The 115674-nt window shown below is 46.9% G+C and overlaps 1 protein-coding gene across 2 annotated transcripts; it reads left to right on the plus strand.

The window, feature by feature from the left end:
- The first annotated feature begins 25954 nt into the window (after positions 1–25954).
- Positions 25955–93093, plus strand: CAMTA2 (calmodulin binding transcription activator 2). 2 transcript variants are annotated; one of them, XM_044278499.1, is made up of 23 exons: positions 25955–26054; positions 37192–37293; positions 38300–38403; positions 38602–38669; positions 44248–44383; positions 44539–44610; positions 45899–46052; positions 48756–48896; positions 48988–50252; positions 51492–51618; positions 51711–51845; positions 68023–68150; positions 77641–77822; positions 77922–78000; positions 78164–78440; positions 78520–78800; positions 78958–79142; positions 83155–83310; positions 83394–83616; positions 85992–86063; positions 87708–87883; positions 88117–88191; positions 90445–93093. In XM_044278499.1, exons 2-23 carry the CDS (start codon positions 37263–37265, stop codon positions 90506–90508), a joined length of 4131 nt encoding a protein of 1376 aa, XP_044134434.1. In that variant the 5' UTR covers positions 25955–26054; positions 37192–37262; the 3' UTR covers positions 90509–93093. The 2 variants fall into 2 exon arrangements, with proteins under 2 accessions (XP_044134434.1, XP_044134435.1); XM_044278500.1 differs by having other exon boundaries at positions 78985–79142.
- The last annotated feature ends 22581 nt before the right edge of the window (positions 93094–115674 follow it).

Below are 115674 nucleotides of genomic sequence, written 5' to 3' on the forward strand. Positions count from 1 at the left end.
CTTTGGATTTCTGGATTTGGTATTGTGACTATGTTTCTGGGCTTCTGTGGGGGTCCTTTATTCAGAAGTCTGTTTATTTTTGGTTATGAGAGAACTTCCGGTTGATGTCTTGCTAGCAATACCTTGGTTACAGGTTCACAATCATGTTATTAATTGGGAAACAGCAGAGTTAGAGAGTTGGGGTAGAGATTATTCAAATCATCTCTCTACTATATCTATGGCATTGCTTCAAATAATTCCTCTAAAATTGTCTAATATCATTAATGAGTTTCAGGATTTGTTTGTTGAATCTACCTCTAATTTTCCCCCCTCAACAGAATCTACGACTGCACAATTGTAAGTTGATTCTGAACTCCAAATTTTAGAAAGGACGCATTTTTCTTTTGTCAGTTCCAGAACATCAGGCCATGAAAGAGTACATCACAGAAAGTTGGGTAAAAGGTCAAGTCCGACCATCTTTTCTATTGGGGAGGGATTATTTTTTGTTAAGAAAAAGGAGGGTGGTCTGAGACCTTGTATTGACTATCGGGAGCTCAATAAAATCACTCAATAAAACCACTATGCTTTGCCTTCGATACCTGACCTCTTTAACCAGATTCAGGGAGCCAAATGGTTCACCAAGCTAGACCTTCGGGGGGCTTATAACCTCATCCACATCAAGGAGGGCGATGAGTGGGAAAACAACCTTGATTACCCTTAAGGGACACTTTGAATATTTGGTGATGCTTTTTGGTTTAAGCAATGTCCCTGCAATCTTTCAAAATTGATGAATGATTTGTAGGAAAATTTTTGGTCATCTATTTAAATGATATTTTTGTGTACTTTTCTAATCTGAATTCTCATGTTCATTATGTTAAGGCTGTCCTACAGATACTACGTGCCAATCTATTATCTGTTAAGTTAGAAAAATGCCTATTTGGTGTCAAAGAGGTACCTGTTAAGGTCCAGGTGATTAAGGACTGGGTTCAACCATAGTCTCTTAAAGCCTAGTCGTGATTTTTGGGCTTTGCCAAATATTGTAGAACATTTATTAAAAAATGTTTCTGTTGTTGCCAAACCTCTCACTGATCTTACCAAGAAAGGTGCAGATGTTGCTGCTTGGAAACCAAAAGCTACTATTGCATTTAAGATGTTGAGAATAGTTTTGTTGAAGCTCCCATTCTTACCCAACCGGATAAGAATAGACCTCTTGTCGTAGAGGTCGACACTTCTGAGGTGGGAGCGGTTCTGTCTCAGGGCACATCTACCCAGGGTCGTTTCTGCCATGAGGTGAGAATCTCGCCTCAGGCGGCAGTTTTCAGTGTACATGAAGGGGCAGCATCCACACAGCAGTTAAACACTGCTGGTGGATGACGCCAGTGTTACCTTTAAGCGGCACAGAGGGCATTGCTACTATAAAGGCGTCACGGAGGGCACTGCTACTATAAAGGGGGCACAGAAGGCATTACTACTATAAAAGGGGCACAGAAGGCATTAATACTATATAAGTGCACAGAGGGCATTAATACTATAAAGGGGGCGCATAGGGCTTTTCTACTGTGAAGGGGGCACAGTGGGCATTATTACTATGAAGGGGGCACAATGGACATTACTACTGTGAAGGGGGCACAGATGTGTCTGTCCTGTGTGTGTGTCTGTCCCCGTGTGTGTGTCTGTCACTGTGTGTGTGTCTGTCCCTGTGTATCTGTCCCTCTATGTGTCTGTCCCTGTGTGTGTGTCTGTCCCCGTTTGTGTGTCTGTCACTGTGTGTGTGTCTGTCCCTGTGTATCTGTCCCTCTATGTGTCTGTCCCTGTGTGTGTGTCTGTCCCTGTGTGTGTCTGTCCCTGTGTGTGTCTGTCCCTGTGTGTGTCTGTCCATGTGTGTGTCTGTCCCTGTGTGTGTCTGTCCCTGTGTGTGTGTCTGTCCATGTGTGTGTGTCTGTCCCTGTGTGTCTCTCTCCCTATGTGTGTGTCTGTCCCCATGTGTGTGTATCTGTCCCTGTGTGTGTGTCTGTCCCTGTGTATCTGTCCCTCTATGTGTCTGTCCATGTGTGTGTCTGTGTCTGTCCATGTGTGTGTCTGTTCCTCTGTGTATCTGTCCCTGTGTGTGTGTCTGTCCCTCTGTGTGTCTGTCCCTATGTGTGTGTCTGTCCCTGTGTGTGTGTGTGTGTGTGTATCGGTCCCTATGTGTGTGTGTCTGTCCCTGTGTGTGTCTGTCCCTATGTGTCTGTCCATGTGTGTGTGTATCTGTCCCTGTGTGTGTGTGTGTCTGTCCCTGTGTGTGTGTCTGTCCCTCTGTGTGTCTGTCCCTCTGTCTATTTGTCACTGTTGTGTGTCTGTCTCTCTGTGTGTGTCTGTCCCTTTGTGTGTCTGTCCCTCTGTGTATCTGTCACTGTGTATATCTGTCCCTGTGTGTGTCTGTTCCTCTGTGTGTGTCTGTCCCTATGTGTGTCTGTCCCTGTGTGTGTCCCTTTGTGTGTCTGTCCTTCTGTGTGTGTCTGTCCCTGTGTGTCTGTCCCTGTGTGTCTGTCTGTCCATGTGTGTGTCTGTCCCTCTGTGTAACTGTCACTGTGTGTCTCTGTCCCTATGTGTGTGTCTTTCCCTGTGTGTGTGTCTGTCCCTATGTGTGTGTCTGTCCCTGTGTGTGTCCCTTTGTGTGTCTGTCCTTCTGTGTGTGTCTGTCCCTGTGTGTATCTGTCCCTGTGTGTGTGTCTGTCCCTGTGTGTGTGTGTCTGTCCCTGTGTGTGTGTCCCTGTGTGTTTGTCCATGTGTGTGTCTGTCCCTGTGTGTGTGTCTGTCCCTCTGTGTGTCTGTCCATGTGTGTGTCTGTCCCTCTGTGTCTGTCCATGTGTGTGTCTGTCTTTGTGTGTGTCTGTCCCTGTGTGTCTTTCCCTCTGTGTGTCTGTTCCTGTGTGCGCCTGTCCCTGTGTGTGTCTGTCCCTGTGTGTGTGTATCTGTCCCTCTGTGTATCTGTCACTGTGTATATCTGTCCCTGTGTCTGTCTGTCCCTGTGTGTGTCTGTCCCTCTGTGTCTGTCCATGAGTGTGTGTCTGTCCCTCTGTGTGTTTGTCCCTGTGTGTGTCTGTCCCTGTGTGTGTCTGTCCCTCTGTGTATCTGTCACTGTGTGTGTCTGTCCATGTGTGTGTCTGTCCCCGTGTGTGTGTGTCCCTGTGTGTCTGTCCATGTGTGTGTCTGTCCCTGTGTGTGTGTCTGTCCCTCTGTGTGTCTGTCCCTGTGTGTGTGTCTGTCCCTCTGTGTGTCTGTCTTTGTGTGTGTGTCTGTCCCTGTGTGTCTGTCCCTCTGTGTGTCTGTTCCTATGTGTGTCTGTCCCTCTGTGTATCTGTCACTGTGTATATCTGTCCCTGTGTGTGTCTGTCCATGTGTGTGTGTCTGTCCCTGTGTGTGTGTCTGTCCCTGTGTGTGTGTGTCTGTCCCTGTGTGTGTGTGTCCCTGTGTGTTTGTCCATGTGTGTGTCTGTCCCTGTGTGTGTGTCTGTCCCTCTGTGTGTCTGTCCATGTGTGTGTCTGTCCCTCTGTGTCTGTCCATGTGTGTGTCTGTCTTTGTGTGTGTGTCTGTCCCTGTGTGTCTTTCCCTCTGTGTGTCTGTTCCTGTGTGCGCCTGTCCCTGTGTCTGTCTGTCCCTGTGTGTGTGTATCTGTCCCTCTGTGTATCTGTCACTGTGTATATCTGTCCCTGTGTCTGTCTGTCCCTGTGTGTGTCTGTCCCTCTGTGTCTGTCCATGAGTGTGTGTCTGTCCCTCTGTGTGTTTGTCCCTGTGTGTGTCTGTCCCTGTGTGTGTCTGTCCCTCTGTGTATCTGTCACTGTGTGTGTCTGTCCATGTGTGTGTCTGTCCCCGTGTGTGTGTGTCCCTGTGTGTCTGTCCATGTGTGTGTCTGTCCCTGTGTGTGTGTCTGTCCCTCTGTGTGTCTGTCCCTGTGTGTGTGTCTGTCCCTCTGTGTGTCTGTCTTTGTGTGTGTGTCTGTCCCTGTGTGTCTGTTCCTATGTGTGTCTGTCCCTCTGTGTATCTGTCACTGTGTATATCTGTACCTGTGTGTGTCTGTCCATGTGTGTGTGTCTGTCCCTGTGTGTGTCTGTCCATGTGTGTGTCTGTCCCTCTGTGTCTGTCCATGAGTGTGTGTTTGTCCCTGTGTGTGTCTGTCCCTGTGTGTGTATGTCACTGTGTGTGTCTGTCCATGTGTGTGTCTGTCCATGTGTGTGTCTGTCCCTGTGTGTGTGTGTCCATGTGTGTGTCTGTCCCTCTGTGTGTCTGTCCATGTGTGTGTCTGTCCCTGTGTGTGTGTCTGTGCCTCTGTGTGTGTCTGGCCATGTGTGTGTCTGTCCATGTGTGTCTGTCCCTCTGTGTGTCTGTTCCTGTGTGTGTCTGTCCCTCTGTCTATCTGTCACTGTTGTGTGTCTGTCTCTGTGTGTGTGTGTCTGTCCCTTTGTGTGTCTGTCCCTCTGTATATCTGTCCCTCTGTGTGTCTGTCCCTCTGTGTGTCTGTCCCTCTGTGTGTCTGTCCCTCTGTGTGTCTGTCCCTCTGTGTGTGCCTGTCCCTGTGTCTGTCTGTTCATGTGTGTGTCTGTCCCTCTGTGTAACTGTCACTGTGTGTCTCTGTCCCTATGTGTGTGTCTTTCCCTGTGTGTGTGTGTGTGTCTGTCCCTATGTGTGTCTGTCCCTGTGTGTGTGTGTCCCTTTGTGTGTGTGTCTGTCCTTCTGTGTGTGTCTTTACCTCTGTGTATCTGTCCCTGTGTGTGTCTTTCCCTGTGTGTGTCTGTCCCTGTGTGTATGTCTGTCCCTGTGTGTATGTCTGTCCCTGTGTGTGTGTCTGTCCCTGTGTGTCTGTCCCTGTGTGTGTCTGTCCCTGTGTGTTTGTCCCTCTGTGTGTTTGTCCCTGTGTGTGTGTGTGTGTATCTGTCCATCTGTGTATCTGTCACTGTGTGTGTCTGTTGTGTGTCTGTCCATGTATGTGTCTGACCCTTGTGTATCTGTCACTGTGTGTGTCTGTCCCTGTGTGTGTGTCTGTCCCTCTGTGTATCTGTCCCTGTGTGTGTCTGTCCCTCTGTGTGTCTGTCCCTCTGTGTGTCTGTCCATGTGTGTGTCTGTCCCTGTGTGTGTCTGTCCCTGTGTGTGTCTGTCCCTCTATGTATTTGTAACTGTGTATCTGTCCCTGTGTGTGTCTGTCCATGTGTGTGTCTTTCCCTCTGTGTGTCTGTCCATGTGTGTGTCTGTCCATTTTTGTATGTCTGTCCCTCTGTGTAACTGTCACTGTGTGTGTCTGTTCTTATGTGTGTGTGTCTGTCCCTGCGTGTGTGTGTTTGTCCCTGAGTGTGTCTGACTGTCACGGCTGAGGATGGGGAAAACCCTCAGCCGTGCGATGCCAGAAGATGTTAGGCTGCTCGGCCAGGACGACAGGATTAGGGAGCAGGTCACCTCCTAAAGCGTCCCTAACCTGACCCTAACTCCTAGCTGCATGGGCCGACCTTGAAGGTAGGAGGGCCCATGCTCGGGAACCTCGGATCCCTAACTCACCCTCCGACCGGTCCCTGAACTAGGAGTCAAGGTAAGACGGCCTGTTCCTTCTGGACACGGAGGAACAGGGGTCTCACTGGCCAAGCTACAAGGAATGGGGAAACACATACAACATACAGATATGACAGGCGAACTACTAGTTCCACACGTCCCTGTCACAGCCACGCTGACTGGAACCCATGCATGCACTACTAATGTCCACAGAACAAGTAGAGGACACCGCACACATAACACACAGGTAACCAGGACATCCGTAGTTGCAATAAACAGAGACAAAAGGAAAACATCAACTGAACATCAAGACATAAACCTCACAGATAAACCTATGACCACAAGGGTGGCCCCCACTGGCAGATGATATACACAGGAGGCTGCTCCAGCTAAGCATGGCTGAAGCAACCCACTGACACATGCCAAACACTGAGGCTTTATGGGCCTAAGAGGCCACACCCACACAGACACACCCAGTGTCTCACACACAGAGAAAGGGAGTTAACCCTTCCAACACCAGGGAAGGGAAAACACCACTTAAAGGGGAAGTGTCCAAACCAAGATCACACTGTGGCTGTTGCCGCAGGCTACGACATGGGTGGCAACCATGTCCTGGGAGTCAGCCCGAAGGCCGGGACACTGCCACCACATGTACACATCCAACCAAACGTTGCCACGGGCAGCCACAGTGAAGGGAAGAGTCCTAGTGCACACACAACACAAAACGCAGTGCACACCAGACAAACAAACACAACACCCAACATGAAGGTTGTTAGGTGCAACCGCATGCCATGCAGCAAGCTGCCCAGCACCTCTCAGGCTGCTCTGCTGAAACCAACACATACAACTAGTTGCCCGCGGCAACCACAAGTGAGGTCACAAACCAGCGGCCCTCACCTGTGATTGAACACCAAAACCAAACCGCAGGCAACCGCATGCGGTTGAGGAGTCACGACTATAACCGTGGCCGTGACACGGACCCTGTGTGTGTGTGTGTGTCTGTCCCTCTGTGTAATCTGTCACTGTGTGTGTGTCTGTCCCTGTGTGTGTCTCTTCCTGTGTATGTGTCTTTCCCTGTGTGTGTCTGTCCCTGTGTGTGTGTCCCTGTGTGTGTGTGTGTCCCTGTGTGTGTGTCTGTCCATGTTTATGTCTGTCTTTGTGTGTGTGTGTCTGTCCCTCTGTGTGTCTGTTCCTGTGTGTGTCTGTTCCTCTGTGTATCTGTCCCTGTGTGTGTGTCTGTCCCTCTGTGTCTGTCCCTGTGTGTGTGTCTGTCCCGTTGTGTGTCTGTCCCTCTGTGTATCTGTCCCTGTGTGTGTCTGTCCCTCTGTGTGTCTTTCCATGTGTGTGTGTCTGTCCCTGTGTCTGTCCATGTGTGTGTCTGTCCCTCTGTGTAACTGTCACTGTGTGTCTCTGTCCCTATGTGTGTGTCTTTCCCTGTGTGTGTGTCTGTCCCTGTGTGTGTCCCTTTGTGTGTTTGTCTGTCCTTCTGTGTGTGTCTTTACCTCTGTGTATCTGTCCCTGTGTGTATCTGTCCATGTGTGTGTCTGTCCCTGTGTGTGTCTGTCCATGTGTGTGTCTGTCCCTGTGTGTGTCTGTCCCTGTGTGTGTGTCTGTCCCTGTGTGTCTCTGTCCATGTGTGTATCTGTCCCTGTGTGTGTCTGTCCCCGTGTGTGTTTCTGTCAATGTGTGTGTCTGTCCCTGTGTGTGTCTGTCCATGTGTGTGTCTGTCCCTGTGTGTGTGTGTCTGTCCCTGTGTGTGTGTCTGTACCTCTTTGTGTCTTTCCCTGTGTGTGTGTCTGTCCCTGTGTGTGTCTGTCCATGTGTGTGTCTGTTCCTCTGTGTCTGTCCATGTGTGTGTGTGTGTCCCTGTGTGTGTCCCTTTGTGTGTTTGTCTGTCCTTCTGTGTGTGTCTTTACCTCTGTGTATCTGTCCCTGCGTGTGTCTGTCCCTGTGTGTATCTGTCCATGTGTGTGTCTGTCCCTGTGTGTGTCTGTCCATGTGTGTGTCTGTCCCTGTGTGTGTCTGTCCCTGTGTGTGTGTCTGTCCCTGTGTGTATCTGTCCATGTGTGTATCTGTCCCTGTGTGTGTCTGTCCCCGTGTGTGTTTCTGTCAATGTGTGTGTCTGTCCCTGTGTGTGTCTGTCCATGTGTGTGTCTGTCCCTGTGTGTGTGTCTGTCCCTGTGTGAGTGTCTGTACCTCTTTGTGTCTTTCCCTGTGTGTGTGTGTGTGTGTGTGTGTCTGTCCCTGTGTGTGTCTGTCCATGTGTGTGTCTGTTCCTCTGTGTCTGTCCATGTGTGTGTGTCTGTCCCTGTGTGTGTCACCATGTCCACAGTGTTTCTATGTCTTGACGCAGTTGCATCAGGATGTTCTGTGTGGGGCAAGAAAAAGGAAGAGGAGGCAGCACCACCAGCATGGAGTCCGTGGGAGAGGCACAGGGAGGCACACTAAGGACGTAGGTAACACTGCCACATGATCTACACTAGTGTTATCTGTGGTTTTACATAGGACTGCAGGTAACACTACCACATTATCAGAAGTAGTGTTATCTGTGGTTTTACATAGGACTGCAGGTAACACTACTACATGATCTACACTAGTGTTATCTGTGGTTTTACATAGGACTGCACATTTACTATAGTATCTGTACTCACGTACTCACAGATTTATCACTGTGTGTACCTGTGGTGTTACATAGGACTGCAGGTAACACTACCACATTTTCAGAACTAGTGTTATCTGTGGTTTTATATAGGACTGCAGGTAATATCTACTATAGTATCTGTACCTGTGGTGTTACATAGGACTGCAGGTGATATCAACAACATTATCGGTACTTGTACCGCCTTAGATCTGGCAGGACAGTCTCAGAGTTCGATGGCTACTTGGCTTTCATACTATTTTTTAATGATAGGAGGGGGCACCATTTGCATTTTTACCTCAGGCAGTAGAAGAGCTGTAATCGTCGATGCATCTACCTTCACCTGTTTGAAGCCATGTGCTTATTTCTGTAGAAAATGTTCTGCTTCTGAAGCTATGACATTGGCAATCGTGAGCTTTTGGCTATTAAGTGGGATTTTGAGGAATGGCGTCATTTCCTTGAGGGGCTAGACACCACGTAGTGGTCCTTACTGGCCACAAAATTCTGATGTTTCTGGAGTCTGCCAAAAGACTCAACCCTAGGCAGGCATGTTGGGTTTGGTTTTTTACACACTTTAACTTTGTTACTTATAGGCCGGGTTCCCTAAAACTTCAAGGCTGATGCATTGTCCAGAAGCTTTTGTGCCTCTCAAGCCACAAAGTGTGAGCCGGTTCTGATTTTACCTGCAGGGATTGTGGTTTCTGTTTTTTCTCCTGATCTGGCCTCCAAGATCTCCACTAATCAGATTCAGCTACCCGATAGCACTCCTGCAGGTATATTTTTGGTCCCAGAAAGGTTCTGTTCCCCTTTATTGTCTGAGTTACATGACTGTGTTGAACGGATATCCGGGTATTGAAGGCACTAGTAGGTTTGTTTCTAGGCATTATATATGGTTTACTTTGTCTAAAGATACAAGTTACAGCGTGTGAATCTCATCCTGCTGGAGAGTTGTTTCCATTGCCTATTCCCAAGAGGCTTTGGTCACACATCTTCATGGATCTTCCATGCTCCTAAGGGAAGACCATGATCTGGGTGGTTGTAGATAGGCAAGAGATATCACTGTTAGAAATTGAGTTGGGAATAAATGCATTAAAAACTGCTTTCGCTTTTACTTTAAGCTACATTCACTGCATCCCGATTTCTAACAGTGATATCTTTCCAGGTACTGAAGATAATGCTGTGATTCTGGTATCTCTAGTTGCTACCTATCCAGAGATATGAGCAGCTAAAGTAGCCTCCCTCTCCCCTTCAGTCTGGAGGAAAAGGAAGCTGGGCAATTGGGGAGCTGACAGCTGCAGAAGGAAAGAAAAAAATTATAAAAATATATAACAATTTGTCATTATCATCATTGTACTGAGCTACAGAATAAATCAATTCCACAAAATAATGTTAAAATTGCTGTAACTTACTTCAGACACATATTAAAAATCTATAATAAAAAAGTGACATTTTCGGGAGGTCTTTCCCAACTTAAAGGGAACCTGTCACCTGGATTTGGGGTATAGAGCTGAGGACATGCGCTGCTAGATCGCCGCTAGCACATCCGCAATACCCGGTCCCCATAGCTCTGTGTGGGCTTTTATTGTGTCCAAAAAACGATTTTATAGATACAGTTGAAAGAAAAAGTATGTGAACCCTTTGGAATGATATGGATTTCTGCACAAATTGGTCATAAAATTGTCACGGATGGTGTAACAGAAAACAAGAAGTTACAAATAAGGATCCAACTGGCTTGATCCGAAACTAAGGAACAAAAGGGTGACCCCTATTTAAGCCCTGAAACTGTCCCTTTCGTTCTCAGCCCATGCAAAGATCTCTATGATAGAAAATTGCATGCCCTTGTGCCTCGACTGTATTACACCTGAACACCCTATAATAGTGAGGGGACACGACCACCGGCTCCCTACACTTAATACGGAGAGAGTCAGGGTCACCTAGGATCAAGCAAACAGGAAAACACAAATCAATGAACAGACTTATCTGTAGAAGGATCAGTATCAGTTGTAGCATCCAGCATGTACACACTCCAGGAAGTTGTATAAACCGCAAAGTGATGCAGTATGGGAAGGGATTTAAAGGGATGCAATCAGTGCAACTACATGACAGCTGAGAGAGGCTAACGAGATGCAAAACGAAAGCAAAACAAAAGAACTTCAAGCAGGAGGTTCTGAAGAACGTCTGTCAGAGCTTCTCAGATGTCTGGTGGTGACAAAAATGTGATCAGATCTTCATCTAAGTCACAACACTAGACAATCACAGTCTGCTTAAACTAATAACACACAAAGAGTTAAATGTTACCATGTTTTTATTGAACACACCATGTAAACATTCACAGTGCAGGTGGAAAAAGTATGTGAACCCTTGGATTTAATAACTGGTTGAACCTCCTTTGGCAGCAATAACTTCCACCAGACGTTTCCTGTAGTTGCAGATCAGACGTGCCCAACGGTTAGGAGTAATTCTTCACCATTCCTCTTTACAGAACTGTTTCAGTTCAGCAATATTCTTGGGATGTCTGGTGTGAGTCGCTTTCTTGAGGTCCTGCCACAGCATCTCCATCGGGTTGAGGTCAGGACTCTGACTGGACCACTCCAGAAGGCTAATTTTCTTCTGTTTAAGCCATTCTGTTGTTGATTTACTTCTATGCTTTGGATTGTTGTCCTGTTGCAGCACCCATCTTCTGTTGAGCTTCAGCTGATGGACAGATGGCCTTAAAGAGGACCTTTCACCGATTTTTACACTGTGAACTAAGTATACAGACATGAAGAGCGGCGCCCGGGGTTCATTTACATATATATATTTAAAAAAAAAAATTACACAATAAAACCACACAGAGCTATGGGGACTGGATATTGCGGATGTGCTAGTGGCCATGTCCTCAGCTCTATACCCAAAATCCAGGTGACAGATTCCCTTTAATGTGACTTTTGGGAGGTTAAGCAAGCTTCCTTCGGCTAAGGAATTTTCTTCTGTATTTATTAGATTAGTGTTTCCCAACCAGTGTGCCTCCAGCTGTTGCAAAACTACAACTCCCAGCATGCCCGCACAGCCAAAGGCTGTCCAGGCATGCTGGGAGTTGTAGTTTTGCAACAGCTGGAGGCACACTGGTTGGGAAACACTGTATTAGATCATATTATTAACCCCTTACGGATCCATGACGTACATGTACGTAATTTCTTTGCGGGACTTAAAGACCCGTGACGTACATGTACTTCCTGGGGATCGGGCGGGTGCAGGAGCTGCACCCACACGAACCGCAACAGGGTTCCTGCAGTCACTGATAGATGGACCCCTGCTGCATGTGCTAGCATCGATGAAATCACCGTGCCGGCGCATTAACCCTTCATGTGCCGCGGTCAGTGCTGACCGCGGCACGTGCGAAATCCGGCAGGCATTGGTGCTGCCATCGGGTCCCTGTGCTGCTGTGACGGGGACCCGATGGCATGGAAGGCAGCCCGAGGCCTTCCTTAGGCATGGGGGCTGCCTTCCGGTGGAGAGCCTGTGAGATCCAGCCCCCTGGACATCACAGGCAGGAAGCTGTATGAGTAATACACACTGTATATTACATATACAGGTATCGCCACGTACGTATCGACCGGCTGTATAAACATATTACATGACCTAACCCCTCAGATGAGCACCGTAAAAATAAAAACTGCTAAATAAACCATTTTTTTGTCACATTACATCACTAAAAGTACAACACCAAGCGATCAAAAAGGCATTTGCCCGCCAAAATAGTACCAATCTAACCGTCATCTAATCCCTGAAAAAATGAGCCGCTACCTAAGACAATTGCCCAAAAAATAAAAAACTATGGCTCAGAATATGGAGACACTAAAATATAATTTTTTGTTTTGTTTTAAAAATGCTGTTATTGTGTAAAACTTAAGTAAATAAAAAAGTATACATATTAGGTATCGCCACGTCCGTAAGAACCTGCTGTATAAAAATATCACATTACCTAACCCCTCAGGTGAACACCGTAAAAAATAAAAAAATAAAAACAGTGTAAAAAAAGCCATTTTTTTTCACCTTACATCACAAAAAGTGTAATAGCAAGCGATCAAAAAGTCATATGCACCCCCAAAATAGTGCCAATCAAACGTCATCTCATCCTGTAAAAAACATACCCTACCTGAGATAATCGCCCAAAAATTTAAAAAAATAGGGCTCTCAGGCTATGGAGACACTAAAACATGATTTTTTTTGTTTCAAAAATGAAATCATTGTGTAAAACTTACATAAATAAAACAAAGTAGACATATTAGGTATCGCCACGTCCGTAAGAACCTGCTCTATAACAATATCACATGACCTAACCCCTCAGGTGAACACCATAAAAAAATAAAATAAAAGCGGTGTAAGAAAAGCCATTTTTTGTTACCTTACATCACAAAAAGTGTAATAGCAAGCGATCAAAAAGTCATACGCACCCTAAAATAGTGCTAATCAAACCGTCATCTCATCCCGCAAAAATCATACCCAATCTAAGATAATCGCCCAAAAACTGAAAAAACTATGTCTCTCTGACTATGGAGACACTAAAACGTTTTTTTGTTTGTTTAAAAAATGAAATCATTGTGTAAAACTTACATAAATAAAACAAAGTAGACATATTAGGTATCGCCACGTCCGTAAGAACCTATACTCTATAAAAATATCACATGACCTAACCCCTCAGATGAACACCCGTAAAAAAAAAGAAAACGTTGTAAAAGAAGCCATTTTTTGTCGCCTTACATCACAAAAACTGTAATAGCAAGCGATCAAAAAGTCATACACACCCCGAAAGTGCCAATCAAACCGTCATCTCATCCTGAAAAAAATGAGCCCCTACACAAGACAGTCACCCAAAAAATAAATAAAACTATGGCTTTCAGAATGTGGAGACATATATATATATTATTTACAAAAATACATATTTTCAAAAATGCTTTGTTATGTAAAACTGAGACAAACAACTAAAATTCATATTTGGTATTGTTACGTCCGTGACAACCTGCTCTATAAAAATACCACATGATCTAAGCTGTCAGATGAATGTTGTAAATAACATAAAATAAAAATGGTGCCAAAACAGCTATTTCTTGTTACCTTGCCTCACAAAAAGTGTAATATAGAGCAACCAAAAATCATATATACCCTAAACTAGTACCAACAAAACTGCCACCTTATCCCGTAGTTTCCAAAATGGGGTCACTTTTTGGGAGTTTATACTCTAGGGGTGCATCAAGAGGGCTTCAAGTGGGATATGGTGTAAAAAAACTAGTCCAGCAAAATCTGCCTTCAAAAAACCATATGGCATTCCTTTCCTTCTACGCCCTGCCGTGTGCCCGTACAGCAGTTTATGACCATATATGGGGTGTTTCTGTAAACTACCATAAATATTGAGCTTTGTTTGGCTGTTAACCCTTGCTTTGTTAGCGGAAAAAAATTATTTAAATGGAAATTTGCCCAAAAAGTAAAATTCTGAAATTTCATCTCTATTTTCCGTTAATTCTTGTGGAACACCTAAAGGGTTGACAAAGTTTGTAAAATCAGTTTTGAATACCTTGAGGGGTGTAATTTGTAAAATGGGGTCATTTTTGGTTGGTTTCTATTATGTAAGCCTCACAAAGTGACTTCAGACCTGAACTGGTCCTGAAAAAGTGGGTTTTAGAAATTTTCAGAAAAATTTCAAGATTTGCTTCTAAACTTCTAAGCCTTGTAACGTCCCCAAAAAATAAAATGGCATTTCCAAAATGATCCAAACATCAAGTAGACATATAAGGAATGTAAAGTAATAACTATTTTTGGAGGTAAGCCAAAAAATTGCTAAGGGTACTTTTACACTTGCGGCAGAGGATTCTGGCAGGCAGTTCCGTCGTGTTTGCTGAAGAGGTCCATGTGGATCGGTTGATTAAGAAATTGCACCCTGACAAACCTGCTCTTATTAAGGGTCCAGGGGCCCCTCCTGAAGGATGGGGAGGTTACCGTCATGGTTCTCCGACCGTGGCTGCCTCTGTGCGGCAGCAGCGTCCAGTTGCCGGGGGAACCAGGACTGCTGGGCTGCCTTTCAGGCCAATAAGGTTCCAGAGAGTCAGGATGTACAGTCGGCAGCCCCACCCGGCATGAACTGCTTACTCCTCTGCAGGTGCTGATGAATTTCTTGTCCTCTGGCTCCCACTACTGTTCCCTTGTTGTATTAAAGGCTCCTTTGGCGTTGGATTTCTGGACTTAGTATTGGGACTATGTTTCTTGGCTTCTGGTAATTTTGTATTGTATTGACCTCTTGGTTTTGACTGTTGGAGTGTTTGGTTTTCTCGTTTGTCTCTGGCGTTTCTTGTACTTCATTGTCCGACTGGTATTTGACCATTTTCCGTACAACCTCTTTCTTTGAGTTTGTCTGTTTGTTGTTCCCTGTTTGTGTCATTTGCACATGGTTGCAGTACAGGGACTGACGTCCCGTTGTGGGGTCATTGCCTAGAGCAGTGACGGCTAACCTCCGGCACTCCAGATGTGGTGAAACTACGACTCCCAGCATGCTCCATTCATTTCTATGGAGTTCTGAGAACAGCCAAGCAAGGGGGCGTCTTCGGAGTTGTAGTTTTACCACAGCTGGAATGCCAGAGGTTAGCTATTACTGTTAGCACACACACTTATTCCAGCTCACCTCCCTGGTCAGTAAATGCAGTCCCGGTTCCAGGAGTCTTGGGGTGTGTCCCCGCCGCAATCAGCACAAAATACAAAAGAATGGCTCCGGATTCGTATAGAGGTCCTCTAAAAACTTCTTCTTTATTCGCAAATAATGTAAACATTATTTGCGAATAAAGAAGAAGTTTTTAGAGGACCTTTATACGAATCCGGAGCCATTCTTTTGTATTTTGTGCTGTTATCCATTACTGGCCTAGAGTGACGTTGGTAGGGATAGTAGGTCAGGGCAGTTTTAGGGCTGCACTATCCCTGTTTGTGTGTGACAGTAGTCGTTATCCTGACAGGACCTTACACTTATCCTGACAGGACCTTACCTTATGACAATCGTACACTTCTTATACTGCATAATGATGAACTTATACAAGTTATACCTCATTATGAGTGAACTTCCACTTGTTATACCCCATAATGAAGACCTTACACTTATTATACCTCATGATGAGGAACTTACACTTCTTATACCTCATGGTGGGGACCTTACACTTTTTATTCCTCATGATGAAGACCTTACAGTTGTTATACCTCATGATGAGGACCTTACACTTGTTATTCCCCATGATGAGAACCTAACATTTGTTATACCCCATGATGAGGACCATACACATATTATACCCCGTGATGAGGACTTTACACTTGTTATAGGCCCATGATGAGGACCATACACATATTATACCCCGTGATGAGGACTTTACACTTGTTATATCCCATGATGAGGAGCTTACATTTGTTATATCCCGTGATGAGTACCTTACACTTGTTATACCCCCTGCTGAGGACCTTATACATGTTATACCTCATGATGAGGACCTTACACTTGTTATACCCCATGATGAGGACTTTACACTTATTATACCCCATGATAAGGACCTTACACTTGTTATATCCAATGATGAGGACCTTACACTTGTTATATCCCATGATGAGGAGCTTACACTTGTTATATCCCATGATGAGGATCATACACATATTATACCCCACGATGAGGAGCTTACACTTGTTTTACAGCAAGACACGGAGGCTTCTATTGCTATCTCCTTCTTTACTGTCCACCAATAGCAGCAAAGAAAAGTTTACAAAACAGAACGTAACCATAGTAACATACACCCTCCCCTCACAGTCCATATAACAGATGGCTCCTCCTTAGAACTCCCTCTTTCTTTGCTGCTGCCACCAAGATAAGTACACGTTTTGCAGCTCCTTGTCTAATCTGTTTGTGTCTTGTATCTGCATTTGCTGGGGTTTAGTGTTTTCTCTGTTTTACTGCACGCTCCCTGTAGCGTTGGTTGTGCTGGTCATCCCTCTGGGCTGTTTTCCCTGTGACCATTGCATCTGCAGGGTCTTTCTTTTTTCTACTGTTGCTTTCGTTTTCCCCATTTATCCCGCTTTATTGCGCGCGTCACTGTTCTCCCTTATATTATTTATTGCTGGTTGTTTTACCTTCCTCAGCACATCTCTTACCGCGCTTTCGCCTCCGGTTTCCTCCAATGGCCACGAGATCTCGCGGGATCTCGGCGGCCATATTGGTTCTCCTTTTTGGCCGTCTCCCGCTTGTTCTCACGGAATTTCGGTGGCCATTTTAGTTTTTTCTTTTTCTTCCCGCCGGGTCTCGCGTGACTTCGGCGGCCATTTTCTTTTCACCGCTTCCGTCCTGCGATCCAGTCGTCTCTCGCCGGCGCTCCTCAGCATCGGGTGACTAACCCAGTTTCGTTTGATTTTGGCCATTAGCCCTTCAGTTTAGCCTCCGGTCCCTTACTTTTGTCTTAGTCTGCCCTGGGGTTAGTTAGATTTCATCGATCATATCTATATATACATTTTATATATTACCTTTGCCATGCCTCTATCAGACCCAACTCCTGAGGCTGCAGCACCTTCATCCCCTGGGAGGGCTTCCCATATTAGGGATGAGACCCAGGCAGTAGCGCTGCAGCGCTCTGTCTCAGCCGCAATCACTGCTGCAATGGACTCTATGTCCTCTGTGCTGTCTCAGAAGATAGCACAGGCAATGGCTGGCCACCCTGTGTCAGGGTCTGTACAGCCTGCGGTACCCATAGCTCAGCAACCTCTGGCTGCGAATCTTCCTGTGTCACAGGAACAATTGACTGGTGCGCCTTCGGCCACCCATGAACGCGCGCATAGACCGCGTAAAAGAGCCTTTCCGCGCCAGGCAGAACAGGCGCGGCCTTGGAAATGCGCTAGAGCGCAACAAATAAGTGATTATGACGCCGAGATTGGGTCAGATGAGGAGGCTTTTGCTGAAGCTAGCGGAGGTTCAGAGGAAGAGACGCATTTGGTGCCCAGTGCCCCTCTTTTCCCCACTCCTTCCACTTCTCAAGTGAAGGATTCCTCTTCTGTAATCACTCCGGCATCTTCCCTTGATGACCCTTTGGGAGAGCCCATGTTTGATCCGGACGCCCTCCACCATCCCAGATGGGCGGAGTGGCTCCCTACGGATCATGTAGGCAGATATCTGGAACATTAGGTCCTCCGCCCTCTTAGCAAGGAGGCGCACAGTAAGATGAAGGCGGAATGCCCCAGACCTATAGTGCCTAATAAGGTATGTGACACACCTGTGGTAGACCCCAAAGTCATGCAGTTTCTGGCCAAGTCCGGCTGGAATCCCCACAAGGGGTTAGACTCAGCTCTGCGTAGCTGTCAGGATAAGCTCCCTGACATATTTGGACCTCTAGCCAAACTGTTCAAGCTAGCTGAGAACGCGAGATCAGATGGGTCCCCTATTGACCCAGAGGAGATGAGGGGCTGGGTCCAGAGATCGATTTGCATCGCTGGGAATGCCAACTCCTCTCTGGCTATCGAAAGACGCAAGGCCATTCTATTTAAAATAGATCCGAAACTGGCCAACCTGGCACTAACCGAGTCCGGTGCAGATGCCCAGGGTCATCTTTTTGGCGACTCCTTCATTAAGGAGTTGGGTCGGTTTGTGGGAGCATTTACTGCCCTAGATAAGGCCCAATCCTCCATTAGGAGAGTATTCCAGGGACGGGTCTCCACCAGGGCCGGCAGTAGTAGGGGCCGCCTGTCCGGCCGTTCCAATTTTCAAGCCCGCAGCTCGGGCAGAGGCTCCTTCCATCAACGTCCTGCCTTCCAGGAACAGAGGTTTCCGTCCCCCTTCTTCCCTGCCAGAGGCGGACAGTGGCGTGGCAGATCCTACAGAGGGAATCAGTCTTCTCGACGCCCTTTCAGTAAGTCCTCCCCCGATGGGGGCTTTTTCGGATCATTGCATAGGGGGCAGACTCCTTAATTTTTTCCCTGCTTGGGCGGCAATAACATCCGACCCTTGGGTTTTATCCACTGTGATGGGCTTCCAGGTGGAACTCGTGGGGTCTCTGACCCTGATTCCCCCCCTCCCACCTCTCTGCTGTCTCGCCCCGACCCGTGCTGGTGGATCTAGAACTCCTGTCCCTCTACCACAAGCGGGCGATCGAGAGGGCCCCGCCAGACCCGAAGGGGGTCATCAGCTCTATTTTTCTGGTCCAGAAGAAAGGGGGTGAGATGCTCCCAGTCATCAATCTGCGGGCTCTGAATGCGATTGTCCGCTATCGCCACTTCAAGATGGAGGGCATCCATCTGCTTCGAGATCTCCTCATGCCAAACGATTGGTTTGTAAAGCTGGACCTCAAGGACGCTTACTTGACGGTCCCAGTCTCCGCCCCCTCCAGGGACTTGCTGCGTTTCCTGTGGAAGGGAGAGATTTGGCGGTTCTCATGCCTCCCGTTCGGCCTGTCCTCGGCACCGTGGTGTTTCACGAAGCTAATGCGACCGGTTGTGGGCTGGCTCCGCAGTCGTGGGGTCCGCCTTATAATATACCTGGACGACATTCTTCTCATGCACCAGTCGGCCTCGACTCTGCTGGTCCACCTTCGCTGGACGACGGATCTTCTCTCCCGTCTCGGGTTTCTCGTCAACCATGAGAAGTCGTGCTTGGTACCATCGCAGAGGATGGAGTTCTTCGGATTTACCGTGGACTCGGTGTTGGAATCCCTCTCCCTGCCCGCAACGAAACTGTGTTCCATACGCAAGGAACTCAGACATGCCCCCTCCATCCTGCACCATCTGGCCAGGATCATCGGCCTCCTCGCCTCGTCGATCCAGGCGGTGTTTCCGGCCCCTTTGCACTACAGGGCCTTTCAGCGCTTGAAGATAGCGCACCTCCGTTCTGGCGGGGCGTTCGCAGACACTCTGACCCTGGACCCGGAATCGCGGGAAGAACTCACGTGGTGGATCGACAACCTGGAAGCGTGGAACGGCAGGGTGATCTTCAGTTTCCAGCCCGAGTTCACTGTCAAGTCGGACGCCAGTCTTCACGGCTGGGGGGCTCACTGCAGCGGTATCTCCACGGGCGGCCGGTGGTCCGCGGATGAGGCGCGACTACATATCAATGCGTTAGAGCTTCTGGCCGGGTCCTTCGCAGTTCGGAGTTTCACCAACGGGATTGCTCGGGCGTGTATCTGTTTACGGATGGACAATGTCTCTGCCGTGCGCTACATCAACCGGTTGGGAGGAACGCGTTCGGCAACCTTGGCTCGGTTGGCGAAGGATTTCTGGTCATTTTGTCTCTCCAGGGAGGTCATGGTTCAGGCGGAATATCTCCCGGGACTCCACAACAGTCGGGCACATTGGGGCTCACGCTACCTTACGGACAGCAGCGATTGGATGCTGGCACCAGTGACCTTCTCCGTGTTATCCGGGAACTGGGGTCCGTTTGCTATAGACCTATTTGCCTCGCGTCTCAATACCCAACTTCCACGTTTTTTCAGCTGGCGCCCGGATCCGGCGGCGGAGGCAGTGGGCGCGTTCCTTCAACCATGGTCCGGGTCTCTGATGTATGCGTTCCCGCCATTTGCGATGATACCGAGGATGCTGTTGCACGCTCATCGTCAGCTGGCCGAGTTGGTGGTGGTGGTCCCTTTTTGGGGGACTCAAGCTTGGTTTCCGTCTCTCCTGGGTCTCCTGATAGATGTCCCTCTTCTTCTCCCGAATCGTGTGGATCCCCTCCAGGACCTTCAGGGTTTGCACCACCCGCTCCTGTCGGATGGACCCCTTCGACTGATCGCGTGCCGGATCTCAGGACGCCCAGAGAGGTCGACGATATTTCGGAGGCAACTAGACGCCTTTTGGACAACGCGTGGGCTCCCGGCACCAGAAAATCTTATCGGGCAGCCTGGCGATCTTGGTCTGGTTGGTGCGTGGAACGAGACTTGGATCCCGTTTCAGCCCCTGTAACCCATCTTTTGCAGTTTCTCACTTCCCTTTTTGAGGCGGGTAAGGCTTATCGGACTATTAATTTGTTCCGGTCGGCTATTTCTTTTACGCATCAGGGTTTTGATGATGTTCCTGCTGGCCAGCACCCTTCCGTGTGTCGTTTGCTTCGCGGCTCCCGCATGTCCCGTCCTCCCCGTCCTCGTTTTACGACAACTTGGGATGTGTCTTCTGTTCTGTCTTTCCTCTCCAATTGGCCAGATAATTCGGATTTCACGTTACGGCAGTTGTATTACTGGTTCTTTTTTGTCTCATATCTTGTAAACGGGTCTCGGATGTTCGGGCTCTTGATCACGACGCCAGGTCATTTACTCCTGATGGGCTCACCTTCAACATCTCCAGGCGTACGAAGACCAACATTAGGTCTGTATCTTATCCATATTTTCCATCTTCGCCGGCTCTTTGTCCGGTGGCTTGTTTGAGGGAGTACGAATCCCGGACGCGTACTTGTCGATCATCTTCGGTCCCTCAGCTATTCCTGTCTATTCGGCATCCGTTCGGTCCTGTGTCCAGTCCTACTCTTGCTCGCTGGATGAAGTGGGTTATGTCCTTAGCAGTAGTGGATACCTCAATTTTCACCGCTCATTCCGCTAGGGGCGCATCTGCTACCGCCTTGGCTGTTTCGGGGGCACGTTTGGAGGATATTCTGCGTCTTGCTGACTGGTCTTCGGCTTCGACGTTCAGGGAGTATTATTTTAGGCCGCCTCCACATTTGTTTTCACCTCTTATTGCTCAACTTTAAACTAGCAATAGGAGCCTCCGTGTCTTGCTGATAAACAAGGTGATTTTCCTAGTCTATGACGGAAAGTCATGGTTTTATTAAAGACACGGAGGCGAGTATTGCCTGCCCTGTTGTTCCCTCCCTTGTGATTTCTATTGGTGTTTTCTCCAGTTTTCAGTTTTGATGGCATGCTCTGTTTGCATAGTTTGTTTCTTATGATTCTTCTGGCAGGATCGCGTATGATTGGCGCTGTATGCTTCTGCCCATTATTTAATCTGGCTATATATTGTCTATTCCTTTCAGGTGGAAGTTGAGTCTCTTCGGGGTTCAGTTGCTCCGTTCTGGTTATAGCCACGTTGGCTTGCGATGCAGATGTTCAAGTGGATCTGGGCTGATCGTGTTCGTTCCAGGTGTTCCGGTGGATCCATGCTGATCGTTCCCAGGTTCAAGGTTCCGGTCTCGTTTTCGGTGGTTTCCGGTCATGGTGTCAGGCTCATGAAGAAAGAGGAAGTTCTAAGGAGGAGCCATCTGTTATATGGACTGTGAGGGGAGTGTGTATGTTACTATGGTTACGTTCTGTTTTGTAAACTTTTCTTTGCTGCTATTGGTGGACAGTAAAGAAGGAGATAGCAATACTCGCCTCCGTGTCTTTAATAAAACCATGACTTTCCGTCATAGACTAGGAAAATCACCTAGTCATATCCCATGATGAGGACCTTACACTTGTTGACCCATTATGAAGAACTTACACTTGTTATATCCCATGATGAGGACTTTACACGTGTTATAAACCATGATGAGGACCTTACACTTGTTATATCCTATGATGAGGACCGTACACTTGTTATACCCCATTCTAAAGACCTTATACATGTTATACCTCATGATGAGGACCTTAAACTTTTTATATCCCATGATGAGGAGCTTACACTTGTTATATCTCATGATGAGGAGCTTATACATGTTATACCTCATGATGAGGGCCTTACACTTGTTATACCCCATGATAAGGACCTTACGCTTGTTATATCCCATGATGAGGAGCTTACACTTGTTGACCCATTATGAAGAACTTACACTTGTTATATCCCATGATGAGGACCTTAAACTTGTTATACCCCATTCTGAGGACCTTATACATGTTATCCCTAATGATGAGGACCTTACACTTTTTATATCTCATGATGAGGAGCTTACACTTGTTATATCCCATGATGAGGACCTTACACTTGTTATATCCCATTATAAGGACCTTACATTTTTTATACCCCATGATGAAGACCTTACACTTCTTATTCCCCATGATGAGAACCTTACACTTGTTATACATCATAATAGGGACCTTACACATGTTATACCTCATGATAAGGACCTTAAACATTTGATACCTCATGATGAGGACCTTTCACTTGTTATTCCCCATGATGAGGACCTTTCACTTGTTATTCCCCATAATGAAAACCTAACACTTGTTATACCCCATGATGAGGACCTTACACTTGTTAAATCCCAGAATAAGGACCTTACACTTGTTATACCCCATGATGAGGACCTTACACTTGTTATACCCCATGATGAGGACCTTACACTTGTTATCATAATAGGGACCTTACACATGTTATACCTCATGATAAGGACCTTAAACATTTTATACCTCATGATGAGGACCTTTCACTTGTTATTCCCCATGATGAGAACCTAACACTTGTTATACCCCATGATGAGGACCTTACACTTGTTAAATCCCAGAATAAGGACCTTACACTTGTTATACCCCATGATGAGGACCTTACACTTGTTATACCCCATGATGAGGACCTTACACTTGTTATATCCCAGAATAAGGACCTTACACTTGTTATACCCAATGATGAGGACCTTATACTTGTTATGCCCAATGATTCAGACCATACACTTATTATACCGCCTGATGAGGACCTTACGCTTGTTATACTCCATGATGACGACATTACACTTAGTATACCTAATGATGAGGACCTTACACTTGTTATACCCTATGATGAGGACAATATAGTTGTTAAACCCTATGATGAGGACCTTACACATGTTATACCCCATGATGAGGACCTTACAATTGTTATATGCCATGATGAGGACATTACACGTTTTATACTCATAATAAGAACATTACTGTGTTATTCCCTATGATAAGGACCTTACATTCATTAAACCCTATGATGAGGATATTGCACGTATTATACCCATGATGAGGATCTTACACTTGTTATACCCCAAGATGAGGAAATTACACTTGTTATATTGTTATATCCCATGATGAGGACCTTACACTTGTTATATCCCATGATGAGGACCTTACAGTTGTTGTATCCCATTATGAGGACCTTACACTTTTTATACCCCATTATGAGGACCTTACACTTTTTATACCCCATGATAAGGACATTACACTTCTTATACCCTATGATGAGGACCTTACACTTGTTATACCTCATAATAGGGACCTTACACATGTTATACCTCATTATAAGGACCTTAAACATTTTATACCTCATGATGAAGACTTTCACTTGTTATTCCCCATGATGAGGACCTAACACTTGTTATTCCCCATGATGAGGACCTAACACTTGTTATTCCCCATGATAAGAACCCAACACTTGTTTTTCCCCATGATGAGGACCTTACACTTTTTATATCCCAGAATAAGGACCTTACACTTGTTATACCCCATGATAGGGACCTTACACTTGTTACACTCCATGATGAGGACCTTACACTTGTTCTACTCCATGATGATGACCTTACACTTGTTATATCTCATGATGATGACCTTACAATTGTTATACCCCATGATGAGGACCTTACACTTGTTCTACTCCATGATGACGACATTACACTTAGTATACCTAATGATGAGGACCTTACACTTGTTATACCACATAATGAGGACCTTAAACTTGTTATAACCAATGATGAGGACCTTACACTTGTTATATCCCATTATGAGGATCTTACACTTGTTAAACCCTATGATTAGGACCTTACACTTGTTATACCCAATGATGAGGACCTTACACTTGTTATACCCCATGATGAGGACCTTACACTTGTTATACCCCATGATGAGGACCTTACACTTGTTATACCCCATGATGAGGACCTTACACTTGTTATACCCCATGATGAGGACCTTACACTTGTTATACCCCATGATGAGGACCTTACACTTGTTATACCCCATGATGAGGACCTTACACTTGTTATACCCCATGATGAGGACCTTACACTTGTTATACCCCATGATGAGGAACTTACACTTGTTATACCCCATGATTAGGGCCTTACCCTTGTTATACCCCATGATGAGGACCTTACACTTGTTATACCCCATGATGAGGATCTTACACTTGTTATACCCCATGATGAGGGCCTTACACTTGTTATACCCCATGATGAGGACCTTACAATTGTTATACCCCATGATGAGGACCTTACACTTGTTATACCCCATGATGAGCGCCTTACCCTTGTTATACCCCATGATGAGGACCTTACACTTGTTATACCCCATGATGAGTAGCTTACACTTGTTATACCCCATGATGAGGACCTTACACTTGTTATACCGCATGATGAGGATCTTACACTTGTTATACCCCATGATGAGGGCCTTACACTTGTTATAACCCATAATGAGGGCCTTACCCTTGTTATACCCCATGATGAGGACCTTACACTTGTTATACCTCATGATGAGGACCTTACACTTGTTATACCCCATGATGAGGACCTTACACTTGTTATACCCCATGATGAGGACCTTACACTTGTTATACCCCATGATGAGGACCTTACACTTGTTATACCCCATGATGAGGACATTACACTTGTTATACCCCATGATGAGGACCTTACACTTGTTATACCCCATGATAAGGACCTTACACTTGTTATACCCCATGTTGAGGACCTTACACTTGTTATACCCCATGATGAGGACCTTACACTTGTTATACCCCATGTTGAGGACCTTACACTTGTTATACCCCATGATGAGGACCTTACACTTGTTATACCCCATAACATCCGAAGTCAATTTGTATAATACTTCATTTAAATACTGTACGGCGCGAGCGCTCCGTACAGTATTAGAATTTAATGGCTCCTATGAGCCAAAGTTATTACTTTGTGAAGTCTCGTACCACTTGGAACCGAACCCGAGTTCGGGAAATGTTTTTTTACAGTAGAAATTGATTTATGAAGTTATTATGCGAAGTTTCGCGAGACTTCGCAAAGTAATAACTTTGGCTCTTAGGAGCCAGTATATTTTAATACTGTATGAAGCGCTTGCTCCGTACAATATTTAAATGAAGTATTATGCAAATCGGTCATCCCTAATGAGGTCCTTGCCCTGGTTATTCCCCATGATGAGGACCATAATTTGGGAGATCTCAGGATACGGCAGCAGTGACGTCTTTATATCCTGCACACATAGGGCCAGATTTACCATTAGCTCAAGTCAGAATAATGAAGTGAAAAAGTCACAAATTTCTGTGCAATCGCTAAAACTGCGCAACTTTTTTTGGCTCTGCGCTTTGCTCGCCAGTTTTCTGAAAGTAGGCGTCTTTTCTTATGTAAATGGATCTTTAGACAGATTTACTATTGCGACTATTTAAAAAGTCGCAAAGAATTGTGCAATTTCACTCCAGTGAGGACCATGCTTATCTTATGCGACTTTTTATTGGAACATGCGACTTTTTCGTAAAGACGTGTGACTTTTGTAAAGCTGCTTACTGACGGATAAACTGCTACCGTCAAACCACATTTATTACAGTCTTAAAGGGCCGATCATAAATCTGACTTTAGCCACATGTGACAGTGGAGTGAGCGGTCAGAGGAGTGATACATCTGGCCCATAGTTTTATTCCTAGCTTCCCCCTGTATTAGATCAGGATGTGACAACCTATTGAAATAAGGAACTTTGTGTCCTCTCTACCGCCACCTAGCGTCTCACTGTGTCCATGACAGGGACTGTCCATGTGTGAGAGAACACTTCCACATCATCACGTGTCCGCTGTCACGTGACGTCACTCGGGTGTACACAGCGTCTCTTTCGGACTCTTCCGGGTGCATCTAACGTAATGACATTATGACCCCGCCCCCTGATGCGTTTTACGTAAGACGCTGAGATGAGAGAGGGGGGGTTCGGTAATAAGATGGCGGCTGGAGGGTCCCGGGGAGGTGAGTGAGGGGCCTGGGAGCCGTGTACTGGAGCCATGACATGACGTGCTACCTACCTGCCATCATTATGTACTGCGTGTGCCGTATCCCACAGCCGTATCCTCCTCCATCCTGTCATCAGTATATACAGTCCATATCATACGTCTGTATACACTGCTCTCCTATATTATATATACAGTCCATATCATACGTCTGTATACTCTGCTCTCCTATATTATATATACAGTATATATCACACGTCTGTATACACTGCTCTCCTATATTATATATACAGTATATATCATACGTCTGTATACACTGCTCTCCTATATTATATATACAGTATATATCATACGTCTGTATACTCTGCTCTCCTATATTATATATACAGTATATATCACACGTCTGTATACGCTGCTCTCCTGTATTATATATACAGTATATATCACACGTCTGTATACACTGCTCTCCTATATTATATATACAGTATATATCACACGTCTGTATACACTGCTCTCCTATATTATATATACAGTATATATCACACGTCTGTATACGCTGCTCTCCTATATTATATATACAGTATATATCACACGTCTGTATACTCTGCTCTCCTATATTATATATACAGTATATATCATACGTCTGTATACACTGCTCTCCTATATTATATATACAGTATATATCACACGTCTGTATACGCTGCTCTCCTATATTATATATACAGTATATATCACACGTCTGTATACGCTGCTCTCCTATATTATATATACAGTATATATCACACGTCTGTATACACTGCTCTCCTATATTATATATACAGTCCATATCATACGTCTGTATACACTGCTCTCCTATATTATATATACAGTATATATCACACGTCTGTATACACTGCTCTCCTATATTATATATACAGTCCATATCATACGTCTGTATACGCTGCTCTCCTATATTATATATACAGTATATATCACACGTCTGTATACACTGCTCTCCTATATTATATATACAGTATATATCAATTGTCTGTATACTCTGCTCTCCTATATTATATATACAGTATATATCACATGTCTGTATACTCTGCTCTCCTATATTATATATACAGTATATATCACACGTCTGTATACTCTGCTCTCCTATATTATATATACAGTATATATCATATGTCTGTATACGCTGCTCTCCTATATTATATATACAGTCCATATCATACGTCTGTATACGCTGCTCTCCTATATTATATATACAGTATATATCACACGTCTGTATACACTGCTCTCCTATATTATATATACAGTATATATCAATTGTCTGTATACTCTGCTCTCCTATATTATATATACAGTATATATCACACGTCTGTATACGCTGCTCTCCTATATTATATATACAGTATATATCACACGTCTGTATACTCTGCTCTCCTATATTATATATACAGTCCATATCATACGTCTGTATACGCTGCTCTCCTATATTATATATACAGTATATATCATATGTCTGTATACACTGCTCTCCTATATTATATATACAGTATATATCATACGTCTGTATACACTGCTCTCCTATATTTTACCCTTCGCACGGGTATATTTCAACGATTTCACTTAGTTTCTGTGTGTCGTTAAAAGATATCGACAGTATCCCCCATAACGGTGACCTCCACAGTACCCCGCCCCTTAACAGTGAACTCCACAGCGCTTCACCCCTTAACACTGCCCCCCCACACACATACAGAGCCCCGCCTTCTTAAAATTGGACCTCCACAGCAGCCTATTTCCTTAACTTTGACCTTCACAGCAGCCCACCCCTTTAACAGTGAGTTTCACAGAACCCCACTCCCTTGACATTGACCTCCTCTGGAGCCCTCCCCTTAATGGTGACCTCCATAGGGGACCATCCCCTTATCTGTGACCTCCACTGGTCCTTGCCCCCTAACAGAGACCTCCACAGCACCCGTCCCTTTAACAATGACTGCCACAGTATCCCGCTCCCTTAACAGTGACCTCACAGTACCTAACTGACTTAACAGTGACCTCCACATCAGCTGCCCCTTTAATAGTGGCCTCTGCCCCTTAACAGTGACTCCACAGCGCCCTGCCCCTATAAGGCTACATGACGACATGTGTCGTGCAACATTTTGTTGTACCAATGTCTCACAGCAATTTTTATAATGATAGGCTATGGTGTAATCAGTTCTCATCTCTCCTGTGTTCTCCCCTGTCCTCATACTATAAACGTTGATAATCTGGGTGTCCTAGTGATGATAGATAATCAGTTTTCACCTCTCCTGTGTTCTCTCCTGTACTTATACTATACACCGTGATAAGCAGCGTGTTCTAGTGATAGATAATCAGTTCTCATCTCTCCTGTGTTCTCTCCTATCCATATACTATATACAGTGATAAGCAGGGTGTTCTAGTGATAGATAATCAGTTCTCACCTCTCCTGTGTTCTCTCCTGCCCTTATACTATAAACAGTGATAAGCAGGGTGTTCTAGTGATAGATAATCAGTTCTCACCTCTCCTGTGTTCTCTCCTATCCTTATACTATATACAGTGATAAGCAGGGTGTTCTAGTGGTGATAGATAATCAGTTCTCACCTCTCCTGTGTTCTCTCCTGTCCTTATACTATATACAGTGATAAGCAGGGTGTTCTAGTGATAGATAATCAGTTCTCATCTCTCCTGTGTTTCCTCCTGTCCTCATACTATAAACAGTGATAAGCAGGGTGTTCTAGTGATAGATAATCAGTTCTCACCTCTTAGGTATCGCCGCATCCGTATCGACCGGCTCTATAAAAATTTCACATAAACTAGCCCCTCAGATGAACACCGTAAAAAATTTAAAATAAAAACTGTTCTAAATAAACCATTTTTTGTCACCTTACATCAATAAAAGTATAATAGCAAGCGATCAAAAAGTCACACGCACCCCAAAATAGTGCCAATCAAACCGTCATCTCATCCCGCAAAAAATCAGACCCTACCTAAGATAATCGCCCAAAAACTGAAAAAAATATGGCTCTTAGAATATTGAGACATTAAAACATGATTTCTTTTTTTTTGTTCCAAAAATGATATTATTGTGTAAAACGTACCTAATATGTTTACTTTTTATAAATTTATGTATCGCAGCGTCCGTAATAACTTGCTCTATAAAATTATTACATGACCTAACCCATCAGATGAATACCGTAAAAAAAAAAATGGTGTAAAAAAAGCAATTTTTTTGTCACCTTATCACAAAAAGTGTAATAGCAAGTGATCAAAACGTCATACGCACCCCAAAGTAGTGCCAATAAAGCTGTCATCTCATCCCGCAAAAATCATACCCTACCCAAGATAATCGCCCAAAAACTGAAAAAATTATGGCTCTCAGATTATGGAAACACTAAAACATGATTTTTTTTTTTGTTTCAAAAAAGAAATCATTGTGTAAAACTTACATTAAAAAAAAAGTATACATATTAGGTATTGCCGCGTCCGTGACAACCTGGTCTATAAAAATACCACATGATCTAACCTGTCAGATGAATGTTGTAAATAACAAAAAATAAAAACGGTGCCAAAACAGGTATTTCTTGTTATCTTGCCTCATAAAAAGTGTAATATAGAGCAACCAAAAATCATATGTACCCTAAACTAGTACCATCAAAACGTCCACCCTATCCCGTAGTTTCTAAAATGGGGTCACTTTTTTGGAGTTTCTACTCTAGGAGTGCATCAGGGGGGCTTCAAATGGGACATGGTGTAAAAAAAAAAACAGTCCAGCAAAATCTGCGTTCAGAAAACCGTATGGCATTCCTTTCCTTCTGCACCCTGCCGTGTGTCCGTACAGCGGTTTACGACCACATATGGGGTGTTTCTGTAAACTACAGAATCAGGGCCATAAATAATGAGTTTTGTTTGGCTGTCAACCCTTGCTTTTGTTACTGGGAAAAATGTTTTAAAATGGAAAATCTGCCAAAAAAGTGAAATTTTGAAATTGTATCTCTATTTTCCATACATTTTTGTGGAAAACCCAAAGGGTTAACAAAGTTTGTAAAATCAGTTTTGAATACCTTGAGCGGTGTAGTTTCTGGAATGGGGTCATTTTTGGGTGGTTTCTATTATGTAAGCCTCACAAAGTGACTTCAGACCTGAACTGGTCCCTAAAAATTGGGTTTTCGAAAATGTCTGAAAAATTTCAAGATTTGCTTCGAAACTTCTAAGCCTTGTAACTTCCCCAAAAAATAAAATATCATTCCCAAAATGATCCAAACATGAAGTAGACATATGGGGGATGTAAAGTAGTAACTATTTTTGGAGGTATTACTATGTATTATAGAACTAGAGAAATTGAAACTTCGAAATTTGGATTTTTTTAAAAATTTTTTAGTAAATTTGGTATTTTTTTTTATAAATAAAAATAATATTTTTTTACTTCATTTTACCAGTGTCATGAAGTACAATATGTGACGAAAAAAACAGTCTCAGAATGGCCTGGATAAGTCAAAGCGTTTTAAAGTTATCACCACCTAAAGGGACACTGGTCAGATTTGCAAAAAATGGCCTGGTCCTTAAGGTGAAATAAGGCTGTGTCCTAAAGGGGTTAAGGACCGGGCCATTTTTCACCTTAAGGACCAGACTGATTTTTGAAAATCTGACATTTGTCATTTTGTGGTAATAACTTTAAAACGCATTTACTTATACAGGCCATTCTGAGATTGTTTTCTCGTCACATATTATACTTCATGACAGAGGTAAATTTGAATCAAAATATTTTATTTTTATTCATTAAAAAATACCAAATTTACCAAAAATTTTGAAAAATTTGCAACTTTCCAAATTTCTATTTCTCTGCTTTTAAAACAGATGGTGATACCTCATATAATAGTTATTACTTTACATTTCCCATATGTCTACTTCATGTTTGGATCATTTTGCAAATTACATTTTCTTTTTTGGGGACGTTACAAGGCTTAGAAGTTTAGAAGCAAATCTTGAAATTTTTCTTAAAATTTCCAAAACCCACTTTTTAAGGACCAGTTCAGGTCTGAAGTCAATTTGTGAGGCTTACATAATAGAAACCACCAAAAAATGACCCCATTTTACAAATTGCACCCCTCAAGGTATTCAAAACTGATCTTACAAACGTTCTTAACCCTTTAGGTGTTTCACAAGAATCAATGGAAAATGTAGATGAAATTTCAGAATTTCACTTTTTTGGCAGATTTTTCCATAATTATTTTTTCCCCCGCTAACAAAGCAGGGGTTAACAGCCAAAAAAACTCAATATTTATTACCCTGATTTTGTAGTTTACAGAAACACCTCATATGTTGTCGTAAACTGCTGTACGGGCACACGGCAGGGCGCAGAGGGAAAGGAACGCAATATGGTTTTTGAAGGGCAGATTTCACTAGGATAATTTTGACTTGCCATGTCACATTTGAAGACCCCCTGATGCACCCCTAGAGTAGAAACTACCAAAAAGTGACCCCATTTTGGAAACTAAGGGATAAGGTGGCAGTTTTATTGGTACTATTTTAGGGTATAGATTATTTTTCGTTGCTCTATATTACACTTTTTGTGAGGCAAGGTAACAAAAAATAGCTGTTTTGACACTGTCTCTGTTTTGTTATTTACAACGTTTATCTGACAGGTTAGATCATGAGCCATTTTAATAGAGCAGGTTGTTACGGACGCGACAATACCAAATATGACCCAAAATTTTTTGGGTTGTTTGTTTCAGTTTTACATAATAAAGCATTTTTGAAAAATTATTTTTAGTGTCTCCATATTCTGAAAGCCATAGTTTATTTTTTATTTTTTGGGCGACTGTCTTTTGTAGGGGCTCATTTTTTTCATTATGAGATGACGGTTTGATTGGTACAATTATGGGGTGCATATGACTTTTTGATCGCTTGCTATTACATTTTTTGTGATGTAACAAAATGACTTTTTGACATCGTTTTTATTTTTTTACGGTGTTCACCTGAGGGGTTAAATCATGTGATATTTTTATAGAGATGATTGTTACGGATGCGTCAATACCAAATATGTGTACTTTTTTTAATTTAAGTTTTATACACTAATATCATTTTTGAAAAATAATCATGTTTATTTTTACATTTTTGGGGCGATTTCTCTTAGGTAGGGTATCATTTTTCGGGATGAGATGATGGTTTGATTTGTACAATTTTGGGTTGCATATGACTTTATGATCGCTTTTCACCTGAGGAGTTAGGTCATGTGGTATTTTTATAGAGCAGGTTGTTACGGACGCGGCGATACCTAATATGTATACTTATTTTTTTTTTTTACCCAATAAAAGCATTTTTGAAACAAAACAAATCATGTTTTAGTGCCTCAATAGTCTGAGCCATAGTTTTTTTATTTTTTTGGGCGATTGTTCTATGTTGGGGCTCATTTTTTGAGGGATGAGGTGTCCGGTTAGATTGGTACTATTTTTGGGGGTATACACCTTTTTGATCGCTTGTTTGTTGCACTTTTAGTGATGTAAGGTGACAAAAATGCCTTTCTTTGACACAATTTGAATTTTTTATGGTGTCTATCGGACGGGGTAGATCATGTGATATATTTATAGAGCCGGTCGTTACGGACGCGGCGATACCTAATATGTGTTTTTTTTTCTTTTTTATTATAAAATCAGGGGAAGGGGCGTTTTTTTTTTTTTTTTTTAACTTTATTTCTGTCCCACTCTGGGACTTCAACTTTTGGGGGTCTGATCCCCTCTGCAATGCATTACAATACATCTGTATTGTATTGTATTGCATTGCCGGTTCGTGTACTACAGTGAGTCATGCGCTAACAGGTTGCCTAGGAGACGGGTCTGAGGCTGGATCTCCTAGGCACCCGTAGAAGGCAGGTCCCGATGCCGTGCAGGGCATTGGGCAGCCTCTGCACAGGGTCGGGCTGCCTTCTGACACATCACAGCAGCGCGGCAATGCATCCCCCGCCGTACATGCACTGCATTTTGTGTTAAATTAAAAGTGCTTCAAGTTTCTGCTTTTGCCTCTGTGAACGGTCATATTTTCCCGTTGCAAAAACTAACAGTAGTTCCCCATCATGTTGGGATTCCAGCGGCCTTGATACCTGTTCTCCATTGTAGAAATATTTTTATGGAACCGCTCTCCATGTTCGTCACTAACGTGTCCCAAATTGGGTGGGAAAAAGTCAAGATGGGAATGTAAGAAATGCACTTTCACTGACATCCGGCAGCCAAGTTGTTCATGTCCTGTAAGCAGGTTGTCTACTAGTTCAGCAGAGTCTGCAGCTCGTCTGTTCCCAAGGAAGTTCTGCACTACGAGCACAAGTACATCCCGAGCTGCAAGGTCCAGAGGGTTGAGTTTTGTTCTGAATGTGTCATCATGCATTAGTTTGTTGATTTCGGAGTCAATAAAAATTCCGGCCTTTATTTTAGCATCAGTTTTCAGTGTGCTAAACTTCTCCTTCAAAACTGGAAACCATTTCCATCACGATCAAGTAGTGCAATTACAACATTTTTCATTAAACCAAGTTTAATGTGAAGTGGATCGACCAGTGATTGTGTTGTACATTGTACTGACCAGCTGCTGCTCGACTCTGAGAGACCACGGTCTCATTGTGTAATGATTGTTGTCATCACGACTGTTCCATAGGCACAAGAAACACATGTGCTTTGTGTACCCTGTAGACTGTAGGCCAAGCAGCAGTGCTACCACTTTCAGGTCAGCACAGATTTTCCAATTGTTTTCTGAGTATTTGATCATTTTCTAAATGAACTCCATAGAAGCATGGGTCTCTTTCATTCCAACCGCATGAGCCAATGGAACAGATGGTTTTTCGTTACCATTGTGCAACAAGACGGCTTTCACACTTGTTTTGCTAGAGTCTATGAATAGCCTCCATTCATCGGGAACATGTGTACCATCTAACTCCATCATGAGACCATTTACATCAGTACAGAAACAGACATCACTTTCCATTGCATAGTATGCAGATAACTTGTCTGGATCGTTAACACATTTGCCTTTATCCATCTTAAGTTTCTAAACTGATAGCACTATAACAGATCACTTTATCAAAATCTGTCCAGCTTGCCTTATATACTTACTGCTGACATCAGCGTGAGTGTGTCCGGACAGGTGTGGACGTGTCCATTGGAATATCTCCAATATAATGCATTAATAGTATAACTTAGTAGGCTTTGCATGTATAACTTAACCCTATAAGGACCTCCGCCGTACATGAAGCCCGCTCGCACGTGCAGCAGGCGCAATAGCCGCCAGGTTTCTGTTATTTTAAATAGCAGAGAGCCACGGCACATGTATGCGATCAGCCATAAGGCTGATTGCATACATTTTCCCTTTCAGAGGCCATGGTCAAATGTGACCACAGCATCTGCGCAGTCCGGAAGCGGAAGTCGCACACTTAAACTCCGATAACAGCGTTCCCTGGCTGAGATCGGGGAGCCTGTTACATTGATCTAATAGTCTGAAGCCTCAAGCAGGCTTCGGTGCCTATTAAATGATTATACCAATACTGGCCACTAGGTGTCAGCATTATATTGGTATAGTGCAAATGAAGTGTTCAATGGTGTCTATATAGACCTCAATTAACACAATAGGCAATATAATTATTGCCAGTTATTGTCATCCAAAGTGATTTAAAAAAAAATATATAGTAAAAAAAAAAAAAAAAGGTTTTGCAAATAAAAAATAAAAGTTCCCTTTCCTTAAAATACTTAATAAAAAAAATAAACATCGTGGGCATCGCCGCGTGCGAAAATACACATACTATTAAAATATAACAATATTAATGGCATAATAGAAAAAAAAACATCCAATTTGCCATTTTTTTTTTCATTTCAACTACCCAATAATTTTTTTTATAAAAAGTGATCAAAAAGTCGCACACACTTTAAAATGGTATCACTGAAAAAAAAAAAAAAAGATCGTCCAGCAAAAAATGAGCCCTCACACAGCCCCGTACACATAACTATAAAAAAGTTATAGGGGTCAGAATATAATAAAATAAATAATATAATTTAATTAAATATAATTAAATATAATAATTTACCTCAAAGCTTGAAAAAATTTTTTTTTTCAGTATTAAAACGCAAGAAAAAATATATACAAGTGTGGTATCGTTGTAGCCGTACTGACCTGGAGAATGAAGATAACAGGTCAATTTTACTGCATGGTATACAGTGTACACCATACCGTGTATGGTATGGTTGCTTCCCACTACATGGTATGCAACCATAAATGGCGCCATTAGAAACTACAACTTGTACCGCAAAAAATAAGCCTTCATAAGGCTATGTGAATAGAAAAACTAAAAAGTTTAGGACTCTGGGAAGGCGGGGAGTGAAAACAGAAAATGCAAAAAGGGAAAATTCCAGGGTCCTTAAGGGGTTAAAATCTAGACGTGCCAGGCAAATTCCGAGTTCATATTTGGAATCATCACATGTTTTTCTCTCAGTAGCAAAATCATTGTTGCGCGGTGTAATCAGTCCTCACTTCTCCTGTGTTCTCTCCTGTCCTTATACTATATACAGAGATAAGCAGGGTGTTCTAGTGATGGATAATCAGTCCTCACCTCTCCTGTGTTCTCTCCTGTCCTCATACTATAAAAAGTGATAAGCAGGGTGTTTTAGTGATAGATAATCAGTTCTCACCTCTCCTGTGTTCTCTCCTGTCCTTATACTATATACAGTGATAAGCAGGGTGTTCTAGTGATGATAGATAATCAGTTCTCGCCTCTCCTGTACTTATACTATATACAGTGATAAGCAGTGTGTTCTAGTGATGATAATCAGTTCTCACCTCTCCTGTGTTCTCCCTGTCCTTATACTATATACAGTGATAAGCAGGGTGTTTAGTGATAATAATCAGTTCTCACCTCTCTTGTGTTCTCTCCTGTCCTCATACTATACACCGTGATAAGCAGGGTGTTCTAGTGATGATAGATAATCAGTTCTCACCTTTCCTGTGTTCTCTCCTGTTCTTATACTATACACCGTGATAAGCAGGGTGTTCTAGTGATAGATAATCAGTCCTCACCTCTCCTGTGTTCTCTCCTGTTCTTATACTATACACCATGATAAGCAGGGTGTTCTAGTGATGATAGATAATCAGTTCTCACCTCTCCTGTGTTCTCTCCTGTCCTTATACTATATACAATAATAAGCTGGTGTTCTAGTGATGATAGATAATCAGTTCTCGCCTCTTCTGTGTTCTCTCCTGTCCTTATACTATATACAGTGATACACAGGGTGTTCTAGTGATGATAGATAATCAGTCCTGACCTCTCCTGTGTTCTCTCCTGTACTTATACTATATACAGTGATAAGCAGGGTGTTTAGTGATAATAATCAGTTCTCATCTCTCCTGTGTTCTCTCCTGTCCGTATACTATATACAGTGATAAGCAGGGTGTTCTAGTGATGATAGATAATCAGTTCTCGCCTCTCCTGTGTTCTCTCCTGTCCTTATACTATATACAGTGATAAGCAGGGTGTTTAGTGATAGATAATCAGTCCTCACCTCTCCTGTCCTTATACTATATACAGTGATAAGGAGGGTGTTCTAGTGATAGATAATCAGTCCTGACCTCTCCTGTGTTCTCTCCTGTACTTATACTATATACAGTGATAAGCAGGGTGTTTAGTGATAATAATCAGTTCTCACCTCTCCTGTGTTCTCTCCTGTCCTTATACTATATACAGTGATAAGCAGGGTGTTCTAGTGATGATAGATAATCAGTGCTCACCTCTCCTGTGTTCTCTCCTGTCCTTATACTATAAACAGTGATAAGCAGGGTGTTCTAGTGATAGATAATCAGTCCTCACCTCTCCTGTCCTTATACTATATACAGTGATAAGGAGGGTGTTCTAGTGATAGATAATCAGTCCTGACCTCTCCTGTCCATTATGCTCAGTCTCTTCGCTCTTCTCTAGAGTGCCCGCAGGCGCCCGCTCACATCTCTAGAGTGCCCGCAGACTTGTCACCTTCAGATTTCACATACATATCACATGCTCCACCGATCTTTCTCCTCCCGTGTTACACGGGTCTTTTACATTACATGTGTAGATCTGTGTTGGACACAAGAAGAATTTAGCGTTGTGTACGTCATTCATCCCGTCTATTCTCTTGTGTTGCAGAGAAAAGTAAATCCGGACGCCCCGTGGCCTAACATCTCTTCTCCTCTCCCCGAGATGTCCCGCTATTTACAATGAATAGCAAGGAGTGTGCCGAGGTGTCAGGTAAGATTACATTCTGTACTCAGGTGTCAGGTGAGATTACACCCCTGTACTGAGGTGTCAGGTGAGATTACACCCCTGTACTGAGGTGTCGGGTGAGATTACACCCCTGTACTGAGGTGTCGGGTGAGATTACACCCCTGTACTGAGGTGTCAGGTGAGATTACACTCCTGTACTGAGGTGTCAGGTGAGATTACACCCCTGTACTGAGGTGTCAGGTGAGATTACACCCCTGTACTGAGGTGTCAGGTGAGATTACACCCCTGTACTGAGGTGTCAGGTGAGATTACACCCCTGTACTGAGGTGTCAGGTGAGATTACACCCCTGTACTGAGGTGTCAGGTGAGATTACACCCCTGTACTGAGGTGTCAGGTGAGATTACACCCCTGTACTGAGGTGTCAGGTGAGATTACACCCCTGTACTGAGCTGTCCGGTGAGATTACACCCCTGTACTGAGCTGTCCGGTGAGATTACACCCCTGTACTGAGGTGACAGGTGAGATTACACCCCTGTACTGAGGTGTCAGGTGAGATTACACCCCTGTACTGAGGTGTCAGGTGAGATTACACCCCTGTACTGAGGTGTCAGGTGAGATTACACCCCTGTACTGAGGTGTCAGGTGAGATTACACCCCTGTACTGAGGTGTCAGGTGAGATTACACCCCTGTACTGAGGTGTCAGGTGAGATTACACCCCTGTACTGAGGTGTCAGGTGAGATTACACCCCTGTACTGAGGTGTCAGGTGAGATTACACCCCTGTACTGAGGTGTCAGGTGAGATTACACCCCTGTACTGAGGTGTCAGGTGAGATTACACCCCTGTACTGAGGTGTCAGGTGAGATTACACCCCTGTACTGAGGTGTCAGGTGAGATTACACCCCTGTACTGAGGTGTCAGGTGAGATTACACCCCTCTACTGAGGGTCTCAGGTGAGATTACACCCCTCTACTGAGGGTGTCAGGTGAGAATATTCCATGCCCATGTATTTATCATTCTTGATTCTAGAGAACGGCCACCATATCAAGGTTTTTCTACCCAAGAAGCTGCTGGAGTGTTTACCGAAGTGTACTGCTCTACCTAAGGAGAGGCTGCGCTGGAACACCAATGAGGTACGTGCTGTTCTGCGTCTGACGGCTACCTCTCCTGAAGTTCTCTGTGCTGCTGAAAATCTTTACCTCCCCCATACGTGACCCTTTCTTGTCTCCATGCCCCTCTGTCATGACGGCTCTGCCCTGTGACCGCCCAGGGTGGGATTTCATGATCTCTTCGATATTTACATGGAGGATTCTCTGCTTTCTCTTCTGCAGGAAATCGCCTCTTACCTCATTACCTTTGAGAAGCATGATGAGTGGCTGTCTTGTGCCCCCAAAACCAGGTTAGTGCCCGGAGTGATCCTGCCCCCTGGTGGCCAAACACCCAAACAACTGAGGACTGGACTAAGTCAATAGATGCTTAGTACCTTGCGTCGTCTCCCACTATCGGGCAGTTAGATCTTCTGCCCACCAGTATAGGAGCTGGGTGATAACCAGTGGTCCGTCCCTGCAGGGGCTCTCGCCCACAGTCCTGGCATGTGAATACGTATGTGCATTGTGAGAGGGTCCTTCTGCAGGAAGTAGAAGAAAGCTGTAGAAGGTGACTACTATGGAGGACGCGCCGCCACTGCCACCTGCTCATAGAAACATTTATGTTAAGATTTTTTTTTTGCCGGTTTTGGGACTTTCTGAAAAAAAACTTTTTGTCCCCTAGGATACCAGAGGTTTTTTCTTTTCTGTGTTTGGGTTTTTCTTCCCGGTCTTCCTGTAGCCATAACTTTTTTATTTTTTCGTTTACACGTTTTAGGGTTTGTTTTTTGAGGCACAAGTTGTACCTTCTAATGCCACCATTTAATATGGCATACAATGTAGTGGGAAGCGATACCACTTTTATTTTTTTAGGCTTAAATACTGTAAAAATAATTGAAAACTTTAACCTCTTAAAGACACATGACGTACCGGTACGGTGACGTACCGGCGGTGATCGGAACCCGGTACCTGCTCAAATCATTTAGCATGCACCTTGGCTAAATGCGCGGGGGGGTCCCGTGACCCCCCCCCCCCTCTGTGTCGGCGATCGCCACAAACCGCAGGTCAATTCATTTGTGGCGGTGATCGGGCGTGCCATCGGGTCCCTATGCGGCTGTAGGAGGGGCGACCCGATGGCATGGAAGGCAGCACGATGCCTTCCTGAGGCATCGCGCTGCCTTCCGGTGACGAGCCTGTGAGATCCAGCCCCCTGGATCTCACAGGCCGGAAGCTGTATGAGTAATACACACTGTATTACTCATACAGCCTATACATTGTAAAAGGGATTAGACCCCCAAAGGTTGGAGTCCCAAAGTGGGACAAAAAATAAAGTTCCCCCCCAAAATAATTTCAAGTTTCAAGTGAAAATAAACCAAAACTTCATTTCCCCCCAAAAAAGTTAAAAAATGAGAAAGAAAAAAAGTTGACATATTAGGTATCGCCGCGTCCATATCGACCTGCTCTATAAACATATCACATGACCTAACCCCTCAGATGAACACTGTAAATAAAAAATAATAACTGTGCTAAATAATACAATTTTTTGTCACCTTACATCACAAAAAGTACAACAGCAAGCGATCAAAAAGGCGTTTGCCAGGGACTGAGAGATGGTACACTCCGGTCTTATTTGGCATCCTGTCGCCTTCCTACCCTATCGACTAACGACCTTGCCGCCCTTAATAGTCCGATCACGCCGGAGGAGATTGGGGAGGTGGTGGAACATCTACCTGAGGGTAAATCCCCAGGGCCTGATGGCCTTTCGTACAAATATTATAAGACCTTTAATACTGAACTAACCCCTCACTTAGTAACCCTATTCAATCATTTCCCGGATATCAGAGGTGTTATGGTCAAGGACAGGGAGTTTAAGCTATCGCTATATTCTGATGATATCCTCCTCACCCTTACCAAGCTTCACATTTCCCTACCTAACCTCCACTCCATCCTACAGGAGTTTGGTCGACTCTCGGTGTATAAGGTCAACACCCATCAAACTGAGGCCCTTCCTTCTTAATCTTTCTCAGACGGCCCTGGTTAACTTTCCTTTCCATTGGAAGACGGACTCACTGCGATATTTGGGGGTTGACCTCACTCCCCGATATGGAGAGCTTTACAAAGCTAATTTCCCACGTATATATGCTGAGATTAGGTGTCTTCTAGAGAGGTGGCATCCTCTCCCACTCTAAAATGACGATCTTGCCCAAGCTGCTGTACCTTTTTGAGACCTTACCGATTAAAGTCCCCCTTAAAGACCTGAGATCCACTCAATCTCACCTCCTTAGATTCATATAGGCGGGTGAGCGGCACAGAATCCCGAGGTTGGTTCTCCTATCTAGTAGGCACCAGGGTGGTCTAGGGGTTCCGGATCTGTCTAAATATTACTTGGCGGCCCAGCTACTCTGTCACAGCCTGGGCTTCCTTGCACCCATATTCTGTCTGGATGCAGATAGAAAGACTCTGGCTAGCTCCTGCACATCCTAACTCCATGTTATGGTCCGGACCGGACGGGACTCTGCCAGCCAAGGCTCTCCTAGGGCCCATGGCTTGTACCAGACGCATCTGGCAGCAGTGCAGTGGCAGATTCCCTCTGGAGTCCATTCACTCCGCCATGACCTCCTTCTTATATCACCCCACGCTCCCTGCTAGTCTTATCACGTCCACAACGAGACCATGGTTTCAGCGGGAGGTGTTTCGGTTTGCGGATATTGTGGACCCCTTTACTAGGGTTCTTCTGCCGTTTCCTACTCTGAAGGCCAAATATGATCTCCCCCCATCCTCCAACTTCTTTTATATCCAGATTAGGCACTTCACCCAGTCCGTTTTCTCAGGGGTCACAGTTTCCCTTCCGACTCCCTTTGAACGCCTTTGCAGGGAAGGGATACATGCGAAAGGTTTGATTTCTGAGATTTACTCCATATTGCTGACTCCCTTCCCTGATCGGGCCCAAAGACATTCCTACATGGTGCGGTGGGAGGAATATCTGGGGAGGGCCTTGCCGGACTGGCACCTTATATGGAGGAGGGCAGCGAAATCATCTATGTCGGTGCTTCATCAGGAGAACCAATATAAAATCTTAATGCACTGGTATCACACTCCTGACCTCCTCCATAGAATGAATCCAGTAGTCCCGGGTGATTGCTGGAGATGCGGCTTACCTAGGGGTACGTTGCCTCACATTTTGTGGGACTGTCCCAAGATATGCCCCTACTGGACTGAAGTAGGCGCCCTCCTGACCGATGTCTTTGGAATGGAAATCCGACCGGATGTGTCCTTCCTGCTCATTGTGGTCCCCATACAAGTTAAAAAACATTCACTCAAGCTGCTGCTACTGGTCCTAACAGCAGCTCGTTGTCTAGTCTCCCGAGCCTGGAAAAGCCCCGAACCACCATAGGTCTCTGATTTGTATGCTAGGGTGATGGAGGTCCGAACAATGGAGTACTCCACTGCTATGTTTCAGGACAAAATGGCACTCTTCAACGCCATATGGGACCTATGGGATAATTACTGGGCCACCAGACAACCTTGACGATCTCGTGTGAAAGGAATGTTCCCTTCCCCCTCCCCCCCTTTTTATGTCTTTGTCTATGTCATTTGTCTTGTCTGTTGGGTATCTGTTGGGTTGGGTATTATTGGCTGAGAAGCTCTGGGCCTTCGGGTCTTTAAGGCTCTCCGGCTTCTACCTGATGTCTTTTTGTTTAGGATACATTGCACAGTAGTCCTTCGGACTGGTTACAGATAGTTCATGTTAATGCTTTATTTTTGTTCGGTCTTCCATTCTTCATCACTGACTATTATCAAGTGTTACATATGCCCATCCAATATGTATGTGATGTATTTTGTGTATTATCCTTACTTTGTACTTCTGTGCATTATTCTACTGAAAACGTGTATTTACATTTGTTTTACACCATAATAAATATACAATTATTTTTAAAAAGGTGTTTGCCCACCAAAATAGTACCAATCTAACCGTCACCTCATCCCACAGAAAATGAGCCCCTACCTGAGACAATCGCCCAAAAAATAAAAAAAACTATGGCTCAAAATATGGAGACACTAAAACACCATTATTTTTTTGTTTTGAAAAAGCTGTTATTGTGTAAAACTTACATAAATAAAAAAAAAGTATACATATTAGGTATCGCCGCGTCCGTATCGACCGGCTCTATAAAAATATCTCATGACCTAACCCCTCTGGTGAACACCGTAAAAAATTTAAAATAACAACTGTGCTAAATAAACAATTTTTTGTCACCTTACATCACAAAAAGTGTAATGGCAAGCGATTAAAAAAGTCACACGCACCCCAAAATAGTGCCAATCAAACTGTCATCTCATCCCGCAAAAAATGAGACCCTACCCAAGATGGGCAAACGCCTTTTTGCTATTAAACTTTTTGTGATGTGGGTGACAAAAAATGGTTTCTTTAGCTCAGTTTTTATTACATTTTTTACGGTGTTCATCTGAGGGGTTAGGTCATGTGATATTTTTATAGAGCCGGTCAATACGGACGCGGCGATACCTAATATGTATACTTATTTTTTTCCTATTATTTTTTTTTACCAATTTTTTTTTTACTTTATTTGGGGAAAATGACGTTTTTGTTTATTTTTACTTGACACTTAATTTTTTGGGGAGAAAACTTTATTTTTTCAACTTTTTTTTCACTTTATTTTTTGTCCCACTTTGGGACTTGGACTTTTGGGGGTCTAATCCTTTACAATGCATTATAATACTTCTGTATTGGAATGCATTGTTTGTATGAGTAATACTGTGTGTATTACTCATACAGCTTCCGGCCTGTGAGATCCAGGGGGCTGGATCTCACAGGCTCATCACCGGAAGGCAGCGCAGATGCCTCAGGAAGGCATCGCGGTCCCCCCTACTGCCGCATGGGGACCCGATGGCACCGCTGCCAGCAGCCGCAAACCGCAGGTAAAGCCGCAAACCGCAGGTCTGAATTGACCTGCGGTTTTCGGCGATCGCCAATATGGGGGGGGGGGGTCACGGGACCCCCTCGTGCATTTAGCCAAGGTGCCTGCTCAATGATTTGAGCAGGCACCGGGTTCCGATCTCCGCCTGCCGGGCGGCGGTGATCGGAAATACACATGACGTACCGGTACGTCATGTGTCCTGAAGAGGTTAAAGTTATCACCACTTAAAGTGACACTGGTCAGATTTGCAAAAAATGGCCTGGTCCTTAAGGTGAAATAAGGCTGTGTCCTTAAGGGGTTAAAAAAATAATTTTTTTTACGTTGCCATATTCTGGCCCCTATAACTTTATTTTACTTATGTCTACTGAGCTCATCTTTAGTTTTTATTGATCCCATTTTGGAGTGTGTGACTTTTTTTAAATTTTTTTGGGTAGGAGAAGCGATTAAAAAATGGTGAATAGGTCAATTTGATGCTTTTTTCCGTTACGCCATTCTCCGACTGGGATAAATATAGTAATAGTAGGGCCATTTTCAGACACGATGATGCCCGTATAATAATTTTATTTTTATATGAATATTTTTTATTATTAATGTACCAGTAATTTATTTTTATTCTAGGGAAAGTGGGTGATTTTAAATTTTTTATTTATTTATTTTCCAGTTTTTGTAGCCAGTCTAGGAGGCTACATGGTTCAGTACTTTTTCTATACACCCATAGGATGTATTGTATTGCACTGATTTCCTATGTTTGCCTGTCACCTGCTGGCTAACATAGGAACTGCACTTCTAATACACTGGGTCTCTGCAGTGAGACCCAGCCTATTAGAATTTATTACCTGCATCCCCAGTCACGTCGGGGGTTTTCATCCTTAGCGATCAGTGATCACACTTGATCATGGCATCTAAAGGCTGTAATGACCGCGGTCGGCATTGACTGTTTTCTTTTATGTGGCAGACCCCAAAATGGCTCCATCATCCTATACAACCGCAAGAAGGTGAAATATCGCAAAGATGGCTACTGCTGGAAGAAGCGCAAAGACGGCAAGACAACGCGAGAAGATCACATGAAGCTGAAGGTGCAGGGGATGGAGGTGAGTTCATCTCTGCGGAAAGTGAGGCGTTTCATGTCCCGGCCATTTTACTGCCTGACGACGAGCTGCAGAGGTGTAAATATTGAGATAAGACACCAGCCGGGCGGGGAGACCCTCACAGCTTTCTCTAACCTCTCCTTCGTCTGTCTCCTCAGTGCCTGTACGGCTGCTACGTCCACTCCTCCATCGTCCCGACATTTCACCGCCGCTGCTACTGGCTCCTACAGGTGGGTCACGCCCGATTCTGGAAGTGCAGCTGAATAAAAATCTCTCTTGTGTTTCACAATGTTATCCACCTCCTTGGGCGCAGCCTGTAGTGTAAAGGATGGAGGATGGTTGCAGAATGACAACCTCCATGATTTACACTGCTGATCTGCAAAGCAACATAGGACACTATTATCACAAAGAGACTTCTCTTTACTAATCTGAAATATTAGTTGCACCAATATCTGCGACTGCTCTGAGCTCATGCCAGGTCTAACGTTTTGGGCGTGGAAGGGGAGGGGTCAGCCCGTCTCATTCATCGCTTTGTACACCTGATTTAGGCGTAGAAAATGGTCTTAATGTAAGACGGCGAGGGCGCTCGGAAGCGGTCTCACATTTAGAAGTGCCGCTGGATACGCTGACGTTATGGAGAGGCCAGCGCCTTTTCATAACTCTGACGGATCCAGCGCCAGTTTAGGGTTTTATTGAGACCGGCGTCTGGCCGTGTTACCGGCCCTGTGCCCGTAACATAATCTGGCACGCCCCGTCCTCGGTCACATCAGGATAACATGGTGGCAGACTGGACGGCTGGAGATCTGCTAATCTTAGCAGAGGAGAGATATTGAGATGTAGGACATTAATAGATGCTGAAAGAGGAGAGGAATAGAAGGCAAAGATGGAGGTCGGCTGAGAGGTCTCCAGCAAGAACAGCCATCTTATCCCATCAATGGCCTTTTCTTCTGTGCTTGGATTTCACTTTCCAGGAGTTGTAGTTCCCTCCATGATGGACATGAAACCTTCCTGAGCCAAGGAAATAATCTTCAGCTGTCTAGAGATAATTCAGGATCCATCTTGAACAGTGATATGGCCGGCAGCCGGTGCGCTGATTGTCCTCATTTATCGCAGTCTCTAGTCCAGCTTTATTGATGCTGCAGTTAGTCACTGGGCCACTGGGGGTCCTCGTAGTAACAGCTGACTGTTTATCCTGCTGCTCTGTGTATACGCTGACCCTTCGATCAGCGGCGCCACATCCCCCATTGCACCCAGCAGGTTGCTGTCTCTCTGGTTTTATCAAAATTATCACATAAGTCCCATTGAAGTCAGTGGAGGAGCACATCTATGATACCATTTGTCATCCGTTTTACTTTATATTTACACCTGATAATGTTAGAAGTGTGAGATTACTGTATGCAGAGTGTAGTGTTATATACAGGAAGCTCGTTCCCAGATCTTCTGCATTACTATAGAAGAGCGCCCCCGGCTGGAGTGTAGTGATTATACCAGACATTAATGCACAGTCTCTGCCTGCAGAACCCGGATATTGTCCTAGTGCACTATCTGAATGTGCCTGCCATTGAGGACTGCGGGAAGATCTGCGGGCCCATCCTCTGCTCCACCAGCAGTGACCGAAAGGAATGGATGAAGTGGAGCAAGGAAGAGCTGATCAGCCAACTGAAGCCCATGTGTAAGAGACCGGAGGGTGAAGGGAGGGGGTCAGTATATGGAAGGTGATGAGACCGGAGGGTGAAGGGAGGGGTCAGTATATGGAAGGTGATGAGACCGGAGGGTGAAGGGAGGGGTCAGTATATGGAAGGTGATGAGACCGGAGGGTGAAGGGAGGGGGTCAGTATATGGAAGGTGATGAGATCTGGGGGTGAAGGGAGGGGGTCCGTATATGGAAGGTGATGAGACCGGAGGGTGAAGGGAGGGGGTCAGTATATGGAAGGTGATGAGACCGGAGGGTGAAGGGAGGGGATCAGTATATGGAAGGTGATGAGACCGGAGGGTGAAGGGAGGGGGTCAGTATATGGAAGGTGAGGAGACCGGAGGGTGAAGCGAGGGGGTCAGTATATGGAGGGTGAAGGGAGGGGGTCAGTATATGGAAGGTGATGAGACCGGAGGGTGAAGGGAGGGGTCAGTATATGGAAGGTGATGAGACCGGAGGGTGAAGGGAGGGGGTCAGTATATGGAAGGTGATGAGACCGGAGGGTGAAGGGAGGGGGTCCGTATATGGAAGGTGATGAGACCGGAGGGTGAAGGGAGGGGGTCAGTATATGGAAGGTGATGAGACCGGAGGGTGAAGGGAGGAGGTCAGTATATGGAAGGTGATGAGACCGGAGGGTGAAGGGAGGAGGCCAGTATATGGAAGGTGATGAGACCGGAGGGTGAAGGGAGGGGGTCAGTATATGGAAGGTGATGAGACCGGAGGGTGAAGGGAGGGGGTCAGTATATGGAAGGTGATGAGACCGGAGGGTGAAGGGAGGGGATCAGTATATGGAAGGTGATGAGACCGGAGGGTGAAGGGAGGAGGTCAGTATATGGAAGGTGATGAGACCGGAGGGTGAAGGGAGGGGGTCAGTATATGGAAGGTGATGAGACCGGAGGGTGAAGGGAGGGGGTCAGTATATGGAAGGTGAGGAGACCGGAGGGTGAAGGGAGGAGGTCAGTATATGGAAGGTGATGAGACCGGAGGGTGAAGGGGGGGGGTCAGTATATGGAAGGTGATGAGACCAGAGGGTGAAGGGAGGGGGTCAGTATATGGAAGGTGATGAGACCGGAGGGTGAAGCGAGGGGGTCAGTATATGGAAGGTGATGAGACCGGAGGGTGAAGGGAGGGGATCAGTATATGGAAGGTGATGAGACCGGAGGGTGAAGGGAGAGGATCAGTATATGGAAGGTGATGAGACCGGAGGGTGAAGGGAGGAGGTCAGTATATGGAAGGTGATGAGACCGGAGGGTGAAGGGAGCGGATCAGTATATGGAAGGTGATGAGACCGGAGGGTGAAGGGAGGGGGTCAGTATATGAAAGGTGATGAGACCGGAGGGTGAAGGGAGGGGATCAGTATATGGCAGGTGATGAGACCGGAGGGTGAAGGGAGGGATCAGTATATGGAAGGTGATGAGACCGGAGGGTGAAGGGAGGAGGTCAGTATATGGAAGGTGATGAGACCGGAGGGTGAAGGGAGGAGATCAGTATATGGAAGGTGATGAGACCGGAGGGTTAAGGGAGGGGGTCAGTATATGGAAGGTGATGAGACCGGAGGGTGAAGGGAGGAGATCAGTATATGGAAGGTGATGAGACCGGAGGGTGAAGGGAGGGGATCAGTATATGGAAGGTGATGAGAACGGAGGGTGAAGGGAGGGGATCAGTATATGGAAGGTGATGAGACCGGAGGGTGAAGGGAGGGGATCAGTATATGGAGGGTGATGAGACCGGAGGGGGTCAGTATATGGAAGGTGATGAGACCGGAGGGTGAAGGGAGAAGATCAGTATATGGAAGGTGATGAGACCAGAGGGTGAAGGGAGAGGATCAGTATATGGAAGGTGATGAGACCGGAGGGTGAAGGGAGGAGGTCAGTATATGGAAGGTGATGAGACCGGAGGGTGAAGGGAGGAGATCAGTATATGGAAGGTGATGAGACCGGAGGGTGAAGGGAGGGGGTCAGTATATGGAAGGTGATTAGACCGGAGGGTGAAGGGAGGAGGTCACTATATGGAAGGTGATGAGACCGGAGGGTGAAGGGAGGTGGTCAGTATATGGAAGGTGATGAGACCGGAGGGTGAAGGGAGGGGGTCAGTATATGGAAGGTGATGAGACCGGAGGGTGAAGGGAGGAGGTCACTATATGGAAGGTGATGAGACCGGAGGGTGAAGGGAGGAGGTCAGTATATGGAAGGTGATGAGACCGGAGGGTGAAGGGAGGGGGTCAGTATATGGAAGGTGATGAGACCGGAGGGTGAAGGGAGGGGGTCAGTATATGGAAGGTGATTAGACCGGAGGGTGAAGGGAGGAGGTCACTATATGGAAGGTGATGAGACCGGAGGGTGAAGCGAGGGGGTCAGTATATGGAAGGTGAGGAGACCTGAGGGTGAAGGGAGGGGGTCACTATATGGAAGGTGATGTGGAAGGGTCAGGGGATCAGTATATGGAAGGTGATGTGGAAGGGTCAGAGGATCAGTATATGGAAGGTGATGTGGAAGGGTCAGAGGATCAGTATATGGAAGGTGATGTGGAAGGGTCAGGGGATCAGTATATGGAAGGTGATGTGGAAGGGTCAGAGGATCAGTATATGGAAGGTGATGTGGAAGGGTCAGAGGATCAGTATATGGAACGTCGCGAGTAATATGGGGTGTTGTCCGTAAATCGTCTCTCTTGTATTTTGCGCAGTTCATGGCATTAAATGGTCTTGCAGTAATGGAAATGGAACCAGTGAATTCTCCATAGAGCAGCTCGTGCAGCAGACGCTGGAGACTCACCAGGCCAAACCTCCACCCCGCACCCACACCTGTCTGTGTACCACCAACCTTGGTGAGCACGTGTCTTCCGTCCTGCAGGCTGTTCTTCCTGTTCCTCCGATGAATCTGATCTCTTATGATGCAGGTTTTTGTTTGTCCCCCAGGATCAGCTGGCAGCGTCCCTCACAAATGTACCAGCACCAAGCACCGCATCATCTCTCCAAAAGTGGAGCCTCGACTCTGCCCATTCCCTGCCCTTACAGAGGTGCAGAACATCTCCTCAACCTCTGCTGAGCCTGACCAGGGAAAGGAACGGAGGCCTGGCCAAAAGGGAAACAGGACGCCTATGGCCAATGACCCCAGCTCCTCACATTCCTTCTCAGACCTTCCAGACACCACTCAGACTTCACCGCCACTGACACTTACCAACGGTTTCTATGCTGACCGCGAGCTGGCCGGAGTCACCATAACGACCACTCCTGGGGTACCAGGGATTAGCGCTGTGCTTGTGATGACGGGCATAGCTGAAAAACCCCTAGCATTGACACCAAGTCAACACCTGATGCCAGGCGACACTGCGAGCCAACCTGCCACAGTCCCGGTTGGCATTTCCTTGTTGCCTTCTCCAGTGGAGAGACTCTTGCTGTCTTCTTCACATAGCCTGGAGGTAGCAATGGACTCTGCCCCGGGGGGCAGCAATGGAACGTTTGACCCTGACTCCTTCCTCAACAGCCCTAAAGAAGGACAGACTTATGGAGGAGCAGCAAAGACAGATGACTTCAAGTCCGAGACATCCGATGGAGGGATGGTGAGCAGTCAGGTGGTAGCTTATGTGGACGAAGACGAGCTGTTGCCAAATGGTGAAATGGTAACCAGCGTAAAGGAGGAGACGGCCAATGTGAAGAAGACAAGAGTAGAGCAGGAGCCTAACAATGTGAAGGAGGAGGCCAGCCGGGGGTCAGAGGTTGAGATGGAGGACACCAGGGAAGGGCAGGTCAGCTCCAGCGACGACGTGAATGCAGACGTTGTCTCCTCAGGAGAAGTGCAGGAAGACGCTGACGCCCCCAGCACCCACATGAACGACTTGTACTCCATCATCCAGAATGACCTGAGCTCATCGTCTGGAGCCTCCAGCGTCCACATGGAACTCTCAGCCGAAAACTTCAACATCTCCTTCGACAGTCAGTTTCCAGACCTTATCTCTGACCTCATGACTGAAGAAGCCACTCCTGGAGGTTACGAACAGTTCGGAGATCCCCAGACGACTTCTTCACCTGTCCAGGCAATGTATGGACCACCACAGCAGCAACAGCACCAGCACCTGAGTGGGAACACGCCCGGCATTACAGATCCCTTCCCTGAGGCGGGAGATGGGGCCACAGGGCTTGTCGGAATCACAGACTTCTCTCCAGAATGGTCCTACCCAGAGGTAAGGTGTTCAGCCTCTCCCACCTGCTAAAAATCTCCTGGTGTTAGATCTTAGCTGACTATATGTAAAAAATGGTGTCCACTGGAGCCCCTGATCTCCGTCATGATTGACAGTGCAGGAGCCACTGATCTCCGTCATGATTGACAGTGCAGGAGCCGCTGATCTCCATCATGACTGACAGTGCAGGGGCCACTGATCTCCGTCATGATTGACAGTGCTGGAGCCGCTTGTCTCCATCATGATTGTCTGCGTCTTATAAGCTTCCAGGAATCTCAGGATGGCCATGTTTTCATCCCCTCCCTCTAAATTCCTTGGGATATTCGGAACAACTGACTATCCACGTGGTCATGGTTGAATTCTGGTTGTTCTGCTGCCTTTCCATGGTCGTGGTCACCTTACACCCTCGTGGTCTGGTACATGTTGCACAATACTGTGAGGAAGATTGTTTCCGGTCACTAAATACCTGCTACATTGCACCCGTCTCGCTGCCAGTTCTGCATTCAGACGACTACCAGGGCTCACAGTGATACCATTGAAGATTCCTGCGCAGACGAGGCTTGGGGCATGCAGAGGAGATGTGACCGGTGCAATCTCTGCTTGTCTAGGTCTATGTAGATCTCTGGAAACATGGAAACATCCTTTTATCCACAGGATAGAGGATGAGTCCGGTGGTCTCACTCCTGGGAACCCCCTCTGATTTTGAGATCGGGGTCCCAGGCCACCAGGGGCACTGCCATTAGGGGGGCACCGCCATTAGGAGGCACCATTAAGTGGGGGGGGCGGGTACTTGTCTGTACAGGGGTAGGTGTCACATCCGCCTTGTCCCTGCATTGTTGCTGAGTGCAGTGCTCCCGTCATACCTGCAGAGGGGGCCGTGCACTGTCATGGTCCTGCATTGTACTGCGGCTCTCCTATCATTGGAGGGACAATCTTAGGTTGCTGCGGTCAGTCTTATTTATATCAGTAGTATGATAAGCCGTGCAGCTGGCGATGGAGGCCGTGCCCCTGGTGTGGCTCCATCTTCTTGGAGGGACATCAAGCAGAAACCTGGCACAGGTTGGGGAAAGATTCCTGCCTGGGGACAAGCTGGTATTGTTCTAGATGTGACACGTGTGTATGAGGAGGGCCCCAGGGCAGGAGTATAAGGGGCGCTCCGGCCCCTGATGGTTTCTTCTCTTACACTGGACAGGACAGTCCTGCGCCTCCGGTAAACACGGCGTCTTTCTCTCTTCTGCTCAGGGTGGAGTTAAGATTCTCATCACCGGCCCGTGGCTGGAGGACACCGATGCCTACTCCTGCATATTTGATCATGTGACTGTGCCAGCCTCGCTCATCCAATCAGGAGTCTTACGATGCTACTGCCCAGGTGAGGAGACGCCCGGCTATGTTCGCTAGATTCCTGTCTGTCTCATTTCCATGCAGTGTGACTTACCTTCACCCCCATTGATGTGATTGCAGCGCATGAGGCCGGCCTGGTCGCCCTGCAGGTTGTACAGCGCCAGCAGATCATCTCGCACTCCGTCATCTTCGAGTACAGGGCAAGGAACTTCTTGTCACTGCCCAGCACCCAGCTCGACTGGCTGTCCCTGGATGGTAAGTGGTGCCGTCTACTCTGTAATGGGGGCCACCTATGTCCTGTATTACCTGTGCATTGGGGGGACGCATGGGGAAGACAAGTGACAACTGCCTCCAGCACAGTATTCCTGCACAGCAGTGGTTGTCAGCACCGTCAGCCATTGTCTTCTATTACTGCCTCCAGCACAGTATTCCTGCACAGCAGTGGTTGTCTGCACCGTCGGCCATTGTCTTCTATTACTGCCTCCAGCACAGTATTCCTGCACAGCAGTGGTTGTCAGCACCGTCAGCCATTGTCTTCTATTACTGCCTCCAGCACAGTATTCCTGCACAGCAGTGGTTGTCAGCACTGTCAGCCATTGTCTTCTATTACTGCCTCCAGCACAGTATTCCTGCACAGCAGTGGTTGTCAGCACCGTCAGCCATTGTCTTCTATTACTGCCTCCAGCACAGTATTCCTGCACAGCAGTGGTTGTCAGCACCGTCAGCCATTGTCTTCTATTACTGCCTCCAGCACAGTATTCCTGCACAGCAGTGGTTGTCAGCACCGTCAGCCATTGTCTTCTATTACTGCCTCCAGCACAGTATTCCTGCACAGCAGTGGTTGTCAGCACCGTCAGCCATTGTCTTCTATTACTGCTTCCAGCACAGTATTCCTGCACAGCAGTGGTTGTCAGCACCGTCAGCCATTGTCTTCTATTACTGCCTCCAGCACAGTATTCCTGCACAGCAGTGGTTGTCAGCACCGTCAGCCATTGTCTTCTATTACTGCCCCAGAGACAAGAAGTGAACTCGTTATACGTAGTCTGCTAATAAACCTCCAGCTACACAGAGAGCGGAAATGGTGGGGAGAGGCTCCTGAGGCACAGGGTATTTCCAGTACCTCAATGAGAGCATCCTGAGGCACATGGTATGTCCAGGAGCTCAATGAGAGGCTCCTGAGGCTCAGGGTATACAGCACCTCAGAGCAGAAGTCAGGGTGAGAGGCTCCTGAGGCACAGTGTATACAGCACCTCAGAGCAGAAGTCTGGATTAGAGGATCCTGAGGCACAGGGTATACAGCACCTCAATGAGAGGCTCCTGAGGCACAGTGTATACAGTGCCTCAGAGCAGAACTCAGGATGAGAGGATCCTGAGGCACAGGGTATACATCACCTCAGAGCAGAAGTCAGGGTGAGAGGATCCTGAGGCACAGGGTATACGGCACCTCAATGAGAGGCTCCTGAGGCACAGGGTATACATCGCCTCAGAGCAGAACTCTGGATGAGAGGCTCTTGAGGCACAGTGAATACAGAGCCTCAGAGCAGAAGTCAGGGTGAGAATATCCTGAGACACAGGGTATACGGCGCCTCAGTAGAGGGTGATCTCGTTGCCAGGGTTAAAGCTTGGCGAGGAGTCTCCTGGCGGAGCGGTGACGGTGACCGCAGCGTTCCTGACTGTTGGCGATTTATCTTCTACGTGGGGTGTTTGGCGCTCGCTGTTGGTGCCCAGCCGTATACGGGCAGGCTTATAGAATGCGCTGCTCCTGAGGGCGGGCATTGTGTGCGGGGTTATTGCTGGGGACAGGTGCTCGCACTCTTGTAGACCTGCACAGTGCATCTTAATGCCAGGCCCTGCTGCTGGTGCCAGGCCCGCGGCGTCGCGCCATCAGAGGTGGCAGGAACCTCCTTTTCTATTTCCGTCCTCCATCTTTCACCACCCGCCAGCAACCTGAATCCCACCCTGGACTATTTTGTTATCTGTGGAAGGACACCGTGACGCTGGTGACATACTTGCCATTCCCGCCGCAGCGTGACACGGGCACAGGACAGCCCGCGCTCTAGAAAGCAGCTGGCCTCAACTTGCAGGCACTCTAAAGAGGAGGAGGGGGCGACACCTGTGACCCTGTTATAGAAAGTCCTCAGTGTCCTCTGCTGGAGCCCGGTACATTAACCTGTTATGTGCTGGTGTCACCCTGCAGGGGGAGGAGCAGGCTCATAGCACTCCTCTGTCTGTATCACCCTGCAGGAGGAGGGGCAGGCTCATAGCTCTCTTCTGTCTGTATCACCCTGCAGGAGGAGGGGCAGGCTCATAGCTCTCTTCTGTCTGTATCACCCTGCAGGAGGAGGGGCAGGCTCATAGCTCTCTTCTGTCTGTATCACCCTGCAGGAGGAGGGGCAGGCTCATAGCTCTCTCCTGTCTGTATCACCCTGCAGGAGGAGGGGCAGGCTCATAGCTCTCTTCTGTCTGTATCACCCTGCAGGAGGCGGGGCAGGCTCATAGCTCTCCTCTGTCTGTATCACCCTGCAGGAGGAGGGGCAGGCTCATAGCTCTCTTCTGTCTGTATCACCCTGCAGGAGGAGGGGCAGGCTCATAGCTCTCTTCTGTCTGTATCACCCTGCAGGAGGAGGGGCAGGCTCATAGCTCTCTTCTGTCTGTATCACCCTGCAGGAGGAGGGGCAGGCTCATAGCTCTCTTCTGTCTGTATCACCCTGCAGGGGGAGGGGCAGGCTCATAGCTCTCTTCTATATCACCCTGCAGGAGGAGGGGCAGGCTCATAGCTCTCTTTTGTCTGTATCACCCTGCAGGGGGAGGGGCAGGCTCATAGCTCTCTTCTATATCACCCTGCAGGAGGAGGGGCAGGCTCATAGCCCTCTTCTATATCGCCCTGCAGGGGGAGGGGCAGGTTCATAGCTCTCTTCTGTCTGTATCACCCTGCAGGAGGAGGGGCAGGCTCATAGCTCTCCTCTGTCTGTATCACCCTGCAGGAGGCAGGGCAGGCTCATAGCTCTCTTCTGTCTGTATCACCCTGCAGGAGGAGGGGCAGGCTCATAGCTCTCTTCTGTCTGTATCACCCTGCAGGAGGAGGGGCAGGCCATAGCTCTCCTCTGTCTGTATCACCCTGCAGGAGGAGGGGCAGGCTCATAGCTCTCTTCTGTCTGTATCACCCTGCAGGGGGAGGGGCAGGCTCATAGCTCTCTTCTATATCACCCTGCAGGAGGAGGGGCAGGCTCATAGCTCTCTTTTGTCTGTATCACCCTGCAGGGGGAGGGGCAGGCTCATAGCTCTCTTCTATATCACCCTGCAGGAGGAGGGGCAGGCTCATAGCTCTCTTCTGTCTGTATCACCCTGCAGGGGGAGGGGCAGGCTCATAGCTCTCTTCTGTCTGTATCACCCTGCAGGAGGAGGGGCAGGCTCATAGCTCTCCTCTGTCTGTATCACCCTGCAGGAGGAGGGGCAGGCTCATAGCTCTCCTCTGTCTGTATCACCCTGCAGGAGGCAGGGCAGGCTCATAGCTCTCTTCTGTCTGTATCACCCTGCAGGAGGAGGGGCAGGCTCATAGCTCTCTTCTGTCTGTATCACCCTGCAGGGGGAGGGGCAGGCTCATAGCTCTCTTCTGTCTGTATCACCCTGCAGGAGGAGGGGCCGGCTCATAGCTCTCCTCTGTCTGTATCACCCTGCAGGAGGAGGGGCAGGCTCATAGCTCTCTTCTGTCTGTATCACCCTGCAGGAGGCAGGGCAGGCTCATAGCTCTCTTCTGTCTGTATCACCCTGCAGGAGGAGGGGCAGGCTCATAGCTCTCTTCTGTCTGTATCACCCTGCAGGAGGAGGGGCAGGCTCATAGCTCTCCTCTGTCTGTATCACCCTGCAGGGGGCGGGGCAGGCTCATAGCTCTCTTCTGTCTGTATCACCCTGCAGGGGGAAGGGCAGGCTCATAGCTCTCTTCTGTCTGTATCACCCTGCAGGAGGAGGGGCAGGCTCATAGCTCTCTTCTGTCTGTATCACCCTGCAGGAGGAGGGGCAGGCTCACAGCTCTCTTCTGTCTGTATCACCCTGCAGGAGGAGGGGCAGGCTCATAGCTCTCCTCTGTCTGTATCACCCTGCAGGAGGAGGGGCAGCCTCATAGCTCTCTTCTGTCTGTATCAACCTGCAGGGGGCGGGGCAGGCTCATAGCTCTCCTCTGTCTGTATCACCCTGCAGGAGGAGGGGCAGGCTCATAGCTCTCTTCTGTCTGTATCACCCTGCAGGGGGAGGGGCAGGCTCATAGCTCTCTTCTGTCTGTATCACCCTGCAGGAGGAGGGGCAGGCTCATAGCTCTCTTCTGTCTGTATCACCCTGCAGGGGGCGGGGCAGGCTCATAGCTCTCTTCTGTCTGTATCACCCTGCAGGGGGAAGGGCAGGCTCATAGCTCTCTTCTGTCTGTATCACCCTGCAGGAGGAGGGGCAGGCTCATAGCTCTCCTCTGTCTGTATCACCCTGCAGGGGGAGGGGCAGGCTCATAGCTCTCTTCTGTCTGTATCACCCTGCAGGAGGAGGGGCAGGCTCATAGCTCTCTTCTGTCTGTATCACCCTGCAGGAGGAGGGGCAGGCTCATAGCTCTCCTCTGTCTGTATCACCCTGCAGGAGGAGGGGCAGGCTCATAGCTCTCTTCTGTCTGCATCACCCTGCAGGGGGAGGGGCAGGCTCATAGCTCTCCTCTGTCTGTATCACCCTGCAGGGGGCGGGGCAGGCTCATAGCTCTCTTCTGTCTGTATCACCCTGCAGGAGGAGGGGCAGGCTCATAGCTCTCCTCTGTCTGTATCACCCTGCAGGGGGCGGGGCAGGCTCATAGCGCTCTTCTGTCTGTCTCACCCTGCAGGAGGAGGGGCAGGCTCATAGCTCTCTTCTGTCTGTATCACCCTGCAGGGGGCGGAGCAGGCTCAGAGCTCTCTTCTGTCTGTATCACCCTGCAGGAGGAGGGGCAGGCTCATAGCTCTCTCCTGTCTGTATCACCCTGCAGGGGGAGGGGCAGGCTCATAGCTCTCTTCTGTCTGTATCACCCTGCAGGAGGTGGGGCAGGCTCATAGCTCTCTTCTGTCTGTATCACCCTGCAGGAGGAGGGGCGGGCTCATAGCTCTCTTCTGTCTGTATCACCCTGCAGGAGGAGGGGCGGGCTCATAGCTCTCCTCTGTCTGTATCACCCTGCAGGAGGAGGGGCAGGCTCATAGCTCTCTTCTGTCTGTATCACCCTGCAGGAGGAGGGGCGGGCTCATAGCTCTCCTCTGTCTGTATCACCCTGCAGGAGGAGGGGCGGGCTCACAGCTCTCCTCTGTCTGTATCACCCTGCAGGAGGAGGGGCAGGCTCCTAGCTCTCTTCTGTCTGTATCACCCTGCAGGGGGAGGGGCAGGCTCATAGCTCTCTTCTGTCTGTATCACCCTGCAGGAGGAGGGGTAGGCTCATAGCTCTCTTCTGTCTGTATCACCCTGCAGGGGGCGGGGCAGGCTCATAGCTCTCTTCTGTCTGTATCACCCTGCAGGAGGAGGGGCAGGCTCATAGCTCTCTTCTGTCTGTATCACCCTGCAGGAGGAGGGGCAGGCTCATAGCTCTCTTCTGTCTGTGTCACCCTGCAGGAGGAGGGGCAGGCTCATAGCTGTCCTCTGTCTGTATCACCCTGCAGGAGGAGGGGCGGGCTCATAGCTCTCCTCTGTCTGTATCACCCTGCAGGAGGAGGGGCGGGCTCATAGCTCTCCTCTGTCTGTATCACCCTGCAGGGGGAGGGGCAGGCTCATAGCGCTCTGTATCGCAGGGTTCGGACATGTTTGCACAGGGCAGTGATGTGACCCCCTCCTCTGACACTAGAGCCTCTCTCTCTCTATTAATCTGATCTTCTTAAATGATTGTGTGAAGCTCCAGTGAGTGAGAGATTTTCGGGGGGGGGGGGGGGGGGGGGGGGGCGTAGGGCTCGTTACTGGCTAATTTATAGCCGGTCAGACGTGCTGTTCATTTAACCCCTTCTTAGATCACAGAGCTGGAGTTCCCCGTCCATATATTTGCTATTACTGCTGTGCTGAACTTTCTGTCCTTTTTTAGTGAAGTGACGCAAGTGTCAGTATATGACGGTCTGATAACTGAGAATTAAAGGGGTTGTCTAAAATAATTGACAGCTGCTTAAAACCTTCCAGCACACAGTCTCATCGCTCACAGTGTGACGGTTTGGTCACAGGTCAGTTTGGGACATGTTCTCTCTTCGCTTTCACTGCATCTCTAAGAATAATTAACCGTTGATTCTCTAACTAGACAATTCAGCAAATCTGGTGACCAGTCTGGCCATTGTACATGTGTATGAAGGTTGGTGGCGGACAGTGATGAACAACCACCATCATTGTCTTTCCTGCCGAGACCGGCTCACTTTCTACCCCTGCAGCCAAAATAAAATCATTACTTGCTGCCCCACAGAAGGCTGTGCTTTATCTGGGCGCCTGCACATTGCTTGTAAAGTGTGTCTGTCTGGAGGACTATGGTGTTTTCTGGGAGTGTTGCCGTTTGGTTGTATATGTGAAAGTCTCTGGAGTTGGCAGGTAGTTGTGTAGTGTGGTGGTGAGATGACATTTAATGTTTACGTGTACTGGTTGTGCATTATCCGATTTAGCTTTTACCCATCCAGGTAATGGTGTAATTAGTTTGGGTGTATGGAGCACTGTGATGTTGTCAGGTACTGGTGTAGTCTGGATGAGTGTATGGAGCACTGTGATGTTGACAGGTACTGGTGTAATATGGATGAGTGTATGGAGCACTGTGATGCTGGCAGGTACTGGTGTAATATGGATGTGTGTATGGAGAGCACTGTGATGTTGGCAGGTACTGGTGTAGTCTGGATGAGTGTATGAAGCACTGTGATGTTGGCAGGTACTGGTGTAGTCTGGATGTGTGTATGGAGCACTGTGATGTTGGCAGGTACTGGTGTAGTCTGGATGTCTGTGTGGAGAGCACTGTGATGTTGGCAGGTACTGGTGTAGTCTAGATGAGTGTATGGAGCACTGTGATGTTGTCAGGTACTGGTGTAGTCTGGATGAGTGTATGGAGCACTGTGATGTAGGCAGGTACTGGTGTAGTATGGATGTGTGTATGGAGCACTGTGATGCTGGCAGGTACTGGTGTAGTATGGATGAGTGTATGGAGCACTGTGATGTTGGCAGGTACTGGTGTAGTCTGGATGAGTGTATGGAGCACTGTGATGCTGGCAGGTACTGGTGTAGTCTGGATGAGTGTATGGAGCACTGTGATGTTGTCAGGTACTGGTGTAGTCTGGATGTGTGTATGGAGCACTGTGATGTAGGCAGGTACTGGTGTAGTATGGATGTGTGTATGGAGCACTGTGATGCTGGCAGGTACTGGTGTAGTCTGGATGTGTGTATGGAGCACTGTGATGTTGGCAGGTACTGGTGTAGACTGGAAGAGTGTATGGAGCGCTGTGATGCTGGCAGGTACTGGTGTCGTCTGGATGAGTGTATGGAGCACTGTGATGCTGGCAGGTACTGGTGTAGTCTGGATGAGTGTATGGAGAGCACTGTGATGTTGGCAGGTACTGGTGTAGTCTGGATGAGTGTATGGAGAGCACTGTGATGTTGGCAGGTACTGGTGTAGTCTGGATGAGTGTATGGAGCGCTGTGATGTTGAAAGGTACTAGTGTAGTATGGATGTGTGTATGGTGCACTGTGATGTTGACAGGTACTGGTGTAGTATGGATGTGTGTATGGAGCACTGTGATGTTGACAGGTACTGGTGTAGTATGGATGTGTGTATGGAGCGCTGTGATGTTGACAGGTACTAGTGTAGTATGGATGTGTGTATGGTGCACTGTGATGTTGACAGGTACTGGTGTAGTATGGATGTGTGTACGGAGCACTGTGATGTTGGCAGGTACTGGTGTAGTCTAGATGAGTGTACGGAACACTGTGATGTTGGCAGGTACTGGTGTAGTCTGGATGTCTTTATGGAGCACTGTGATGTTGGCAGGTACTGGTGTAGTATGGATGTGTGTATGGAGAGCACTGTGATGTTGGCAGGTACTGGTGTAGTCTGAATGAGTGTATGGAGAGCACTGTGATGCTGGCAGGTACTGGTGTAGTATGGATGTATGTATGGAGCACTGTGATGTTGGCAGGTACTGGTGTAGTATGGATGTATGTATGGAGCACTGTGATGTTGGCAGGTACTGGTGTAGTCTTGATGAGTGTATGAAGCACTGATGTTGGCAGGTACTGGTGTAGTCTTGATGAGTGTATGGAGCACTGTGATGCTGGCAGGTACTGGTGTAGTCTGGATGTGTGTATGGAGCACTGTGATGTTGGCAGGTACTGGTGTAGTATGGATGTGTGTATGGAGCACTGTGAAGTTGGCAGGTACTGGTGTAGTCTGGATGAGTGTATGGAGCACTGTGATGTTGGCAGGTACTGGTGTAGTCTGGATGAGTGTATGAAGCACTGTGATGTTGGCAGGTACTGGTGTAGTCTTGATGAGTGTATGGAGCACTGTGATGCTGGCAGGTACTGGTGTAGTCTGGATGTCTGTATGGAGCACTGTGATGTTGGCAGGTACTGGTGTAGTCTGGATGAGTGTATGGAGCACTGTGATGTTGGCAGGTACTGGTGTAGTCTGGATGAGTGTATGGAGCACTGTGATGTTGGCAGGTACTGGTGTAGTCTGGATGAGTGTATGGAGCACTGTGATGTTGGCAGGTACTGGTGTAGTCTTGATGAGTGTATGAAGCACTGTGATGTTGGCAGGTACTGGTGTAGTCTTGATGAGTGTATGGAGAGCACTGTGATGTTGGCAGGTACTGGTGTAGTCTGGATGAGTGTATGGAGCACTGTGATGTTGGCAGGTACTGGTGTAGTCTGGATGAGTGTATGGAGCACTGTGATGTTGGCAGGTACTGGTGTAGTCTGGATGTGTGTATGGAGAGCACTGTGATGTTGGCAGGTACTGGTGTAGTCTTGATGAGTGTATGGAGCACTGTGATGTTGGCAGGTACTGGTGTAGTCTGGATGTCTGTATGGAGAGCACTGTGATGCTGGCAGGTACTGGTGTAGTCTTGATGAGTGTATGAAGCACTGTGATGTTGGCAGGTACTGGTGTAGTCTTGATTAGTGTATTGAGAGCACTGTGATGTTGGCAGGTACTAGTGTAGTCTTGATGAGTGTATGGAGCACTGTGATGTTGGCAGGTACTGGTGTAGTCTGGATGAGTGTACGGAACACTGTGATATTGGCAGGTACTGGTGTAGTCTGGATGTCTTTATGGAGCACTGTGATGTTGGCAGGTACTGGTGTAGTATGGATGTGTGTATGGAGAGCACTGTGATGTTGGCAGGTACTGGTGTAGTCTGAATGAGTGTATGGAGAGCACTGTGATGCTGGCAGGTACTGGTGTAGTATGGATGTATGTATGGAGCACTGTGATGTTGGCAGGTACTGGTGTAGTCTTGATGAGTGTATGAAGCACTGATGTTGGCAGGTACTGGTGTAGTCTTGATGAGTGTATGGAGCACTGTGATGCTGGCAGGTACTGGTGTAGTCTGGATGTGTGTATGGAGCACTGTGATGTTGGCAGGTACTGGTGTAGTATGGATGTGTGTATGGAGCACTGTGAAGTTGGCAGGTACTGGTGTAGTCTGGATGAGTGTATGGAGCACTGTGATGTTGGCAGGTACTGGTGTAGTCTGGATGAGTGTATGGAGCACTGTGATGTTGGCAGGTACTGGTGTAGTCTGGATGAGTGTATGGAGAGCACTGTGATGCTGGCAGGTACTGGTGTAGTCTGGATGAGTGTATGGAGCACTGTGATGTTGGCAGGTACTGGTGTAGTCTTGATGAGTGTATGAAGCACTGTGATGTTGACAGGTACTGGTGTAGTCTGGATGAGTGTATGGAGAGCACTGTGATGCTGGCAGGTACTGGTGTAGTCTGGATGAGTGTATGGAGCACTGTGATGTTGGCAGGTACTGGTGTAGTCTTGATGAGTGTATGGAGCACTGTGATGCTGGCAGGTACTGGTGTAGTCTGGATGTCTGTATGGAGCACTGTGATGTTGGCAGGTACTGGTGTAGTCTGGATGAGTGTATGGAGCACTGTGATGTTGGCAGGTACTGGTGTAGTCTTGATGAGTGTATGGAGCACTGTGATGCTGGCAGGTACTGGTGTAGTCTGGATGTGTGTATGGAGCACTGTGATGTTGGCAGGTACTGGTGTAGTCTGGATGTGTGTATGGAGAGCACTGTGATGTTGGCAGGTACTGGTGTAGTCTGGATGAGTGTACGGAGCACTGTGATGTTGACAGGTACTGGTGTAGTATGGATGTGTGTATGGAGAGCACTGTGATGTTGGCAGGTACTGGTGTAGTATGGATGTGTGTATGGAGCACTGTGATGTTGGCAGGTACTGGTGTAGTCTGGATGTGTGTATGGAGCACTGTGATGTTGGCAGGTACTGGTGTAGTCTGGATGTCTTTATGGAGCACTGATGTTGGCAGGTACTGGTGTATTATGGATGTGTGTATGGAGAGCACTGTGATGTTGGCAGGTACTGGTGTAGTCTGAATGAGTGTATGGAGAGCACTGTGATGCTGGCAGGTACTGGTGTAGTATGGATGTATGTATGGAGCACTGTGATGTTGGCAGGTACTGGTGTAGTCTGGATGAGTGTATGGAGCACTGTGATGTTGGCAGGTACTGGTGTAGTCTGGATGTGTGTATGGAGAGCACTGTGATGTTGGCAGGTACTGGTGTAGTCTTGATGAGTGTATGGAGCACTGTGATGTTGGCAGGTACTGGTGTAGTCTGGATGTCTGTATGGAGAGCACTGTGATTCTGGCAGGTACTGGTGTAGTATGGATGTGTGTATGGAGCACTGTGATGTTGGCAGGTACTGGTGTAGTCTGGATGAGTGTATGAAGCACTGTGATGTTGACAGGTACTGGTGTAGTCTGGATGTGTGTATGGAGCACTGTGATGCTGGCAGGTACTGGTGTAGTCTGGATGTGTGTATGGAGCACTGTGATGTTGGCAGGTACTAGTGTAGTCTTGATGAGTGTATGGAGCACTGTGATGTTGGCAGGTACTGGTGTAGTCTAGATGAGTGTATGGAGCACTGTGATGCTGGCAGGTACTGGTGTAGTCTTGATGAGTGTATGGAGCACTGTGATGTTGGCAGGTACTGGTGTAGTCTAGATGAGTGTATGGAGCACTGTGATGCTGGCAGGTACTGGTGTAGTCTGGATGAGTGTATGGAGCACTGTGATGTTGGCAGGTACTGGTGTAGTCTGGATGAGTGTATGGAGAGCACTGTGATGTTGGCAGGTACTGGTGTAGTATGGATGTGTGTATGGAGCACTGTGATGTTGGCAGGTACTGGTGTAGTCTTGATGAGTGTATGGAGCACTGTGATGTTGGCAGGTACTGGTGTAGTATGGATGTGTGTATGGAGCACTGTGATGTTGGCAGGTACTGGTGTAGTCTGGATGTGTGTATGGAGCACTGTGATGTTGGCAGGTACTGGTGTAGTATGGATGTGTGTATGGAGCACTGTGATGTAGGCAGGTACTGGTGTAGTCTGGATGAGTGTATGGAGCACTGTGATGTTGGCAGGTACTGGTGTAGTCTAGATGAGTGTATGGAGCACTGTGATGTTGGCAGGTACTGGTGTAGTCTAGATGTGTGTATGGAGAGCACTGATGTTGGCAGGTACTGGTGTAGTATGGATGTCTGTATGGAGAGCACTGTGATGTTGGCAGGTACTGGTGTAGTATGGATGTGTGTATGGAGCACTGTGATGTTGGCAGGTACTGGTGTAGTATGGATGAGTGTATGGAGCACTGTGATGTTGGCAGGTACTGGTGTAGTCTGGATGTCTGTGTGGAGAGCACTGTGATGTTGACAGGTACTGGTGAAGTCTGGATTTTGGTTATCCTGCGATTAGAGTAGTGTCTCGCGTCGCTCTGCTCCTCCGTCTTCGGCTGGAGACTGTGCACTAGCGCGAGCTTACAGGCAAACAGGAGGTTTGGGTAGACACTGTGAAAGAGTATGAGAGCTTCACAATTTCAGCAGCTTCTTACAAAACCTACCCTTTATCTGTGCAGATATACTACACAGTACCAGGCCATGGTTACTACAGAAGTACTACTCAGCTTTCCTAGGTGTCTGAATGTCAAGTTTGCCTACATAGCCAGGAGAGATTTATCACGGTCTAGACAAATATGACATTCATCAGTGTTGCAGACCGGTATTACAAGTCTTGTGGAGCTGTGCACACCCTCCAGATAATGTTACCCGTTCATAGTGCAAGTAACCCAGCTTTCCCAGGACCCTGAAAAGCAAATCTGCCTAGCTATGACACTATTTCGGAGTGAGGAAGGGGATTTATCTTTGTGGATTTGGTATTCTGCTCTCTGTTACACTTCCACATTGTGGTAACCCAACTTTCCCTGGACCTTGAAAGGAGAACCAGCCTAGCTATGGCACGATGTGTGAAATAGGAGAAGGATTTATTGAGGTAGATTTAGTATTCAGCAGTACCTATTGCAGCTCCACATAGAGTGTTTCCCAGATTTCCCAGGACCCTGAAAAATCTGTCACAGGGATTCGTACTCCAATTTTCCAGGCTCCCGACTAGCAAATCCAGTTAGGAATTCCACAATGTTGGGGGTTTATTCTGCAGTCTGGAAAAGCTGGGTAACATCCCCTGCGGGGCGGTGATGGGGGCGTAGTGGTTATATAAAATACACCCAGTGATTGTTATACGTCTACATAACTATTATTAAGATGTGTGTAGTTTAGAAGATTTAGCAATATCCAGGTAACATTGTAGTTTGAATGTCTTGTTTGTCTTGTATCTAGGCCATGTGTTTTTGAGATGTATCCAGGTAACAGTGTATAGTGTTGCTAGGGTTCAGTACGTCCATTGTGTCCCGGTAACAGCGTTGTGTGGTATCCAGGCAACGTGCTAGGTGTGTGTTCTGCCTTCTAAAAGACTGTGGTGTGTCCAGGTGACTGTAGTTTGGTTGTAGTTTGGTATCCCGGTAACAGTGCTGCTTAGTTATGTAACTGACTATATGTGTGGTTACCAGGCAGCATGCTAAGTGTGTGTTCTGCCTTCTAAAAGACTGTGTTATGTCCAGGTGACTATAGTTTGGTTGTAGTTTGGTATCCCGGTAACAGTGTTGCTTAGTTATGTAACTGACTATATGTGTGGTTACCAGGCAGCATGCTAAGTGTGTGTTCTGCCTTCTAAAAGACTGTGTTATGTCCAGGTGACTATAGTTTGGTTGTAGTTTGGTATCCCGGTAACAGTGTTGCTTAGTTATGTAACTGACTATATTTGTGGTTACCAGGCAGCATGCTAAGTGTGTGTTCTACCTTCTAAAAGACTGTGTTATGTCCAGGTGACTATAGTTTGGTATCCCGGTAACAGTGTTGCTTAGTTATGTAACTGACTATATCTGTGGTTACCAGGCAACAGGCTAAGTGTGTGTTCTGCCTTCTAAATGACTGTGGTGTGTCCAGGTGACTATAGTTTGGTTGTTACCTTTATATACAAAGTTTCAGCTTTTTTTTTTTTTACTATGTCCAGAAAACATGTGATTTGGTTGTGCGTAGGATTGTGTTGTCTGGTGTGGAATAATACCCTGACGTGAGTACTGTAATGACAGGCGTGAGTACAGTCTGGTCAGAGTGTAGCTTGTCTGGGATAATCAGCTTGGTCTGATTACTGGGTTTCTAGGTAAATCCGTCACCGCTTGTTACTAAGGATTATGATGGCTTTTGTCGGCTACACAGATGACATATCAGTTACATGTAGAACATGAGCACCATCTGTAATAAAGGCCAGAAATACCTGGTGTTGACGTACGTTGGTGTCGTGTGATAGAGAATTTTGTAGAGGATTGTATTGAGATTGTTGTGCATTCCCATATCAGTTTAGCATGGTTCTTTATTTCGTGTCTTCCCAGGTAAGACTGTAGTCTTGTGTATGGGGTTGAGATGTTATTGGGTTGTATCTAGTTAATGTTAAGGTGGGTTATGACGCTACAATGTACAGCCGATTGTCGGGAAGGAAGGAAGGATGGGGGGATGAAAGAATGGTATTGCGATTGCTTGTTCCCATACAGAATCATTGTTTCTGGGGAGCAGATCGCTGTTTAGACCGCACGATCTGCTGCCCAGAAACAATAATTGGTGTTCCTGCACGAGCAACAGGATCAACTGATGAACAAGCTACAGCCTACAGCAGGACATGCTGGGAGTTGTAGTTTTACAACAGCTGGAGGGCCTCAGGTTGGCCATGCCTGGGATAGTGTAAATCCACCTTTAGTCAGGTTGTGGATTGTAGAAGGCATGATAACAGTATAGTATGGCTGTGTGTGGAATATCCAAGTAGCAGCATATAGTGTAGGGCAGGGCTGGCCAACCTGCGGCTCTCCAGCTGTTTTAAAACTACAACTCCCACCATGCCCTGCTGTAGGCTGATAGCTGTAGGCAGACTGGGCATGCTGGGAGTTGTAGTTTTGCAACAGCTGGAGAGCCGAACGTTGGCCATCCCTGGTGTAGGGATTTCGGAGGTAACAGTGTACTATCGCTATGTGTTGAGTAGATACTGTTGTATACCTAAGTAACAGTAGTGTACCGCTGTGGGTTGCGGAGGTAGTGTGAAAAAGTATCTAAGTAACAGTCTAGTGTGCCTGCGTGTTGTGTAGGGATTGTGGCGTACACAGGTAACGGTGTACTGTAAAAGTGCATACTGCAATGATTGAGGGGTGTCCATGTAATGGTGTAGAACAGCTGTGTATTGAATAGGGACTGTGGAGTACCCAAGTGACAGTGTAGTATGCCTGCGTGTGCTGTATAAGGTTTTTTCATAGTATTGCATCCAGGTTCTGGTATTCTAGTTGTGCACAGTGTACAACATGTTATCAAGTTTACAGTGTAGTATTGCTGTGTGTTGTCTGCTTATGTATAGTGTACAGCATTGTATCCAGGTTACAGTGTAGTGTGGCCATGTTGTCTAGTTATGTATAGTGTACAGCATTGTATCCAGGTTACAGTGTAGTGTGGCTGTGTTGTATGGTTATGTATAGTGTACAGCATTGTATCCAGGTTACAGTGTAGTGTGGCCGTGTTGTCTAGTTATGTATAGTGTACAGCATTGTATCCAGGTTACAGTGTAGTGTGGCTGTGTTGTATGGTTATGTATAGTGTACAGCATTGTATCCAGGGTTACAGTGTAGTGTGGCTGTGTGTGTTGTCTGTATCCAGTGTATAGTGGCTGTGTGTTGTCTGTATCCAGGTTACAGTGTATAGTGGCTGTGTGTGTTGTCTGTATCCAGTGTATAGTGGCTGTGTGTTGTCTGTATCCAGTGTATAGTGGCTGTGTGTTGTCTGTATCCAGGTTACGGTGTATAGTGGCTCTGTGTGTTGTCTGTATCCAGGTTACAGTGTATAGTGGCTGTGTGTGTTGTCTGTATCCAGTGTATAGTGGCTGTGTGTTGTCTGTATCCAGTGTATAGTGGCTGTGTGTTGTCTGTATCCAGGTTACGGTGTATAGTGGCTGTGTGTTGTCTGTATCCAGAGTATAGTGGCTGTGTGTTGTCTGTATCCAGAGTATAGTGGCTGTGTGTTGTCTGTATCCAGTGTATAGTGGCTGTGTGTTGTCTGTATCCAGGTTACGGTGTATAGTGGCTGTGTGTTGTCTGTATCCAGAGTATAGTGGCTGTGTGTTGTCTGTATCCAGTGTATAGTGGCTGTGTGTTGTCTGTATCCAGGTTACGGTGTAGTTTGGTGATGGGACACACTGGATTATTCGGTTTCTGTGCTTTCTTCTAGTCTGTGCCCGTGCCACTTTCGCCAGCCTTTGAGCATGGCGGCCCGGTTCAGGACTGTCCGGTCAATCCCAGTGCTTATTTTGACAAATTCCTCGGGCTGAGTCGGATTTTCCTTCCCTTTAATGAGCTGGGAAGGGAGGGGGATGTCTATTTTAGTAGGGTGAGGATTATAGGACAGAGGAGGCTGACACTACTCATCACAGGACGACAGGAAGTCTTCCTCTCAGGGTGATTCCCTGCAACCAACCTGACACGACTCTGCCGAACAGGGGGATCCCAGGGGCCACACAGGAGGATGCTGGGAAGGGTTATACCGCGGGTGTGCATGACCTGAAGGTAGGGGAGGGATAGTGACTCTCCTCAACACAGGGCCCCGTGCTCGTGGCTGTTATAACGTGTAGAAGTATATGCCTCAATGACTTTACACTGATGGACTCAAGGAAACTGGTCACGAGGCAGGGTCTCAATGGACGAGGCCGAGGCGGTGGTGCCTGGAGGTTACTTAGTGAGTGGCATAAGATGGCGGTATTCTCGGTGGCCATATACCTGTGTATTCACATTGGCACTATTACTCTTCTGCAGACAATCAGTTCAGGATGTCTATACTGGAGCGTCTGGAGCAGATGGAACGTCGGATGGCAGATATGAGCTCTGGACAGCACCAGCCGTCGGCGGGAACACAGTGCGGCCCCCGCGGAGGAGACCACCAGGTTAGTGCTCTGTACTCCTGCCTGTGTATACTCTCCGCTCCCACCTGTGTGTACACCTGTCTGTATATACTACTCTCCACCTGTGTGTACACCTGTCTGTATATATACTACTCTCCGCCTCTGTGTACGCCTGTCTGTATATATACTACTCTCCGCCTGTGTGTACACCTGCCTGTGTATATACTACTCTCCACCTGTGTGTACGCCTGTCTGTGTATATACTCCTCTCCACCTGTGTGTACACCTGTCTGTGTATAATCTCCGCTCCCACCTGTGTGTACACCTGTCTGTATATACTACTCTCCACCTGTGTGTACACCTGTCTGTGTATATACTACTCTCTCAACCTGTGTGTACACCTGTCTGTATATATACTACTCTCCGCCTGTGTGTACACCTGCCTGTGTATATACTACTCTCCACCTGTGTGTACACCTGTCTGTGTATATACTACTCTCCACCTGTGTGTACACCTGTCTGTATATATACTACTCTCCGCCTGTGTGTACACCTGTCTGTATATATACTACTCTCTCCACCTGTGTGTACACCTATCTGTGTATATACTCCTCTCTCCACCTGTGTGTACACCTATCTGTGTATATACTCCTCTCTCCACCTGTGTGTACACCTGTCTGTATATATACTACTCTCCGTCTGTGTGTACACCTGCCTGTGTATATACTCCTCTCCACCTGTGTGTATACCTGTCTGTATATATACTACTCTCCGCCTGTGTGTACACCTGTCTGTATATATACTACTCTCTCCACCTGTGTGTACACCTGTCTGTGTATATACTCCTCTCTCCACCTGTGTGTACTCCTGCCTGTGTATACTCTCCGCTCCCACCTGTGTATACTCTCCGCTCCCACCTGTGTGTACACCTGTCTGTGTATATACTCCTCTCCACCTGTGTGTACACCTGTCTGTGTATATACTACTCTCCACCTGTGTGTACACCTGTCTGTGTATATACTCCTCTCCACCTGTGTGTACACCTGTCTGTGTATATATTCCCCTCTCCACCTGTGTGTACACCTGTCTGTATATATACTCCTCTCCACCTGTGTGTACACCTGTCTGTGTATATACTCCTCTCTCCACCTGTGTGTACACCTGTCTGTATATATACTCCTCTCTCCACCTGTGTGTACACCTGTCTGTGTATATACTACTCTCCACCTGTGTGTACACCTGTCTGTATACATACTCCCCTCTCCACCTGTGTGTACACCTGTCTGTGTATATACTACTCTCCACCTGTGTGTACTCCTGCCTGTGTATACTCTCCGCTCCCACCTGTGTGTACACCTGTCTGTGTATATACTACTCTCCACCTGTGTGTACACCTGTCTGTATATATACTCCTCTCTCCACCTGTGTGTACACCTGTCTGTGTATATACTACTCTCCACCTGTGTGTACGCCTGTCTGTGTATATACTACTCTCCACCTGTGTGTACACCTGTCTGTGTATATACTCCTCTCCACCTGTGTGTACACCTGTCTGTGTATATACTACTCTCCACCTGTGTGTACACCTGTCTGTATACATACTCCCCTCTCTACCTGTGTGTACACCTGTCTGTGTATATACTACTCTCCACCTGTGTGTACACCTGTCTGTGTATATACTACTCTCCACCTGTGTGTACTCCTGCCTGTGTATACTCTCCGCTCCCACCTGTGTGTACACCTGTCTGTGTATATACTACTCTCCACCTGTGTGTACTCCTGCCTGTGTATACTCTCCGCTCCCACCTGTGTGTACACCTGTCTGTGTATATACTACTCTCCACCTGTGTGTACACCTGTCTGTATATATACTCCTCTCTCCACCTGTGTGTACACCTGTCTGTGTATATACTACTCTCCACCTGTGTGTACACCTGTCTGTGTATATACTACTCTCCACCTGTGTGTACACCTGTCTGTGTATATACTACTCTCCACCTGTGTTAACACCTGCCTGTGTATAATCTCCGCTCCCACCTGTGTGTATACCTGTCTGTGTATATACTACTCTCCACCTGTGTGTACACCTGTCTGTGTATAATCTCCGCTCCCACCTGTGTGTATACCTGTCTGTGTATATACTACTCTCCACCTGTGTGTACACCTGTCTGTGTATATACTACTCTCCACCTGTGTGTACACCTGTCTGTGTATATACTCCTCTCCACCTGTGTGTACACCTGTCTGTGTTTATACTCCCCTCTCCACCTGTGTGTACACCTGTCTGTATATATACTCCTCTCTCCACCTGTGTGTACACCTGTCTGTGTATATACTACTCTCCACCTGTGTGTACACCTGTCTGTGTATATACTCCTCTCCACCTGTGTGTACACCTGTCTGTGTATATACTCCTCTCCACCTGTGTGTACACCTGTCTGTGTTTATACTCCCCTCTCCACCTGTGTGTACACCTGTCTGTATATATACTCCTCTCTCCACCTGTGTGTACACCTGTCTGTGTATATACTCCTCTCCACCTGTGTGTACACCTGTCTGTGTTTATACTCCCCTCTCCACCTGTGTGTACACCTGTCTGTGTATATACTCCTCTCTTCACCTGTGTGTACACCTGTCTGTGTATATACTACTCTCCACCTGTGTGTACACCTGTCTGTGTATATACTCCTCTCTCCACCTGTGTGTACACCTGTCTGTATATATACTCCTCTCTCCACCTGTGTGTACACCTGTCTGTGTATATACTACTCTCCACCTGTGTGTACACCTGTCTGTGTATATACTACTCTCCACCTGTGTGTACACCTGTCTGTGTATATACTACTCTCCACCTGTGTGTACACCTGTCTGTGTATATACTACTCTCCACCTGTGTGTACACCTGTCTGTGTATATACTACTCTCCACCTGTGTGTACACCTGTCTGTATATATACTCCTCTCTCCACCTGTGTGTACACCTGTCTGTGTATATACTACACTCTCCACCTGTGTGTACACCTGTCTGTGTATATACTCCTCTCCACCTGTGTGTACACCTGTCTGTATATATACTCCTCTCCACCTGTGTGTACACCTGTCTGTGTTTATACTCCCCTCTCCACCTGTGTGTACACCTGTCTGTGTATATACTCCTCTCTCCACCTGTGTGTACACCTGTCTGTGTATATACTACTCTCCACCTGTGTGTACACTTGCCTGTGTATATACTCTTCTCCACCTGTGTGTACACCTGTCTGTATATATACTACTCTCCGCCTGTGTGTACGCCTGTCTGTATATATACTCTTCTCCACCTGTGTGTACACCTGTCTGTGTATATACTACTCTCCACCTGTGTGTGCACCTGTCTGTGTATACACTCCTCTCCACCTGTGTGTACTCCTGCCTGTGTATACTCTCCGCTCCCACCTGTGTGTACACCTGTCTGTGTATATACTACTCTCCACCTGTGTGTACACTTGCCTGTGTATATACTCTTCTCCACCTGTGTGTACACCTGTCTGTATATATACTACTCTCCGCCTGTGTGTACGCCTGTCTGTATATATACTCTTCTCCACCTGTGTGTACACCTGTCTGTGTATATACTACTCTCCACCTGTGTGTGCACCTGCCTGTGTATATACTCCTCTCCACCTGTGTGTACTCCTGCCTGTGTATACTCTCCGCTCCCACCTGTGTGTACACCTGCCTGTGTATATACTCCTCTCCACCTGTGTGTACACTTGTCTGTATATATACTCCTCTCTCTACCTGTGTGTACACCTGCCTGTGTATACTCTCCGCTCCCACCTGTGTGTACACCTGCCTGTGTATACTCTCCGCTCCCACCTGTGTGTACACCTGCCTGTGTATACTCTCCGCTCCCACCTGTGTGTACACCTGTCTGTATATATACTCCTCTCTCCACCTGTGTGTACACCTGTCTGTGTATATACTACTCTCCACCTGTGTGTACACCTGTCTGTGTATATACTACTCTCCACCTGTGTGTACTCCTGCCAGTGTATACTCTCCGCTCCCACCTGTGTGTACACCTGCCTGTGTATATACTCCTCTCTCCACCTGTGTGTACACCTGTCTGTATATATACTCCTCTCTCCACCTGTGTGTACACCTGTCTGTGTATATACTACTCTCCACCTGTGTGTACACCTGTCTGTATATATACTCCTCTCTCCACCTGTGTGTACACCTGTCTGTATATATAGTCCCCTCTCCACCTGTGTGTACGCCTGTCTGTATATATACTCCGCTCTCCACCTGTGTGTACGCCTGTCTGTATATATACTCCGCTCTCCACCTGTGTGTACGCCTGTCTGTATATATACTCCGCTCTCCACCTGTGTGTACGCCTGTCTGTATATATACTCCGCTCTCCACCTGTGTGTACGCCTGTCTGTATATATACTCCGCTCTCCACCTGTGTGTACGCCTGTCTGTATATATACTCCGCTCTCCACCTGTGTGTACGCCTGTCTGTATATATACTCCGCTCTCCACCTGTGTGTACACCTGTCTGTATATATATACTCCTCTCTCTACCTGTGTGTACACCTGTCTGTATATATACTCCTCTCTCCACCTGTGTGTACACCTGTCTGTGTATATACTACTCTCCACCTGTGTGTACACCTGTCTGTATATATACTCCTCTCTCCACCTGTGTGTACACCTGTCTGTGTATATACTCCTCTCTCCACCTGTGTGTACGCCTGTCTGTATATATACTCCTCTCTCCACCTGTGTGTACGCCTGTCTGTATATATACTCCCCTCTCCACCTGTGTGTACGCCTGTCTGTATATATACTCCTCTCTACCTGTGTGTACACCTGTCTGTATATATACTCCTCTCTCCACCTGTGTGTACACCTGTCTGTGTATATACTCCTCTCTCCACCTGTGTGTACACCTGTCTGTGTATATACTCCCCTCTCCACCTGTGTGTACACCTGTCTGTGTATATACTCCTCTCTCCACCTGTGTGTACACCTGTCTGTATATATACTCCCCTCTCCACCTGTGTGTACACCTGTCTGTATATATACTCCCCTCTCCACCTGTGTGTACACCTGTCTGTATATATACTCCCCTCTCCACCTGTGTGTACACCTGTCTGTATATATACTCCTCTCTCCACCTGTGTGTACGCCTGTCTGTGTATATACTCCTCTCTCCACCTGTGTGTACACCTGTCTGTGTATATACTCCCCTCTCCACCTGTGTGTACACCTGTCTGTATATATACTCCTCTCTCCACCTGTGTGTACACCTGTCTGTGTATATACTCCTCTCTTCACCTGTGTGTACACCTGTCTGTGTATATACTCCTCTCTCCACCTGTGTGTACACCTGTCTGTATATATACTCCTCTCTCCACCTGTGTGTACACCTGTCTGTATATATACTCCCCTCTCCACCTGTGTGTACGCCTGTCTGTATATATACTCCTCTCTCCACCTGTGTGTACGCCTGTCTGTATATGTACTCCCCTCTCCACCTGTGTGTACACCTGTCTGTATATACAGACGTGGACAAAATTGTTGGTACCCTTTGGTCAATGAAAGAAAAAGTCACAATGGTCACAGAAATAACTTTAATCTGACAAAAGTAATAATAAATTAAAATTCTATAAATGTTAACCAATGAAAGTCAGACATTGTTTTTCAACCATGCTTCAACAGAATTATGTAAAAAAATAAACTCATGAAACAGGCATGGACAAAAATGATGGTACCCCTAGAAAACACAGAACATAATGTGACCAAAGGGACATGTTAATTCAAGGTGTGTCCACTAATTAGCATCACAGGTGTCTACAACCTTGTAATCAGCCATTGGGCCTATATATATGGCTCCAGGTAATCACTGTGTTGTTTGGTGATATGGTGTGTACCACACTCGACATGGACCAGAGGAAGCAAAGGAAAGAGCTGTCTCAAGAGATCAGAAAGAAAATTATAGACAAGCATGTTAAAGGTAAAGGCTATAAGACCATCTCCAAGCAACTAGATGTTCCTGTGAGTACAGTTGCACATATTATTCATAAGTTTAAGATCCATGGGACTGTAGCCAACCTCCCTGGACGTGGCCGCAGGAGGAAAATTGATGACAAATCTAAGAGACGGATAATCCGAATGGTAACAAAAGAGCCTAGAAAGACTTCTAAAGAGATTCAAGGTGAACTTCATGCTCAAGGAACATCAGTGTCAGATCGCACCATCCGTCGTTGTTTGAGCCAAAGTGGACTACATGGGAGACGACCAAGGAGGACACCATTGTTGAAAACGAATCATAAAAAAGCAAGACTGGAATATGCCAAACTACATGTTGACAAGCCACAAAGCTTCTGGGAGAATGTCCTGTGGACAGATGAGACAAAAATCGAAGTTTTTGCCAAGGCACATCAGCTGTATGTTCACAGACGAAAAAATGAAGCATATCAAGAAAAGAACACTGTCCCTACTGTGAAACATGGAGGAGGCTCTGTTATGTTCTGGGGCTGCTTTGCTGCGTCTGGCACAGGGTGTCTTGAATCTGTGCAGGGTACAATGAAATCTCAAGACTATCAAGGAATTCTAGAGAGAAATGTACTAGCCAGTGTCAGAAAGCTTGGTCTCAGTCGCAGGTCATGGGTCTTGCAACAGGACAATGACCCAAAACACACCGCTAAAAACACCCAAGAATGGCTAAGAGGAAAAAATTGGACTATTCTAAAGTGGCCTTCTATGAGCCCTGACCTCAATCCTATTGAGCATCTTTGGAAGGAGCTGAAACATGCAGTCTGGAAAAGGCACCCTTCAAACCGGACACAACTGGAGCAGTTTGCTCATGAGGAGTGGGCCAAAATACCTGCTGAGAGGTGCAGATGTTTCATTGACAGTTACAGGAAGCGTTTGATTGCAGTGATTGCCTCAAAAGGTTGCGCAACAAAATATTAAGTTAGGGGTACCATCATTTTTGTCCATGCCTGTTTCATGAGTTTATTTTTTTACATAATTCTGTTGAAGCATGGTTGAAAAACAATGTCTGACTTTCATTGGTTAACATTTATAGAATTTTAATTTATTATTACTTTTGTCAGATTAAAGTTATTTCTGTGACCATTGTGACTTTTTCTTTCATTGACCAAAGGGTACCAACAATTTTGTCCACGTCTGTATACTCCTGTGTACACCCCCATGTCCACACTGCGCTCACCCTTCAGCCCCTGTTTATGGGGTGGTTGTCGGGGGAGGAATGTGTCGTCTGTGAAGTTTCCATTAGACGTCACAGGAGATTTACTAAGGAGATTATTCGCTGCTTAAGTTACAGACAGTATTTTCCGCGGCATCTGTTCACTGCAAAGGGTGGTGGGTGCGCAGCCGGGACCCCCCCCAGGAAGAATGGAATCACCCCGTCCGCCCGAGCATCACCCCCACTAGATCCCCCAGACTGTCTCTTCTCTGAGACATCACTAGATCCCCCAGACTGTCTCTTCTCTGAGACATCACTAGATCCCCCAGACTGTCTCTTCTCTGAGACATCACTAGATCCCCCAGACTGTCTCTTCTCTGAGACATCACTAGATCCCCCAGACTGTCTCTTCTCTGAGATATCACTAGATCCACCAGACTGTCTCTTCCCTCTGATGACACTAGATCCACCAGACTGTCTCTTCCCTGTGATGACACTAGATCCACCAGACTGTCTCTTCCCTGTGATGACACTAGATCCACCAGACTGTCTCTTCCCTGTGATGACACTAGATCCACCAGACTGTCTCTTCCCTCTGATGACACTAGATCCACCAGACTGTCTCTTCCCTGTGATGACACTGGATCTACCAGACTGTCTCTTCTTTGTGATGACACTAGCTCCACCAGACTCTGTCTCTTCCCTGTGATGACACTAGATCCCCCAGACTTTGTCTCTTCCCTCTGATGACATTAGATCCAACAGACTCTGTCTCTTCCCTGTGATAATACTAGATCCCCCAGACTCTGTCTCTTCCCTGTGATAACACTAGATTCCTCAGACTCTGTCTCTTCTCTGTGATGACACTAGATCCCCCAGACTCTGTCTCTTTACTGTGATAACACTAGATCCCCAGACTCTGTCTCTTTACTGTGATAACACTAGATCCCCCAGACTCTGTCTCTTCCCTGTGATAACACTAGATCCACCAGATGCTGTCTGTTCTCTGTATAACACTAGATCCCCCAGACTGTCTGTTCTCTGTATAACACTAGATCCCCCAGACTCTCTCTTCCCTGTGATGACACTAGATTCACTAGGCTGTCTCTTCCCTGTGATGACATTAGATCCAACAGACTGTCTCTTCTGTGTAATATAACTAGATCCACCAGATGCTGTCTCTTCTCTGTGATACCACTAGATCCCCCAGACTGTCTCTTCCCTGTGATGACACTAGATCCCCCAGACTCTCTCTTCCCTGTGATAACGCTAGATCCCCCAGACTCTGTCTCTTCCCTGTGATGACACTAGATCCCTCAGACTCTGTCTCTTCCCTGTGATGACACTAGATCCCTCAGACTCTGTCTCTTCTCTGTGATACCACTAGATCCCCCAGACTCTGTCTCTTCCCTGTGATAACACTAGATCCCCCAGACTCTGTCTCTTCTTTGTGATGACACTAGACCCACCAGACTCTGTCTCTTCCCTGTGATGACACTAGATCCACCAGATGCTGTCTGTTCTCTGTATAACACTAGATCCCCCCAGACTCTGTCTCTTCCCTGTGATGACACTAGATCCCCCAGACTCTGTCTCTTCCCTGTGATGACACTAGATCCCCCAGACTCTGTCTCTTCTTTGTGATGACACTAGACCCACCAGACTCTGTCTCTTCCCTGTGATGACACTAGATCCACCAGATGCTGTCTCTTCTCTGTGATAACACTAGATCCCCCAGACTCTGTCTCTTCCCTGTGATGACACTAGATCCCCCAGACTCTGTCTCTTCTTTGTGATGACACTAGACCCACCAGACTCTGTCTCTTCCCTGTGATGACACTAGATCCACCAGATGCTGTCTGTTCTCTGTATAACACTAGATCCCCCCAGACTCTGTCTCTTCCCTGTGATGACACTAGATCCCCCAGACTCTGTCTCTTCCCTGTGATGACACTAGATCCCCCAGACTCTGTCTCTTCTTTGTGATGACACTAGACCCACCAGACTCTGTCTCTTCCCTGTGATGACACTAGATCCCCCAGACTCTGTCTCTTCTTTGTGATGACACTAGATCCACCAGATGCTGTCTGTTCCCTGTGATAACACTAGATCCCCCAGACTCTGTCTCTTCCCTGTGATGACACTAGATCCACCAGATGCTGTCTGTTCCCTGTGATAACACTAGATCCCCCAGACTCTGTCTCTTCCCTGTGATGACACTAGATCCCTCAGACTCTGTCTTTTCTCTGTGATCCACGAGGGCCCTTTCTCTGTGCGCACCTTAATCCCGCGGTGAGGATTCAGCGGAGTCTCATTTCTCTTCTTTTTTTAGGTGTCGGCGGCCGATTCCTTTGAAGCTCGCCTGGTTGCGGTCTGTGAGAAGATGATGTCACAGACCTGCTGGGTGACATCAGACCTTCTGGCACACGAGATGAGTTTCCGAGGGATGACCCTGCTCCACCTGGCCGCGGCTCAGGGCTATGCCCGTCTTATTGAGACCCTGATTCAGTGGAGGTGAGTTGCGGCTTTTCGAGCACTTTGGTGGTGGAGGACACATCTGATCGACCTCCTGAGAGGAGGGATGTTATTTAATTCCATGTGGTTTTGTCTTAGGAGCCTCCACTCTCAGAGCTTAGCTGTGGAGCTGGAGGTCGACCCTCTGAACGTGGATCACTTCTCCTGCACACCCCTGGTGAGTCGGTATCACCCCCTCCCCTGCTCACTTTTCTGATCAGGATGATCACAGGTCAGGTCTTCATCGGTGGTCACCATCCAGTGATTTCCGTGACCTTGTTGCCGCCTCGTCCTCCTGTGTTTCTTTGCACTGACCCGGTTACTCTCTCGGTCTTCTGTAGATGTGGGCCTGCGCTCTAGGACACACGGAGGCTGCAACACTGCTCTTCCGCTGGGACTGCAGAGCCCTAACCATACCGGACTCCCTGGGGCGACTTCCTCTGGGAGTCGCCCGATCACGAGGGCATGTGAAGCTGGCATCTACCCTAGAAGAGATGCAGAGGCAGGACATGGCGCGTGGAAACTTCACGGATTTGCAGCAGTCAAGCTGGCAGTCGCTCGTGGGAAGTCAGGAGTTCAGTCGAGGGCTCTCTCCTCTGTCGACCAGCGCCGATACGGGTAATGGAAGCGGCCAGGGCTGTCTGTAGTGTAATTATAGCAGGTAGTGTGCTCTGAAGCCACGGTTTCCCTTCCACAGGTCTCAGCAGCCTCCCCTCCCCCTCAGAGGTATCAGATGGGTCTGTCTCAGTAACCTCTGCGTATTCCAGTAGTTCTGCCCTACGCGGCTCACCTGACTGCAGCCCAGAGAGCAGTCAAGACGCCCCAGTAGAGACGCCCCCCAATTCTAGGATACTGGGAGCTGCTTCATGGGAGCTGGAGGACCCCATAGAACACATCTCCTACCTGGACTCTCCTGGAGTAGACGAAGCTGATCTCATTGAGTATCAGGAGGATACGGAGAACCAGGACTATCTGCAGGTAATGTGTCCCCCCGCTTACTCGGCTGCAGTCCTCTCCTTGTCACTCTAGTGTAGATCTGTCTCTCCGTTCTTTCCGTTTTGTATCCTGTGCACCCTTTTCTCTCTTGCGCTCCCTCACATCCTTCCTCTGTCGCCCTCATTCTGCTTCGTCCCAGGTTGATATGGTTACCCTCGCAGAACAGATCATAGAAGCCACCCCAGACCGCATCAAGCAGGACGACTTCACCGCATCCGACTCTGCGGCTCCCAGGGAGAGGTCCGGAAATCTCAGCAAGACCATGGCATGGCTGGCCAGCTACCTAGACACTGCCGACCAGATGCCTGGGTTACCCCCTCATGGGTCAGTAGATTAGGCTCGGAATATGAACTGTGTGTGTACAGGTCATGGTGTAGTCTGGACTGTGTGTGTACAGGTCATGGTGTAGCAGTGTCTGGACTGTGTGTGTATACAGGTCATGGTGTAGCAGTGTCTGGACTGTGTGTGTATACAGGTCATGGTGTAGCAGTGTCTGGACTGTGTGTGTACAGGTCATGGTGTAGTAGTGTCTGGACTGTGTGTACAGGTCATGGTGTAGTAGTGTCTGGACTGTGTGTATACAGGTCATGGTGTAGTAGTGTCTGGACTGTGTGTGTACAGGTCATGGTGTAGTAGTGTCTGGACTGTGTGTATACAGGTCATGGTGTAGTAGTGTCTGGACTGTGTGTATACAGGTCATGGTGTAGTAGTGTCTGGACTGTGTGTATACAGGTCATGGTGTAGTAGTGTCTGGACTGTGTGTATGCAGGTCATGGTGTAGCAGTGTCTGGACTGTGTGTATACAGGTCATGGTGTAGCAGTGTCTGGACTGTGTGTGTATACAGGTCATGGTGTAGCAGTGTCTGGACTGTGTGTGTACAGGTCATGGTGTAGTAGTGTCTGGACTGTGTGTATACAGGTCATGGTGTAGTAGTGTCTGGACTGTGTGTATGCAGGTCATGGTGTAGCAGTGTCTGGACTGTGTGTGTATACAGGTCATGGTGTAGCAGTGTCTGGACTGTGTGTGTATACAGGTCATGGTGTAGCAGTGTCTGGACTGTGTGTGTACAGGTCATGGTGTAGTAGTGTCTGGACTGTGTGTACAGGTCATGGTGTAGTAGTGTCTGGACTGTGTGTATACAGGTCATGGTGTAGTAGTGTCTGGACTGTGTGTATGCAGGTCATGGTGTAGCAGTGTCTGGACTGTGTGTATACAGGTCATGGTGTAGTAGTGTCTGGACTGTGTGTATACAGGTCATGGTGTAGTAGTGTCTGGACTGTGTGTATACAGGTCATGGTGTAGCAGTGTCTGGACTGTGTGTATACAGGTCATGGTGTAGTAGTGTCTGGACTGTGTGTATACAGGTCATGGTGTAGTAGTGTCTGGACTGTGTGTGTACAGGTCATGGTGTAGTAGTGTCTGGACTGTGTGTATACAGGTCATGGTGTAGTAGTGTCTGGACTGTGTGTATACAGGTCATGGTGTAGTAGTGTGTGGACTGTGTGTATACAGGTCATGGTGTAGTAGTGTCTGGACTGTGTGTATACAGGTCATGGTGTAGCAGTGTCTGGACTGTGTGTATACAGGTCATGGTGTAGTAGTGTCTGGACTGTGTGTATACAGGTCATGGTGTAGCAGTGTCTGGACTGTGTGTGTACAGGTCATGGTGTAGTAGTGTCTGGACTGTGTGTACAGGTCATGGTGTAGTAGTGTCTGGACTGTGTGTATACAGGTCATGGTGTAGCAGTGTCTGGACTGTGTGTATACAGGTCATGGTGTAGTAGTGTCTGGACTGTGTGTATACAGGTCATGGTGTAGTAGTGTCTGGACTGTGTGTATACAGGTCATGGTGTAGTAGTGTCTGGACTGTGTGTATACAGGTCATGGTGTAGTAGTGTCTGGACTGTGTGTATACAGGTCATGGTGTAGTAGTGTCTGGACTGTGTGTATACAGGTCATGGTGTAGTAGTGTCTGGACTGTGTGTATACAGGTCATGGTGTAGTAGTGTCTGGACTGTGTGTATACAGGTCATGGTGTAGTAGTGTCTGGACTGTGTGTATACAGGTCATGGTGTAGTAGTGTCTGGACTGTGTGTATACAGGTCATGGTGTAGTAGTGTCTGGACTGTGTGTATACAGGTCATGGTGTAGTAGTGTCTGGACTGTGTGTATACAGGTCATGGTGTAGTAGTGTCTGGACTGTGTGTATACAGGTCATGGTGTAGTAGTGTCTGGACTGTGTGTATACAGGTCATGGTGTAGTAGTGTCTGGACTGTGTGTATACAGGTCATGGTTGTAGTAGTGTCTGGACTGTGTGTATACAGGTCATGGTGTAGTAGTGTCTGGACTGTGTGTATACAGGTCATGGTGTAGTAGTGTCTGGACTGTGTGTATACAGGTCATGGTGTAGTAGTGTCTGGACTGTGTGTATACAGGTCATGGTGTAGTAGTGTCTGGACTGTGTGTATACAGGTCATGGTGTAGTAGTGTCTGGACTGTGTGTATACAGGTCATGGTGTAGTAGTGTCTGGACTGTGTGTATACAGGTCATGGTGTAGTAGTGTCTGGACTGTGTGTATACGGGTCATGGTGTAGTAGTGTCTGGACTGTGTGTATACAGGTCATGGTGTAGCAGTGTCTGGACTGTGTGTATACAGGTCATGGTGTAGTAGTGTCTGGACTGTGTGTATACAGGTCATGGTGTAGCAGTGTCTGGACTGTGTGTATACAGGTCATGGTGTAGCAGTGTCTGGACTGTGTGTATACAGGTCATGGTGTAGTAGTGTCTGGACTGTGTGTATACAGGTCATGGTGTATTAGTGTCTGGACTGTGTGTATACGGGTCATGGTGTATTAGTGTCTGGACTGTGTGTATACGGGTCATGGTGTAGCAGTGTCTGGACTGTGTGTACAGGTCATGGTGTAGTAGTGTCTGGACTGTGTGTATACAGGTCATGGTGTAGTAGTGTCTGGACTGTGTGTGTATACAGGTCATGGTGTAGTAGTGTCTGGACTGTGTCTATACAGGTCATGGTGTAGTAGTGTCTGGACTTTGTGTATACAGGTCATGGTGTAGTAGTGTCTGGACTGTGTGTATACAGGTCATGGTGTAGTAGTGTCTGGACTGTGTGTATACAGGTCATGGTGTATTAGTGTCTGGACTGTGTGTATACAGGTCATGGTGTAGCAGTGTCTGGACTTTGTGTATACAGGGCATGGTGTAGCAGTGTCTGGACTGTGTGTATACAGGTCATGGTGTAGTAGTGTCTGGACTGTGTGTATACAGGTCATGGTGTAGTAGTGTCTGGACTTTGTGTATACAGGTCATGGTGTAGTAGTGTCTGGACTGTGTGTATACAGGTCATGGTGTAGTAGTGTCTGGACTGTGTGTATACAGGTCATGGTGTAGTAGTGTCTGGACTGTGTGTATACAGGTCATGGTGTAGCAGTGTCTGGACTTTGTGTATACAGGTCATGGTGTAGTAGTGTCTGGACTGTGTGTATACAGGTCATGGTGTAGTAGTGTCTGGACTGTGTGTATACGGGTCATGGTGTATTAGTGTCTGGACTGTGTGTATACGGGTCATGGTGTAGTAGTGTCTGGACTGTGTGTATACAGGTCATGGTGTATTAGTGTCTGGACTGTGTGTATACAGGTCATGGTGTAGCAGTGTCTGGACTGTGTGTATACAGGTCATGGTGTAGCAGTGTCTGGACTGTGTGTGTACAGGTCATGGTGTAGTAGTGTCTGGACTGTGTGTATACAGGTCATGGTGTAGTAGTGTCTGGACTGTGTGTATACAGGTCATGGTGTAGTAGTGTCTGGACTGTGTGTATACAGGTCATGGTGTAGCAGTGTCTGGACTGTGTGTATACAGGTCATGGTGTAGCAGTGTCTGGACTGTGTGTATACAGGTCATGGTGTAGTAGTGTCTGGACTGTGTGTATACAGGTCATGGTGTAGTAGTGTCTGGACTGTGTGTATACAGGTCATGGTGTAGCAGTGTCTGGACTGTGTGTATACAGGTCATGGTGTAGCAGTGTCTGGACTGTGTGTATACAGGTCATGGTGTAGCAGTGTCTGGACTGTGTGTATACAGGTCATGGTGTAGCAGTGTCTGGACTTTGTGTATACAGGGCATGGTGTAGTAGTGTCTGGACTGTGTGTATACAGGTCATGGTGTAGCAGTGTCTGGACTTTGTGTATACAGGGCATGGTGTAGTAGTGTCTGGACTGTGTCTATACAGGTCATGGTGTAGCAGTGTCTGGACTGTGTGTATACAGGGCATGGTGTAGTAGTGTCTGGTTCACACACACACATTTGTGCACTCAGGGAGGGGATGCGTGCAGCTCGTGCTTTGGCTCGCTTTGCACAGATGAACCCAGGAGAGGACGGCGGTAACCTGGCATCAGAGATTGGCGGTTATGGGCAGCGCTTCAAACGGGTGAATAGAAGATCCATGGAGGGGTTACGTGTCAAGGTGACACGGTATGATGCACATCATGTAGACACATATGTTGCTTCCAGCTCCATTTTCTGTGTTTTGCCCTTAGACTTTCTATCGTTTCCAGATCCGAGGCGCCGCCGTCCCCGACAACTCCTCCTCCTCCTCTAGGTGAGATCTCCTTTGAAAGATTTGATCCCCCTGGTGCCGCACGATGGTCAGAGTTCCTCAGTGCCTCAAGTAGTGGACGCATGGAAAGTGAGTTTGCTCTGCTGACCCTCTCAGACCATGAGCAGCGGGAACTGTACGAGGCGGCTCGCGTTATCCAGACGGCCTTCCGCAAGTACAAGGTGAGACACCACAGCGTGCTGCAGTCCTCCATTGTCATGTATATCCCCCTCTAATTAGCTGAACTTGTAATAAATGGATGTCAAAATCTGATCCCTCTTAATTATACAGTGGCGTGCAAAAGTTTGGGCACGTCTGGTCAGAATTACTTTGAACAGTTCAGTAAGTTGAATATGAAATGCTCTCCAAAGGGCACAAAATTTTAAGTAATATCGGTGTATTATTTTGGTTTTGTACAATTTGAGAATCAATAAAGGGTAGGACAAAGCAGGAGAAAGCTATAAGAAGATAGCAAAGCATTTTCAGGTTTCCATTTCCTCAGTTCAACATGTCGTAAAGAAATGGCAGATTATGGGAACAGTGGAGGTGAAGATAAAGTCTGGAAGACCAAGAAAAGACTGATCACAGGATTGCTAGAAAGGCAAATCAGAATCTCCGCTTGACTGCAAAATACCTTTAGGAAGATTTAGCAGACTCTGCAGTTGTGGTAGATTGTTCTACTGTTCAGCGATACCTGCACAAATATGGCCTTCATGGAAGAGTCATCAGAAGAAAACCTCTCCTGCATGCTCACCACACAATTCAACATCAGAAGTTTGGAAAAGAACATCTAAACAAGCCTGATGAATTTTGGAAACAAGTCCTGTGGACCTATGAGGTTAAAACACAACTCTTTGGCCAGATTGACCAAAGGTATTGTCACAGTTCCCCCGGCTGATGCTGCCTCTGTGTGGTAGCAGCGTCCGGTTGCTGGGGGAATCAGGAGTGCGGGACGGCCCTCGGAGCCCAAGGCCAATGAGATTGTAGTCCCAGTCGTCGCCTCCGTCCAGCGTGTAGGCATCCCTAGTGTGAGCTGCTTCTGCTCAGTATAAAGGCTGACCTCTGAAGTGTTCAGATGATAGTGAATTTTGTGTCTGTCTGCTTGTTTCCATGTTTGTTTGTTGCTCCCTCACATACAGAATATAGGGACCGTCGACCATTGTGGGGTCACCGGATAGGGTGACCGTGGAAGTAGGCAGGGATAGTGGGTCTGGGAAGTTTTAGGGCTACACTATCCCTATGTGTGCTAGTTCTTTGTTGTCAAACCCTGATAGGTTTTGTTTGGAGAAAAAAAAGCCCCAGAACACCTCTCCAACTATTAATGATGGGGGTGGATCAATCCTGCTTTGGGGTTGTTTTGCAGCCAATGGCACGGGGAACATTTCACAGATAGAGGGAAGAATGGATTCAATGAAATTCAAGCAAATTTTGGAAGCAAACATAACACCAACTTGGTGGCTTCTACAAATGGATAATGATCCTAAACTCGCCTTAAAATCGACCATAGACTACCTCAAAAGGTACAAGCTGAAGGTTTTACCATGGCTCTCACAGTCCTCTGATCTGCTGAAGGTTCTACCATGGCCTTCACAGCCCCCTGATCTGCTGAAGGTTCTACCATGGCCTTCACAGCCCCCTGATCTGCTGAAGGTTTTACCATGGCCCTCACAGTCCCTGATCTGCTGAAGGTTTTATCATGGCTCTCACAGTCCCCTGATCTGCTGAAGGTTTCACCATGGCCCTCACTGTCCCCTGATCTGCTGAAGGTTTCACCATGGCCCTCACAGTCCCCTGATCTGCTGAAGGTTTCACCATGGCCCTCGCTGTCCCCTGACCTGCTGAAGGTTTTACCATAGCCCTCACAGTCCCCTCTGGATAGACCTCAGGAATCTCACAGAAGTGGAAGACGTCTGCAAGGAAGAATGGAGGAAAACCCCTCAAACAAGAATTGAAAGACTCTTTGCTGCTACAAAAAGCATTTACAAGCTGTGATATCTGCCAAAGGGTGAGCTACTAGGTACTAAACATGCAGGGGGCCCAGAGTTTTGCTTCTGACCCTTTTCCCTGTTTTAATAAAGTAGATGAAAATAAAAACAGTTTTTTCTTAAAATATAAAGGGAATGTGTCATCTGTAACTTAACTTTATGTCTTTTGGAAATAATTTAATCTTCAACTTGCTTCACAACTCTTCACAGTAATTTTGATCAGGGGTGCCCAAACTTTTGCATGCTGCTGTATAGAGCTCATAGCAGTCATTTTCCTAAAGGGAACCTGACTCCAGAATAGGTGTTTGTGGCTGGGCCATAGATTGTTTTCAGGTGCCCTTTCAGAGCTGGCCAGGATCTCATGACCCCACATCTACAGCTCTAAATCTTTAGAAGCAGGAATTGCCTCTTTTATTCGAAGAAAAGGGGCAGATTTTACTTCATCTTGTCCTGTGATTGGCTCTGCAGGATCTTCACGTGATGTCATTTGTAGGCTTAGGACCAGTTCCTCCTCTGCCTTTGATCCTTTGTACAGTGTGTCCCATTTACTAGTTTCTATGTTTTGGATCCAGGGACGACGACTGAAGGAACAGCAGGACTTGGCGGCTGCGGTCATTCAGCGTTGCTATCGGAAATATAAGCAGGTAATTGTTTAGCGCCTATAACCTCCATACTGGAGTCATAACTGTAGAGAAGGCTCCACCATTGAGTGGGATGTTGGCATGACCTTGACTTTTGGTAGAGACAGTAAAGAAGACTCCACCATTATTTGCGATGTTAGTATGACCTTGACACTTGATAGGGAAGGTAAAGAAGACACCATTGACTGGGGTGTTGGTATGACCTTGACTCTTGATGGGAACAGTCGAGAAGACTCCACCATTGTTTGGGATGTTGGCATGACCTCAACATTTGATAGGAGAGGTAAAAAAGGATCCACCATTGATTGGGATATTGGCATAACCTTGACTCTTGATAGGGACAGTAAAAAAAGACTCAATTGATTAGGATGTTGGCATTACCGTGACATTTCATAGGGGCAGTAAAGAAGACTCGCCCGTTAGTTGGGATGTTGGCATGAACCTGACATTTGATAGGCACAGTAAAGAAGACTCCACTGTTGATTGGGATGTTGGAATGACCTTGACACCTGTTAGGGATGGTAAAAAAGGCTTCACCATTTTTTAGGATCTTGGTATGACCTCGACTCTTAATAGGGTCAGTAAAGAAGTCTCCAAAATTGGTTGTGATTTTGGCATGACCTTGATTTTTAACAGGGACCATAATGAAGGCTCCACCATTGATTGGGATGTTAGACCTCATGCACACAACCGTATGTTCGGTCCGCATCTGATTACGCATTTTTTTCCAGGTTGGATGCAGACCTGTTCATTTCAGTCGGGCCGCAAAAGATGCGGACAGCACACCATGTGCATCAGTATGTCTGTTCCACGACCCAGCAAAAAAGAAAATATGTCCGATTCTTATCCATTTTGTGGAAAAGAATAGGACAGTTGGGATACGTGTTTTGTGGATCCGCGATTGGCAGGCCACCAAACCAATATGTAGTGTGCATAAGGCGTTAGAGTGAACTTGAGATTTGATAGGGACGGTAACGCAGACTCCATCATTGATTGGGTTTTTGGCATCACCTTGACACTTGATGAAAATCACTGTTAGCGGGACATTGTATTATGCTGACATTTGATGGAGATGAACAAGTCTGCCATTGACGTGATATTTGATGCACATCAGCTCCTATGAGTAGACCCTACATGTCACATACATGTCACATGATCCATGTTACCCTAGGGGGGTCATTTGCTATTCCACCACTAATCGAATCCTTCTTCTTTTACAAGCTGACATGGATTGCTCTAAAGGTAAATCCATTTATTTCTTAGTCTTAGGGTCACCTTCTAATGGTCAGGAACTCTGAGTCAGGGCTGCCATCTATGGATGTTATAAGGTAGTGTCGCCATCTAGTGGTCAGAAACATTATGAGGATGGGTCGCCATGTAGTAGTCGGGAACATTATCTGGTTGGGTTGACATCTACTGGTCAGGAGTGTTATGGGGTAAGGTTGGCATCTAGTGGTCAGGAACATTATGGGGTTTGGTTACCATCTAGTGGTCAGGAACATAATGGGGTTGTGTCGCCATCTAGTGGATAGGACAGTTTATATGCTGTAATGTCCTATTGATGTGAGGATAATTTGCTCGGACGGTGGCATCGGATTCTCTTCATCTGGTTCTTGTACCGTGATTAATCCAGCTATATTTTTCTAGTACGCGCTGTACAAGAAGATGACGCAGGCGGCCATCCTGATCCAGTCCAAGTTCCGCAGCTATTATGAGCAGAAGCGTTTCCAGCAGAGCCGCCGGGCTGCTGTGCTGATTCAGCAATGTTATCGCAGCTACAGAGAAGGGGCCCGGCGGGGCCCTGCAATACAACATCGCATGAAGTGAGTGATGGACACATCTAAATACCATATTATGTCCAGCACAGGTTCCTTGTATGTCCACTGTGTCACCTGAGGCCTGAAATGCATGTGCCTCACTCTTCACTGATATTTCCCATATAAACCCTGACCCATGTATTCTTATGGTCTGTGCCAGTCCCAAAACATGGCCGTATACTGATGTGCTAAGAACATGCGTGTGCCAGCAGTACTGACACTTCTCATATCTTTCTTAGGGGGTCATTTCTCACAAAGAAGCAGGACCAGGCTGCTCGCAAGATCATGCGCTTTCTCCGTCGTTGTCGTCACAGGTATAGAGTGGGTCAGAAACACTACGAGGCACAGTCCGCATCTAGTGGTTAGGAATGGTATCTAGTGATCAGGAACGTTCTGAAGAAAGGTCGGCAATATATTGGTGGGGAGCATTATGAGGTAGGGTCACCATCTAGTGGTTAGGAACACTGAGGGCAGCTTACCGTCTAGTGGTCAAGAACATTGTGTGGTAGGGTCACCATCCAGTGATCAGGAACATGAGGGAAGTTTACCATCTAGTGGTCAAAACCATTATGTGGTAGGGTCGCCATTTAGTGGTCAGGGACACTGAGGTAAGCTTACCATCTAGTGGTCATGAACATTGTGTGGTAGGGTCACCATCCAGTGATCAGGAACATGAGGGAAGTTTACCATCTAGTGGTCAAGACCATTATGTGGTAGGGACACTGAGGTAAGCTTACCATCTAATGGTCATAAACATTTTGAGGTAGAGTCGCCATCCAGTGGTCATGAACATTATAAGGTTTGCTCACCATCTAGTGATCAGGAACATGAGGCAAGTTTACCATTATGTGGTAGGGTCACCATTTAGTGGTCAGGGACACCAAGGTAAGCTTACCATCTAGCGGTCATGCGGTCATGAACATTATGAGGTACGGTCGCCATCTAGCAGTCAGGAACCTTATGAGGTAGGGTCGCCATCTAGCAGTCAGGAACATTATGAGGTAGGGTAGCCATCTTGCGGTCAGGAACATTATGAGGTAGGGTTGCCATCTACTGTTCAGGAACATCATATGCGGTAGGGTCGCCATCTAGCAGTCAGTAACCTTATGAGGTAGGGTCGCCATGTAGCAGTCAGGAACATTATGAGGTAGGGGGGTTGCCATCTAGCAGTCAGGAACATTATGAGGTAGGGTTGCCATCTAGTGTTCAGGAACATTATGAGGTAGGGTCGCCATCTAGCAGTCAGGAACATTATGAGGTACGGTCGCCATCTAGCAGTCAGGAACCTTATGAGGTAGGGTCGCCATCTAGCAGTCAGGAACATTATGAGGTAGGGTCGCCATCTAGCAGTCAGGAACCTTATGAGGTAGGGTCGCCATCTAGCAGTCAGGAACCTTATGAGGTAGGGTTGCCATCTTGCGGTCAGGAACATTATGAGGTAGGGTTGCCATTTAGCGGTCAGGAACATTATGAGGTAGGGTCGCCATCTAGCAGTCAGGAACCTTATGAGGTAGGGTCGCCATCTAGCAGTCAGGAACATTATGAGGTAGGGTCGCCATCTAGCAGTCAGGAACCTTATGAGGTAGGGTCGCCATCTAGCAGTCAGGAACCTTATGAGGTAGGGTCGCCATCTAGCAGTCAGGAACCTTATGAGGTACGGTCGCCATCTTGCGGTCAGGAACATTATGAGGTAGGGTTGCCATCTACTGTTCAGGAACATCATATGCGGTAGGGTCGCCATCTAGCAGTCAGTAACCTTATGAGGTAGGGTCGCCATGTAGCAGTCAGGAACATTATGAGGTAGGGGGGTTGCCATCTAGCGGTCAGGAACATTATGAGGTAGGGTTGCCATCTAGTGTTCAGGAACATTATGAGGTAGGGTCGCCATTTAGCGGTCAGGAACATTATGAGGTAGGGTCGCCATCTAGCAGTCAGGAACCTTATGAGGTAGGGTTGCTATCTAGCAGTCAGGAACATTGAGGTAGGGTCGCCATCTAGCGGTCAGGAACATTGAGGTAGGGTCGCCATCTAGCGGTCAGGAACATTATGAGGTAGGGTCGCCATCTAGCGGTCAGGAACATTATGAGGTAGGGTCGCCATCTAGCGGTCAGGAACATTGAGGTAGGGTCGCCATCTAGCGGTCAGGAACATTATGAGGTAGGGTCGCCATCTAGCGGTCAGGAACGTTATGAGGTAGGGTCGCCATCTAGCGGTCAGGAGTAACGCTACAAGGTATTATGAGCTCTGTGATCACCCCACTAATATAGATCATGACTAGAGACGAGCGAGTTTCATATTATGACATTCGTTCACGCTTCGTTTGGTGGTAAAAGCAGAATTGCGTTATGGATAAGGTTACCACGGACCATAACGCAGTTCTATGCCTCTAAAGGCATTCCGTTATGCATTCCGTCATAGAATTGCGTTACGGTCCGTGGTAACGGAATCCATAACGCAATTCTGCTTTTACCACCAAACGAAGCGTGAAGAAATTCGCTGACCACTAGTCCTGACCTGTGCACCCCCTCCTGACGGGTCCCTCACTCGTTTCTCTTTCCGCTGCACAGGATGAAGGAGATAAAGCAGGCGCAGGATCTGGACTGTTTACAGAAGAGGGGGCTGACCAATTAACCCCTTGCTCCTGATGGATCGGCGCACTTCCTGGAACGCGGAGCCTCAGTGTGCACCGCCCATGTGTGTGTGTGTAAATATTCCTGTGTGGCATCACTCGTAACTCTTAATGAGCTGCTCCGCGAGGCGCAGCGCCCCCGCCTGTGTGTCTCTGCAGTGTGCACAGGCGCATGTACATAGGCTAACCTGTACAAATCTGTTTATATATATTTATGCACGTCCTTCCCAGTGTATGGCCCTGGCGGGAGCCCCCTATGTGCACGTGTGGTGTATACATGTGCGGGGGAGGCCGGGCACCATTGCATGTGGCTGTAATGTGCGCGTGTACATATCCGTATATAAATATATACATATATATATATAGGGTTGTGTGTGTACATACATATATATATCTGTACATTTGTGGCGAGGGTCACGTGAGCATCACTCAGGCAGCTGAATTATTTATTTCACTGGTGTCATTTCATGCACTTTGGTTTATTATTATGCAGTTATTACGTCTTTGTGTCTCTTTTTTTACGGTTCTTGCAGGACATTTTTCATCCGTTTTCCGTCGTTTTTGTCGGTGTTTTTATAAAGCTATTTTTTAGTCGTTGTTTTACATTGTCCTGAAAGATGAGAGCAGCGGAGGCATAAAGTCCTCTGGGGTCCGGCGGGAGGGGAGGGCGCACAGATACGGGACCTCCACGTTAGCCGGTAAGCGCCTGGGCGTCGCCGGCAGAGGTCGCCGTCATGGGAGCGTCTATTGCACTATTATTGGAGGGGGTTTTGTTCGTCCTCTCGCTACCCACGGCTGTAAGGACCAGCGGCGAGGGACGCGTTTCAGAGCCAAGCCTTTGCAGTCAGATTTTGCAGTTTTAACACTTTTTACGTAACCTTTTCGCATTGCTGAACCGGGGAGTATAAAACGAAAGGCGAAACTTATATGGAGGGTCCGGTATACGCACAAAGTAAATGTGAGAATGATGTCGGGGTCTCGCATGTAATTGCATGAAGCGGATGCGGGCGACGTCTGTGCCCTTGGATATTTTTTTTTCTCCTATTTGCCGTTTACTTGTTTTGGCATTTTGTGTTTTTGTAATTTATTTTCCTTTTTCTGTCAAATTATTTCATTTTCCCTTCTGCACTTTATTTTAGTTAATATTTTTTTTATTCCCCGCTTTGGCTATAAAACACTGAAGGGAATCGGGAAAGTTGAGCTGAATTATAATTTTTTTTATAAAATTTTTTTGTTTTATGATCCTTGTTTTTTCAGTGATAACACTAAATATTTTTTGTCTTTTCACCAAGGCTGAAATAACATGGAGAATTAGAACATGTAACGTATTATTCCAGTGTTTTGGGGGTTTTTTTGCCTGTTTTTTTTAACGATTCCTAACTTTCTAAAATTGTTTTTTACTATTACCTTTTTAGATAGTGGTTTTTTTTTCTCAAAGCGGCCCTCTGGTTCAAGACAAAAAACTGCTACCCCCTGGAGAAGGAACAGAAGAACTCTTAGATGATGACCCCTCCTGTCGTCTAGGAGGGCCGTACCATTTCTCAGACTTCCTACTTGTTCAGCCATGCTCTTGGATTGGCCGGCACTGCTCATGTGACCAGGAGTTCAGCAGGAAGTATCATGGTGCAGCCATCTTGGATGACAGGAGAGCAGCCTGGGATTTGACAGGCCTGCCGCTGAAAGCGTGACTAGGAGGTCACCAGGGAGCTCTTCTGTCCGTTCTCCAGTTGATGGGATTTTTTTTTCTTGAACTTTTAATTTTTTTTCAGACTTCCTTTTTTTTTCTCTGCCGTATTTCAGGGCAATAGAAGTCAAATAAAAAAAAACTCTGATTCCGTAATTCCTCTGCAGCGGGGCAACGTAGGAATGCACAGAAATCCATGTGTCCTACAGCGAGGGCGCAGCACGCACGGCTGCGCAGAATCCACCCTCGAGAGATTTTATCAAACCTGAATGTCTTTATTAAAAACAAAAATATATTTAGAATTCACTATTTTATGGATGTGGGAATATTAATATATGAAGAGTTCTACATTTCGTCTCCGTTTACCTCATATTGTTAGACCCCTTTTTTAAAATTAATTTTTGAATTGTGTTTGTCCAATCACTTTCCTTACCCGAATCATACAGTCGTATCTATAGGGGGGGGGGGAGGGGGGCAAAAATAAAACAATGGTGACATGAAAAATAAATATTTTGAAATCTTTAAGGCGCCCCTGACGATCGTAGGGGGCGGGAAAAATTATATATAAAAAAAAAAAATTAACAAAAAAAATTCCCTATTTTTATGAGCAGCCACCGGAGGAGGGGGGGGGGGGGGGTCTGCATGAAATGTAAATATTGTAATATAAAAAATTTCTGCAAATCTAAAATTTATTGCCTGCTTCACATGCAAACATTTTGAAAATGCGAGAATTGATAAATGGATTTCCGTCAGAATTTTCCGGCTTTTGTCCTGAGTATTTTTACTTGTTTCGTTTTTTTGTTTATTTGGGTTTTGGTTTTTTTGAGGGGGGGGAGATATCCTTTTTATTTATTTATTTTTTGCATGACTTTGTACCCATTTACATTAAAAATGATGGATTGGCCGGAATAACAGTGTCTGTGGTTTTCTTTACATTCAGCGTAGAAATAAGTACAGGGAATCTCCGGCAGAATGTGTGTATGTCTGGGCCTGCAGATGTCAACAACCCGTGGGTCCTATTGTCACTGATACCGGCTATTACCAAGCGGTCTCCTCTGCCCATGTTCTTGCAGTAAGCTAGAGTTCATTGCCCATGACATGTTGCGTGCTGCTGTACAGGGCGCAGTCTGCAGCCTCTCCTGGGCCTCACAACTACATATGTTTTTCCAGCCTCCTGCTCACAATTTGGAATCGTAGATGGGATCCGGCCGTACCTCCCTGTGTAAACATGCACACCCATAAACTAGTACACTGCTCAAAAAAATAAATACCACACCCTAGATCTCGATGAATGAAATATTCCAGTTGCCAATCTTTATTCATTACATGGTGGAATGCGTTGATAACCATAAAGCATAAAAATGATCAATGCAAATCAATATTACTATCCCATGGAGGTCTGGATTTGGAATGATAAATTTCAGGCTGATCCAACTTCAGTGGAAATTCCTCAAGACAAGGAAATGAGGCTCAGTAGTGTGTGTGGCCTCCACGTGCCTGTATGACCTCCCTACAACACCTGGGAATGCTCCTGATGAGGCGGTGGATGTTCTCCCTGAGGGATCTCCTCCCAGACATGGATTAAAGCATCAGTCAACTCCTGGACAGTCTGTGGTGCAACGTGGCATTGGTGGATGGAACGAGACATGATGTTCCAGATGTGCTCGATTGTATTCAGGTCTGAGGAACGGGCAGGCCAGTCCATAGAATCAATGCCTTCATCATGCAGGACCTGCTGACACAATTCAGCCACATGAGGCCTAGCATGGTCATGCATCAGAAGGAACCGAGGGACCACTGCACCTGCATATGGTCTCAATGGGTCTAAGGCAGTCGGGGTACCTCTGGCTAGCACATGGTGGTCTGTGCGGCCCTCCAAAGAAATGCTTCCCCACACCATTACTGACCCACTACCAAACCGGTCCTGCTGGAGGATGTTGCAGGCAGAACATTGTCCACCGCGTCTCCAGACTCTGTCACATGTGCTCAGTGCGAACCTGCTCTCATTCGTCAAGAGCCAATGTTGAATGTGACAATCTTGGAGTTCTCTGGCAAAATGCCAAACATTGACTTGTGGACGTCGAGCCCTCATATCACCCTCATGGAGGTTGTTTCTGACAGATTGAGCAGACACACGGATATTAGTGGCCTGCTGGAGGTCATTTTGCAGGGCTCTGGCACTGCTTCTCCTTGTGCAAAGGAGGAGGTAGCGGTCCTGCTGCTGGGTTGTTGCCCTTTTACTGCCCCCTTCATGTCTCCTGGTGTACTGGTCTGTCTTCTTGTATCTGCACCGTGCTGACAGACAGCTAACCTTCTTACCACAGCTCGCATTGATGTGCCATCCTGGATGAGCTGCACTACCTGAGCAACTTCTGTGGGATGTAGACACCGCCTCATGCTACCTCTAGGGGTGAGAGCAATGACAAAATGCAAAAGTGATCAAAACAGCCAAAAAGGATGAGAACTAGTGTTGATCGACCACCAAAGTTCTTGTGTGCTCTGGCAGAACACATCGGTGTGCTCTACCGAGCACAATGGGAGAACCCCAGGCACCCCCTGCTCAGAAGAGAAGAGGGTGTCTGGTTCACAAAAAAAGGTTAGAACTTGATTGAAACCCCATCAAAATTATTTGGAAACAGCATTAAGAGAATAGCTGGATGCGTCTTGGACCCCCATTATCTACAACATAAAATAGACAACCACACAAAGGCTATATGCCAAAAGCCAGGTATATACAAGCCATCAATCTATCCATGAGACAGATAACAGTCAGCATACCTTACAATGGCAGCCTTGTGCACTGAGACATTCCAAACCAGCTCTCATCTGACCGAGAACCAGTAAGCCTCAAAGTTACTTCAGATCTGTTGGATGACTTGGGTGGACCTGCGCACCTAGATCAATATCATTAGGGAGACAAAAAGTTTTCTGATTGTCCTAACATAATATTCAATAACCTTTCTATACAGTTTTGTCGTGTAAAAACTAATTTGCATAAACATGGGCATATGGGAAAGACATGAAAATTTGCAATCTACACTACTCGTGAACAGCGCCATCTATTGGTTTCATAGTCTTATGACAAGAATATTAGTGTAGCCTTTTGCATGGAAAATTAGCAATAAAAATTTGCGATTAGAATATTCGCGATCTACACTATTTATGAACAGCGCCATCTATTGGATTCATAGTCTTGACTATGAAACCAGTAGATAGCACTGTTCATGAGTCATTACAAGCAGGGCAATAGTCCTCAGATACACCCTAGCAAGCTTATATTACCGCAGATAAAGTGGTAGATGTGTGAATGATAGCAGCAATCCGATATACACCTCAGTGTTAGCATAGGCTATTATAGGCTGAGTGATACATGGTGTGTGGACTCTGTTGAGCAGTGTGCCCCACTTACTAGCGCCCCAACAAGATGAACAGCGCCATCTATTGGTTTCATAGTCCTATGACAAGACTTAGTCTTGTCATAAGACTATGAAACCAATAGATGGCACTGTTCATGAGTAGTGTAGATCGCAAATTTTCATGTCTTTCCTATATGCCCATGTTTATGCAAATGAGTTTTCACATGACAATACTATATAGAAAGGTTGTTGAATATTATGTTAGGACAATCTGAAAACTTTTTGTCACCCTAATAAAATTGATCTAGGTGTGCAAGTCCACCCAAGCATGTCTTTCTTATTTGCCCATATGTGAGGAATATGGATTCATATTTTATGTGCCGCCATGTCCCCACACCAGCCATCAGCTGTCAGATAGCAGAGGTAGTGAGCTCCACAGGAGGACCCTGCTTCAAAGCCAGCATATGGCAGAGAACCTCTAGCAGTCCATCAGTGTTTAAAACTTTTCACACTTTTATCCAGTCAGCCAGGAACTAAGATGATGTGGATAGGAAGAATCTCTCAGCATGAGGTCTAGTCCATTCCCCAGTTCAATCAAATCTAGCAGACATCATGGAACCAGCGATTTATAAGGAATTATGAATCGCCCGGCCATTACAGGCACAAACCGGATACATATTTGTGTCCCTGTGGCCACGATAAACAGGCCCGTGGTCATAGTCTGGCGGTGGGATGCCAGGGAAGGGAGATATACATATCTCCCCACAGACACTAAATAACGGTACCATGCTTGGACTTTATTAGTAGCCGAACCCAGGTGGATCCGATGGTCCCAGAACCATCTTCCTGTGACCTTCTGGTCTAGAGCTATGAACCCTAAAGCGTGTGGGTCATTTGCTCCCAGTCCAGCAGAGGGGGGTGGACCCCTCCCAGAGACCGGGAGGGGACGGCTACAGGTTAAAAGGCTTGTGCCTGAAAGCGGGCGTGTCTTTCTCTGAAAGGGGGTCACATCGTGCCATGTGTTTGGAGAGACCTGGAAACTGCTGACTTTACTGCCCCAACGTGACCGCAGCCAAGGACTATTCCTCCATCATAACCCAAAGGAACTTTCATCTACCCGGTAACTGACTTGTACTCTGTGTAATCCTGTTTGTACCATACTACCTGTATTCGTAACCTCAGACCACTGTATATATTCCTTGTGTGTATAGTGTGTTATCTAGTGTGCCCTTAAGGCGAATAAATATATAATTTATTCTTGTGCTGTCTTGTATCTCGATCACGAATCCCCACGTCCGTGTTTCAGCCTAGTTATACGCTACTGCGGGTTGGTTTCTCACATGGTGGGATCTTACTTCCTTGAAAAAATATACGGATAAAGGAATGATCCCTAAAGGGCTCAGACTAAAGAAAAAACCTACCACCATATATTCGGATACCTTTTTGAAGGAGTGGGAAGTCATTTTCTCAGAGTGCTCCCTGAAACTGATGGACTTAATCATAACTAATGAGAGTCAAGCTCTTGTGGAATACAGGGCAAACATAAAAAACCGCAAGAAACCCTGAGCGCACACATCGATAATCCTGAATTTATCAACCTGGATAACAAGCTAAAAAATGATCTTCAAAAAATGGAGGACGATCTCATTAAATTTAAGCAAAGGAAATATAACCGCGATCTACTTGATTATCAGTCCGACCAGGTGTACACATGGACAGATTCTAAACAGAATACACCTCGCTCAATCTTAAAAAAGCTGCGCAACAAAAAGAAAAGAAATAACCTGCAAAGGGTCTCCTTCAGTTCAACGGATTTGGATTCTGCCGATTGTGAACAGGATATTGCCTTGTCATCGATGCAGGCCACACAAGTGATCCTTCTGTCTGTGTCGATATAAGTACTTTCAATAATAGACATATGAGCTTCCATGAAATGATGCATGTATGTGAACTTCAGGAGTCGAACACAGTCCTGGAGGATCTGGATTTGAATAACAGGTCTATGCATTTCCATACAAAGAATCGAGATTTTTATCCGATTCAGTCCAGATCTCCAGCACTGGATCGATACCAGGATTTGGTGGAACGTGATTTGGTTTTGCTGCATGATCAAATTAATCAGAATCCTGGGGGTAGCAATAATGTCACTAAAAAAGAAAAAAAGGCACTCCAGGATTTGAAAACGAGGGCGGATGTTGTAATCAAACAATCTGACAAGGGGGGTGGGGTTGTCGTGCTGGACAGTGGTCTATACAAGACCCTGATCGAATCCATGCTCAGTGACACTACAGTATATGTCACTCTCAGTGACAACCCCCTCCCCTCTTTTCAGAAGGAACTCGGGGACATTTTGGACTTAGGGATCCAATCAGGTTTCCTAACCAACAAGGAATCAGACTATATCTATATTGTGTCCCCGGTTATCCCAGTGTTTCACGCACTTCCAAAAACACATAAAAATGTTTTTCCACCTCCCCTCGGGCCAATTGTAGTGGGCATTGGCTCCTTTTCCGAAAGAATGTCCCAATGGGTTGATTCCATACTTCAGCCACTCATACCACTAATACCAGGTCATCTCGTTCTGCAAACGATTGACAATATTGAATGGTCCTCAAATTATGTATGGATCACAGCGGACGTAGTGTCCTTGTATACAAATATTCCCCACGAACTGGCCATCAAATCCCTTACTTGGTTCCTACAGATATATGGGAACATTACTGCAGGCTTGCAGGAATATGTCCTGATGGTGGTGGACTTTCTCCTCAGGCGCAATTTCTTCATGTTCAACAATAAATTTTACCTCCAGATATCGGGGGTGTCGATGGGGGCCAAATTCTCTCCCTCCATTGCTAACATCTTTATGGCATGGTGGGAGAGGTATTTTCTCTTCGACACCCACCCTTTTTGGCACCACATCGGGTGGTATGGCCGTTACATCGATGACCTGATCCTGATCTGGACGGGCGATGTGGCGGCCATACCATCCTTCTGTGGTTACATCAACTCCTGTGTGGACACTATTTCTTTTAGTGTCCACCATGATACACTGGAGGTGGCCTTCTTGGATTTGCGCCTGAGGGGGGACCCCACCACCAATCGGGTCTCCACCTGCACATATAGGAAGCCCATGGCAGGTAACACCACATTATATGCGACGTCCTGTCATCCAAAACATGTAATTGCCAACATACCCAGGGGTGAAATAATCTGTGCAAGAAGGAATTGCACGGAAGAAAAGAACTTTATGGAGGAAGCTAGACACATCTCCCATAGATTGGGTAAAAGGGGCTATGGCGCAAAACTTGTAGAGGAGGCCATACAACAGGTCTCAACCATGGAAAGGGGATCCCTCCTTTATCCTAGACAGGAACATTTATTGCAAAAGGAGGCTCCACTTTCTGATACAGGTACAAGTAGTAAAAATAAAAACAAAAATCATAATATCAAGGACATGGGCAGAAGAAACAATCTGTTTGTGACACAATACAGTACAGAATACCAACAAATCTGTCATATTGTAAAAAAGCATTTCCCCGTCCTGTCATATGATAAGGAATGGACTGACATAGTTGCAGATGGGGTTAAATGCGCAGCTACGAGGGCGCCCACAATTGCAAACTATGTCAGCTCCAGCCTGTATCAAGAAGAGAAAAAATCGCAACCAGTCTGGCTTAGGACCAAGGGGAGCGATAGGTGTGGACACCACAGGTGCATCTGCTGCACACACATGTTAATATCCAAAACTTTTTCTTCAACTGCAAACAAGTCTTCCCAATGAAAGCGGATCTCAATACAACCCATGCAGTTTATTTAATCACTTGCACAACATGTAAATTGCAATACGTGGGCTGTACTCAGTGGCGTACCAAGGGGGGGGGCGGGCCGCCCCGGGGGCCACTCACAAGGGGGGTGCCTGACGGAGTCACCCGTCCCCGGCTCCATCCACTGCTGCGACGCGACTCCGCCAGGCGCCGGCTTCGGTCCGGTGGAAGGATTATTGCGGCGGCGGGTGGCGCGCAACATGACGTCACGACGCTGACGCCGCGCCGCCGCGCCGCCGCCTTCACGGATCAGAAGAAGGATCCATCCATTATACCAGCGGTCGGACGGCCGGACGGCGGGCATCATCAAAATAAATGTGAGACGTCGAGTAAAGTAAATAATTGTGTAATTAAGGGGGGGTGTACCGTGTAATTAAGGTGGGGAGGGAGGGGGTGTAATTAAGGGGGGGTGCAGGATTTGTTCATTTTATTGATGGGGATTTGGATTGTTTTTCTTTTTGGTGCAGATGGAAAGTGATTTTTTTTTTAAGGGGGTGAAGGTTTTTATTTTATTAACCACCTCCGGACCGCCTAACGCAGATGTGCGGTCCGGAGGTGGCAGCGCTGCGCACAGCGACGCATATACGCGTCATCTCGCGAGACGCGAGATTTCCTGTGAACGCGCGCACACAGGAACGGAAGGTAAGCGAGTGGATCTCCAGCCTGCCAGCGGCGATCGCTCGCTGGCAGGCTGGAGATGTGATTTTTTTAACCCCTAACAGGTATATTAGACGCTGTTTTGATAACAGCGTCTAATATACCTGCTACCTGGTCCTCTGGTGTCCCTTTTGTTTGGATCGACCACCAGAGGACACAGGTAGGTCAGTAAAGTACCACAAAACACTACACTACACTACACCCCCCCCCCGTCACTTATTAATCCCTTATGAACCCCTGATCACCCCATATAGACTCCCTGATCACCCCCCTGTCATTGATCACCCCCCTGTAAGGCTCCATTCAGACGTCCGTATGATTTTTACGGATCCACTGATACATGGATCGGATCCGCAAAACACATGCGGACGTCTGAATGGAGCCTTACAGGGGGGTGATCAATGACAGGCGGGTGATCACCCATATAGATTCCCTGATCACCCCCCTGTCATTGATCACCCCCCTGTCATTGATCACCCCTCTGTAAGGCTCCATTCAGACGTCCGTATGATTTTTACAGATACATGGATCGGATCCGCAAAACACATGCGGACGTCTGAATGGAGCCTTACAGGGGGGTGATCAATGACGGAGGTGATCAGGGAGTCTATATGGGTGATCACCCCTCTGTCATTGATTACCCCCCCCCCCCCTGTAAGGCTCCATTCAGACGTCCGCATGTGTTTTGCGGATCCGAAAATTTGTAATAAATATTATTGAAAACATTGAAAAAAGTTTGTGCATGTTTTCTTAACTTTCTTGGGGGGGGGGGGGGGGGGCAAACAAAGGGTTCGCCCCCGGTGCCAAATGCTCTAGGTACGCCCCTGGCTGTGCTATCAATGCAATAAAATCCAGGATATGCAAACACATCTCTGATGTGCCCCACCATGGCAACCGCAATGTATCTGCAGCCAGTCTGCACTTTGCCATGGTGGGGACACATCAGACATGGTGGTACAGGGCATAGAAAAAGTCTTTTTGCCTAAACGTGGAGGAGACCATAGAAGAAAATTATTAAACAGAGAGTATTTTTGGATATTTTCATTGAACACGCGCCAACCGGAGGGGCTCAATAAACGCTTAGATCTGATCCTGCAGCAATAATTTAGTTACTAGTAATTCAGTACAACCCCTTCCTCCTTCTCCTGGGAGTATTATAGGAGCAAAATTTCTTCTGCTGATCTGACTTCCATCACATTCCACCATATTCTACCTAGTAACCAGTATGCATCCAGCATACACCTTATGCGTATCCTTCTTATTTACTTCTTTGCATAGTTGTTATTTTTCACTATGTATATGTACGGTTCAATGCTTTTTGTTTTTTCTTTCATTATTTTTCATGAGAAGAGTTAACTGAAGGCGCGGCACCTTTTCTAGGGGACGGTCGCAGGCCTGTGGAGACAATCAGTAAATACAGGTGCACCTCCCCTTTAAAAGGTCTCACTTTTAATGTCTTTCTGTGTCATGAGGAAGGGCTGGAATTGTCTCTGGTAGCCCGAAACGCGTAGACAAGACTGCTAATTTTGTAATTCATGGATGAGTTTTTACCGCAAGCAAAATAAATCTACATTCCTTTATTCAAGTGGAGCTGGATTTCTTTCAACCTCTTTTCGCATTTGCTGTCCGTTACCTGACACGGGCTTCCGTGCTCACAGCTGAAGGAGTGGCAGATGAGAGCTGCTGAATTTCCTTTTTCTTCTCACCGTATATAATCCCGTTAGCGGACCGGGCTTCTATCAAACGAGAAGCTGGTGGCAGATTTCGCGCTGTTTCTCTGGGGCAGTGACCAGGCTCTCTCAGCTTGTTGCCTCTCTGTGCCCGTGTGGACAGGAGGAGTCTGTGTAAACTGTACCAAGCCGACCTTACCTGCTCCTCAGGGAGGGCGTAGCGTCTATAAAGATCACTTTTGAGCTTTTTGGATCTTTATTAGCGATCGCAGCTTTACTTCGCAAGCACTCCTTTCTACTAGGTAGGTTTGCTCTTTTTCCTGGGTAGTCTCAGAGGAATACCCCCTAAATTTAGTGAACCCAAAATGTCAACCAAGGGGTATTCCGCTGAAGAGGCCTACAGGATTCTGACCGTGATGGATGAAAGCGATGGGGACGCCTCACCCGCTGAATCCAGTGGTTCAGAATATGAACCTGTAGACAGCAGTGGCACTCTAACCGCTAGTGAAGATGACGAGGTAGAGGTCCCTGCTATGGTCAGGCGTACCCGACCCCGTGTCAGGGTTCCTCATACCCCGCGTGATGATCCTCATTTGCAGCAGAGTGGTGCTAGCGCTGATCTTTTTATGGTGCGGCATACACCAGCAGCGCAGCACAGCCTGGACCTTCTACCAGCACTGCCGTATTCCCTGGTGAAGTGGCGAGCACCAGAAGGGCAGTTCCAGCTGGTACGGTGGCACGTGCAGTAACTCCCCCGTCGCAGCCACCGCGTTCACAGGCCCGTAGAGCCCTTAGTCTCCCAGAGGTGCTGGCAAACCCAAATTGGCAATCCCCTGGAGTTCGCATGGAGACGGCTCATTTAGGATCGGGCCTTGAATTTTTTGAGCTGTTCTTCACCGCGGATCTCTATGACTTAGTTGTGGCAGAAACCAACCGCTACGCCACACAGTTTATTACCACCAATCCTGAAAGCTTCTATGCCCAGCCTTTCCGGTGGAAACCAGTCAGTTTCCGAATTTTAAAATTTTTTGGGCCTTCTCCTCAGCATGGGTCTAACTAAAAAAAATGTATTGCGGTCATATTGGTCTAAAGACCCAATACATTACATGCCCATGTTCTCTGCTGCAATGTCCAGGGCACGTTTTGAGGCCATCATGTGCTTTATGCATTTTACGGACAATAGCACCTGTCATCCAAGAGGCCACCCTGCTTATGACCGGCTCCACAAAATGTGGCCCCTCATAGACCATTTGTCATCCAGATTTGCAGATGCGTATACCCCTAATCAAAACATCTGCATAGACGAGTCCCTAGTACATTTTACCGGGCGCCTTGGCATCAAACAGTACATCCCCAGCAAGCGCGCCCGGTATGGGGTCAAACTGTATAAGCTCTGTGAAAGGGCCACAGGCTATACATATCGTTTTAGGGTCTATGAGGGAAAAGACTCAAAACTGGAGCCGGTCGGATGTCCTGACTACCTGGGGAGCAGTGGCAAGATTGTCTGGGACTTGGTGTCACCCTTGCTCCACAAGGGGTACCACTTATATGCAGACAATTTTTACTCAAGCGTGGCCCTCTTTCGGCACTTACATATAGTCGAAATTCAATGCTGTGGCACCGCGCGACCTAGTCGCCGGGGCTTCCCCCAACGGCTCGTTAATACCCGACTTGCATGGGGGAGAGGGCTGCCTTGTGTGACCAAGAACTGCTCGCGGTGAAGTGGAGGGACAAGAGGGACGTTTACCTTCTGTCCACCATTCACGCAGACACGACAGTAGAAATTGAAAGGGCAACTGGAGTCATTGAGAAACCCCTCTCTGTCCACGACTATAACCGTCACATGGGAGGGGTGGACTTCAATGACCAGATGTTGGCTCCGTATTTAGTGTCCTGCCGCACCAGACGCTGGTATAAGAAGGTGTCTGTATATTTAATTCAATTGGCTGCATATAATAGTTTTGTTCTCTACAGTAAGGCTGGGAGAACGGGATCCTTCCTCAAATTCCAGGAAGAGATCATTTCAGAACGCCTGTATCCAGGAGGGTCCGTGCCCCAAGTCCCTGATGTAGTGAGCCGGCTACATGGCAGACACTTCCTGAGTGTCTATCCTGGTACCCCAACTCACCGTTCCCCAAGAAAAAGATGTCGTGTCTGTAGCAGGGCTGGAATAAGGCGTGATACCACCTTTTTTTGTCCTGACTGTCCTGACCAGCCTGCCCTATGCTTAGGGGAGTGTTTCCGGAAGTACCACACACAGGTACACCTAGCATAGGGATCATCTCACCAGGACAGGCACACAGGGCTATTAGGGCCCATTCACACACACAGCTGCTGCAAACCTCTCCTTTCACCTGGGACAAAGTGCATAATGTACTTCACCACATCTCTGGGCGATTTGCGCTTTGCACATTGTCCCATGGGGAAGGAGAGGTTTGTCCTATAAAGGTAAAGAAAATATCTCATTACCCGTATGCTCAATATAAGGAGAATAGCAGAAACTCCTAATGCTGGCCATACATGTAATGATTGCGGAGACCCTCAAATGCCAGGGCAGTACAAACACCCCACAAATGACCCCATTTTGGAAAGAAGACACCCCAAGGTATTCGCTGAGGGGCATATTGAGTCCATGAAAGATTGAAATTTTTGTCCCAAGTTAGCGGAAAGGGAGACTTTGTGAAAAAAAAACAAAAAAAAAACAATTTCCGCTAACTTGTGCCCCCAAAAAAATAAGCTTCTATGAACTCGCCATGCCCCTCACGGAATACCTTGGGGTGTCTACTTTCCAAAATGGGGTCACTTGTGGGGTATTTATACTGCCCTGGCATTTTAGGGGCCCTAAAGCGTGAGAAGAAGTCTGGAATCCAAATGCGTAAAAATGCCCTGTGAAATCCTAAAAGGTACCCATTGGAATTTGGGCCCCTTTGCGCACCTAGGCTGCAAAAAAGTGTCACACGTGGTATCGACGTACTCAGGAGAAGTAGGGCAATGTGTTTTGGGGTGTATTTTTACATATACCCATGCTGGATGAGAGAAATATCTCTGTAAATGACAAGTTTGTATAAAAAAATGGGAAAAGTTGTCATTTACCGAGATATTTCTCACACACAGGATGGGTATGTCTGAAAAGACACCCCAAAACACATTGCCCTACTTCTCCTGAGTACGTAAATACCACATATGTGACACATTTTTGCAGCCTAGGTGCACAAAGGGGCCCAAATTTCAATGGGTACCTTTTAGGAGGGCATTTTTAGACATTTGGATTCCAGATTTCTTCTCACGCTTTAGGGCCCCTAAAATGCCAGGGCAGTATAAATACCCAACATGTGACCCCATTTTGGAAAGAAGACACCCCAAGGTATTCCTTGAGGGGCATGGCGAGTTCATAGAATAATTTTTTTTGGGCACAAGTTAGCGGAAAATGATTTATTTCTCTATTTAAATTTTTTTCTTCCAAAGCCTCATATTCCACTAACTTGTGACAAAAAATAAAATTTTACATGAACTCGCCATGCCCCTCACGGTATACCTTGGGGTGTCTTCTTTCCAAAATGGGGTCACTTGTGGGGTATTTATACTGCCCTGGCATTTTAGGGGCCCTAAAGCATAAGAAGTAGTTTGGAATCCAAATGCGTAAAAATGCCCTGTGAAATCCTAAAGGTACTCATTGGAATTTGGGCCCCTTTGCACACCTAGGCTGCAAAAATCACACATGTGGTATCGCCGTACTCAGGAGAAGTAGGGCAATGTGTTTTGGGGTGTATTTTTTACATATACCCATGCTGGGTGAGAGAAATATCTCTGTAAAATGACAACCTTTTAATTTTTTTTTATACAAAGTTGTCATTTGACACAGATATTTATCTATATATGTAACAATACACCCCAGAACACATTGCCCAACTTCTCCTGAGTACGGCGATACCACATGTGTGAGACTTTTTTGCAGCCTAGGTGGTAAAGGGTCCGAAAGTCCAACGAGTACCTTTAGGCTTTACAGGGTTGCTCACAATTTAGCCCCGCCCAAAATGCCAGAACAGTAAACACACCCCACAAATGACCCCATTTCGGAAAGTAGACACCCCAAGGTCATCGCTGAGGGGCATAGTGAGTCCGTGGGAGATTTTTTTATTTTTTTTGCCAGAAGTTAGCAGAAATGGAAACTTTATATATATTTTTTTTTTCTCAGAAATGTCATTTTCCGCTAACTTGTGAAAAAAAATGAAATCATACATGAACTCACCATGCCCCTCCGTGAAAACTTTGGGGTGTCTTCTTTCTAAAATGGGGTCATTTGGGGGGTATTTATACTATCCTGGCATTGTAGAACCTCAGGAAACATGACAGGTGCTCAGAAAGTCAGAGCTGCTTCAAAATGCGGAAATTCACATTTTTGTACCATAGTTTGTAAATGCTATAACTTTTGCGCAAACCAATAAATATACACTTATTGGATTTTTTTTTTTTATCAAAGACATGTAGCACAATAAATTCTGACACAAACTTGTATAGAAATGTAATTCATTTGGGTGCCAAGTTGCATGACCGAGCAATAAACCGTTAAAGTTGTGAAGTGCCGATTTGTAAAAAAGGGCCTGGTCACTAGGGGGGTATAAACCTGTGGTCCTTAAGTGGTTAACTAAAGCCCCAGTTCACGCTGTAGAACGACAGTGCCAGAGCATAACGGTGCTTCTACTATGGTTCACTGAGTGTATGGCGGTCTATTACAGAATGCCGCCTCCACCATTCTTCACTATGGGTATCGGGGCATAGCGAGGGGGGGGGGGGTGCCGGGGCATGTTCCCCACACTGCAGAGGCTCGGGGGGGGGGGGGGCACACCCAGCCGGTGGTTCTTTTCCATGGTGAAGCAGGGACCCGTCCTCTCCCTGCTTCACTGTTTCGCTGGTCTCCGGTGCTCCTCAGCAATCTGCACATCGCTCTGCTGGCTGTGTGGGAAGAGCCAGCAGAGCCGTGTGTGTGTGAGCGCTTCCGGCTATCGCTGGGAGCACCGGATGTGCCGATCATCAGAGAAACAGGTAAGTGTTGTTTTTTTTTTATGGATGGGGCACAAAGGTGGCCATTACTACAGTGAGGGGGCACAAAGGTGGCCATTACTACAGTGAGGGGGCACAAAGGTGGTCATTACTACTGTGAAGGGACCTCAAGGAGGACATAGCTACAGTGAGGGGGAACAAAGGTGACCATTACTACAGTGAGGAGGAACAAAGGTGGCCATTACTACAGTGAGGGGGCACAAAGGTGGCCATTACTACAGTGAGGGGGCACAAAGGTGGCCATTACTACAGTGAGGGGGCACAAAGGTGGCCATTACTACAGTGAGGGGGCACAAAGGTGGCCATTACTACAGTGAGGGGGCACAAAGGTGGTCATTACTACTGTGAAGGGACCACAAGGAGGACATAGCTACAGTGAGGGGGAACAAAGGTGGACATTACTACAGTGAGGGGGCCACAAGGAAGTCATAACTACTATGAAGGGTCCACAAGGTGGGCATAACTACTGCTAAGGGGCCACAAGGTGGACATAACTGCTGTGAGGGGATATAATGTGGGCAAAACAGCAGTGAGGAGGCACAATGTGGGCATTAATACTCTGTGGTAGCACTAAGGGGAAATGCCCTATATTACCCCATAATACATTGGGATGGCTTGGTTTTACAGGGCAGCACTGTTATAGGGAAGGGGATCTGTGGATGACACATACCGTATATAGCATCTTATGCTATATGTGTCATCCACAGATACACCCCATGACAGTGTCATCCACAGATCTCCCTCCCTATAACAGTGTCATCCACAGATCTCCCTCCCTATAACAGTGTCATCCACAGACCCCCCTCCCTATAACAGTTTCATCCACAGACCCCCCTCCCTATAACAGTGTCATCCACGGATCCCCCTCCCTATAACAGTGTCATCCACGGATCCCCCTCCCTATAACAGTATCATCCACGGATCCCCCTCCCTATAACAGTGTCATCCACGGATCTCCCTCCCCGCCGCTCACAAGAGTGTACATTTGACATTTCTAAACTGTAATCCATATCCTGCAATAACTAACTTTAAATCAGGATTCAGCAGCCGCTCATCTCTACTAGTACCCTAACCTTACACCACTCTGAAACAGGGCCAGGCTACAGTCTACAGGTACTGCCTGTTAGTTGTTACCGAGCGAGCGCTGATTTCTGCAGGTCAGAGAATACGGATTACAGTCTAGAAGAAATGTACACTCCTGTAAGCGGTCCAGACCAGTGGCGGTTCCAGAGCCCCCCCCCCCCCCCAATGTGCCAGTAATAAGAGCCCCCCCCCCCCCAGTGTGCCGGTATTAAGAGCCCAGCCACCCATCACATGCCAGTAATAAGATCCCCCCCCCCATCATGTGCCAGTAATAAGAGCCCCCGCATCATGTGCCAGTAACAAGAGCCCCCATCATGTGCCAGTAATAAGAGCCCCCCATGTGCCAGTAAAAGCTCCCCATCACGTGCTAGTAATACGAGCCCCCGCATCATGTGCCAGCCCAGTAACAAGAGTTTAGAGCCCCCTCAATGTGCCAGTGACAAGAGACCCCCTAATGTGCCTGTAAAACTATTGTACATATCCCCCCCCCCCCCGTAAACTTACCTCCATGTCAGCGATGCGATGCAGGCCTCTTCCGGCCTGTGTCCCACGCTATACGACTAAAGCGGTGCAATGACGTCATCACGCCGCCTATGCCGGCCTCTGATAGGCTGCCGGCCTAGTGCCTGCAGCCTATCAGAGGATGGGACACGCCTCTCCCTCCCCTGCCCCACCGCACTAGCACAGGCATCTGTATCGCTGTCCTGAGGACGGCGATACAGATGACTATGGAGATGAGCACAATGGAAGCGCTCATCTCCCTGTGCCCTGCCGCCTACCCTCGAGCTGCTCAGTTGGGGGGGCATTTCAGTTGGGGGGGCACAGCGTGATGTAGGGGGGAGATTGTAACGACTCTTAATGAGATTGAGGTAAAGGGGTTATGTGATGTAACGACTCTTAACGTGGTCGAGGTGAGGGGGTTACGTGATAGAACGACTCTTAACGTGGTTGAGATGAGGGGGTTACGTGATAAAACGACTTATAATATCGTCAAGGTGAGGGGGTGATGTAATTACTTATAATGTAGGTGTGGGGGTTAGGCCAGTTTCACATCTTCGGCACATGGACTCGGCCAACAATGCCAGGAATCAGCCGGCCGATTCTCCACATTTCTGCTGGAACTAGACCCGACCCCATTATACTTAACGAAGCCACAGCCATTCCATTTGTGTCCGGCAACACCAAATCCGGAGAATTCTGGCAGGCTGTTGTGAAAGTAGCCTTACGTGAGGTAACCCAAGATTTGCGGAGTTACAGGTTGAATTGAGGTTTGAGTAGACGTTTGGATAGTAACATGGCCAGATGTGCAGTTATAGTACAGGCCTCCCATGGCAGGATTATGAAGAGGCCAGAACCTAGGGGATAACATGGACCAGGCCTTTATTGACAAAGCTAACAGTACCACATCAATATACACGTTATCAAGTACAGAATATGCATGACCGATTCAAGACCTTTATGGTCCGAGTTCCTTGATTCATTAAACAAAAACAAATTAAAAAATAATTCAGTTACTGTCTTAACTATTCTTCTGACCGGCCATTGCAACGCCATCTACTTTTTGATAACATTTGATGCATACAGGATTCCTGTTACACCTGTTTAGCCATATCACCTCGAGCTGTTGCGATTGCCTGTCGCAATCTCGAGGTTGAATACATAGTTTGTGCTGCCCCAGATTTTGTCAAATTTTTGTGGCTTATTGCCATGTGTATTGACTAATACTATGTAAGGTAAAATCTGATTTATTTGTAATTTCCACCTGGTCAGAGTCGGTGTATTAGGACGTGCCATAAACGAAGATTCCCTTAGGAATATTGCCATATAGTGATCCCAATTATCATCACCCATTATACCCAACAGGCAGACCTCAGGAGTGCACGGCACCTGGACCAGCAGTAGTGAAGAAAGAAGATCCGTCACTTCCCTCCAGAATGTAGCTATCGGGTTGCAGCTCCAGATCATGTGCCAGAAGTCTGCTTCTAGTTCCCCACACCTCGGGCATGCAGTGGAAACCGCTCTACCCATCCTGTATCTCCTAGTTGGTGTTCTTTTCCATTTGTCAATTACTGGTAGAGGTTCTGCACTAATCTTTGCTTGAACTAAATATGAGTAAACTGCCGATACTAATCCTCTAGGGCCCTGGGTTTTGACGACTCCTATAAGTAGGTACTTGGATACTGAAGCCCTAAGTTTGCAGATAGGAGAATAAATGGGTACGTGGTAAGTCATATTTCTGAGTCAAGGCTTCAAATGTCATCATGTTACCTTGCTCATATATGTCACCGAGAGTCCTGGCTCCCGCCGATTTCCATTTGTCCGCTCCCATTACTTCCTGTATAGTCTGATTATCCCACAAAGGTATGTCCGAGGCTACCTCAGTAAATTTATCTAGTGTTTTGGCTTCTTTCCAGACCGTCCAGGCTAGTCTGTGTATTGGTAGCATTGGCTTTTGGAGTTTTGCTGGTCCTTCTAATACTGCCCATAAGGTATTACATTTAAGGTAGGACTTTTAAGAGGTCCTCTGATATGGGAATGTCCTCAGTCGTAAACCAGGTGTGAATGAGCCGTAGTTGGCCCCATATGTAATATATAAAATAGTCTGGTAAGGCCATACCTCCCTCTATTTTTGGCCATTTTAGTGTATCTAAACTAAGTTTAGCACGGGATCTGCCCCATATAAACATCCTAGTCATAGCATCTAATTCTTTGAACATTGACTTGGGTATAGACACTTCAGAGTGCTGGGTAGCATACAACACTTTTGGAAGAATAATAATTTTCACTCGGTTAATACGCCCTGCCACCGAGATAGGCAACGGCTTCCAGTTTCCAAATTTATTTCGGATATGTTCAATTAATGGAAGTATATTGAGTGACAGTGCCTGGGAGTGTCGCCTAGTAAGTTTGACCCCTAGGTATTTGAAGGTGGGAAACCTGGGAGGGTCCGCTCCAATCTGTCCTGCCCAGTGGCATGTACACCGATTTCCAGTTAATTATCAAGCCTGAGTAGTTCCCAAACTGATCAATTAGGTTCACCGCATTATGGAGAGACGAGTCAGGCGATGACAGATATAGAATCATGTCGTCAGCGTACAGTCCTTTCCCCCATGATTATTCCTGTTATATCACTGCTACTTCTCACCCTGATGGCCAAGGTTTCAATTGCCAGAGCGAATAGAAGTGGTAAAAGGGGGGCAACCCTGCCTCGTCCCTCTTTGGAGGTGGAAGCTGTCTGACATTTCTCCATTTACCAATAGCCTACTTACTTGGTTGTTGTACAGGATGCTCACCGATCTGAGGAACTAAGGACCAAATCCAAAACTTCTAAGACAGCCAGTCAAATATGGCCATGGCTGCGTCCAGTGAGGCCAGCGCCTAGTCTGCATTCATAGTGTCCCAGCTGTGTCACCACCTGTACCCTTCTTATATTCTCAGTGGTGGATTTCCCTGGCTTGAAGCCAGTCTGGTCCTCGTGAACTAACGAGAGGATTACCTGGTTGAGGCGTGTGGCTAATATTCTAGTTAGGATTTTCTAATGCACACTTAGCAGTGCTATGGGCCTATAGGACCCAGAGTCTAAAGGATCCTTGTCAAGTCTAAGCAAAAGTACTACTGTGGCTTCCCTAAATGATTCCGGTAGGTGCCCCGTCTCTAGAGCCGAGTGAAGAGTGGTCAACAGTTGGGGAGCTAACACCTCTGCATACCTGGTATAGACCTCCTTGGGGAGACCATCTGGACCTGGGGATTTCCCATTATTGAGATCTGCTATAGCTTGCAGTACTTCCTCCAAGCATAAAGGTCGATCCATAGGCTATTTGCAGGTTAGGTAGTGTAATGTGTGGTTTGTTCAGGGTGAGAAGGACTTTGTCTGCATAGAGGGAGATCTCGTACTTTAAGTCCCTGGATGTCGGGGTTCAGTTGTATGTGTGCCGCAAGGGGTTCTATACACAGTGCAAAAATAAGTGGCGAGAGTGGGCAACCCTGACCTGTACCATTAGAGATATTAAACGGAGTGCAGGAGCAGAAGGGAAAATTGACAAGCGCCGAAGGGGCAGAGTAGAGGCTGAGAATGGCTTGTAAAAAGGGTCCCGCAATACCGAAGGTTCGGAGGTTTTCAAATGGGAAAGACCAGTTGAGCTGGTAAAAAGCCTTCTCCACGTCAATACTCAAAATTTCTGTGGGGGTCGTAGTACGAGTCGCCACATCAATCAAATTAATAACCCAGTGAGTGTTATCTCCACCCTGTCCATAGGGGATAAACCCCACCTGGTCCTTTTGGACCCAGGTTGGAAGCCACACATTCAGGCGAGGATACGAGTGAAAATTTTAAGGTTTGCATTAAGAAGGGTGATCGGTCTATAGTTAGCACAGTCCTGGGGGTCTTTACCTGTTTTAGGGATGACGATGATGGGATTAGGGAGCCCAGTAGAAACGAGTCGAGTAAGGTCAGGAGGTGGGGGTAGAGTTCCAATCGAAATGTTTTGTAGTATAGGTCAGTAAACCCATCAGGTCCTGGAGATTTGTCAGGGGGAAGAGTTTTAATTACCTCCTTTAGTTCCTCAACGGATATAGGGCTGTATAGGGAGGAGACAGCCTCCGATGAGAGCCTGGGCAATTTACAAGAGGATAGATAATAACGTATGCGGGGGAGTGTGCGAGGATCCATGCAGCCGGAGGCAGACCCTGGAGTTTGCAGAGGACCCGATGCAGAAACGGAAGCTGGTAGGTGTTGGGGGCATACACATTTCAGAGTACAAGAGGGTGACCCTGATAGGTCCCTTCCAAAATGACGTAGCAGCCAGTGGGGTCTATGTGGGAGGAGGATACTGTGATGGGACAGGAAGCCGGTAACAGCTAGGAAGGCATGGGGGTAGTGGTGCTTGGCAAAATTAAGGATCCAGTCTTGTAGAAGTGGGTCTTCTGAAGAAAGGCCACATCTGCCCACAGGTTGCGATGCTTCCGGAGCACCATACGCCTCTTAGCATTGGAGCCCAGTCCCTTGACGTTCAAGGTGACACACCTAACCATTGGGGTGGAGTAGAGTAATAAGGTGTCTTACCAGCTATGAAGGCAGTCTCAGAGGAGCAGGAGGCAACTACTCCAGGGGGAAGAAACAGACAACACAAGACTTCACAGAAACAAACAAGTCTGAAAAGGAACCAACCCTGCAGGGACAAAAGCCAGCAGATAGGACTCACTGAACCCCACTGTCTGGGGACCAAACTAGTCACGTCCCAAGAGGGGCGGGGGGGGGGGGGGTGACCTGAGCAGAACTAATAGGTCAAAAACAGGAATAAATAATTGTAATCAACATGCGGCGAGTATGCCACCATTAGAACTTTCTAGGCCCTGAGCGGGCGATAACATTGGAGACCCAAGAAGGCAGAGGAGAATCTATAGGCACGTCATCAAGTCCATCAGCAACGGGTGGTCATTCCTCCGCGTGCAGAGTTCATTGTATGTCCTCCTCCCCTGGGGGCTCCAGGAGGCCACGGATTCTAATGTTATTCCTCCTCCCACGGTTGTCTAAGTCCTCAAAATGACACTGCAAATCACGGAGCCCCACAACCTGTGAGGACACAGATGCGTGAAGTTGAGAGACACAGGACCACGTAACTTCGTGTTCCTTCTCCAGGGTCTCCACCCGGGTGGCAATAGAGTGTAGTACACGCCGTACCATGGAGATTTCAGAGCGGCACGTTGCGGTGACCTCCGTAACAAGAGCTTGGAAGTCACTTTTGGTGGGTAACTGAGAGAATATAGAAGCCCAGTCTGTGGGGGGAAACAGCTGTAGGTGCCGTGGTCAGAGTATGGAGAGTGTGCAGGGGTTGGGGCAGCGTACCGCTTCATGGAAGGGGAAGCCCCTATGTCGGCCTCAAGTTCCAGAGATGGTGAGGGGGCAGAGGGCACTGCCACTATAATGTCCACAACTGGGGGTCCCCATCTGCTGGAAGAAAGGGCCGGGGGGAAGGATGGCAGGAGGGGGTCAGGGTATCTTCCCTGGGCACTGACCTGAGGGGGGGCCTCCCCTGCCGGTCCAGCACGTGTGGGTGCCATCTTAGAAGCAGGATCTTCCCTCTGTGCCCATGTCCAGGGTGTTAACCCAGCAATCTGTGTCGGCGCTGCCCCGACCCACGGGCAAGGCCGCCGGGCTCCCTCTTGCTGCTTTTGGGTTTATCTTATTTTGCTTGATCGCTGCCTGCCCTGACTTCGGTCTTCTTAACCATGTATTTCCCCTCGGTGCTTGCACCGGTATCTTTGACCCCCTGGTCAGCTGCCACTGACTCGGGGACTGCTCTGGTGTGGCATCTGGCAACTACCCAAACGGCCCAAGCCTATCCTCACCATCAGAGGCTCTAGTGAAGACCAGGTAGTTGCTTAGTCACGCCACTCCAGAGTATAGCCAGTCAGTGGCGCAGTGGGTCCACACCTGCTTGCTTAATACAGGGCAGCAGAGCAAAAGCTGGAGGCTGGCTGGCCTCAATAATCGGCACTGGGGGGTCCTGTACTGTGAAGGACTCCGTCTCCTTGCGCTCCTGTCCCTCCCTGCAGCACGTTTGCAAGGGCGGTGCGCAGGACAAAGTCCCGGACTGTGCCTTCGATGAGGATGGTCCAGAGGAGGTAGGGCCCCCTGTGGGGGCTTCTTTGGCAGCTATTTTGCCCATGAGGGGAGCGGTGTGATAAGCTCGGGGCCCCTAATGTTGCGGCGCTCACGCGTCCGGCTCCATTGACTGCTAGGCCACGTCTCTCATGATTTACTTTTAAGAATTCATCTAAACCCTTTTTAAAACTGTCCACTGTTCCTGCTGTGACCACGTCCTGAGGAAGTCTATTCCACAGATTCACAGTTCTTACAATAAAGAAGCTTTGACGCTTCTGGAGACTTTACGATTTCCTCTCCGGTCGGAGGCAGCGCCCCCTTGTCTTTTGAGGGCATTTTACATGGAACTGTTTTTCTCTGTATTTTTTGTATGGCCCATTTATATATTTGTATAGGTTAATAATTTCCCCCCTTAGACGTCTCTTCTCAAGACTAAATAAATTCAGTTCTTTCCTCATAACTCAGACCCTCCGGGCCCCTTATCAGTCTAGTCGCTCTCCATTGTACTTTTTCCAGCTCCAGGGCATCCTTTCTATGGATTGGTGCCCAGAACTGGACTGCATATTCCAGATGAGGCCGCACCAAGGCTTTGTAAAGTGGTAGTATTACATCTCTGCCCCGCGAGTCCATGCCTCGTTTAATGCATGGCAATATCTTGATCGCCTTTAAAGCAGCTGATTGACATTGCATGCTGTAATTTAATCTACAAGGACACCCAAATCCTTCTCTATAGGTGACTCCCCCAGTGTTACATCCCCTAGGACAGTGGTGGGCAAACTTTTTTGTCAACTGAGCTAAATATCACCAAAACCACGATTGAAATTTCTTTTGAGAGCCACATTTTTAAAACCTATATTTAATAATAATATATAGGAAGGAAGCGCATGCTGAAGTGAATGGGTCCATGATGCGGGTTACACACGGCCATGTGGAGCCCGCATCATGGACCCATTCACTTCAGCATGCGCTACTTTTTTGCGGTGCGGGCAGTCGGATGCGGATCACGAACCCCATTCAAGTGAATGGGTCCGCGATCCTCATGCAGCTGCCCCATGGTCTGTGTCCTTGCATTGCGGACCGCTATTTGCGGTCCGCAGCACAGGCACGGTGCCCTTACATTCGTGGGCATTAGCCCAGAGTGTGTTTTTACATACTTTTATATGTACTTTCTTTTATTTGGATCTTTATTATTATTTCATTTTATCTTTATCATTTTTTTACTTTTATTA

The sequence above is a fragment of the Bufo gargarizans genome, chromosome 2 (assembly GCF_014858855.1).
Source record: "Bufo gargarizans isolate SCDJY-AF-19 chromosome 2, ASM1485885v1, whole genome shotgun sequence".
NCBI classification, from domain to species: Eukaryota; Metazoa; Chordata; class Amphibia; order Anura; family Bufonidae; genus Bufo; species Bufo gargarizans.

Bases quoted from the DNA above. Each gene is read 5' to 3' on its own strand.
- CAMTA2 (XM_044278499.1), top strand. From the start codon at position 37,263: ATGAATAGCAAGGAGTGTGCCGAGGTGTCAG. The intron at 48,897-48,987 runs GTGAGCACGTGT...TTTGTCCCCCAG, and splicing joins TCTGTGTACCACCAACCTTG to GATCAGCTGGCAGCGTCCCT. The intron at 50,253-51,491 runs GTAAGGTGTTCA...TCTTCTGCTCAG, and splicing joins CAGAATGGTCCTACCCAGAG to GGTGGAGTTAAGATTCTCAT.